At 38.0% G+C, this 144,179-nt stretch overlaps 6 protein-coding genes and 1 long non-coding RNA gene across 20 annotated transcripts; 4 read left to right on the top strand and 3 right to left on the bottom strand.

Moving 5' to 3' along the window:
* Positions 1-9,289: 9,289 nt before the first annotated feature.
* On the bottom strand, positions 9,290-14,967 carry LOC121242757 (transcription factor SRM1-like). 2 transcript variants are annotated; one of them, XM_041140705.1, is made up of 3 exons: positions 14,820-14,967; positions 12,879-13,635; positions 9,290-10,104 (listed from the first exon to the last, which is right to left on the bottom strand). In XM_041140705.1, exons 2-3 carry the CDS (start codon positions 13,259-13,261, stop codon positions 9,603-9,605), a joined length of 885 nt encoding a protein of 294 aa, XP_040996639.1. In that variant the 5' UTR covers positions 13,262-13,635; positions 14,820-14,967; the 3' UTR covers positions 9,290-9,602. The 2 variants fall into 2 exon arrangements, with proteins under 2 accessions (XP_040996639.1, XP_040996638.1); XM_041140704.1 differs by lacking the exon at positions 14,820-14,967 and adding an exon at positions 13,823-14,225.
* Positions 14,968-18,038: 3,071 nt separating this feature from the next.
* On the top strand, positions 18,039-26,857 carry LOC121242972 (reticulocalbin-2-like). The gene is given in 9 exon segments (XM_041141019.1): positions 18,039-18,425; positions 18,428-18,901; positions 18,904-18,921; positions 19,645-19,747; positions 19,851-19,916; positions 24,521-24,694; positions 24,783-24,879; positions 26,298-26,435; positions 26,604-26,857. Coding segments are annotated over 8 exon segments (1,122 nt in total). The 5' UTR covers positions 18,039-18,361; the 3' UTR covers positions 26,424-26,435; positions 26,604-26,857.
* Positions 26,858-53,127: 26,270 nt separating this feature from the next.
* On the top strand, positions 53,128-75,006 carry LOC121242997 (probable protein arginine N-methyltransferase 6). Of its 3 annotated transcripts, none has more exons than XM_041141043.1 (13): positions 53,128-53,490; positions 60,164-60,229; positions 60,697-60,765; positions 61,810-61,845; positions 63,044-63,109; positions 70,490-70,558; positions 70,737-70,814; positions 71,001-71,079; positions 71,869-71,963; positions 72,641-72,725; positions 73,736-73,932; positions 74,480-74,534; positions 74,724-75,006. In XM_041141043.1, the coding sequence occupies exons 1-13, from the start codon at positions 53,218-53,220 to the stop codon at positions 74,744-74,746; spliced, it is 1,191 nt and encodes a 396-aa protein (XP_040996977.1). In that variant the 5' UTR covers positions 53,128-53,217; the 3' UTR covers positions 74,747-75,006. The 3 variants fall into 3 exon arrangements, with proteins under 3 accessions (XP_040996977.1, XP_040996976.1, XP_040996975.1); XM_041141041.1 differs by having other exon boundaries at positions 53,130-53,490; positions 74,480-74,598; XM_041141042.1 differs by lacking the exon at positions 60,164-60,229 and having other exon boundaries at positions 74,480-74,598.
* Positions 75,007-79,658: 4,652 nt separating this feature from the next.
* LOC121243128 (protein ASPARTIC PROTEASE IN GUARD CELL 2) lies at positions 79,659-81,582 on the top strand. Its single transcript, XM_041141195.1, has one exon. The coding sequence runs from the start codon at positions 79,845-79,847 to the stop codon at positions 81,327-81,329; it is 1,485 nt and encodes a 494-aa protein (XP_040997129.1). The 5' UTR covers positions 79,659-79,844; the 3' UTR covers positions 81,330-81,582.
* A 192-nt stretch (positions 81,583-81,774) lies between these two features.
* LOC121243127 (helicase-like transcription factor CHR28) lies at positions 81,775-111,011 on the bottom strand. 11 transcript variants are annotated; one of them, XM_041141186.1, is made up of 15 exons: positions 110,779-111,011; positions 110,224-110,422; positions 109,510-109,676; positions 109,205-109,410; positions 108,478-109,112; positions 107,438-107,509; positions 107,281-107,358; positions 106,277-107,189; positions 104,899-105,029; positions 90,271-90,492; positions 88,816-89,379; positions 88,290-88,499; positions 82,821-83,577; positions 82,272-82,580; positions 81,775-82,191 (listed from the first exon to the last, which is right to left on the bottom strand). In XM_041141186.1, exons 3-13 carry the CDS (start codon positions 109,617-109,619, stop codon positions 83,473-83,475), a joined length of 3,246 nt encoding a protein of 1,081 aa, XP_040997120.1. In that variant the 5' UTR covers positions 109,620-109,676; positions 110,224-110,422; positions 110,779-111,011; the 3' UTR covers positions 81,775-82,191; positions 82,272-82,580; positions 82,821-83,472. The 11 variants fall into 11 exon arrangements, with proteins under 11 accessions (XP_040997120.1, XP_040997121.1, XP_040997126.1 ...); XM_041141187.1 differs by having other exon boundaries at positions 82,292-82,580; XM_041141192.1 differs by having other exon boundaries at positions 81,775-82,580; positions 108,478-108,843; positions 108,922-109,112.
* A 15,732-nt stretch (positions 111,012-126,743) lies between these two features.
* On the top strand, positions 126,744-128,860 carry LOC121241927. Its single transcript, XR_005935843.1, has 3 exons — positions 126,744-127,118; positions 128,022-128,136; positions 128,247-128,860. It is a non-coding gene; the product is annotated as an uncharacterized LOC121241927 (long non-coding RNA).
* Positions 128,861-129,109: 249 nt separating this feature from the next.
* On the bottom strand, positions 129,110-131,361 carry LOC121241926 (DNA damage-repair/toleration protein DRT100-like). The gene has a single exon (XM_041139786.1). It carries the CDS (start codon positions 131,077-131,079, stop codon positions 129,286-129,288), a length of 1,794 nt encoding a protein of 597 aa, XP_040995720.1. The 5' UTR covers positions 131,080-131,361; the 3' UTR covers positions 129,110-129,285.
* Positions 131,362-144,179: the final 12,818 nt, after the last annotated feature.

The following is a 144,179-nucleotide window of genomic DNA, read 5'->3' as shown; positions in this document are numbered from 1 at the left end:
ATATGCTTGGATCTCTCATGGTATACATTATTTTTGGCAAGATATATGGTGCTCTGATTATCACAGTGAACTGTGACACTGCCTTTGTACATGCTTAGTTCATGAGAGATCCCTTTTAGCCATATAGCCTCCTTTATTGCCTCAGTCATTGCCATATATTCAGCCTCAGTTGTTGATAAGGCTACCACTGACTGTAGGTTTGTCTTCCAACTGACAGCTCCTCCAAAAATGGTAAACACAAAACCAGTTAGTGATTTCCTTGTGTTTATATTTCCAGCATAATCAGAGTCAACAAAGCCTTGTAGATCTTATCCTATTTGCACATTTTCACCAAATTTTAGTCCTAAGTACTTAGTACCAGATAAGTATTGGAACACACACTTAAGAGCATGCCAGTGTGGTTTTCCTGGATTGCTCATAAATCTGCTTATGATGCTGACAACATAGGTTAAATCTGGCCTATAACAGACCATGGCATACATGATGCTCCCAACCATGCTAGCATAAGGAATTTTATTCATAAATTCTTTTTCCTCATCAGTTTCTGGTGCTTGAGTGACTGACAATTTTGAATGCTGCCCAATAGGAGTGCTTACAGGTTTTACTTGGTCCATTCCAAATTTGTTTAGAACTTTTGAAATATATGATTTTTGAGATAAGTAGAGAAGCTTTTTATTCCTTTCTCTTATTATCTCCATTCCCAGAATTCTCTTAGCTGGACCTAATTCCTTCATTTCAAATTCTGACTTAAGCATGCACTTGACTTGATCAATTTGAATTATGTCCTTACATGCAACAAGCATGTCATCCACATATAACAATAGGTATATTGGATTTTCATTGACTTGCTTGTAGTATACACAGCTATCATAATTGCTCCTACTGAAACATTGTGAATCATGTGGTTGTCAAATCTTTTATACCACTGTCTTGGGGACTGTTTAAGTCCATACAGTGATTTCTTTAATAAACACACTCGATTCCTTGCGGTTTCAGTAGAAAAGCCTTCGGGTGGTTGCATGTATAGAACTTCTTCAAGTTCACCATGCAAGAATGTTGTCTTGACATCCAATTGTTCCAAATGCATGTCTTGGTAAGCTACATAAGAGAGTAAAAGTCTTATGGAGCTGTGTTTAACCACAGGGGAGAAGATTTCATTACAATCCACTCCTTCCTTCTGTGTAAACCCCTTAGCAACTAACCTAGCTTTCTACCTAGGTAGTTCAACCCCTTGAATGCCCTCTTTTCTTTTAAAGATCCACTTGGATCCTATTAGTTTCTGATTTTCTGGTTTTGGGACCATTTCCCATGTTTTATTTTTATTTAGAGACTCTATTTCCTCTTTCATTGCAAGCATCCACTTTTCTGCCTCTTTGCTAGCCATAGCTTCCTTAAAGGATTTAAGTTTCATTTCAATTATTTCTTCAGCAACATTAAGAGCAAAAGCTGTCATCTCAGCCTGCCCATACCTTTGTGGGGGTCTTATGACCCTTCTTTCCATATCTCGAGCTAATTGATAAGTGTTCTCTCCACCTTGAAGTCTAACCTCTGAACTTGAGTCCTCGGCTTTTCTAACTAGAGTTTCATGGTTACAAGGTGAATTCATTGATTGCTCCACCTCAAGGTGCATATGATCAACAGTAGGTAACTGTTCTAGTCCTTCTGAATTTTCTTTCTTTCCTACCATTTGCTTCTCATTAAATATTACATCTCTACTAATTATACATTTCTGTCTACCAGGTTCATTTATCCACAACTTATACCCTTTCACACCCTCTGGATATCCCAGAAAAATGCACTTAAGTGCACGTGGTTCCAGCTTATCTGTTTTGGAGTGTGCATATGCAATACATCCAAAAGTTCTAAGGTGGTCATACCCAGATGGTGTTCCAGACCACATTTCTTGTGGGGTTTTAAAATTTAAGGCTGTGGAGGGGCATCTATTTATGAGGTATACTGCTGTAACAGCAGCCTCAGCCCAAAAACTTTTTGGTAACCCTGATGTTGATAGCATGCACCTCACCCTTTCCAAGATGGTTCTATTCATCCTTTCAGCCAAACCATTTTGTTGAGGTGTTTCCCTCACTGTTCTATGCCTAGCCACCCCCTCAATTTTACAGAAATTATTAAAATCATTTGACAGAAATTCCAAACCATTATCAGTTCTCAACCTTTTTATTTTTCTGTTAGTCTGATTTTCAACTAGTATTTTCCATTCTTTGAACTTAGCAAATGTGTCACTTTTATTTTTCAGAATGTATATCCATACCTTCCTTGAGTAATCATCAATAATGGACAGAAAATACCTGGATCCTCCATGTGAGTTTACCTTTTCTGGCCCCCAAAGATCCGAGTGAATGTAGTCCAAAATCTGCTTAGTTTGATGTGTTGCTTTTCTGAAGCTTGCTCTTGCTGACTTCCCAAACACACACTCCTCATAGAAGGGTAATTCCCCAAGCTTTCCTTCCCCTAGTAAACCTTGTTTCTCAAGTTCTTGAAATCATTGTTGACTGACATGTCCCAGTCTTCTGTGCCATGTGAGAGCCTTGTTTCCCATCTTCTGCAGAACTGGAGATGCCTCACCAATTACAGTCTTGCCAATTAGGGTGTAGAGTCCATTCTTGATCACTCCCTTCATTATTACAAGAGCCCCCTTGAAACCTTTAGAGTACCAGATTCTGATTTAAAGTTGTAGCCAGATTGATTAAGCATTCCCAAAGAGATTAAGTTCCTCTTTAAGTCAGGTATGTATCTCACATCTTCAAGGACTCTCTCCATACCATCATGCAATTTTAGTCTCACTGAACCTATTCCCAGAATTTTACAAGATTTGTTGTTTCCTAGAATCACATGACCCTCATTCAAAGCTGTAAAAGTCTCAAACCAGTTTCTCGAGGGGCACATATGAAATGAGCACCCTGAGTCTAGGATCCATTCATTTCCAGAATCCACCTCTGAGACATTTAAAACTTCTGCACTGTTATAACCCTCTAGAACAATAGCTGCCTTGTCCTCCTCCTTTGGTTTATTCCCCATATTTTGTTTCCTCTCGGGACAATCCCTTTTAAAATGTCCTTCCTTGTGGCAAATAAAGCATTTTAATTGCTTTCCTTTAGATTTTGATCTTGTTTTACTATTCTTTCCCTTGTGACTTGTTTTTTTAGACCTACCCCTTATATTCAAACCTGCTCCAGATTCTGTTTTGACCTCAGTCTTGTTTTGTAACTCTCTTGAGTGCAAAACAGATTGTACTTCTTCTAATGACAGACTCTCTCTACCATACATCATAGTATCTTTAAGATTTGCATAAGAAGAATCTAACGAGCTTAACAACAGAATAGCTTGGTCCTCATCATCAATTTTTATGTCTATGTTTGCAAGATCCATGATGATCTTGTTAAATTCATCAAGATGTTCTTCCATAGACATACCTGGAGTCATCGTGAAAGTGAAGAGCTTGGTCTTCTTATGGAGTCGATTTGCCAAAGACTTGGTCATGTAAAGGCTTTCTAATTTTAGCCAAACTCCTGCTGCAGTGTCTTCTTTGGCAACTTCTCTCAAAACTTTGTCACTAAAAGAAAGAATGATGGTACTGAGAGCCTTCTGCAAGACTTGTATTTTTTCTTTTTCTGGTAAGGAACTCAGATTCTTTTCACCAAGAAGTGCATCTTGAAGACCCTGTTGAACCAGTAGTGCTTTCATCTTAATCCTCCACAGACCAAAATCATTCTTTCCAGTGAATTTCTCAACATCAAACTTGGCTGTCCCCATTGAACCTGGGCTCTTGATACCACTTGTTACTATTCTGTCACCTCTGCCTTGCTACCAGAGCAGAATTTCTTTTATCCAAGTTTGTCAAGAATTCCACAAGAAATAAACAAGATAAAACAGAAAGTAAAGTTCATAAGAAAACAGAAGAATTATGTGGTTCGATCCTAATGATCTACATCCACGACAGGAACAGCTAGGAGCTTTATCTCTTATTTATCAAGATGAACAATACAGTTTGTATACAAGTTGTAACCTCACAGAATTCCCTCTCACAAAGACTATCTGTTGAGTCTTTTATTTTTACTTGCACTCCTGTATTCCTTCCTCTCTTTTTCAATATCTCTCAAAACTAATTACAGAGCCTCACATTTATACACTTGTATAGACTACAAAGATAAAATGACCCTGTAGCCCTTCACCTCAAAGTAATATAATTACCCGAGTCTTGGTTCTTGATTCTTGGCAACAGGCTTTAACACACTTTAACATGAGTAAGGATCTAATTGTTTGACATCTTATTTAACAATCTCCACCTTGGCAAGCCATGGTACTTGGGACCTAGATCATTGATGGCAACGACGGGCAGGGAGAGATAATTTCGGAAGCTGGGGCAGAGACGGCAGCAGAGGGAACAAATGGATCCTGCGAAATGAGGAAGGAGGAAGACTTATCCAAAACTGAACTCACATTGGGTAATGGGCTGGGTTTGGACAGTGGGCTTTGGAGCTCATCGAATTGGACATGCCGTGAGATGTACAGTCTGTTGGTTGTGAGGTCCATGCATTTATATGCATTTTGATTCTGAGAATATCCAAGAAAGAGGCACGGGATGGACTTTGGTTGTAGTTTGTTTGTATTGTAAGGCTTTGTGAGAGGATAACAAAGACACCTAAATTTTCGGAGTTTGAGATAGTTGGGTTTTTGTCCAAATAGGACCTCAAAAGGGGACTTGTTTTGGAGAAGTGGAGTGGGTTGTCGATTTATGAGATATGTGGCGGGTGGAACGCATGAGGCCAATAAGAGAGAGGGAGAGACGCATCATGAAGTAGAGTGAGACCCGTCCACGAGATGACAATGACGACGTTCAGAAACACCATTTTGTTGAGGAGTGTAGGGTGCAGTGGTGTAGTGACTAATGCCATGAACATATAAGTATTTTTTTAAACTTATAAATTCACCACTATTGTCAGAATACAAACTTTTTATTTTTGAGTTGAAGCATGTTTCTACTAAATGTTTGAACTGTGGGAAAATGCTAGACACGCTTGATTTTGCAGCCATAGAATAGAACCACATGTACTTTGTGTAATGATCAACAAGAAGAAGATAATATCGAGAACCATCTAGGCCAGTATTTTGAGCGGGGCCCCAAACATCTGTGTAAATAATATCAAGAGGGTCATGACTTTGAAAACTAGTGGAACGAAATGGTTGTTGATGTGCTTTATTAATGGAGCAAGAAGTACATAAAGAAGACAATTTATTTGTTGTGAGCAGAAGAGAAAAATGATTGACAAGATTTTGAACGATTTTAAGTGATGGATGTCCAAGACGCTTGTGCCATCCATCAATCGATGTTCATTCATGCACATTAGCAACCATTTTAGGAAGTGAAGCCACCGGTGATGTCGGAAACATGTAGACACCATTTTCACATGCACCTCTTAGTAATATCGCCCCCGTGTTGCGTTCCTTCACAAGAAAATAAGATGGATGAAATTCAACGAAAACATTATTTTGCTTGGTAAAGTGATGAACATAAATTAAATTCTTGTGAATATTGGGAACACAGAGTGTATCACGCAAGTAAAAAATTTTGTTTGGTTAACGTAAGGCTAGAGAACCAATGTGTGAGACTGACAAACCTATACCATCACCAAGAACAACTTCATCAGTTTCATCATATTCAGAATGAACAGATAAATTTTGGAGGTCACCAGTAATATTGTGTGAAGCGGCCGAGTCAAGGAGCCATTTGTTTTCATTGGCATTGGAGGAGGTAGCACAATTTACCGTCACTTCATGTTGCTGCAGCTGTGGACAAGTCTTGACTATATGGCCCATGTGATCACAAAACTGGCATTTGGGCTGAAAACGCCGTTGGTTGGAATTGGGCTTGCCCGAATTTGGACTGAAGCGACGCTGGTCCTTGGGTTGTCCAGGAGAGTAGCGATTTGAGCCCTGTTGCCGTGAGGACCCATTCGGCTTATTGAAGCTTTTCTGGTGCTGACCTCCAGACGAACCAGTCTTCCTGCTCGTGAAATTAGTCGCAGCAACAAGCTGCTGGGTCGCAACTTCCATTCACCTCAAGTAGTTTTCGTGCCCCACAAGCAGATCATGCAATTCTTCAAAGGCAAGAGATTTTTTCCTTGCCCGAATGGGAGCAGCAATTTCCCTAAAATCGAGACCCAAGCCATTGAGGACATAAAGAGTGAGATCTTTGTCAGCGATCGGGTGATCTATGAGAGCGATTTCATCGGCTAGAGCTTTGACAGCATGTAAATAATCTGGAACCGATCTATTTCCACGCTGGATCAAGGTGAGTTCTTCCTTGAGTTGCATAGCTCTTGTACGCAATCTACTTGCATACATGTTTGTTAATTTTTTCCATGCCTCATGAGAGGTCTTAGCAGTGGCAATGAGTGGAGTGATGGTAGGAGATGTAGAGGCAAGAACAGCACTTAAAATAAGTTTGTCTTGCCGAACCCAATGATTTCTGCGAGAGATGGAAGAGGAGGTACCATCAGAAGTTGGACACAGAGAGTCACCAGTAACATAATCCATGAGGTCATAACCAATTAAAAGAGCTTCAAATTGGGCATGCCACTGTGGAAAGGTGGAGGGTGTGAGTTTCTCATTGATTTGGGCGGTGATATTAAAAACAACAAGTGGTGTATTGGTGGAAGAGATTGGTTGATTGTTTGGGTTTGGGGAAGACATGGCAGAAAAAAAAAAGCTGAAGATCAAGGTCTCGTTAGAGTTTAGGCTCTGGATACCATATAGAAACCGAGACACAAGGGTGATTTCAATGGAAACTTTTTCACACAGTTTATTGATTCTGACTGACAGGACTCAAATCTAATTTAAGAAATATACAAACATAATTACAGCAGTTACTAATTACAAAATTACAAGGATTATATTGCATGATTCTCGGCAGGCACATATTACAGCAGTTATGTCCATGATTCTTGGCTTTGAATTAGCTGCTTTCAATTTCCTGATTTGTATCAACTTCCCGTATAGCTCGTACCATTCTAGCATTCGGAACTTGATTGCAATCAAATGTAAGCGTGACATGAGTCGGTCACGATATCTGGATCAACCCAGTTGGAAACACTACTGATCTAAATTCTGGGGAATGACCGAGGATCATAATTTAAGCATCAACTGGCAAAGCACTGAAGCTATTGGTTGCTATACTGATATGAATCTAGATTGGAGTTGACGCGCCTGGCTTTGGACTTTTTAGATTGTTGAAAAGCTTATTATGATTCTGATTCCTAGTGTTAACAGATTAGATACAGAATAGCTGTAGAAAGTAGGCTACAACCACACATTTTCATGAATGCAAGCATTACGAAGTGCAAGGGTGCGCAGACACAATAAATAAACAAGACGAGCATGTCCTTGTGCCTTCTGATTTGATACCAGGTAAAACGGATGGGGGCCTTTATGGTTCATCTGTTTCCCAGTTTTCAGGTCCAAACTGAGTTACATTCTTGACTAGAGAAATGACATGATCTGCAAAATTTATCTTCAGATTGGATAGTAGCATCCAAATTAAGGAGCATTTCATGAATATGGATTTTCTCTTTATTGAAAAATATATACATTATCCAAAGCTGAATCGTTGGATTTTTTTTTTTTTTTTTCTAGCTTCACATAACAATATACATCCAATGAAGCAGAGAGGAGGACGCATCTGTTCAAATCATGGTGATTCTTTAAGCTTGAGAGATTATTTGTTGGAGATACTTGATGCCCTCTGATAATGTCTGAAACATAGAAACCGAAACGCAAAAGCTATATCTAGTACTTCTTCGAAGCACTATGGAATACTCTGGTGATTCTTTAAGCTTGAGAGATTGCTTGCTGAATATACTTGAATGCTCTCTGATGATCAATGAAACCCATAAACCAAAATTCAAAATTATCAACGGTAACTATATCTATGTACTTCTGCGAAGGCTTCTTCCCATTTTCACTTTGGTTGACTCTTTTTATCTTTCGTACTGCTGAGCTAATTGAAACTCCAATTATATGTTGCTGATGGGAGGCTTTCATGGCTGATTATAAGTAACTAAAGTTCACCTGTTTCTCTACCTGAACAGCTTCTACTGTTGAGCGACTGGTGTAGAATGTTCTCTCTCCTCTATCAGAAAAAAGATGGGAAGTGTTGATTATACCTCGTTTCCTGCTTATGGTATATAAAGGGATCAAAATGTTGGGAATCTCAACTTCATTTTGCATGAGTCACTTGTGGCTCATCAATGAGAATAAAGATGCAGATAAAGAGTTGTAAAGGTAATTGCTCAGGAATATATATTGAGAAGATCACGACATGTTTAGTTGCTTTTAGAAAGAGAATTTTTAGAAAGGTCCAGTCTTCTTTTTCAGGATTCTCCTAGAGATATATACAAAGGAGGATTTGAGGTAATATACAAGAGATAGAAGAAAAATTTGAAAAAAAAGTGTTATTGTTGGACATTTGAACTCCAAAATAAAATATCATGGTCAGTTGGATCAACCCCCTTGACAACCAGACAATACCAACATGCATAATGTATTGGCTCTTTTTGTTATACTGACTACATGAGGCTGTATAATTGAACCTTTCTGAGCTGCATATTAACTTTGTGATGCCAGCCCTCTTTTAGACCAAGTTACACAATGGGAATGGGATCAAAGGGTGAAAGCTAATATTGCAATCAAAATTTCTCATCAAACAAGTTGAGCATAAAAGATCAGATGATGTGTTAAGTCATTTCAAAGGTAGTCTCACTTTTTTATTTTTGCCAAAAGCGATAGGTTTACAAATTAAAGAGGCTAATGGTGATACGCTTGATCTACTTTATACTAAAAAGAGTTTTATAACAAATTACAAAATACCACATCAATTTGTAACTTCATTTTTGTGAAATCTTTTCGTAAACCAAATGTTTCTCTTTCTATATCGTTTTCTTCATTCTCATTGAGTCACCTCGATCAACATCTTTTAATCATCTTAGAAATGACAATTCAATCGCTCAAGATTATGGAGATTCAACAAATTGCGCTCATCACATATTCCAGCAGTTGGAAGAGAAATGCAGCCATTTTAACAGCTATTAGAGATACAGAACAGATATGAAGACGTACAAATCCTAATGTATTATATGGCCATCTGTCAACAATAATCTCGCCTAAGCAACAAAGAAAATTCCAGTCAAAAAGTTACTTCAAACAAATATATAGCTATGTCTTCATATTTGTTACTCAGAATAGGAGAAGATTTAAAAGGGTTCTTTACAACTTGTGCCATAGAAATTAAGCACTGACTACCAAATTGTTTATAAGAAGAAACAAACAAGAATGCTGTCCTAATCATAAATACTGCCACCAGTTGCCTATACAGATTCAGGTAATTCCTACCCAAATGCCCTTATTTATAACGGATGCAAAAATAGACAAATGACAGTTAAACATTAAACAGCTTGTGCTAAATAAGCAACAAAAAAAAAAACAAAAACTCAGGCTCTGATCTAAAGGCTCTCGATAATCCAACAAGAGCACAAGAAACATTCTTCTGTCTTTTGTTCGTGTTGCTGCTGTAGCTCCTAAATTGCACATTACATATGTGCAGAAGCATGCGGCATTGGATATGCCATTGGACCCATGTTCATTGGTGCACCAGGAACCACAACTCCGGGTACAGGGGCTCTCACACCGTATGCCATATGTGCTCCAGTAGGAAGACTAACAGGGGTACCGACTGCTGAGACAAGGGATCCTCCTATAGGTTGCCCCATAGTCGGAGCACCATACACACCAATGCCTGCAGGCCCAGCTGATGGCTGAGGTGGTTGTTTGGTTGGTTTTCCAGATGAACCTCCTGCAGAACCATTGGTTTGGCCAGTGATTGGTCCTTGTGGAGCTGAAATGTCACCATTGCCAACACTGGTGATGTCATGAATGCTTGATCGCCTCCTATCTTTGTTCATTGAGTTCAACCGAATGAAGTACTTTTGTGCATGGCTTGCCACTTGCGTAGGTGTTCTTGTCACCACAAAGTTTCGAGATATACTTCGCCAGTCCCCCTTCCCATATTTGTCCAAACCAAGAAGAAATAACCTGATGATCAAAGGATACAAAAATCAAAGCTAGTTCCCAAAGAATAATATAGCACATAAAAGCATTGAACAAAATTATGGCATTTGAATGAGTATCTAAACTGCAACGGCGCTACTCTAGGATCTCCAGACACCAATTCATCCTTCTTTCTTTTCTTCTTAAGCATATCAACATATAATCATTGCTCAACAGAAACCCTTCTATCAACGGCCTCAACGACATTTATATCTAAACAGGCACTTTAGGCAGTTTATGCTCAAATGGATGCATCGACTATATATATATTCTGAAACTGCCACCCATATTCAGCAGAGAGTTTATAAAGGATGAATTAAATCAGCCTAAAACGTGACTATGATTACATCAGATCAAAATATGACCATATTGCGACCATAATTCTAGAAAAGCAATCAGTCTAGGCAGATACTGACTTGAATCATTACCCGTAGCTGATGGCATATCTAAGATGCTCTACTAAGGTGCTCAACGAGGTTTAAAATGATCCCTTCTAAGAACTTTTCCACGAATAACACACGGTACTATTTGATATCCTCTGTAACTGACAATTTCAACTGATTAGTAACCTTGAAGAGATGCATCGAGCATACAGTATGCAATCCGCCTCAAAAAAGAATAATGGGAAAGGATGTAAGAAAGGAAAAGGGCCAAATAGAGAATAGTGCAAACATTTTGAAGCGAAACAAAGGATAAGAAAAAAGGCAAAGAAAAGGTGTAACAAGAGGAATACTGTAACGCCCCAATGGAAGGTCCAAACTGTATGGCCTATACTCTAAAAGGACTGGTCAATAATACAATTGGAGCCTCATTGGAACATCATAAAGAGTAAGAACTTCTCCTTCTCAAGTAATGTGGGATCCCATACACCACCTACTTATCCTCTCATCATATGGGGTATCACAAATACCTTACCCCCATCCCAGTCTTAATAAAAGGAACAAATAACTTCTACTAAATTCTGAACTTGGATATGTATTGTACACCCTCATCCAAGTATCTTTTTCTTACTGTATCATATCAGATACTATCTCTAATCTAATGTTTCAAATCAACAACCTTCAGGAAAAAATTCATGATCCCAAACGAAACCAAGTTTCTAAATGCAGATCACTAGATTGATACCAACTCATTAGGTCAAACCCACTTTTCCCTGCATTTTGTTTAGTACAGACATGGAACAAAATGACAAAGCACATAAAGTGTCATTATATTTAGCACATACCCTAGGGCTGAACCCATCAGAAGAACAATTGCATGGCCTCAAGTCCAGATCCGAAGCTACCACAACAAATTTTCCCAATGAGGTATGCAGCATCCACAGTAATCTTAAGCACTTTTCAACTTGATCGTGCCTGTCTCATTCACAGAACTATTTTTTCCTTGACATTGCCTAGCAACCACATGGCCTAGCAACCAATTCTAATTGTTTAGTTCCTCTTCTATCCATCCTTTTAATTTTACCGCTGTTCATCTGTCTATTCTTCAGCCTCCTTTTTTTTGACAAGTCTATTCTTCAGCCTTCTATGATCTATGTCACCCTCAACGCCTCAGGAAATATTAAAAAGTCCTCTTTTCCTATCATTTCAAGGCAAGTTCAACAAAAACTCAGTATTTTGTTGGCATATTTTTCTGTCATTCTTGTCCAAAACAAGAACATTTTGAGTTCCCAGTCAATTCAATATCATTATGGAAAGCAATAATTACTTCAAGCAAAGGAAATCAATTAACTTTAAGTGTGCTGGAGGCACTTCAAAATTGATTTCTAAAACTTCACCATGGCTTAGGACTTGTATGTAAATCAAGATGCAAAGTTCTAAACCCTATGAAGGACAGTTCTAAAGCTGAAATATATGGGGAAGCACCCAAGAAGATATGTTTTTGGTAGAGTGGTAACTTAATAACAGAGAAGCAAAACCTGAAGCCTCTAACATGACAATCCAGAAAGTGAATGCCGAAAAAAAAAGGCAATTATGACAACAGAGAACAAATTCCACCATAACAACATGAATTGAACTGCCCTTTATATATACATATATATATATAAGTAGCATAAATTGAACTGCTCAATATCAAAAACAACATAAGCCCATTAGAGAAATAAAAAACACAAGGGAAACATAAAAACTCTTAACATTTGCAATCAGCAATCATACTCACCTTGTCTTTTAATGGTTTGAAGTTTGTGGATAGAAACTTCATACAACGATTCCACGTCTAAAGGAGAATGAAAATGTTGTACGTCAATCTGGAGCGAAAGAACATAGAAATCGGTATAATTCATAGGGATGCTTCAGAAATTGACGACTCATCCTTTTCATTTCTTTTTTCTTTTTCCATATTACATCCAGAGAAAGCATCACTTTCTATGCCTCAGTAAAGGCTCAAGGCTCTTTTATGCCCAATTCATTGAGATCACAACCATAAAAACTGACTGTTCATAAGTTGCCTACCCTTATCAGCTTATTTGTAATAATCATTTCATTAGAACCGCAGCTTATTTGTAGAAGTTATCTTGAGAAAGAATGGAGTCAGGATACCACACAGGAAGATAATACTGATCTCAAAGCACACTATTAATGCATAAAAGCATATAGACACGATAATAACTAAAGTAATAACGGTAACCAATCTTAACAATTATTTAGATAGTTCCACATATGCCAACCATCTTAATTTTTTAGATACTTTTGCATATGCCACCAACGAACTTATGCACTGCCAGACAATAAAAAAAAATCGATAATAACTAATCTTACCTATGTTCATCTTCTGTCCAAGCAATCCCTTTACGGCGTTCCTGATCTGACCTTGAAGCCTTATTTCCATGATTAGACTCACTGTTATAATTCCCCAGATGGCCACCCTTCTTACAATTTCCTTCATCACCAGCATGGCTCGCCGAACCCTCTAAAGAACTATAGGAAGGCAGAGGCACACGACCAGATTCAATCAGGCTAACATCATCAACCAATAGCTCATAGTGATGTTTAATCTCTTCTATGGTTTTCCCTGGTACATCGGCTGCAATTTTCTCCCACCGATCTGAAGCATCTACAGGATGAGTTGCTAGGGCATTCTCAAATGCCTTATCTTGCTCTTTACTCCATACGGAGTTACTACCCGTTTCATCCACGGTCATCAAGTTTATTCTGAATCCACAACCCAGAATTTTAAACAGAGGAAAAAGGGAGAGAAATCTACAAAACTGCTCAATGTCTAGGCTAAACCCATCAACAAAGTCAAACTTTCTGGACCTGCTCCTGAAATTTTGATATGAATTCTTTTTATAGTGGGATTCCCACAAGAAGTTTGACGGCAGGCTAAATTATGGGAAGCAGATATGTCTGACGATAGAAGTGAGGAGGAAGAGAAACAAACAGACCGGAAAAGAGGCCAACGAAACCAAAGCAGAGATCACCTCCAATAAAAATCACAAAACTTGGTGAAGCATGTGAAGAATTCAATGGTGATTTGCTCCACAACTCAAAATTTGGACTCTTGTGGATTGCTGACCTATTGATGAACGAAAAGGCAACAGTTCAGTTAGACCATGAGAAATATCTGAAAACCATAAAATCAGAGATGCAATAAATGGCAGTTTAAACAAGGTGGGAAAAATAGGAATTAATGCTGCGGTGAAGTCCATGGAATGGTAATTAGGGCTTTGGATGGTGAAATATGAAAGAGACCACGAGGATACCTGGATACCAAACAAAGAAGAAAAACCCAGAAGTGTCTAATTGATGAGAAAGATGGCTCAAATTTCTATTTCCAATTCCAACAGCAAACCCAATTAATCAATAGCCCTACTGATAAGAACAGCTTTAACAGCTCAGGTCCACAGAAATTTATTCTTCCTATAGAACCCTTGTAGAGTAAAATCTCCACGGACGACAGATACGCTCCTAAACTGCTAGTAAGAGACGTTATGAAAGTTCGAACATCTCAGCTCAAAATGGCACGAGAATGCCACAAACCAATGCACACAATCTAGGTCCCAACAAAAACTAGGTCCAACATCAAACAGATTAAATGCTATTATCGAAAAGAAAAACAAAACAATGGGAAGCTGAAATAAAAAAAAAAAAAAACTCAAAGTAAAATCCCTACTCTGAATTTTTGGATCAAAATTGCCCACCTCATTTTTTTTTTTCACTCGAGAAAACCCAAACAGTACACACCAAAAGATTCGGGATTTTGAACCATGGGTTTAAAATGCACAAGTCGGTGCTTCCTGAGATTTTTACCCTTCTGTTGAGATACCCACTGTTCAACTCTCGAAACAGTGACTCCAGTAACTACACAAAATGATATTTGGAGGGGGGAAAAACCAAAATTTAAGTACTACACACACTATCTAGAATCTGACAGTTTAACCAACTAATCAAAACCTTTTTTTCCGTGCTCTTCCAAACGGATTGCATTAACAGGAAAGTAAGAACCTAACATTGAGTGCGTACAAGACCTTTACTCTACCTCTTCTCTCTTTCTAAAAAGACTATTAATACAGATTAAGATCTTTAATCAGAAAGTTCTCTAATTGATGTCCCAAAACCACTTTCACAGATAATACATAAAACAAGGCAGAATTAGGATCCCAATAAGAAAAAATTAGGAGCATCCATAATCCAGATAAACCCAAAACAAAACAGTTTAGGAGGATAAGAATATGAGCTTGAATTGGGGTGAAAAATTACATGGGCAGACAGAGAAATTATGGGCGATGTTGACCGGTTATCCTGAAATATCAACAGAGGAGGTGCAAAGGATGGGTCAATTGGTCCCATCCTCCTTTTATTCTGAACGATTGGTCCCATCCCCACCAACTACGATGCGCTACAAATCGGACAGCTGGGATTGAAAAAGGCCTTAACCCCAAGTTGCAAAACCCACTGGAATCTGCAGTACCCATTAATATCTGACAGATAACACCACAGAAAGAAAGAGCGGAAGAGAGAAGAAAATACCAATGCAAATTTCTTTTCATTTCTTATTTTCCCAATGAAACAAATATTATATGTCAGGAGATGAGATAACTATGCCCAGTTGCAGAGAACGAAACACACAAACAAATCGAAAAAAAAAATAGAAGAGAGAAAAAAAAAAAAAAAGTGCAGCGTGTTAGTAGGTCATTACCTGTTGCTTTATTTCCGGCACAGGACGAGAGAGAACCATGGCAATATCAATCTTTTTGCCGCTGCTGCATTGTTTCATGACATCAGTTCTGAGACTGTTGCACAAGAAGAGTCAAAAGGCCATCTTTATCTATCCATCTGAGGGGAGCTCGAAATCAACAATCCAAATATCACAGACAAACTTGCCACCAGTTTGGGCGATTTGTTTTAGGAAATATTAGAGTCTTAGCCAGATTTGGTCAGAACTTGTGGAGTTATTTATGGTACGTACCCTTTAAAGATTTTTATTTGGAGAACTTAAAAGTTTCCTTTAACCATTAAAGGAAATCAGTCATCATTGCTTTCCTCCCATACCTCTTTTGGGATGTAGTCAACAGCTCATGATTGAATTTGTGCAAGTTGCCACGCTCTGAAGTGAACTCCATAACCATTGTATGCCACCGCCTAAGTCCCGTTTGATAAGAAACGATCGAATATCTTAAATTTTCATTCAAAATACAATAAATAATTTAATTTTTTAAAATTTTAAAATAATATTAATATTAAAAAAATATATTTTAATAATGTCTTATTTAACTTTTAATTTTTAATTTTCAATTTTTCACCAAGAGCCATTTCATTAGAGGCAATTGACAAAAGCACATGATCCACTTGTGGGGGTTAAGCTTGTGGTCCATGCAGCTCAATTTGCCTTAATAGTCGGCCCACGTTTGAGGGATTTCTGATCAATTTTACGCTGTTGCGTTTGGGTGGAAAGGAGGTTTTGGGTTTAGTATTTAAAATTTAAATTTCTTGTTTGGATTATATATTAAATTTAAATTTGAACTAGATTTAAGTCCAAATTCAAACTCTCTCAAACGTAGGGGATTTTGTATGTTTATTGGTTTGAGGGTTCTTTCATGTCTTGTGGTCTTTGCCAGGTCAATCTCTGACCTTTTTATTGTCATCCTATATATATGTCCTTTATAGTTTCTAGTTTCATCTGTCCAAGCGTTCAAAACTGAAGTTTAGGACCCTACGAAGTTCAACATTATGTCAGGTCCCCACACATGATTTGTTAATAATTATGTTGTAGACTATAGATATAGTAATTGAGTAATACTACTCATCATTTCAATTATCATCATCCTCTTATTATTTCGTAAAATGTGTCTATCATCTAATGTCGCATTATGGAATAATAAAAAAATAGATGATGAATAGATTTTTTAATAATAATTAAACATGAATCGATTTAATAGGATTTCAGGTCAGAGAGAGAGAGAGAAAAAAAAGTATTCATTTTCCATAAAAAAATCTTTCAAGACTACAATAAGAAGCCCAGGGGCTGATCGACAGGCTCGAGAACTGTGGCCCAGCGATAAAAACGTCCTTTACTACTCAAAGTCTGGGCTAAGACAAAACCCAACAGCTCTTGGGTTTTGGAAATGGTTCCCAGCCTAGTGGATGCGTCCCAACCTTCCAGATTATGGGCACCAAACAATACACAAAAACTCGAGGCCCGGGTCCATGGTAACTTACTAAAAAACTAAACAAACAATGTAATGGAACTTCAGCCCTTTGTGGGATCCCATGAATGAAAATGGAAGAAAATTATAACAACTTTAATTGAAAAAAGAAACAGATAATTGAGAGTGAAAAGGGTAAGGAACCATTTATTGCCAATCCCATTGTATGAGTAAAGTCATAATTTGTATAATATCACATGATTTTATATTTATCTATTTTATTTAAAATTTATTCTATCTATCAGTCAAAATAATAATAAAATATTAATAACTTAATAATATTTTTTTCTAATTTATTTTTTAAAATATTTTACAATTCTACCAATGATATGTTAATTACTAATCAAATTATAATTAACATATAATTGATAAAGATAAATCTTAATAGGAGAAGCTAGAGACAAATTGTAAAAATTCTAATTATAATTAACATATGATTGATAGATACAAACGGTAAAAAACATAATTAACATTTAAAACCACTCGCATGTGTTTGAAAATTATTTTACACTTGCTTTGTTTTCCAATCAAAGTGTAAACAGAGAGGGAGTGCGTTTTTTAGGGAAGAAATAATTTTTTATTACTTTTATCTAGCTACAGTAAACACCAAATATGATTAAATTGTTTTACTTAGCTAAAAGTCTTTTTTTTTTTTTTTTTTTTTTTTTTTTTTTTTTTTTACATTTACACAATTCAATGTTGTATATTTTTATACTCTATTAATCAAACTTCTCACTTTATTTATATGTATATAATCTAATGAGATAGCTCTAATTTGTATAAAAAGGAAAGGTAAAGACAGTATGGCACTTTCTTTCTCTCTCTTTTTTTGAAAAAGAAGACGGTATGGTACCTCTTGGTTGTTAGCATGGGTAGCTATTTCAACCAATACTATAAATGAACTATAAATGAGAGCTAACATTTAAAAAAACAACCGATTATGAATCCAACCCTTCAAACATCTATCATCTTTTATTTTAACGAAGTTTACTTGTTTAGAAAAAAAAAAAAAAAAAAAAAAGAAGCACAAATTCAATAGAAAAAAAAATTCATTTGAACTGTCAAAGAAATTAAATAAAAAGTATTTATTGGACCGATAACTCTTAAAACTTGTTCAACAATTACGGTTGATTCATACAAAGAACTTGCATGCATGCTAATGAATCGAAAATATTAGCATTTCTTTTGAACAAGTTAAGAGAGAATGATAAAGGTCGGGCTATAGTAGTAGAGCTAAAGATAGACTCAACGTATAAACTATAAACTAATGACCGACAGATCTGAATTCTGACACACCTACGAACAAAGTTTCCCCTCTCTCTTAAAACCACGACATTTTACAATCTCGCGTCTCAATCCCACTACCACTGCACCTCTTCCATTCCCAGTCAAATTCCCTCTCTCTCTCTCTCTCGCTCTCCATCTCCAGTTGGGGCTAGTAGATCTCCTTCTCCCGCACACCCCAAATCTTGAATCTTTGAACAATATACATAAACCCCATTTCCAATCTGAATTGCAACGTAAAACATTTTGTCGCAGAGATATATACATCTCTTTCTACCTACATATATATAAATATACATTGTAGAATAGAGAATGGGCAAAGTTTCCATTGTGATATACGTAACCATAGCAGTCCTCCTTCTCCTTCTCATATCCCACTCCCTAAGAAATCCCCTAACAATCGCCACCGCCGCCTCAAGCTCCGCTCCAACTTCACCTTCTCTCACCAGCACCACTCACACCACGAGCCCGTCCCCTTCGACCCCATTGTCGCCGACCTCGAGCTTCGCCGCGAGGACCGTCAGTGGGAGAAGCAGTACATCGAGCACGCCCACCCCGAGCTCCTTCATCCAGATTCCGCGCCGGCCGCCGAGTCCCAGCCCGAATGGGAGGACTTTATGGACGCGGAGGACTACCTAAACGACGAGGAGAGGTTCAACGTGTCCAACAGGCTGGTCTTGCTCTTCCCGAGGATTGATGTGCTCCCGGCTGATGGATTCGTGACCGATCACGAGTTGACCGAGTGGAACTTGCAGCAGGCGGAGAGGGAAGTGATGCACAGGACGAAGAGGGAATTGGACACTCATGATAAAAATAAAGATGGGTTTGTTTCTTTTGCCGAGTATGATCCCCCAGTTGGGTTCAGAATGCAGGTCAATTAAAAAAATCTTTGCTTTTGCTAAATTTTCCTTTTGTTCTTTAGTGTGATATGTGTTTGAATCATGTTTTTTTTTTAATTCCTTTTTGGTATTTTTTTTATTGGTTTGTACTTCGTTTTTAATTCTCAATTTCAATCTGTCGTGGGATTTGAGTTTTTCTTTTCTCATTTTTCTGACAATGCACTTTTAGTGAGACCTGACGTGTTTTCGTTTTGATAAGGAGTGAGACCTGACGCGTTTCTGTTCTGATTTCACTGATATTCTTTGTTAATCACGCTGTATTATAGCGGATTGATGAAGATGGTATGTTTTCAGGGAGAAAGTCTGTCTGCCTTTTTTCTTAAAAAAACACTCTTGTCTGTCTTTTTCATAAGGAGCACAATTGATTGATGTATGCGACTTTATATATACTTGACTTATTTGAAGAATTCATTGGATTTTATTATGTTTACGAATATAATTACCTGGCATCGTTATTATTTCCCTCTTAGTTCATTAACAGGTTTTAGCTATATAGTTTTCCTGTATATATTGTGTTTCACAGTTTGATCAGTCCTCTTCGGGTAGGCAGGAGCCAAATTTGCACTTCCTCATTACTCCAAGTGATGATGGAGTTTCACTTTAGGTTTTATGGTGCTATTAGTCTCTACGTGGTCCATCATGACCTTGTTTGTATATAAATTTGGCTTGGTTGTTGATCCCTATCTGATTTACCAGATAATAATTCTTTCGGCTATGATATGGGTTGGTGGAAAGTGGAACACTTTAATGCATCGGATGCGGATGGAGATGGTCTCTTAAACATAACGGAGTTCAACGAGTGAGCTCATACTGTTTAGCAAGATTCTTTCATTGCAAAAAGGTTTCTTTATTTTTATCCAAATGGGTAATGCTTTTCCTTAACTTTTCTCTTGATTTTCTAGCTTTCTGCACCCAGCTGATACCAAAAACCCAAAACTGCTTCAGTGGTTGTGCAAGGAGGAAGTGAGGTGAGATGAGTTTTGTCAAGTTCTCTTCTCTGAAAGTTTAAATTGCAGCATCATTTTAAACCATTAGTGCATTTGATAAAATCTTTTGAATCATAATTTTCATCTGAGTTTGTAGTCATGCCATTCGTGTTTTGTGATAAGCAACTTACATAAGTGTTGACCAACTAATTGAGATCATTTCCCATTGGCACCAGATAAATATATTTCTAATAGTGAAAAGGAGTAGACCATCAATTCATATGTTGATGCCAATCTGTTCCTACCAAATTAATTTCTCCCTCTCCTGTTAAACTCTTTTAATCTAGATTTTCTTGAGTTCTTTTCAGAATAAAGACAGGCTGATTAATGCAGAATGCATCATTGATGCATGAGTTGGTAGTATTTTGTAATCTGCTGCTTAGAAGGGACTTGGCACGTGTCTCACTCGCATCGATGTTTGTTTTGACTAACTTGGTTGAAAACCTTTCTTTCTTAGGCTCTCAACTCAATTTGCTTCATATGGACCTAATCATCTAGTAGTTCTAATTTAGACCATCTAGGTAGCCAAGTTGTCTTATTGAGAAGATTGAGCAAAGGCTGGCTAGAAGAGGTTGTTTTTGGCCAAAGGTGGTAGTTACTTTGAATAAGAGCACTCCTTCTAACCTGCCTATATATTTCATTTATCTATCTCTGCTCCCAACGTGGCTAATTGCTCTGAGAAACTACAGCTGGATTTCCTTTGGAGCGGATTGTGAAAAGAGTTCAAACTTGACCAGGTAAGATGGACTAAAGTATGTTCTTTGATCTTCAAAGGAGGGCGGGGAGTTTGAAATTTGCTTTTTGTCAATTGTGCACTTCTGGAGAAATGGTTTTGGCACTATCAAAACAAGAGAGAGGCCTTGTGGAGAGTAGTTGTAAACACTAAATATGGGTCTCGATGGGGTGGATAGTGTTCTAATGAGGTACAAGGACCTTATGGGATGAGTCTATGGGAGAATGTCAAGAAAAGGCTGGGGTAATTTTATAATCATATTAGATTTGAAGTAGGCAACAAGTCTATGATCAAATTATGGCATGATCTGTGGTGTGGGGGTGGTATTCTAAAGAAATTTTTCCTGGATATGTTCATCGCGGCTTGTGCAAGGGATGCTTCTGTGTCAAGCTTTTGGAGATTTCTAATAGTTCCTTTATGTGGAATGTAAGCTTAATCTGGACAGCTCATGATCTGGAGGTTGAGGCTCTTACTACATTTTCTAACTTGTACTCCACTTACTACATTTTCTAACTTGTACTCCACTGGTATGTGAAGAAGAGGCGGAGACAAGCTGCTCTGGCCTTGTCCAAGAAAGGGAGTTTCAGCGTCTGTCCTCACAATAACAAGCCTCTCTCTTGAAAGAGAATATGACAAATCAATGTGCCTTAAATAGCTGCAAATGGACAACCTTTCTAGGAAAGATTCTCATCATAGATAATACGAGAAAAAACACATCATTACGATGGAGTGGTGTTGCATGTGCAAGAAGAGTCAAGGGTTTGTGGATCACCTTCTACTACATTACACGGTGGCTACCGCTCCGTGGAATGATTTCTTTAGTCAAGTTAGTTTGACTTAGGTTATGTCTAGCAAATCTTTTTCGCTCATGGAGAAAATTAGGTGGTCACCTACAAATTTCAGCTGTGGAAAATGATTTCTACTTGCCTTATTTGATGTCCTGGTGGGAAATGAATGGTAGAAGTTTTGAGGGCATCAAATAGACAATGGAGGGGATCGAGACCTTCTTTCTCAAACACTTTCCTCTTTTGGACAGCGTCCATAGATTTTAATGGGCTTAGCTTTCATGATTTTCTTATATTTTTCTCTCTCTATTTCTAGGTAGGTGACTTTTGTGTACACATCTCGTTGTACTTGGATTGTGCCTTATTTGCTTAAAATGAAATTTTATTACCAATAAGAAAAGGGTAGCTAACTGGATCCATACCTTAGAGGTCTAAAGTCACTGGAATAAATGAAGGTTCTACGCAAACAGGCCACTCCGTTGGGCCCCAAGTAATGGGTTGGGATAAGGGGAAGTCTAAAATAGGGCCGGGTCTAACTAATATAACCTGGTCTAACACAGTGTGGTGGGCCAAACTTTCAAAGGAGGACGCGAGAGTGTAGCAGGGCCCCTCTATTGCTGGTAGCCAATTAATTACGCTAGAGATTGCTCCATTTGATTCACGACCTACCTATGAATTGTCGCTAGTGGTCCAAATGGAGAAAATAGTGGAAGAGGAGTCGCAGTAGAGTGTGTAATGGGTATAGAATTGGGTCAACATGAAATGTTTCTCGATTTTTCTATGGGTTTTTTCCAATCATTTTGGGAAGTGGTGAAGGATGATATGATGAGGGTCTTCCAAGAATTTGTCTTGTTTGGGAAGTTTGAGAAAAGTCTCGATGTCACTTTTATTGCGCTTATTCCCAACAAGGTTGGGGCCTTGAATATCAAGGATTTTTGGCCTATTAGTCTTGTGAATGGCGTGTATAAGATTATCTCCAAAGTTCTAGCAAATCGACTAGGGGAGGTCTTGGGGAGGACTATGTCAAGACCCTAAAACACGTTTATAAGGGGAAGACAAATATTAGATCCATTATTAATTGTCAATGAATTTTTGGATAGTAGAGTAAAATCCGGCGTACCGGTTATTTTATGCAAGTTAGATATGGAGAAGGTTTATAATCACATTAAGTGAGACTTCCTACTATACTTGCTTGGGAGGTATGAATTTGGGGAACGATGGTGCTTATGGATTAGGTATTGCATCTCCACAATAAGGTTCTCAGTTTTGGTAAATGGTAGTCTAGTTGGTTTCTCTAACAATTCTCAAGGGCTAAGGAAGGGGGATCCTTTGTACCCTCTTCGTTTTGTGATTGTTATGGAGGCGCTTAGTAGAATGATATCAACTATGGTTGGAAGTGGCTTGGCTGGGTTTTTTGTTGGTGACACCAATCGGAATACTCTTAACATTTCTCATTTGTTATTTACAGATGATGCTTTGATTTTTTGTAAAGCACTTAAACCCACTCGATCCTACTAGGCCATCGTATCCAACGTACCCACTCGATCCTGTTGTGTGGTCGTTGTCGTCGTCGGGCCATCAGAAGTCTGAACGTGCAGCCCCTGCACATTGTAGAGACAAGATGAGCGAGAGAAACGAGATATGCCAAGTGCCGTCGAACCTGTGGCCACCACAGACAAAACTGATGGGCTCTAGCGACCCCTCGGAGGACACTCCGGCGACAGCCCTCCCTATGGGATCCTCACAGAAAGCGTTCCTTTAGGCTTCGTCGACGCATATCTGGTTCGTCACAGACAAGGTCGAGCTCCGGTGACACACTTCGGTGGCAAGGCAGATCCTTCTTCTTCAGCCTTATTCCTCTCGGTTTCCTCAAAGATGCATAGAAGGCTTCTGCATGTAAATGTTGCATGCTGTTCTGATATTTTCTGGAGCTGTTCTAATGGAGGGTGATCTGCTTTCTATTCCCATATAGAAAGCAGATGGATGATCCTGTGATTTGGGATCAGAGGATGACGACGTACAATGCGGATTCGTCTCAGATGGATGGTGAGAGGTGGTTGAAGGTGGAATAAAAAACTTCCGTTTTTACGAAAGAGGGAGGAAATAGTTTTCGCATCTCTGAACGTAGTAAAAGGATGGCTAAGTTCATGTGTCTATGTGGGACGGCAGCTTTATGGGTGGCTAAGGGGATAGAGGATTGCTTAGAACTCATCTGTCATGAGGGATTTTTTAGGGAGCTAAGGATGGGTAATGGACTTATCATCATTCAGCATCATATTAACGCAAGGGTCAGTTTTTTGCAACTCTCAGATTTTCGGAATGGAAGGAGGAAATGTTTGTTGGTTATCCCGGAAGGCGCAAATGACATCGGATGGAAATATTTTCTACATTCCATTCGAAGCATCACTAGGTCTAAAGCCGTTGTTTTGAATCATGCAAACAAAGGGGAGTTTTTTTATGGAAAGATAGTGGGAAAGTCTCCCTCGGTCAAAGGTGCCTTTTACACCTTGGTGTTGAGGTCACCGACGGTTAGTCCGATAGAATGAAATGATCAGACTTTTGAAGATAAGGGCGCTCACTGGAGGAGATTAGATTGTTCTTTGTTAATACTTTATTCCTATGGGCTAAAGTCGTTGATTTCAATGGCCTTCATGATGTTCTTATTTCTCTTTCTCCCTACTAACTAAGTGTTACCTTTTGTATACTCCCTGTGTACTCGGGCTAGGCCTATTTTTATTAATATAATATTTTACTTATAAAAAAGGGTTAGCTTAGGTGTCAATTGTTTGATAGTTGGGACTTCCCCTTTTAGTTTCTTGCTGCATGTACATGAGTTCATTGGCAACCAATTATAATAAAAGTCATATAACCCTACTTGTAGATGTTTAACTGCTTTTAACACAACCAATTCTTTTGCCATGGTTTGTTTAATGACTTTCTCCGTTAAATGTGCTCTCATCCTATATTGCTTTACATTTCCTCCAATCATCTGTAATGGGCCTTGGTTTTTATCGTGAAGTTATTAATTTGCCTGTCTACTTGTTCACTTTTCCTTTTTGCCTTCTTAGAGAAAGGGATACTGACAAAGACGGGAAGCTTAACTTCAAAGAATTTTTTCATGGGCTCTTTGACATGGTGAGAAACTATGATGAAGAAGGTCACAATTCTTCACATCATGTTGTTGATTCAACAGAGGCCCCTGCCAGAACATTGTTTGCTCAACTCGACAAAGATGGTGATGGGTACTCTTCAAAGATATATTTCTCATGTGAACATTGATCAGTGAATGCTATATACTGTAATCACTTGCATTGGACTTTTCTTTAACAGATACTTGTCAGATGTAGAACTAGTAACAATCATTGGAAAACTTCACCCATCAGAGCGATATTATGCGAAACAACAGGCAGAATATATCATATCACAGGTATTCATATGGTCGATAACTAGTAACATTTAATTTATGAGAAATTTATTTATTTTTGCTGCTTTATTATTTTTATAAAAATATGAGTCATTCAAGCACTAAATATAGTTTTTCAGCTTGGAATTTTTTTTTTTTTTTTTACCATGCAGAAGAGTATTTTGCTATGTATTAGTATGAGTCAATCTTTTTGATGGTGATGGGCCTGTAAAAGGATAAGTGGTTAAATGCATTTTAAACAATCAGGACATTTGTTTTGCATTATCAGTTGCTTTTGATTTGGTTTTCTCATGCCACATAATGGACTTTAATTTCCTGGCTTAAGAAAAGCTTCTTGTTGAAAAAGTGCCATTAAGATTCCACTTTTTTAGACGAGCAGAAATAACTTGTCATTCTAATAGATTTCTTACCCTTATCTGCAACTGCTATACCAGGTTCAAGTTGTGAATGATATTCTGACTATAGGTTACTAATATCCACAAGATTTCGTAAGATCCTCTATGAATGTTATTATTTATCCTAGCGTGATTATCCATTATTCAATGGCCATACTTAAGATTCTCTTGAATGGACATTTTTGGCTTCAAGTGCATGAGGATTTCTGTCATCAAATTGTCCATGAGGCTTCATGGACAAAATCTTAATTGCCTTATATTTGGAGCTTATTGGCTTTTGTGGAATTGGCACAATGAGTTTTCATGAGGTTGATACAATAAAGCATGCTGTAGGATTTGGTTGGAGTCTGCATCTTGTGCTTTGCATTGGGAATCTCTTGGTCTCATGGGTTCCGGGAGATAAATTGGTATGCTTAAAGAGATAGATGGTCTTCCAAGGACCTTTGAGGACAGCGTTCTTTATACACAGAGTTTACCAGGCTCCAAGCCCATTTCCTAGCTACGAGGGGAGCTCTGACTTGGACACACACACATATGCACACTTGAAATCTTCTTCCTGTAGATCTTTTCTTTTGTTACACTTGAAAATGTATTGTTCAAGAAGTGCTGGCATTGTCTGAACTTCACTTTTAGAAGTTCATGGACAGACATAAATGATATGCTTCAAGCATATCTTGAACACTAGGGAAATTGGTTAATTCTCTGTTTGGAGTTTGGAGTTTGGAGTTTTCTTGGGCATACTGAATAATATGGGATCAAACTGCAAGTATGTCTGAGAGGTGTGTGCCCCCAGAACTTCAAGTTCAAAGGTGAATTTTTGCTGAAACATCATAATAGTTTATGACTTAGTAATTAAAATCAAGGATGTGAATCTAACCAATTAGGAGAATTTGAAGATATTGAAAAAAATTTGTAATAATTCTTTGGGTCTTATATGGCTTATTTCCTGCATGTGGAGTTATTCTTTTTTGGGCAAGAGTGTGGAGTTATTTTATTATTGAAACAATGTGTTGGTTTCTTTTGCAGGCGGATGCTGATAAAGATGGGCGTCTAACCTTGACAGAGATGATTGAGAACCCTTACGTATTTTACAGTGCTATATTCAACGAGGATGATGAGGACGACTATGAGTACCATGACGAATTCCGTTAAATTTTAGACTAGGTGAGGAAAACCTTTCCTTTTGTTTCTCATCCTAGTTTATATTACCTGCCTTGTAAATGATATTTTTTATACAAGTGATAGAAGACTTTATTCATAACTGTGAAGGGCGCAGCCTGAGTGCACAGGGTGCCTTGTAAATGATAAGATGTTTTAATATCATTCCTGCAGGATACTAGGGAAACTTTGGTTAAACAGGGAATTCTTTTGGCTTGACAGAACCAGTAAGTGTCAACAATCTTGGTGAGAACAACCTGAAAAATCATATTTCGTTGTCTCTTACCAGTTTTGCAAACAGATGGTTCCGGTGTTGTTGCTCTTCATCAGATTATGAACCTCAGCTCATTGTATGATTTATACACTGAATTGATAGTTGAAATGTTTATTTTGTGGGCAAAATTGTTAAATATTCTTTTCCCCCTTCATATTCCTGATTTTTTTGGGGCATAGCACTCCATGTTTACCTAGTTGTTATAGCTGTCATGTAGGACATAAAACATCTATGTTTGCTAGTTGTTGGAAATGGAAGTGTGAATACAATTCTCTCTAAAATTCTTGCCCATAGCTTGAAATTGGTGTTGAAGAATGTTATCTTTGGGACACAATGCCGTCATCAAGGGATGTCGGATTTTAGGCTCAGTCCTTATTCCCAATGAATGGCTTGATAGCAAAATCAGATCAGGGTTTCCAGGAGTAATTTACAAATTGGATTTGGAAAAAGGCATATAATCATGTTAATTGGGGCTTTCTAATGTGTATGCTGTGAAGGTATGGTTTTGGGGAGAAGTGGTGTGAATTGATAGCTCATTGTTTTTCTACGGTCTACTTTTATGTTCTGACAAGTGATACCCCTCAAATTCTTTAATAGCTTTCAGGGATTGAGAAAGATCTCCTATCCTCCTATCCTTTGTAGTGGGCATGGAGGCATTGAATAGGAGACTTCTATTGTGCTTCTCAATGAGATCCATGAATAAGAAAGAGCTTGTGTTTTCTGTGTGGATGATGCCTTGATCTTTTGTGAGGCTTCTTTGGATCATCTGTGTCACTTGCTTGTCTGTTATTTTGCATTGAAATTGTGTTGGGGGTGAGAATTAATCTTGCCAAATCAGAGTTAGTTCTGGCTGAAGCAGTGGATGATAGAGGAAGATTGATCCATGTCTTGGGATTTAGGGTGGCTTCTCTGCCTATGAAGTGCGTATGTCTTTCTTGATGTCTAAATTCATTTGGGATGGCATTATTGAGGAAATGAAGCGTCAATTGGCTGGGTAGGAGTGACTATTTTTCAATTTATCCGAGGGTGGGTGGACCACTCTGATTAAGAGTACCCTTTCCAATTTGCCTTCTATCATAATTCCCCATTCCTGTCAGTGTCGCTCATTGTATTGAGAAACTTAAGCAGGATTTCTTGTGGAGAGGACTCGGTGATGAATTCAAGTACCACCTTGTACAAGTTGTCATGGTGTGATGACATGGAAAAAATGCATTGCAGAGATTGGTGGTAGAAGTCAAATACAGTAACCTGTTGGGAGTTTGGTGTTTGAACAACTTATCAAAAAAGTTTGGTGTTTGAACAAGGTTAGGGGTTGTTCGAAGTCGGGGTGGGGAAAAACATCAAGACACGGGATTTCTCGCATCCTCAATTTGAGGTGGGGGGTGGGTCAAAGATCAGATTCTAGCATGATAAATGGTGTGGAGACCAACACTTAAGACCTCTGAGGATTCTAGCATGTTCCTTTATTGGAGCATTACATAATTGGGTTGGTATGATCTCTTCGTTCTTCGATTGTTTGTACTCTTTCAAGCAGAGGGAAACAGTGTTGATAGCATCTTATGGGTTCCTCCCAAAAGACGGACTTTTGGTATCAACTCTGTCTACCACGCACTCTTCCCTCAAGATAACGTCTCTTTTCCTTGGAAGAAGATTTGGAGAAATGGGTATCATCAACAGTAGCAGTAGCATTCTTTGTTTGGCTTGGTGCGTTAGGAAAGATCTTCATAGTGCATAACCTGAGGAAGAAACGCTTACCATCTTTTGCTTTTACCGCAAGATGATAGGGCATCGATGGTTGGTTTGAATGGGTCGGTGTAATCCTATATACCCATAGTAACTCCAAGGTTTGAGTGGAGGGAGAGCTCGAGCACAAGCTCGTCTTTTCAACCTTTCTTCTCATGATGCTCGATTAATTTTAGAACTTACAAGGCAATATAAACTAGAATCCATATCATCTTGCCAATACCTCCTTCTGGCTAATTAATGAGAGATCAATTACCTGCTGTCTTCATGTTTCCTATTTTGAGGTTATTGTCTTTCTACATGGTTTCCCCTTTTCAATCATTTAAAACACAAACAAAATGAAAAGCCTGTACTCATAATATGTATGCCGTTTTCATGAAGCATGCTCATTTAACAACGTAATATATTAAAACCGAATGATCTACAAATCGCACAATGGACAATATTATATTTCAGATTCCAATCTCACCAAATCAATAATACAGCTGCCATAACATACAACAGACGAAGTCAAAGGGATAGGAACTTTAACTGCCAAACAATACATACAGCTGCCATAACTATTGCAGCAGCTGCTGCTGCCTCAGGAAGATTACACAAAAGTATTTCCATAAATTGATATGGATTCATGTAGTTAATTTACAATAAAAGTAAATTTATAATTTGACGAACTACATTATGTTACATCAATTTGTGGGATTATTTTTGTGTAATCCATTTGTGGCTAAAGTATTTTCCTTTATATATATACATATATAAACAAAAGTTGTAGCTCAGAGATGGTGTTATCCAACTATTCCTTTTGTAGTCTTTCCTGCTGCGATCTATCTGCAAAACCCAAATTCAGTAGCTTAAGAAATGTGAAGGGGGAAAAGGTCAATTAAGAAAATCTCCTTCTCAAAGTCCATTCCTTGATTATAACTACTTTCGAAGGATAGACCAAGTGATATAAACCAAGAAGGTGCTGCAGAAGAAAAGGCATCAGCTTAACCCAAAAAAAAAAAAAAAAAAGATTGCCGAGAGAATAAAAATAAGACCCATATTTAATCGCTCTTCTGTAAAAGCAGACGTGCAGCCATTTGGAATCAATCTTCCCTCTAAGCCAACACTGAAACAACCACGATATATAGTAATACAATTTGTGTATAAAGTTGTTACGAGTTCTAAATTTTCTAACAAATCCAGATTGACCTCTTTTGGAAGAGGGAATCATAACAATCATTGTAACAGACCTCTTTCTGCATCACTAGTTTCAAGAAAACAATATGCAAGAAACTGTGGACGGCACTGGTTGGGAGACAATTGCCAACAGTGATTATGATAGGATTATGAACCATCTTTAGCTTTTGTCGTAAATGCTCAATAACTCGGATAGATATATTGATAGAACAATGAATTAAACAAAACATTCCTTTTGTTATAAAACAGTTTATACAAATTAGCTTGCTGGTGCAGAAGTTTTATCAGATTGAAGTAAACAATCTTTTCTGAAACCCATCCAAGTAGATGCATCTATTATCAATGCAAGCTAAACAAACATGGCTGACTCACACCTCATGCAATTGAATCTATGATCGACTAAAATCATATTACTTATGCAGCACCATGGTGAGTTTACCAAGTAAAATAACACTGAAAGTCTTGACATAAATATTGCATTCCATTTTCACTAATGGCCTGGAGAAAGCAAATGAATAGGCTTTTTTTTTTTTTCGAAGAGTTGAGGGTCACATGTCCAAGAGTGGCCCCCTCTCCATTTTATTAAAACCCTCACTTATAGCGGAGGAAAACCGTATAAAAAGACCAACTCACTTGAAAAAAAATTACAAAATAACCAACCAAAGAACCAATTAAAAAATAACTACAAACCAACGGAGCAAAGTGAGCCCATCCTAAAACTAACAACGCAAACATGGCAGCCCCAACCGATCTAAATTCAAAATTCCTTTGAGAAGATGAGGAAGCTCTCCGAACTACACCCATGTCCTAGAGACCAAATCTGTAGCCAATCGAGCTAGGTGATCAGCTCCTACATTACACTCTTGAAAAACATGCCGAACCACACACTGCATCGGTGAAAGAATCTCCCGAATCTCATCCCAATAATCCTCAAGATACCGTATCCCACATCGCTTTCGCTGTAGCCAATGTACCACCAAAAGTAAGTCCAATTCAACTTCCACTTTTATTATGCCAAGCTCCCTATAATGTCTCAACCCAAAAAGAAGAGCCATAAGCTCCGCCGAATTATTGGTATCATGACCCAAACTAGACGAGAAGGCCAACACCAACTGACCCACATCATCCCGTATTTCTCCCCCGCCCCCATCTGACTTGGGTTACCCAAGCAATTGCCATCAACATTCATCTTATACCACTCTTGTGCCAGTCTTTTCCATGTAACGATAACCACCCGCTTATTTTTTGGAGCATTTACCGGAATGGAAAAAGCAGCTAGCACCTTTTCATCCCCATTAAGAGCTTCTTACCAGCCTTAAGCTGAATCCCCAGCCATGCACCAATAGTCTTGATTGAATGCCAAAGGGACTCCACCGTAGCCATATGTCCTTCCATGCGTGCCTTGCAACGCCAAAGCCAGAGAGCCCATGTTAAAATAGAAGGCAAGAGACCAAGTAAACTACCTTTTTGTGATAAGTTTGTAGCATGACGGAACCACAACTCGACTTTTTCTTTCCAAGGTCGATAAGGGCCAAAAGGAATGCCAACTTGCACCCACCTAATGAAATAGAGGCCTACTCGATGAAGTGCTAACTTCACAATGATCTGCGACAACAGAGATGTTCTCATTTCACTCACATTAAATGTCATGAAAAACAACACATTGTTTAATAAATAGACGAGGTCACAAGTAAACAAGACATTTCAAGTTGTATTTGTTCGAAAATTCTTCCAACTCTGTTCTTCAATTTCCTGATTCAAATATTCATATTTGGTAATCTTCTATAAAAAGTAAGAATGATAGATGCCATGAATGTGTGAAAGCAAACTGATAGAGTATAACGATGACTATGAAGACAGTCTTATTTTCTAGCTATTATAACATTTGCTAATGATAGTTTAAGGTCAAAAGTAACAAGACATTCTTAAAAGTTATCTGCCAATTCTTCCAAGTAGGTTCTATAATTTTGCGGCTTTAATTTATATATTTGGTACTCTTTTGTGAATTAAGAATGGCAAGTGCCATGATGCATATAAGTACACTCCCAACGTGAAAATCACCAATGCAAGAAGTCAAATTTCATAGATATTAAAGATTTGCATAGAAGAATTTACCTATCTGAAGATGTAATCAATAGCCAAAACTTGTTGTGACATATCTTGACATGTAGTTGACATCAAGTTTGATGCTAGAGACACTTGAATAGAAGGGGAAAAAGCAGCATAATCAGCAACCATTCTAGTGCTATCAACTTGTCCAGTGGCAACTTGTAGCCAAAATGATGAGAAATTTATACATTTTAAAATGTGTGAAAATGCAGGTCCATGGTCTCAAATTGACGCTAGTCACAATCAGAACCAGTAATACATCTCTCTTAAACACCCCTCCAATTAGTAAAACCTTTTAGGTCAGTAGGCTAATTACTTCAATTAATGCCCGTGTATAAGTCCTAAAACCATTATCAAGCTGTACTTAACGGTGGCTATTTTAATCTCGATCCAAGGGGCCAGTCCAGACAAATTCATCTATTATTTCAATGCACATTCTTATATGAGAAAACAAAAGCAAGCAAACATCAACACATTAAACATTACCATCCCAAATTGATATTGCCCCAAATTGTATCAAAATAAGATGATTTTTCTTCCAAAATTAAACATGTGATATAGGATAAAAGCAAAGCTAAAGTACCATCTTGTCTATGTTGTAACGAGCAGCATAACCAAGACCCAACTTTCGATGCTGACTAGCCAAAAAACCTCACCACCCAAAGACAAATGTGGGGTCACACTCTGCAAGTAAGATGCAGATTCAGCTCTATTTTGAAATTTTTTGTCATGTTTCTCCTCATAATTGAGAGAGAGAAAGAGAGAAGTTTTGCCATCTGTGTTCTCTTGGACACCCTGTTATGGACATGTTTCACTGCCACCGCCTCACGATCACTTGCAATCAAATAGTAAGATGGTTTGGGGTTCAAGGGAACGCATTCGTGCCTAAGTTAGTGACTGGTTAGTTCTATTGCCACCCAAAGTTCCATAAAACTTTTAGACCAATGAAGGAATAATTGGTTTTATTCTTCTTAAACTTTTTGAATTCTTCTACTCATCATCCATATATCACACATTTGGTAAAATTAAAAAATAAAAAAAGTATGGTGTGTGGTGTGTAGGAATGATGAATAGATTTTTTCTTAAAATAAAACCACCAGCATGTACACATCTTTACATTTTCTTATAGGTTACAAGTGCGTATACATCTTTACATAACATAATTGGAGTTATAATTAAATCGAATTAACCTCAGCACAGGAGATTCTGTTAACCAATGGGAGCTCAGTCATGAGTGGAACTTCAAGGGAAAAGAGATTAAAAAAGGAATAAACTAAGCAGTCAAGTTTTTCTTTTCTTTCATTTTCCAAATAAGTTGACTAAATATACCATTCTAGGTATTCTAAGAAACAGTGTGCAAATGCCTCATTATGTATATATCTTACCCTTGTATTTGTCATGGGATAAAAGGACGGAGAGGAATCTTCAGAAGCTAGACCTAGAAGATCCAGTGCAATATTAGCGTAACTTGTTCACCTGTTTTTTATATCATAGAATTTTCTATTGGGACCATTATCTTCTGTTATCTTAAGTTGGTAAGTATCTAAAGTTTGATTATGGCACAAGGAAATTAGCTCTGAAACTCTATAATATTTTCCACTAAAAAAGAGGTAGCCTTTTGTTTTTTTCAGATGAATGTGACCCAAGAGCATAAGTTGATGTAACGCCTCGATAGAAGGCCCAAGCCACATGATCTACTCCAAAAGTACTAGTCAATGATATAATTGAAGCCCCATTGGAATATTATAAAGAGTATTAACTTCTTATCTCCAAACAATGCGGGATCTCATCCACCACATACCCTTATTATTTATCATAGTGGTGTATCACAATCTCCCCACTTATATTTTCGATGTCCTCATTGAGCCAGTCTATCGTAGGTAGCAAGACTCAAGTCCCATATTTTTGTTGGGATTGTCAGCGAGAATGTATTTATAGCTGTACAGGTTTCGTAATTAGTCCTAGCTTCCTTATTTAGACATATTTTGTATTTAGTCATAGCTTCCATATTTAGACCATATTTTATAGCTATAAATAGCTTGATTATAGCCTTGTAACATGCATGACAGTGCCTATATTATTAAAGGAAATCCTCACAAAAGAGGTATTCAATCCAATTTGATATAGTTTCAGAGCCATAACATAGAAATATTTTTGGTTCTTTCTTGTGTGATGTTTTTTTTTTCGTTGGTGGACGATAGTGTTGACATTGTCGGCAATTTTTGTGAGCCGTTTGGTTGTGGTGGGGCTACTATTATTATTTTTTTCCTTGGTGGGTGACATTTTTGCCACTGTCGACGCTGTCCATGAGGTTTTTCGTTTTGGTTGTCACTAGGATGCAACATTCCTTGGAGTTTTTGGTTTTCGACACTGTTTGGGACCTCAGTGATCATGTTTTTCAGTTCTCGATAGTTTCTGTCAGCATCCCATGTTTCACTTTTTGGTGGTTGGCACGTTTTGTGGTGTGTAGGCAGGTATTCTTCTTGGCTGATTTTTTTCCCTTTTATGAGCATCATGTCTTCAGACTCCTTTGTTGTGAAATTCATGGGTAAGAACTATTCTACCTGAGAATTTCAATTTTGCTTATTTGTTTTGGGGAAAGAATTATGGGGTCATATAGATGGTAGTGATCCCGATCCTACTGAGCTTCCTAAGTTGGCTCAGTGGAAGATCAAAGATGATAGGGTGATGATATGGATTTTAGGCTCTGTTGATGTTCTTATTGTTCTCAATCTGAGGCCATATAAGACTGCTAAATCTATGTGGGAATACTTAAGGAAAGTGTATAATCAGGATAATTCTGTCCGGCATTTTTAGTTGGAGTACCAGATCACCAGTTACACTCAGGGCAATCTTTCCATTCAAGATTATGTTTTTGGATTTAGTAATCTCTAGGGAGAATTTACTGACATGATTTATGCCAAGATACTGGAAGAATCTCTCTATGTTGTGCAGGACGTTCATGAACAAATCAAGCGAGATCAATTTTTAATGAAGTTACGACCTGGATTTGAGGCCACTCGCTCCAATTTGATGAACCGTGATCCATTGCCTTCTTTGGATGTTTGTTTTGGGGAGTTACTTCGTGACGAGCAGCCTCTTGCAACCCATGCAACTTACCAGCAAAATAAAATGATACCAAATGCAGTGGCTTATGCAGCTCATGGAAAAGGCAAGGGACATGACATACAAAAAGTTCAATGTTTCAGCTGCAAAGAATACAAACATATTGCTACTTGCTGTGTGAGGAAATCTTGCAACTACTGTAAGAAGCCAGGGTATATTATCAAAGAATGTACTATTCATCCCCAGAATCGTCAAGCTAATGCTTATTAGGCCATTGTGGGTCCCTCTATTTCTACTAACTCTGCTATTGTTGGTGACTCATCTGCTCTTACTCCTAAGATGGTCCAATAGATGATTATTTCAGCATTTTCAGTCTTAGGCCTGCAAGGCAACGGTTCACTACCATCCTTATCTTGGCTTGTTGATTCTAGTGCGTCTAATCACATGACTAGTTCTTCTGATACTCTTAGCAATGGTCAGACTTATAATGGATCATCGCATATTCAAATTGCTAATGGTAGTCAATTACCTATTCATGCTATTGGTAATGTTAATTCCACAGTTAGAGTTGCTTTTGTATCTTCTGAGCTTTCCACTAGTCTTATATTAGTATGCCAGTTGGTTGATAACAACTGTGATATTTGTTTTTCTCGTGATGGTTATCTTGTGCGGGATCAGATGTCGGGGAAGATACTCGCGAAGGGCCTAAAGTTGGACGATTGTTTCCTCTGCAATTTTTCCATTCTTACTGTATTTCTTTAGCTTATAACACTGTAAACAATAAGGGTGAAATATGGCACAAACGGTTGGGTCATCCTAACTCTGTTGTTTTATCTCATTTAGTAAACTCTGGTTTGTTGGGCAATCAAGATCAATTTTCATCTCATCTTTCCTTTGATTGCTCCACATGCAAATTAGATAAAAGTAAGTCCCTCTCACTTCCCTCTCATGGTAGTCATACTGAACGGTGTTTTGATTTTATTCATAGTGATGTGTGGGGAATTTCTCCTGTTATTTCACATGCGAATTATAAATACTTTGTTACTTTCATTGATGGTTATATCAAGTATACCTGGATTTATTTTCTACGTTCTAAATTTGAGGCTTTCTTTGTCTTTTAACAATTCCTCGCCTATGTTGAGACTCAATTTTCGTTAGGGATCAGAACTTTAAGGTCTGATTCAAGTGCGAATATATGTCTCATCAGTTTCATGATTTTCTCCAACAAAAAGACATTGTTTCTTGACGCTCTTGTCCTTATACACCTATGCAAAATGGTGTTGTTGAACGAAAAAATAGATATTTGTTGGATGTTGTTCGTACGTTATTGCTTCAATCCTCTGTTCCGCCTAAATTATGGGTCAAAGCCTTGTCTACGACGGTTTATTTAATTAATAGATCGCCTTCTAGGGTCTTGAGTTTTGACACTCCTTACTTCGTCTTTATCATCAGCATCTTCGTTATCTTGATATGCATACTTTTGGTTGTGTTTGTTTTGTTCATTTGCCGTTCCATAAACGTTATAAATTATCTGCTCAATCTGTTAGGTGCGATTTTATGGGTTATAATATTTCACACAAAGGCTATGTCTGCTATAATCCATGCTCTAATAGATTTCATATTTCCCGTCATGTTGTTTTCTTTGAAAATCAGTTGGTCTTTTCTACTCATGTTGAGTCTTTACCTGAGGTATATGTTTTGCCACATTTTGATGACTTGAGTCCTTCCCCTGACTGATTCAAACTTGGACTTGTGTATGAAAGACGACAACCAACTTTGCCCCTTCTTAAGCCTAATCTACCATCTGACCTTGCTCATATTGTCTTTTCTATGGGTGATCCAGACTCCCACACAGTTCCTTGACGTTCAACCTGAGTATCTCGTCCCCTGATCGGTATAGTTTGTCACATACCTCTCCCCATGCTACGTTGTCTTCTATTCCCATTTCGTCAAGTTATTCCTAGGATGTTAAACATGAATGTTGGCGTGAGGCGATGGTTGAAGAGCTTCGGGCTCTCCAGGACAACCACACATGTGATGTTTTTCCTTGTCCTGCTACTGTTAAAGCCATTGGTTGTAAGTGGGTTTACTTGATTAAGATACGGTTGGTTGCACTTGGCAATAGACAATAGTATGGGGTGGACGATGTTGAGAATTTTGCTTTGGTTGCCAAGATTACTACAGTGTGGACTGTCATGTCTGTTGCTGCCTCCTAAGGTTGGCCCCTTCATCAAATGGATGTAAAAAATATCTTTCTTCATGGTGACCTCAAAGAAGATATCTACATGACCATTCCACTTGGATTGCCATCTTCTTCTTCTTTGGATGTCTGTAAGTTGAAATGCTCATTATATGGGTTGAAATAAGCTCCCCGAGCATGTCCTGATACGTGACGATCTGTCACGGGTTGGTGCATGTTTCTTGGTGACTCTTTGATCTCTTGGAAGAGTAAGAAACATGATCGTGTCTCTAAATCTTCCAGTGAATCCGAATACCGTGCGATGTCGGCTGCTTGTTTTGAGATTCTCTGGCTTCATGGGCTTCTAGCTGAGATTGGTTGTGCTCAGTCGGATCCTACTACTCTCCATGCTGACAATACTAGTATCATTCAGATTGCTGCCAATCTCGTCTTTCATGAACGTACAAAACATATTGAGGTGTAATGTCATTCCATTCGGAAAGTCTTGGACTCTCGTTTTATTTCTCTCCCTCATATTTCTATTGACCTCCTGATAACTAATGTATTTACAAAGGCTATGACACGACAACGTCCTCAGTTTCTTGTAGGCAATGATGCTTCTTGACCGACCAACATCAATTTGAGGGGGGATGTCAGCGGGAATGTATTTATATTTGTACAGATTTTTTAATTAGTCCTAGCTTCCTTATTTAGACAGATTTTGTATTTAGTAATAGCTTTCTTATTTAGACTATATTTTGTAGCTGTAAATAGCTTGATTATAGCCTTTTAACATGCACATCAATGCCTATATTATGAAAGGAAATCCTCACAAATGAGGTATTCAATCCAATTTGACAGGGATAAGCTCCGATACCATTTTGTAACGCTCTAATGGAAGGCTTAAGTCACATGGGCTATACTCCAAAAGGACTAGTCGATGATACAATTGAAGCCCTATTTGAACATTATAAAGAGCAAGAATTTCTCCTTCTTATGCAATGTGAGATCCCATACACCATCTATCCTTGTAACTTATTAGAATGAAGTATTGCAGTTGTGCTCTTTGACATTAACTTCGCATTATTAAAATGACATAAATAGCTTGGGCATCATATAAGTAGGCCATTTGCCTGCATGTAATTTTTTTTAAGTAAAACACATTTATTGAATCAAGTAAAAAGGTGCAGCCCAAGTATACATGGAGTATATAAGGGATAACATCTAATTACAAGTTAAGAGCTAGAAAAGGATACAAGAATTTACCTAGATGTAATTGGCTCCAAATAAGGCACCATTGCCCACTTGAAATTGCGCCCTGTATAGTGAAATGAAAAGTTTTTGGGAGACTTTTTCTTGGATTTTTGCAAAATTAGTTCTTTTTTAGGCTTTGAAGAAAGTAGGAAGTCCTAGATATTTAATCATGGATGAGGCTATTTTAAAATTAGAATATGTTTCACTTATCTAGTAGTACGATGCAAGGTATTGTTGCTAAATTGGATTGAAAATTTACTAAAATGAACTTTTTGACCAGACCAAAGAGAATAGCCTTCTAAGCAATTGAGAAAAGTTTGAGCATTTTGGGTTGAACGTTTCCAAAGAGTATAAGATCATCAGCAAATAGAAGATGAGTGAGGGTAGGACCTTATTTGTTAATGCTAATACCGTTTAAGTTTCTTAGATTTTCCTCTCTACAAATAAGCCAAGTAAGTACTTTCGTTCCAATAATAAAAAGGTAATGAGATAATGGGTCACCTTGCCTTAGTCTCTTAGAAGGGTGAAAAAATCCATGAGGTTTCCCATTTATGACCAATGTCAGCAACACTTAAGATAGATTTGCTTACCCAATTGGTCTAGGTATTGAGAAAACCCATATAGTTGAGGATTTTGATAATAAAGCTCCATTCCATAAAGTCAAAGGTTTTTTCATGTCTATTTTGATTGTCATCACACCTTGCTTCCCTCTTTTCTTTTTAAAGTGACAGAACACATCTTGAGCAAGGATGGTAATTTCATAGATCACTCTATGAGGAACAAAATTCGTTTGATGAGGCAAAATGATCTTAGGAAGAAATTATTCGAGCTTGTTTGATAATATTTTTGCAATAATTTTGTAGTAAGCATTTGAAAGGTTTATTGGCCCGAATTGTTGGACAATATTTGGATTACTAGATTTCAGGTTCAAGATAATGTGAGTATGATTCAATTCTTTGAGAAATTCTCCATGAGTGATTTTTTTTTTTACAGCAGCATTGAGATAAGTTTTTATAATATCTCAGTAGTGTTTGTAAAACATACTTGAAAGTAGGTTAGGATTATAAATTCATACATAGTTTGGAAGTGATCTAAAAACATGTTCTATATTTCATTGAAGTTGGATGTCCAATGATGGATGTTAGTCTTCAAACTCTCAATGGAATTCTTGCGTCTTCTCATCGTGGTTGACATATGAAAAAATCTTGTGTTAAGATCTGTGGTTGTCAACTATTGTAAATGAGACTTTTGACACTAGAGAATTTCTTCTCTTTGAAGTTGCTCATTAAGATTTTCTTTTATGTTCTCGTCCTAAAGAATAGAGTTGGGAGTTGGCTTAGAAGATTGAATTTGAGACAGAGATAAAGTCAGATTTTTTTATGTTAGACTGGATGTGGCTGAAACAATTTTTAGTCCAAGACTTTAGTACTCTCTTGACCTCTTTTAGTTTTTTTGATAGAATGAAGTCAGGTGTTCCTGGAAATGAGGTGTCCCAAGCTTTTTGAATCACCATTTGACAGTAGGATATCTTATTCAAAGTTCTTCAAATTTCAATGATTTAAGTATTGTTTTGACCCATCGTATCTAGATATATAGGAGAATATAGGAGCTTCCAGGAAGGTGTTGAAGAGTTGCATTGGGGAAAAGAAGAATCCATTGATGGTTTACCACTCATCTCTAATCTATCTCTAATGTTCCCTAATCCATGCCTATTGTTTGACCATGTGTATTTTGGACTGGAGAACCCCATATCAACCAAACCATTTTCATCCATAAAAGATTTTAGACCACCATGTTGAGAAGAGTTGGAAAAAGGTCTTCCCCATATTTTTCAGATTGACACAAGATAGAGTTAAAATCTCCTATACCTAACATTGGACCTAGATAGGCATTTACAATGGTGTTCAGCTTGTGCCAGAGTTTCCATTTCTTATTGTTTTGTGCAAGACAATAAACAAGATTAAACAACCAAGGATTTTAAAGAGGATTCGAATACACAAAAAGATCCATGCCATTACTATCAATTTGCATAGGTTCTACATCTAGTCCATGTCACCACATAAACAAAAGATCTCTCCATTTACTAGGAGGAGGAGTATTTACAAACTTCAAGAACCTAACCTATTAACAACACCATAAATTTTTACATTAGACAAAAGGATCTCTGATAGAAAGATGGCATTAGGTTGGTAAGTCCTAATGTTAACCCTTAGATTTCTCATTGCTCGGGGTTCGACTATGCCCCACAATTCCATACTAACAACCTATTTCTTAAGTTGATGGCAGGTTATCCCTTACCACTTCCGCTTCATCATAAGAGAAAAGTTTCAAAGTGGGAGTCCGAGACAAGTTACCCAAAAAGGGTTCTTCATGCTTCAGGTAGGGAGAGTAGCAAGGATTTTTTGCACTCCAACTGAGAGTTCGATTTCTTTTGTTACTTGGTGATTGGAAGATTTGGGCAATCTATATTTCCTCATCTACTATTTGATCTAAGTTGTCTACATCCTTGTCAATTTAGTTGACTTGAAATAGTGTGGTCTTCCCTGGATGGTTTGATTCTCATTCTCCTTCTTGAACAAATCCTCTTCGTTTATGGATGTCGATGGTTGAGTCGGATGATATTTTAGTGAGCTTTGATTTTGATGGTTAATTGTTGAATGAATAATCAAGAATATGAGGCTTACTTTAGATTTGGGAGTTTCAATTGATTTAAGCCTTATTGCAAGACAAGTTTTTCCTGATGGGCTGATTAGAAGGGAGATTGGGTGTTTATTGGATATGTTATTTATTGGGCTAGAAATATGATCAAATTGGGTTATGAGTTGCTTGAAGATGTTTGGTTTAGATGGGATAATGCATTGCTCTTTTTCTTGAGGGGGTAGCTTGTTGGGTATTGTGGAGGATGAATGGTTGGGCATTAAAGAAGGTGATGTGGGAAATATTTTTGGCAAAAGAGATATAGAAAAAGAGTGATAGACAATCGTTGGATCTTAAACATTCATTTGAAGGGGCTGGATTTCCTTGGCATGTGTGATAAGGGAATGGGATGTAACATTTTGGAGGTGAGATTGCAAGCCCAATGCTGATGAAGGGAACTAACCGGCGCTGCTTTCTTTAAATTTCTCCTCTATCCTTTGTTTGTTAGCTTTGAAGAACGTCACGTGTCTCTTGGATTTTCTCAGTTTCTACATTGTTCATGCAAGTCTAATTTTCAGGGAAGAGTTGCACCGTAGATATGGATTTTGGAAGATTGCGCCAGGAGAGTTGTTGATGGAGATGGACATGGAAGTTGCCCAATATTTTGGAAGAGTTGCAGACTCATTTTTCTTTGACCATTATTTTTCTTCGCCTTTTTTGGATATATGAAAAAATGGTCCTATGTTTTTAGATGGTTCTTTAATTGTTATATGAGGGAGAGGAATGGTTCTAGTTATGGTTACCATGTCAGACCCTTGGTTGTTAGGCATGATATGTTGGTCTTATGAGTGGTTAAGCCTTCTCATGGCAACATTTTTCACCCTCATTTACGGTCCAAATGTAGGTGCTTCTATTGGTATTGTTAAAATTGGACAAGATTGTTGAATATGGCTTAGACAACCACAATAGTAGTAAAATTCTAATAATCTTTCCTTTTGAAGAAAACACATATTGCGGGTCTACTTGGACTAGGTAAAGGAAAGCCTCTGAGGAGAGGTTTGTCTACATTGATTTCTGCTTGCATTCTTATGAACCTTCTGAGGGTTATTCCAAAACTTGAAATCTGATCAACTTGGATAAGATTACCCATTACATTTCCTATTTTCTCAGCATTCGGATTGGTCATCATTACCAGAGGAAGACCATAAATTTACAGCTAGAATATTGTTATGTTAAGTGCGATTTCTTCAATGCTCAGGCTAGGGGCCATTCATAAATGAGCATATGAAACCCTTTGATACCATGGTCGCTGGGTTAGTACATGATGTTTTTCCTGATGTGTTGGGAATGTGAAAAAAAAGTTGTTGGTATTTAGATCCTCAATTGTGAGACTAATGACAAAGCTCCATACTACCTTCATAGTAGCATGTAAGATATGTTTATTGAGAGTTTTGGATGATATTGTACGTCCAATGCGAGCATGGTTGGAAATATAGGTTGCAACTTTTGTTTCTTGTTCAAGATTTAAATCATTTCAAGTTAAGGCTTCAGCATGGGAGATAATGCTCTCTGGATCTGGTTGAGTAGTCATGGTTTAGATGTGAATGTTTGGTTTGGCAAATAGAGAGAGTAGGGTGGTTGCAAGGAAAGGTAGTTTAGCAAGTAGAGAGAAAAGGTTGGTTGTAGGGAAGGGGAATATTCTACAAATAGGGGTTATGCTCACTAGGGAGTGGGAGAAAACTCATATAGAGAGAGGATTGGCCTGAAAAGTGAAGATATTTTCTAAATCCTCCAGCTTATAAATTAGTTTAGTCTGACGTTTTTAAATCTTTCAATATATCTTATGCCAACCATCACTCTAATTTTGTAGATTTTGTATGTATGTCTCAAAGTGGAGGCCACAACCAAAAGAAAGGGAGTTTGGCATAGTTTATTTCAATGAAAGAGTTGAGAGAACATATTAGGTAAATCTATTATAAACATGAAGCTTAAAACTTTTATGACCAAAGATTGGCAAGTTGGAATGATATTAGTGCTTGCTCTCTAAGTTCATCCTTTGATCCAAACACACGGAGATCAATCCAATTTGCATAACTTATGAGAATGCAAGAAAGAAAGCGCATGAAAAGTATAGCAAAATTCTCCACATTACTAGTCACATCAATAAAGAGAACCCAAAGTGCCTTTTATTTAGGCTAACTTATTCTGAAATACATATCTGTATAAGTTGGCAATGAATAACTAATTTTAAGAGAAGCAATGTATGCATCCTGTTGGGTTGCATGTGGAGCTTAGTTTGTGAGCAGAAAATGCGTAGACAAAAAGTTCACTCGACTGTCGCTTGAGCGAAACTTAACTCATGAGTTTGCTCGAGGTGTGCTCCACAGTGGGCTTGAGCGAAGATCAAGTAGATTTTACACTCAAGGTTCACGTGATGCTAGGCTCGAGCGAAGCACTAACCCTAGTGTTCGCTCGCGCAACGCTCGATTGACCGCTGAGTCAATGTTCAATTGTTTGATTGGTTGTTCGCTTGAGGAGTGCTCAACACTCGCTTGAGCGAAGAACCCTATTTTTCATTTAGGGTTTCCAGAGCCCTTTTTCACTATATATATGTAATGTCTATTCTTTTGTGTGTATGTTCGGCAAATCAAAGTGAACAAAAGAGGCAAAGGTGTGAAAGCATATTGAGAGAGTGAAAAAGCCCTAGAGAGTGAAAGTTGAGATAGTCTGAGTAGAGTGGTACTCTTATAACTCAGTATGTATGATTGTAATCTCATCTAGAATAAAATCCTCTGTAGCTCTTTGGACATAGGCATGTTTCCAAACCACGTTAATTTTGTGTCGTGTGATTGTTTGCTTTTATTTTGTTTGTCATCATTGGTTTCACAACAACTGGTATCAAGTGTCAAGGTTCGGGTATGAGAGAGAACGACGGTTGGAGACGAAATGAAAGCACCTAGGATGGAGAAGTTTGTGGTCACTGACTTCGGGTACTGGAAGATGCAGATAGAGGTTTACCTCTATGGCCCTATAAGAAGAGACTCAATCTTCCACTGTTGGAGAAAAAGTCAGAGAGCATGGGCAATGATGATTGGAACCTGTTAGATTGATAGACTTTAAAGGTTATTCGATTGACATTATCAAGATCGATTGCACATAACGTTATCATGGCAGTTTTGTCAAGTATGTATGAAAAGCCATCGGTAAGTAGGTGCATTTGATGAAGAAGTTGCTCAATTTGAAGATGTCAAAAGGTATGTTCATGGCCCAACATTTAAATGACTTTAATATGATTACAAATCAATTGTCTTCTGTAGAGATTGAGTTTGATGATGAGATCATAACATTGATTTAGTTGGCATCGTTGCCAAATAGTTGGGAAGCCATAAGGATGTCGATGAGTAATTCAGCTAGCAAGATGAAATTGAATTATGATGACGTACGTGATATTATTTTTGCTGAGGAGGTATGTAGAAGAGACTAGTGAGTTCTCAATTGGGCTTGGCCCTGAACGTTGACTATCGAGGCATGAGACATGACAGGTCAAACCCCAAGAACAAGTGCATGAGCAAGATGAGATATGGGCAGCAGATTACTTGCTAGAGTTGTGGCAAGTTGGACCACATCAAGATTGGCTGCCAGAATCAGAAAAGTATGTGAACGTGGTTGCATGTGGAGCCTTGCTTGTGAGTAGAAAAGGCGCAGACAAAAATTTCACTCAACTGTCACTTGACCTGGCGCCCGAGCGAAGCTCAACCAGTAAATTTGCTTGAGGTGCGCTCGACAGTGGGCTCAAGCGAAGATCAGACAGATTGTTCACTCAAAGTTTGCGTGATACTGGGCTTGGGTGAAGCACTAACCCTAGTGTTTACTTGAGCAGCGCTTGACAAACCGCTCGAGCCAATATTCGATTGGTAGTTCGCTCAAAGTGCGCTCACACCCACTCGAGTGAAGAACCCAGTTTTTCTTTTAGGGTCTCTAGAGCCGTTTTTCACTATATATATGTAATGTTCGTTCTTCTATGAGTATATTTAGCAAATTGTAGTGAACAAAAGAGACAAAGATGTGAAAGCATATTGAGAGAATGAAAAAGCCCTAAAGAGTGAAAGTTGAGATTTGTGTGAGTAGAGTGATACTCTTGTAACTCACTATACTCTTATAGCTCACTGTGAGTGATTATAATCTCCTATGAAATAAAACTCTTTGCAGCCTTATAGATGTTGTCGCGTTGATGAACCATGTTAAGTTTGTGTAGTGTGATTGTTTGCTTTTATTTTGTTTCTCATCGTTAGTTTCACAACACATCCAAGTATCAAGTGTGGTTCGATTTCTCAAGTTCTTACTGCTTTAGCTCAGCTGGTTGTAGTTTTATACAACCGACGAAAAGCCGCACTTGTAAAGAATACATGCATACATACATACGCGTGTGTGTATATTCTAACTTTCATTATTTTTTAGAAATTACGTCAAAATATATTTCTAAACCTTCAACTCAAACATATTCTTTTTATGTTACTCATCTTCATTACAAGATCCACAAAAGTTCCATAATTTTTATTTTCAATAATGTCATAAAATTTCAAGAGCAATTTTTTATCAAAATTATTGTATGAAATTGAAGAATATAGGATTTCACACCAAGGCTTGAAATTTAAATAAGAGCTCTAAAACTTAAGTTGATATCTTTTGGAATTTCTATCCAACTCTAAATTAGTAAAAGAATATAAAATCTCACTTTGACAACACAAGATTATAAAAAGATGATGTTCTTTCTAAAAAAAATAACTGAGTTGAGAGTTATGCTATATATTACATTCTTAAAAAGATGATGTTCTTTCTAAAAAAAAATAATTGAGTTGAGAGTTATGCTATATGTTACATTCTGTCTCACTTATATAATATTATATTGATATGAAAAACTTATTAATTATTTTTAGAGTACAAATGACATGGTATTGTCATTTTATCATAAAATTTCCTGTCATTAAAATTATTATATAAGAAAACTTAGATTATATGACTGACATCCATCGCATAAGAAGTAATTATAACATATTCTTACTTCAAATTTACTTAATAGTTATGTTAAAGTTGTGTTTCATACATCTTTAGGTCGGGTTCCAGCAACTTAGGTCTTGGGCCTTTCACCTACACACTTAAGAAAACATAGAGAGTGGGGGGCCTTGGTGGAGGTCAGAGAGTCTTCAATGCTTAAGTCAATATATCTCTTTAATATATCTCTTTTGTAGTTTGTGCGTGAGTTTAGATGAATCAGAGAAAGTTCTTCGTACTTGGGGTCGACTTTTATACTAGGTTTATGGGTGGGGATAGCTTATACCTGGCCTCGGGAAATTCATGTCACTTCAATTGTTCATTTAATTAGAATTCTTTAATGTGGTGTGGCTCATTGAACGTCGTCATTAATGCGACGTAGAATCCGGGGAGTGGCCCCATTAATGCGGCGTGGCTCCCTGACTCACTTTACCCTGCAGACTTTCCTTGTTAAGTCTCTCCATGCTTGCTGTGAGGAGATCAAGGGATCCCTGTATCTCCCGCCCACCTGCCTATGCAGGTTCCCGAGAGTTGGGTGTCATAGAGAGGGTGTCAGAACGACGAGTCCCATCTGTCCCTACTGTCCGCTTTTCCCATGCATGTGTTACTTCATGGACGAGTTTTGCTCATGGGCCGAGTACTCTGTAAAGGCTCACTGTCTCTTTTTAAATGAGGGTCGTTGGGCTTGACCAGATTCTCTCACTCACTCCCCCAGAGATCCTCATGGGCTTGCTATACAAGTTAATAGGGGGAAAACCCCTTACAGTTTCCCTGCCACCTGCCCACCTATTAACCCTTACAGAAAGGTAAGTTTCCGAGCAATTTGGGACTAGACCAGCTCCTACCCACTAACATCATATAAAAGGTAATTGTTGGGTTAGGCTGGCGCTAATCCCACTCTTCCTCATGGTAGAGGTTGGGGTAGGTTGTCGGGTAGTCGAGGGGCGGGACTCACTCTTCATCGCGGGAGGGATAAGATGGCCTTAAGGCACATCTTTCCCTTTAGGGCTCCGTGGAGAGGTAAGTTACCAGACAATTTGAGGCTAGACCTACTCCCGCTTGTTGATGCTCATGAGGAGGGTAAATGTCAGGCAGCCGAGGGCTGGCTCGCTCTCCCCCGTGAGGGGGATAAAGTAGCCTTTAGGCTTAAGTCATCTCTTTGGAGCCTCGTGGGGAGGTAAGTAGTTGGCGATGGAGCTTACATTGTTGGAGTAAGGAATCGAGATAGGCAAGACGTATTTTATTCCTAAAAAGCCACACTTTCATTAATATAGTATACACCGTTGACATGGAAATGTAAATTACAAGTCATAAACTTTTTTAGCAATAAAATTTTCGTAGGTGTTCGATGTTCTAGGGGTGTGGTAGCTCGTTCCCTTGGAAGTCTTAGAGCCAGTAGGAGCCCTAGCAGATGTTGGCGATGACCACGTAGGGGTCTTCCCACTGAGGGCCCAGCTTTTGTTCGTCTCAGGTAGTTGTTCCCGTCTATTTTAGTATGAGATCCCCGATCTTGAATACCTTTGGGCATACCCATTTGTTGAAACATCGTTCCGCTCTTCTTTTGTTGACGAGTATCCTTACTTTTGCTTCAAGCCTAACCTCCTCCAGCAAGTCAAGTTTTTCTTTTAATCGTTTATTGTTGGAGTTGTGCTCGAAATGTTGCACCCTGTAGGTAGGGATCCCAACCTCTACCGGTGGCATCGCCTCATGATTGTAAGTGAGAGTGAAGGGGATTTCTCTTGTCGGGGTCCTTACTGTGATCCAATATGCCCATAAAACTTCAGAAAGTTCCTCCGCCTAGGTGCCATTTATGTCGCTCAATTTCTTTTTGAGTATCTCATCAATGTCTTGTTTGTTGCCTCCACCTGCCCATTGGATTGAGGATGTCCTAAAGACAAGTATCGAAATCTGATCCCCAGTTCCCAACACCAATCTCGGTAGTGGTCAAAGTCGAACTGCCTCCATTATCCGATATGATGACACAGGGAATGCTAAATCTGTAGATGACTTGTCTTCCACAAGAAGCGTGTGATGTTGCTCACCGTGATTGTTGCCAATGCCTCAGCCTTTACCCACTTGGTGAAGTAGTCCATTGCTACTACTACAAATCTTATTTCTCATTTACCTAGAGGGAAGGGGCTTATTAGGTCAATTCCCCACTGGGCGAAGGGCCACAACGAGGTGATTGACATCAATTCTTCTGGTGGGCAATGGGGCACTTTGGAGTATTCTTGACATTTTCTACACTTCCACACGTACTCCTCGGCATCCTAGAGGGCGTGAGGCCAGTAGTATCTCGCTCTCATTACTTTGCCTGCTAGCACCTTTCCCCAAGAGTGGTCGCCACAGATTCCCTCGTGTAATTCTGCTAGCACATATTGAGCTTCTTCAAGTGAGACGCATCTCAGAAGAGGTGTGGAGTATCCTCTTCTATATAGGATCGCCTCGAGCAGAGTGTAACGCGCTACTCTATTCTTGATCTTTTTAGCTTCCCATTTGTTGTCAGGTAGTTCGTTGAGATCTATGGATGTGATTATATCCAACGCTCATTCTGAAGCTCTCAGCTTTACTTCTACCACTTCAATTCCCACAGTGGGTATCATGATGGGTATCTCGACAGTCTTGATCACCATTCACTCTGGTAGGAAAAAATCTTCTTGCTCGGACGCTGCTGGCACTAATTTATCCGCCTTTTGATTCTCGGCTCTCAGCACTTGTTGTATATGAAAGTATCTGAACTGGGCGCGTTCAGCTTCTATCAGCGTTAGATACTTCTTCAATTTTTTGCTCTTCGCAGTAAACTCCCCTCATACTTGATTGACCACTACCTGAGAGTCGGCTCACACCTCTACTTCTTTGACACCCAAAGACCTAGCGATCACCAGACTAGAGAATAATGCCTCGTACTCTGCCTCATTGTTCGTGGTTTTGAATGCCAATTTAATAGCATAATTATGCTCCTCACCTTCGTCTGCAACAATATGCACCCTCACTCCCCCTCTAGCCCGGCTAGACTTGCCATCAATGAAGACTTCCCAGGACTTCATGGGAGGTGCATGTTCGACCAATTCTGGAAAGCCGGAGAATTATGCCACAGAATCTGTCAACATTTGCCCTTTAACAAAATTTTGTGATGTGTACTCGATGTCAAACTTGCTCAGCTCCATGACCCAGTTCGTAAGGCAGCCTGAGGCGTCTGGTCTTTGTAGGATCTTCTTTAGGGGGTCTCGGTGAGGACCTTTACTGGATGAGCCTGGAAATATGGGTGGAGTGTTTGGTGGTCACCACTAAGGCGAATGCAAGCTTCTCTATGCGTGGGTATCTAGCTTCTGCTTTTCGATAAGCTCAGCTAGTGTAGTACACGGGCTTTTAGGTCACACCTTCATCTCGTACCAAGGCTGAGGAAGCCACCTGCGGGGAGATTGATAGGTACAAAACCAAAGTTTCTCCACATTTGGGTTGGCTGAGCAGCGTAGGGCTAGTGAGATATTTCTTGAGAGCCTCAAACGCCTGGTCACACTCGTCATCCCATGCTCGTGCCTTCCGCAATACCTTAAAAAATGGTAGGCACCTTTCGGTGGACCTTGACACCGAATCTGTTGAAGGCTGCTACCCATCTGGTGAGTTTCTGCATTTCATTTTTGCTTCAAGGAAGGGCCATGTGGAGTATGTCTTCCACTTTCTTCGGATTAACTTCTATTCCCCTTTCTAACACCATGAAACTCAGGAATTTCTCAGAGCCTACACCAAAGTCACACTTCGTCTGGTTTACTTCATCTGGTATTGCCTTAATACTGTAAAGGCTTCGCAGAGGTCATCCAGGTGTTGCTCAAGAGTTCCACTCTTGACCAACAAATCGTCCACATAGACCTCAGTTTCTCCCGATCTTATTTAAGTCGGTGAAGTCAACGCACATTCTCCACTTACCACTTTGCTTCTTCACCAACACCACGTTGGATAGCAGGTCTGAGTAATGTGCCTCTAGTATGAAGCCTGGCACGAGTAATTGATCTACTTTTGCGGTGAGGGTGGTGTTTTTCTCAGTGCTAAAATCTCGGCGTTTCTGCCTTACTCCCTTAGCCTTTGGGTTCACGCTTAGGTAGTGTTGCATGATCCCTGGGTAGATTCTAAGCATGTCCTCGTGGCTCCAGGCGAAGACATCCTGGTATATCGATTATCATCCCACTACCAATCCTATTCATGGCTTCCAAACGGCTTAGGTTCAAGGGGATCAACTCCAGTGGTTCATTCGGCTCCACCTTTCTAAACGATTGTTCATCTCGGATCTCTCCATCCATTGTGGTATGTTCAGGCTGGGGCAGGAGAACGTGGTCGTTGCTCAGGGTGTGGACCACATGCACCCTGCCATCCTTCAGCTTCAATTCCTACACGTAATGCTCTCGTGCCAGAACCTACTCTTTTTGAATTTTGCCCACTCCCCGAGATGTCAGGAACTTCATCTTCAAGTGATAGTTCGATGCCACCGCCCTTAGATTGTTGAGGGTAGGTCTGCCGATTATGGTGTTGTATGATGAATGAGCATTTACCACCAATAAATCTACCATGATGGAAGCCGTATAGGGGGCGCTGCTTGCCAAGACAGACCATGTGATGGTTCCGATCAGCTGGACCAAGTCCCTAGAAACCTTTTAGTGGCATGGGAGCTGGTTAGAGTCGGGTGGCATTTATCCCTATCAGGGTAAAGGCTTTCTAGAAGAGGGTCTCTGCACTAGGGCATCATCCTATGGATAGAGGACCCCCTCCTTGTCGTCTTCTCCAAAGGAGATGACGGGGGCCAGTTCGCTTCTCCTGTATTTGGTTGGGCGGTGTTCTATCAAATACACATGTCGATATCTTACTTCCTTGGTGTGCGCCTTCCGACTAGATGAGGTCATGCCCTCGTTGGTGAATCCTCCCGCAATGGTCCTGATTTCCCCCAGCGGCGGTCTTTCCTAATGTGGTGTGCGGGGCCGATCGTGAGGGAGTCCCCACACACCTACCCTTTATCTCGGGCTCCTTTCCCTCTTTGGCCTGTCGGCCCTTTCAACGTTTTTTTCTTGTGATCTCCTACTCTACTCTCACCTTGGTCTCCGAGCAGGAGGATACCGCGACCTCTTTCAAGGAAATGCAATCTTCTATGTTATGAATGTTGGACTAATGGTAGGTGCAATAAGGATGACTAGTGCTCCTATAGCCGTCTTCTTGGGTGGCTTGTCGGTCGTCTTTCTGGATGGTGAGCACCGTCTGGTCAAATAGAAACCCTAGGCCTCTCGTAAGGGCTTCTTCCCTCCTGTTGTCACGTGGTCCTTTCTCCCACTTCTCGCAAGCTTTGCTCTAGGCTGGTGCCTTTCCTTTCCTGTCTGCTTGTTCCGGTTCTTTTTTCATTGGTTTGGTTAGAGCTCAGAGTGTATTGTTAGCGTTGATGAAATTGTCGGCTTGATCCATGAACTCCCACAGCGTGTCGGGAGTTTTCCTTGCCAACTTTGCCATGAACTGGGACCAGGGCCGTACCCCTCCCAAAAGTGTTGCCAAAGTTATCTGTAGTAATGCACTCTTTTGTTGAACCTGGATAGGTATGCTTTCAAATCTTTGTCTTCTCCCTACTTGATGGTAAGGAGATACGCTGCGGGATGTCTTCTTCTTCTGCTCATCATAAATTGTGTGAGGACCAGACGAGCCAACTCCCCAAAGCTATCTATGGACCTGGGTGCCAAGGACCCAAACCATACTCTTGCTAGTCCCTTTACGATCAGTGAGAAAGCTCTACAAGCCACTTTCCCTGGGAAACCATGCAAGGTCATGTGGGCTCTGAAGGTTTTCCGGTGTTCAAGGTGGTCTCTAGCCCCATCATACATGTCCATGATGGGAACTCAGAATTTCAGTGATAGGGGCACAACCATCACCTCCTCACTGTAGGGTAGACTCGAGTTGGTGAGCAGTTGGTCTACTGATGATGACATGCCCATCTTTTTCGCAATCTCTTCGTATTTCCCTTTGAGGTTACGCAGCTCGTTCTGCATATTTTTCCTTTCTTCCTCCGCATCACCTCCCCCTACTGCATTTATGAAGCCTACGTATTCTGTCGCTTGGTCCTGCATCATTCTCTGGTCCGTTGGTAGCTACTCTGAGTGTCTCATTCTCTCTTCCGAGGGTCTCCACTTCAGGAGTAAGCTTTCCTACCAGTTGTTCCATCATGGCGAGCTTTGCCTTCATGTTTGTTAACGTTGCTTCTTCTTATCTTTGAGTTGTCTGAGAACTGGTTGTTGTAGGCATACAAAAGACACGTGACGTCTATTGAGATTCCACTGTTAACGCCGTGTTTCGTACGCCTTTGGGCTGAGTTTCAGCAACTCGGGTCTTAGGCCTTTCACCTGCACACTTAAGAAAACACAAAGAGTGGGGAGCCTTAGTGGAGGCATGGGAGTCTCTGATGCTTAAGTTAATATATCTCTTTTGTAACTTGTACGTGACCTTAGAAGAATCAAAGAGAGTTCTTTGTACCTTGGTGTCGGCTTTTATACTAGGTTTTTCAGTGGAGACAACTCATACATGGCCTTGGAGAATTCATGTCATTTCAACTGTTCACTTAGTTAGAATCCTTTAATATGGCGTAGAGTTCGGGAAGTGGAGCCATTAATGCGGCGTGACTTCCTAACTTACTCTATCTTGCGGACGTTCCTTGTTAAGCCCTTCCATGCCTGCTGTAAGAAAATTGAGGGTTTCCTGTATCTCCTGCCCACCTACCTACTCAGGTTCCCGAGGGTTGGGTGTCATAGAGGTGTCAGGCAATAAGTCTCATCTGCCCCTACCGTCCGCTTTTCTCACACATGGGTTGCTTTGTGGACGGGTTTTACTCATGAGCCAAGTACTCTGTAGAGGCCCACCGACTCTTTTTAGAGGAGGGTCGTTGGGCTTGATCGGACTTTCTGACTCACTCCCATAAAAATCCTCATGAGCTTGCTATACGGGCCAATAGGAAAAAACCCCCTTACAAGTTATTTATTTGACACATAGTGTTAATAGTAAGAAAAGATTTAGTTGAAAGTATTTATTTATTTTTTTTTGAAAAATTTAATACAATATGAAAGCGAGTCCTATAATAATAATAAAAAGTTACCTTTGTAATTATAATGAAACTCATAACAAGTTTGGTGAATTTAGACAAAATAGCATAGATAAAAATAAGCAGGGGGTGCTTTGATATAACCATGCATACAAAACGCCGCCGTACGTCAAGTCTCCTCTTTTGTCTGTAAAGTTGGGTGTGCGCACAAGAGCAGACAGTGGAGGCAACAATGCATTCGAGTTCGGGTTACGGTAACGGCTACCACCATCAGCATCAACAACACGCTGACAAGCATTTCGGTCCGAGTCTCAGGGACCGAGCTCGCAGGGGAACTCGTCGTGGTTCTGGTGCTAGGTCGCGTGACTCGAGGGACGGCCATGGCCCCAGTGGCGGTGCTACTGTTGGCCTTAGGGTTTGTGAGCAGCAGAGACCCCCTACGGACTTCGACATGGCCTACTTTCACTCCTACGCTCACGTTGGTATCCACGAAGAAATGATCAAGGTTTCTTTTTTTCTTCTCCTCAAATTCCTTTTATTTTCTGGTATGAAAAAAGATTAGCATTTTTCCTATGTAGGTTACCATTATGAAATCTTATCGTGCTATTTGGATATAGGTCTACGATTTTTTTTCCCTTTTTAAGTACTGGGTTCCGGGAATAGAGTATTAAATTTCGTAACTTCTCAAGTGTATTTGCTTGTGTATTATGGTGTTGTACAATGTTGTATACTTTATTGGGTCTGCTGTGATTGAGCTTGTTTTTTAGCATTATGATTTTTGCTTTATGTTTATTTTTCTTTAGGGAGGGCGGTCGAGTGTTCTATTTGATTATGGCTTTATGCTTGCTAATCGATTTTGTCTCTGGGATTTTCAGTTCTTTTTTCCTGCTGTATTTTGCTTCTCTGTTAATTACGGTGTGATGCACCTATCCGGACCTCTGTTTTACACGGCAAGATTTTTTTCCTTTTAATTTCTATCATTATGTTATTAGCAATAAAATGGTCATGAGCATATGAGGAGGATAAATTAGACGAAACAAGAATGAATGAGTTGAAAGACATATATCTACATGTATGTGAAAGCCATCTAAGATACTTTGTTCAATCAGTGTTGGTTTTGCATGCAAAACGATAAGTTTTTCTAATATGGTTTAGTATCTTGCTCATGGTCAATGTTTAACAGACCAAAATATTTTATGGTAAAGAGGAGTGATCTTTTTCCCTTTTTTCAAGTTTAGGGCACAACAATGACAAGACATGTAAAAAGTAGTATTTTTTAAGGTTGTGAGGGTAAAAGAAATGGTAGCATCCACCTATAAAAAAAAAAAAAAAAAGAAACGGTAGCATGACAAGAATTTCTTTAATACACCAGAAAGAGTGATTCAATTCAATTGGCAGGTTGCAAGGAGGTGGAGGGAACCTAAATTTGTATGTGTGGAAGTAGTAAAGAACGATATGTTAATCAGAGAGGCTCCAAGAGTATGTTTTTTACTAGGATAAACTGGCAGAAAATAACATTTGTGGCTGATTTATATTAGTTGTTGAGGATCTACTTATCAAAAGAAGTTGATGACGATCCATGGAACCAACCCCCAATTGGAATTAAGGCTCAGTTGAGTTAATTATGGGAGGTTGTCGATTGTAATAGATTTAAATAGCTTGAATAGCCATTATTTTCTTGTATAGCTGGACCACTCATGCTTAGTCGTCACTCTTGATATGTCCCGTGTACTTGGGCTATGCCTATTTATATCATCAATGAAATCCTTGTTTTATTGATAAAAAATATATATATGGTAAGCAAATTTTATCCAAGCGACAAAAGATTGAGAGGAGTATATATTTACCTTTTTTTTTTGCTTGGTTGTATTCTTTTATTGAGATAGGGTGATGACAAGATGACTTGCATCATTCTATAATGCGTTAGCTCCACGACAACATTACTTTCTATGGAAGCCCATTTGGAGGAGCAAGGTTTCCTTGAGCGTAACTTTCTTTGTTTGGATAGCCACACTAGGGAAGATTCTTACTGTTTGGTGCTTCTTGATCTGCCACCAAGGCTCACTTTTTTTAGTGTCGAAATCTCCTATTGAATCTCTCTCTCTCTCTCTCTCTCATGATGGGGGAACCACCCCACGGCAGAGCCCTTAGGACTTATCCATGACACCTAAACCCCCTGGGAGGCTAGCACAGCAATCCATTGCCATGGCCTCCCACTTAAATCGTAGTTTGATCCCAGGGGGATTGAACCTGTGACATGGGGTTCATGCACACAAGTTTGCCCTTACCACTTGGGTTACCCACGAGTGGGTTTGAATCGATCTCTTGCATCTAAAGGTTCTTCCCCTGGCTCATCCAAAGTCTCTTTTTGTCCATAGGTACCCATCTTCGTAAGGGTTGTGTCATCCGTCGAACTATCTTTCTCACTGGCTCCCCTGAGACCTTGTCTTACGCGCTCCCGTATATTTTTAGTAGCTATCAACACTAGGGAAGATTCTTACTTTCGATGACTTGAGGAAGAGACCTTTTATGGTGATAAATGTTGTGTATGTGCAAGAGAAATGTGAATCTATAGGTCATCTTGTACTCGACTAACAACTTAGCACATCGTGATAAGCTGCTTTAGTCTTTTGGGGCTAACATGGGTGATGCCCAGATGAGTGGTAGATCTGTTAGTGTGCTAGAAAGGGTAGCTTGGTAGTCATCAAAGTGAGAAAATTGTGGAAATGATCCAATGCTTGATGTGGTGCATGTTGGAGAGAGAAATGACCCAAGTTTTGGAGATAAGCACAAGGATTGTGGAGGACCTCAAGGCTTTCCTTTCTATTTGCTTTACCATTGGATTATAATGCACATATTTTTTTCTAGCTTTATCTTCTAAGATTTTGATCACTTGACCTTATCCAATTAGGTGTATCTAAGTATACATCCTTGCCATTTTAATCATTAATAAAACTTATCTTATATATATATATATATATATATATATGCATGTATGTATTGTTCTCTTTGTATACTTCTTTTTTACTTGATTTAATAAGATTTTATTTTACCTATATTTACTTGCCAAAAAAAAAAAAATTATTTTACCTATTAAAAAATATATAGAGCCTTTCATGTTCTCCTTCAAATTGAAACTTAAAAATTCTTCAAGTTGTTTGCATATGTAGAGACACACCGGAGATACATATATGTATGTATATACGTATATGAATGAATGAATAGTGACCTTTCTAAGACTAAGTAGCTGGAAGCAAAGTCCCAGATTTGGTGCACAATTGGATTGAGTTTATGCCTATTTATTTGTATGATGAAGGCATGTTCTTCATCATTTATAGTGTTAAATTTATCATGTAGTTGAATGCAATTTGTGAGATCATTTAGTGAAGATGATATTTTTGCAGTCATGATTATCATTCTCTCTCTCCCCCTCTTTTTTATTTTTTTTATTTTTTATTTTTTACCAAGTATACTAGACATATACAAGAGCAACACCTAAGCATGCTAGTTTAGTGATACTAGAAATTCATGGAAGGTCATGCCATGAAAATCAATTACAATCAACTAATGTAGTAAAGTATTGAAAAATAAGCTTCTAAGCTCAGCCATTGACCGCTCTTGATCTTCAAAACTTCTTGCATTCCTCTCCCTCCAAATGCACCGCCATAGGCATGTTGGGACCATTTTCCATATTGATGCAATTTGAGAGTTGGCCCGAGTGCCTCTCTAAGAAGCTAGGAGGCACTTACCCTTCTCGGTATCACCCAAGCTAGTCCCAACTGAGCAAAGATTTCATTCCACAAAGTCATGACAATCTCACAGTGAAGTAGTAGATGGTCAACGGACTCTCTACTCTTCTTGCACATAAAACACCAATCCATGACTATGATTTGACGTTTCCTCAAATTGTCTAGAGTGAGGATCTTCCCCAAAGAAGCCGTCCATACAAAAAATGCTGCCTTTAGAGGTGCCTCTATCTTCCAAATTCTCTTCCATGAGAATGGATTTGTGTTGTGCATGGTCATGGCTTGGTAGAAAGAGTGGACTATGAATATCTCTTTCTTAGAGGGGCACCAAAAAATCGTCTTCAACTACCCCCAATAAACGGGTGGAATACACAAGGTCAAAGAATGCAAAAAAAGAAAAAATCAATTTACCAATCTTGTGCATTTTTGAGAAATGTAGCATTCCATTGGAGAATACCATTGGAGATGATTAATAGGGCCGCAATTGAGGCTTCTTTAATTCTTGCTAAACCATAAACTTCTGCCAAAATTTGAACACCATACATCATGCCAAAATTTGACCTTGGCTCCATTACCCATGGTAAAGTGGATATTACTTGCATATGTGTCCCAACCTCTTCTATGTGCTTCCACAACCCCACTCCATAAGGTCCACTCACCTCATTAGAACACCATCCTCCCCATGTTTTAATTTGATGCAATTCTCTACAAGGGCGTTCATATTGATATCTCCATAACCATTTACCAAGCAAGGCTTTGTTAATGGATTTAAAGTTCTGGATAACCAAACCTCATTCTTTAATGGGAGAGCATATTGTGGCCCATTTCACAAAATGATTTAAAATCGTCATTAATTCCCCCCCCCCCCCCCCCCCCCCCCCCCCAAGAAGTCACGTTGGAGTTTTTCTATGCGATGAGTCACCTTGGCAGGGAGCGCGAATAATAAGAGGAAATAAGTTGGCAAATTGGAAAGAGTACTTTTAATTAAGGTGATCCTACCACTTTTGGGTAAATACATCCTCTTCCAACTAGCTAATTTCCTCTCCATTTTTTCTAGAACATCATCCCAAATAGATTTCGATTTGAATGTAGCACCCAACGAGAGGCCAAGATATTTTATGGGCAGCTAAGATATCTTACATCCCAAAATGGAAGCCATACTCTCACATTAGGAAAGCCCTCAAAGCTCGAATTTGATCATGGTTGGCCCCACAAAAGATTAAGGTATCATCAGCAAATAATAGATGAGATATGTTGAGCGAGCCTGTAGTTGCCTCCCCCACTAAGAATCTAGATATGAATCCACCCTCCACGACACCTGAAATCATCTAACAAAAGGCTTCCATCACAAAAACAAAAAGTAGCAGAGATAGAGGGTCACCTTGTCTCGATTCTCGTGAGCTTTTAAAGAAGCCTTTTGGCTTTCCATTCACCAATATAGAGAAACATGCCGTAGAGATACAATGATGGATCCATGTACACCATTTCGTACCAAAGCCACATCTCTCGAGCATGTAAAGTGAGAAACTCTAGTCGGCATGACCATAGGCTTTTTCCATATTCGGCTTGCACATAAGCCCCAACTCTCTTGACTTGAGTCTACTATCCAGACATTCGTTGGCAATAATCACCAAGTCAAGGATTTGCCTAACTTTTGACAACGACATTCTGAGGCTTCGATATAACTTCTCCAACACCTTGCTCAACCTATTCACCAATACCTTGGAGAGAATTTTGTACAACCCGTCCACCTGGAAGATGATCTTTTACCTCGTACCACGTCAGGCTTTTTTGATATGAGCGCTATAAAAGTTGCATTCAGGTTTTTTTTTCAAATCTTCCATTTTCATGAAATTCATGGAAGACCTCCATGATGTCTTCTTTAAGCACTTCCTAGGATGTTTGAAAAAAAACCATAAAGAAGCCTGTGTCACCCGCCATGTGTTTTAATACTTGCCTGACCTCTAACTCGTCAAATGACCTTTCAAGTTGTTCCATTTCCTGTGAATCAAGGACGTCAAAAGCAAGCCCATCTAATCTCTGTCTCTAAGAAAATTGTTTCGTGAGCACGTTCTCATAGTAATTGAGAATGTGATCTATGATCTCAGTTTGGTTGGAGGAAGCCACCCCATCAATCATCAACATCTCTATAGCATTGTTTCTCCTATGTGAGTTAGCCACCTGATGGAAGAACTTGGTGCATCTATCCCCTTCCTTCAACCATAATGCTTGCAATATTTGTCTCTTAAGATATTTCTTCCAATAAAGAAACCCTTTTAATGTTTGCAGCCACTTGGGTTTTACGAGCCCTCTCTGCTTCAGATAGTTCCCTCTCCTCTTCCACTCTCTCCAATCCCTTGAGTTCCTCCAAGAAAGTAGTTTTGTGGCCGTCCACATCACCAAATACGTGCTCATTCCACACCTTCAAATCTTTCTTCAGGGACTTCAATTTGCATGCTAGGGTTTCCAAGAAATTGGTAAGATGACCACCATTTTCGGACTCTGTCAAGAAATCCCTTTGACTTCAACCACATGTTCTCAAGCTTGAAATACCTTGGGCCTCTATGAAGACCTCCACAATCAAGGAGGATAGGAAAGTGATCAGAACACAACCTGGGGAGTCTCTTCTGAATAAGGTTCGGATAATGTGCTTCCCATTCCGGTGATCTAATAAATCTATCGATCCTTGACCAATAGGGATCTTCTCGGTTGCTTGACCAAGTGAAGTAGCCACCTGCAAGAGGAATATTCAATAAATCTTGTTCAAAGACGAAGTTAGAGAAGTCTACCATAGCTGGGTTAAAGCTAGAACTCCCCCACTATTTATCAAGAACACCACAATATGCATATAAGAAATGTACTCCAAGTTTCTAGAAGCAAGGTCAAGGCATCGAATTCCTCCTAGAATCTTGTAAAGGCATCAAAGTGAAAAAAGCTAATCCCTAGGAGATTGCTCAAGTGGTAATAGCCTTGATCTTGGGGGTTTGCTTGGAGCCACATTCCATCGGTAAAAAGCCGATGATTTACCTTATCCATGTGATGTGAGCGTGTTACATGGGTTCGGGTTTTAACTTGGTAAAGGACATGTTGCGTCTGCACAGTCTCCAGGTTTTCTCATCATAAAAAAGTGTGAAAAAGTGTGGCATTATGTATACAAGGATCTGGGAACTATATTTTCTAAATTGAAACCTTTGTCCTTCATTTAGGAATGGATTTTGCTTCCATGTTCTTGCTATTGGTGGGTTTTCCAATAGGTCATTTCTATTATATTCAAGTATATCTATTGAAATAATTTGAGTTTTTACTGATCAAAAAGAATTAATTTGAGCTTTTGACTGTGAGGAGTTAATTCATATTCTATGGTTATAATTAGATTATTAGGACATGCTATTGACTACATGGTGATATCTCATTTTTCTTTGAGCTATACAGGATCGTGTGCGGACTGAAACCTACAGAGCCGCAATCATGCAGCATCAGAGTTCTATTGCAGGCAAAGTAATGATGTTCTTCTGATTCAGTTATGGAATTATGTATCAATATTAAAGGAAAAAATAGATGATATGTTTTGTGATATATTTATCAGAAAATGTTGCCTATTTCCTTATGAATAAAAACTCTTGATTACCTATAAAAAAGATATATTTCTCAGAAAAAAGAAATGTGTACTTGTGAGGACTTGGAAACTTGGGTTGGTGCACTTGCTTGTTTCTGTCATTTATTTTGGTAAGCTTTATAATCGGATATTATCAAATACCTTTTCAAAATACTTCTGTGAATATATGCTCATTGTATTTTATTATTTGACATTTACGGCAATGGGCTGTTCAAACATAAGTTGCCTCTGGTTTGAAGAATCTGTTTGATGAACCACAGCTTATACAGTTCGCTGCCTACTTTCTTTTATGCCATAATGCTTTGTTTTATAGGTAAAAAGAATTTCTTTTATGCAATAATGGTTACAGGTTGTAGTTGATGTTGGGTGTGGCACGGGCATTCTTTCTATATTCTGTGCTCAGGCTGGTGCAAAACGGGTAAGTTCTCTTTGGGTTAATATGTGCTAAATGCTTAAAATATGCTGAACATGCATCTTTTGTTTTACAAAATTATATATGGTAAGATTCACCATAAATGTATTTGATTTCTGGGAAATGCTTTGTGGAAAAGACTCTTATGTATTTCGTCATATTTAGTCATTTCGAAAAGTTACAAGTATCTTGTTAAACTAAAAAACAAAGGGATTGCAGCATGTTGGGAGTTTCAAAATATTTGATAATCGCTTTAATGTTAATAATATCTTAACATATTAATGTCAATATGTCCATGTTGTATACTTTTGCATGGTAGGCAAATACTTTAAAAAAATTGATCAACTCATCGTTGATAACAAAAAGTAGTTCCTAGTAGGTACTCTTGAGAAGCAGATGGAGTTTTGCAAGACTTCTTGGTGTGGAAACTGTTGATTTTTACTTGCAAAAAGAAAAGAAAATCTTTTGATTGTTGACAAATAAAAAATCTGTCGATGCTGGATACTTGCTTCAAAATGATAATGCTGCTTTAAATTTAATTTTATAATATTCAATGTAATTTCTTTCCTTTCTTAGGTTTGTACTTCTCCATTTATTTCAGACTGTAGCAATTATATATCATATAATATTCCCTGCAAACTGTTTCTTTTCAATTTCTCTGTTGTGGATTACTGTGGTTGTTCTTTTTCACGCATCTGATTTATTCAATGAACAACTTAAATTTCCTTTATCATGGTATGGATTTGTTTCCATGTTATTATCCTTATAGAGTTGTTGAGAAGTTTTGTCATTTCTTGAATGGTAGCTCCTACTTTGTACAAAGGAATACAATTGATCATGAATGAAAAAGAAAAACACGGCTTAATGCCTGGCCACATTCCTCATTTTGTAAGGACCAAGTGTTGCTCGCACCTGCTCTTTTTCTCCTTTAGAGATATTGATGACTTCCGAGTCCGTTAATCCTAGGTTACAGAATTTTTTTAGCGAGTAATTTTAGATTACAAGTATTTAACTAGTATGACATAATTCAATTGGTTATATTTTTACCAGGTGTATGCAGTTGATGCAAGTGAGATTGCAGTGCAGGTATTTTGTGGTAGTAATGATCATATCATAGGTGTTTCATTTTAATTCGTATAAAAATGCTCATAATTTTTGCCTAAATGTGGTCTGTTTTATTTGAGTATCTTGGTCTCTATGGTCTATGGGTTGAACTCTCTTATATTTTATAGTCATTCAAGAATTTGGTTACTACAGGGGAACATGTAATAATCCGATGTCACTTTGAAAAGGGAGTAAGATAAATATGATTATGAGTTGGTTAATTCATTTGATTCTCTAGAAATAAAAATATGTTGGTTGTGACCTGTGACCAGTATTTGAGTGATGGGATACAGTTAGAACAACTTTACCTTTAGATGAGGTGAGAGAAGTTCTTTGTAACCCACACTCAACCAAACTCTTATTCATCCTATTATTTTACCGAAAAGCAACAGTGAGTTTAATCACCTAGCAATAAGGTAAAAAAAAAAAGAGGTCAATCTGTTTGAGGAAAAATTAGGCTAGTTAAGCAAAACTGCAGTTTCAAATAATTAGTATATTTCATTCAGCCTATACTCTCTCTCTCTCTCTCTCTCATGATATTATTTCTGCTTTTCTGCCTGAAAATAACTTTTGAATTTTAGTTAGTTTAGTGTTTCATATTTGGTTAGGGAGGTATGGGGTGTTGTGTAGAGACAGACTCTAAAATCTAGTTGTTATTTGCTGGGGTACGTTTTCACTTTTCATTCTGAAATTCCCATTTATTTAAAGTATTAAATAAACTAACTGACCACTGAAAACAAAATCACCTGATTTCAATGCAGCCCAGTTCGTTATGTTCTTATTGATACGTTAAATAAATTTTATTAATACAAAAGAAAAAAAACCAGTTCATTCTTTAAATGTAGTGTTTATTACTCTTTCCATTATCACCAAAGATGATTGTCAGTCCTTACCTCTCCTTATATGTGACCTCTTGAAAAATAAAAAAATTTCCCCCCACTTTTCTTTCGGGGTGGGAGTTGGAGGGTAGATGTGTTAGCTCTTGCTGATTCCCTTTCATAAGTATTGTGATCATTAGCAATAGTGTATTGACGAAATGTAAAATATCTCTTCGTGTTTGCAATGTGATGCACCTAGCAATTGGCTTGGGAATTTGATTGTGTGAGTGGGTGGGTGTTGGTGTTGGTGTGTAAGTGGGTAATGAGGCTGGTTTGGATTGATTTCTTTTTTTCGTGAGCAGGCGAATGAAGTTGTGAAAGCGAATAACTTATCTGATACTGTCATCGTGTTGCATGGACGGGTTGAGGTAGGCTTTTCTAAAAACACTAATATGTTGCTTGTTCCTCGTAAGAGTTGCTAGAGTTTTTTGCATTAAATGATCTTAATGCTCAGCCGCCTTTTAACTTAATTTCTTCATATTATATGATTATTATGTATTTATGAGTTTTATTCATTTTGAGAGATCAAGTCATTTGACCTTGACCTTTGGAATAATGAAGTTCAAGATTAATAAAGTGGAATCGAACATGCCCTTTGTGTATTTTGTGGAAAAAGGGCTGTAGCCAGACTTTTTCTGATTAGTAGGTACAATTCATGCACCCTTATGGGACCGAAGCCATGAGCTCACTCTCTTCCTGTTGTTTATTAAGGGAGGAGATACCCTTGGGTTATAAGGTGTAACTATCCAGGGAAAGCACTACTACTTTGCACTATAACCTGAAAAAGACCAACCAAATTGAAGCTTCTTTAGAATCCCTTATAAAGCCCAGTTTCACCTAGTAACCAATGTGAGACTTGGCACTCATGGCTACTTTTATAACTTATGCATTCTATGTGAGTTATTCTTTTTCCCAATGTGAATTGAGGTGTTACAAGCTTCCCATTTTAAGTTCCTGTTGTCCCCGTTAGGGCCATATCACACAATGTTCCAATACCTCATGACTGACCTTACTAGGTGGTTTTGATGCCATATTTAATGACCTAGGGGAAGCGCTAGCCACATCTGTGTTATAATTCCAAAAAGACTAGTTAATTTGAAGCTTCCCTAGAATCAATAATTTTTTTTGATAAGTTAGAACTTTATTAAGCACAATGAATTAGGCGAAGCCCGAGTACACAGGAAGTATACACAAGAAACACCTAGTTACATTCTAAAACTTGGAAAAACGACGACAAGAACTCATTTACAGCCCCACCCTTGAGTACAATAGCAGAGAACCAGCAAAGTAGAGTGCTTATAAAAAACTTCCATAATGCATCTCTATTGCGTTCCCGATCATTAAAGCACCTCTCATTTCTCTTCAACCAAATACACCACATAATACACAAAGGTATCATTTTCCATGCAACTGCCACTTGGGAACAAGTATGCATTTGAAAGTTGGTCCAGCTTTTTAGGAAATCAACCACTGCTTCTGGCATAACCCAGCACAGCCCAACCCTTCCAAACACACCATCCCACAGCACTTTAGCCATTTCACAATGAAGTAGTAGATGGTTCACTGATTCCGCTTCTTTCTTGCACATAAAGCACCAATCCAAAACAATCATTCCGCGCTTTCTCAAATTATCTATAGTCTGAATATTCCCTATTGCTGCTGTCCAAACAAAAAAAGCCCCCCTTGACGGAACGTGAGCCTTCCAAATCCGCTTCCAAGGAAAGCCAATATGGTGCTGATTAAGTATCACCTTATAAAATGACCGAACTGTAAATTTTTTAGAGGCTGTTTGTCTCCAACATAGTTGGTCCCTGCCCTGTCTTCTTATCTCCACTGAATACAACTGTCTAAAAAAAATCAGTGACCTCCTCTACTTCCCAATCTTGGACAGATCTGGAGAAGCCTACATCCCAAAGCACCATTCCATTGGAAAAACCCATCACCTTGGAAACCGCAGCTTGCTTATTAGTCGCCAATCTGAAAACAACCGGGAATGCTCGAGACAATTCAATATCCCCACACCAAACATCAGACCAAAATCTGATTTTTGAACCATCACCAACCGAGAAGTTAACTTGTTTTAGGAAACGACCCCAACCTTTCCTAATAAACTTCCATAGACTCACTCCATACGAATCTCTGCTCTCCTTGGTACACCATCCTCCCCAATCACTGCCATACTTACAATCAATCACCCCCCTTCACAACGCTTCCTCTTCCCCATGGTATTTCCATAGCCACTTCCCCAACAACGCCTTGTTAAAACTACATAGACTATGAATACCCAGTCCTCCATCAGCAATTGGGCAACAATTTTTTTTCCAACTCACTAAGGGAGTTTTAGACTCCTCTCCTAGAATCAATAATAAAGCCTAGTTTCACCTAAGATATAACCTATGTGATGCTTGGCACTTATGACTACGTTTATAACTTAGTACCCAATTAATGAGTTATTTCTTTTTCCAATGTGGATCTCATTTTTTTTTTTATAAGTAAGAAGAATTTATTAATCCACATAATTAGGCAAGGCCCAAGTACATAGGAAGTATACAACAGATGAACCTAATTACATGCTAAGTGCTGTAAAAAACAGCATAAAAGTCATTAAAAGTAATCCCATTCAATACAATAGCCGAAGCCCAAACTTATAAAAAAAAAATAGCTGAAGCCCAAAGTAACTTTGTATGAAAGAAAAAGTCCCTAAACCCTCCCATCAACATTCTCTATTATCAAAGCAACGACCATTCCTCTCATTTCAAGTACACCACATTAAATATAGAGGCACCATCTTCCAAACAGCTGAGATTTGACGATTGCCCTGAATTCTTCTCCAACATGACAATCTACTTCCCTCCTAGGCATTACCCATGCAATACCAAGCTTAGTAAAGATTTCATCCCATAAAGCCTTAACCACAACACAATGAAGAAGAAGATGATCCACCGATTCTCTGTTTCTTTTGCACATAAAACATCAATCCATTGTAAAAATACCACGCTTTCTCAGCTTATCGATAGTCAATATTTTCGCATTGGAGGCCAGCCAGCCAGCCAAAGAAAGCAATCTTGAGAGGAAATTACTCCTCCAGATGGTCTTCCAAGGAAAAACAATGGAAGAATGGGTCGACGTAACCATATAGAAGAATCTGACCGAGAAGTTTTTATTACCCGAATGAGTTCAAAGAACCTATCGTCCCCTCTAGCCTTTAAATTCAGCACATATAACGCACTGTAAAATTCAGGAATATCCCCCACCTCCCAATCCTGGACAGCTCGAATAAGCCCTCACAGACCATTGAAGAGAACCAGGAGAAATGTCCATGTTATCAGCCACCGAAGCACCCTTATCCAATGCAATCCTATAAAGAGAAGGGAAAGCATTCTTCAAGGCAACATCACCACACCAAATATCGTACTAGAATCTGATTTGTGTTCCCCTTCCCACCTCAAATCTGAAATTACTGAAGAAATCTTCCCATTCATTCCGGATAAATTTCCAAACTCCCACACCATATGCCCCTCTTACTTCATTTGAGCACCAACCTCCCCAAATACTCCCATATTTAACATCAATAACATTCCTCCAAAGAGCATCCCCTTCCCGATGATATCGCCATAACCATTTCCCTAATAGTGCATTATTGAGGTTCTCAATTTTCTAACCCCCGAAGCACCACAACATAAAGGGGTACAGATCTTATCTCATTGAATCAAATGGAATTTTTTCTCATCCTCTAAACCTCCCCACAAGAAATTACAAAAAACCTTCTCCCATCTATTCGCCACCCCTGCAGGTAAAGGAAATAAAGATAGAAAGTATGCTAGGAGGTTAGATAATGTGCTCTTGATTAAGGTGATTCTACCACCTTTGGACAAATAAATCCTCTTCCAACCTACCAATCTACATTCATCTTTTCAACAATCCCATCCCACATTGTCTTGGATTTATGAAGAGCCTCCAAGGGAAGACCAAGATACTCCATAGGCAAGGATGACACATTGCAGCCCAAGAAAGCGGCCAATTTGCCTAAATTATGAACTGAGCCTACTTGAACCATTTTAGATTTCGATAAATTCCCCTTAATGCCGGAGATAGCTTCAAAACAAAGCAATAGAGCCCTCAAGGAATGAATCTAGTCAGGATCCGGCTTGCATAGAATTAGTTGTCATCAGCAAATAGGAGATGGGAGACATTTAAGCTACCATTCGATGAACCACCCACCGAAAAACCCGAGATAAAGCCCCTATCCACCACCGCCTTCAACATTCTACTCAACACATCCATTACTAAAACGAACATGAAAGGAGACAAATGATCCTCTTGTCTCAAACCCCGAGAACTATTAAAGAAACCTTCAGAAGTGCCATTAACCAGAATCGAAAATCTGACAGTTGTGATGCAATGTTCATCCATTGACTCCATCTCTCCCCTAAACCATACCTACCAAGAATATACACAAAAAATCCCAATTAACATGATCAAATATCTTCTCCATATCCAATTTATAGAGAATACTTAGGGTGCCGACTCTGACTCTACTGTCCAAGCATTCATTAGCAATGAAGACCAAGTCAATGATTTGTCTTCCCTTGACAAAGGTATTTTGTGAGTTCGAGATGATCTTCCCCATAACTTCGCACAACCAATTAGATAGAACTTTTGAAATGATCTTGTATACCCCACTCACCAGATGTAATACCCCTTTCTCCAATAAAATCATTTTTAGAATTTTCGGAGAATTGGTGTGCTACTAAACTTAGACTAAAAAAATTTTTCTTTTTAACAAAGCGCCAGATACGAAAGATTCCATAAATAAATAATTCAATCTTTATTAAATACTTAAAATCCAAAAGAGAGTCTGCGGAAACACTTATTTAAAATCAATAAAATCTCATGTGCTTATCAAAATAACTTATTAAACTTTAAATCATAAAAATTGAGCATGACATAAACTGCCTAGGCCTCTGCCTTGCCTCCCTAGGTCAAGTCATGTCCTGCAGTCCCATCCTCATAAAGATATCACCTGGGGTGGTTAAACATAAAAATACACAAAAATGAGTCTAATACTTAATAAGCAACATATCATACAGTAAACATAATAAACAAAAGGTTTCTTGAAAAATATGCATACTCATAAATACATACATAACTAAAATCAACATGAACCTGATTTGTACATGAAATGCATTAACTTGTCCTTCACTTGTCGTAGGCCGATATCCATTGTTGACCCCCGTGAGTTAAGGTTAGCGAATCTAAGTAGATTCCGATTCTGCGGGTTGTGAAATCCATACATAAGGAAGACACACTGGGTGCACTACCAACATGTGCAACCTGGTAATGCAATATGCCCATAACATATGGTACCATCTTCATATCATAACATAGATCGTTATGTATCTTACCATTCATACTTCATCATAATCATACTTACGTACTTGTCATATCATAGATTTCAAATAAAATCTCATTTTTTCATGAAATTTCGTTATACATGTTTCCTCACATAAAATCATGATTTTTCACAAATCTTTCAACGCATAACTCCTTTCATAAAATCATGAATTTTCATATATATTTTAATCTAGAAATCTTCACATAAATCATGGATTTTTATAAAATATTTTATGCATGTTTTGCAACTAACATGAAACTTATGCATAAAATCATGATATTTACAAATTAATCATGACTTGGGTACATAAAAAGGGGCTTCTAATGGAGGGTGTACATGCATAATACTTTTATAAAAATGTCTTTTACCATTCATAAGTGTAAGGGTATTATCATCCTACTTACCTTGTAGCGTTAATCCAATATTTCCGACATAAAATCGATCACGTGAACTAGGAGAGAGAAAACGTGAGGGATGTGAGAGAATGAGGTAGTCGGCTATTGGCATGGTGAACATGGGACACGCACGGTGCTGGACTGGATATCTTGGGTTCGGCCACTGCACTTACGGAGGTTCATGGTTTTTTCCAAATAACACACGGAAGGAAGATATTTGTCAATTGGGAGAGGGTGCTGACGAGTTCGAGTTGGACTTGGTCTCGATCATTCAAGAAGAGAGTTTGAATCTAAAAACATGATCTAGTAGTTTATTCAATGCAGGATTGACAGTGACTAAGACTGCATAGGGGACTTCAATGAATGGTATTTTAAATTGAAATAAATTTCTAATGACCAATTTTTAAATTCTAAAAGGAGTCAAACTCATTCAATAAATAATAAATAGGATTTAACCTACTTATTGAACCTAATTAAAACTTCTAATCAACCTCAAAAATTTATCGCTCGTGGGCTTATCCAATATGGCCCATTAAATATAATTTAAGCCCAATAAAAATGATCAATATTCTCACTTTATAATTATTTGTTGGGTTGTTACACCAGACTTATGAGACGGAAGTCTTTCACCTCCACCGACCTTGCCCTTTTTGGAATAAGGGCAATGAATGAAGTGTTATCCTCAAATTCCATTAACGAGTGAAATTCAAGAAAAACCTTCATGATGTCCTCCCTAACAATATCCCAACAAGCTTGAAAGAAAGCCATTTTGAAGCCATCCTGATCCCATGCTTTGTCTTTGTCCATCCCTCTTAACACACTAAGCATCTCAGCCACTTCAAACTAACATTTTGAAGGAGTTTCTGCAATATAAACACCTCAGCCATTGTGGGACTCGCATGTTAATAAGGCTTGCAATGGATTGTAACTTGTGGAAAAAGTAACATTTTGGTATTCTAAATTGATCCTTGAAGGAGTTTCTGTAAAATATGGATAAGTAACATATACTACTGGGCCATGATGATGATGGTGATGATAATATAATTATTTTTATTATTGAAATGATTACACTTACTACTCAAACTACTATTTTTGCAATTTGACCACCATACTATCAAAGTTGTTATTGTGCCCCCCCAATTTGGAACATAAGTTGCAATCTACCTTTAGTAAAATCCAATCAATAAATGAATGAAAAACAGGTGACATGGCACAATCATAATTGTTGGATCTCAAACCCCTAGGGGTTGGCTCAATTGGTAAAGGCCGTGGGCTTGGGGGTATGCTCCCCCCAGGTCCAAGGTTCAAATCTCCTTGGGTGCAAACAATTTCTAGGGGCCATACTCCTTGGTGAAAAGCCAGTGATTTAACCAGTTCGCTGTAGGGAAACTTCCGAGGGTGCGGTGCACGAGACCAGGGTTTACTCTATAGGAGTGGGTCCGAAGGGTCCTGCCTTGGAGAGGTTCCCTGGCATAAAAAATAAAAATAAAAAAATAATAATTGTTGGATCTCAAAGGAGGGGGAAAATTGCAAGGGAAGTGGTAGTTTGGGTGGGAAATGACAAATCTGATGGTTTGGTGGTCATATTGCAAAATAAGTGGTAGTTTGACGGGGAAAGTGTAATTTTTCCTCTTTTTTTTTTTTTTTGTGGGGTGGTGGGGGGCAAGGGTGAGAGGGGATTAAGACTATGGCTTCGAATTATGACTCCACTATCTAAAACAAGAAAGCAATGTATAGATGGTAGTAATTTATATGGGTTCCTCATTTAGCTTTTACTGACATCAGAGTAATGAATCTATATTTTCCTATTGGCAGAGTAATGGATCTATTTTCGTGCTTGCCCGTACTAATCCACCTTTGCCAGCCAGTCCTTTAGATTTGTGATTTACTCCCTTTTTTTATAAGTAAATTTGTTTTGGTAAGTAGATTTATTTAACCTTGGACTATGGTTTCTGCAGGATGTTCAAATAGATGAGGAGGTTGATGTTATAATTTCTGAGTGGATGGGCTATATGCTTCTCTACGAGGTGATTAGTAGGACTTTATATGCTGGTTTTTCTATTGAAACATAGCATAACACGTTAAGAACTGTACTAGGAAATGGGAATACATTGGCACAATCCCATATTTTTTAGTTCCTAACCTCCTGAAAGTAGATTTACTATTTTATTCACTCTTATTTTATGATGAACTTGCCTATTTTAGAGTATGCTAGGAAGTGTGATTACCGCCAGAGATCGGTGGCTGAAGCCTGGAGGTCTTATACTTCCTTCGAATGCAACGGTATCTTTTCCTTATTGTTTTATGATTAATATAATCCTGTATGGTATTACTTATCAAAAAAATAATAATAATAATAATAATCCTGTATGGTATTAGGGAGACTTGGTACTCTGGGGCTGCCTTAGTTTTATTGAATAGACAATGAATCCAACTTGATGATTCTGGTTTCAATTTTACTGCTTGCAGTTGTACATGGCGCCTATTACGCACTCGGACAGATACAGTGAAAGCATTGATTTCTGGCGTAATGTTTATGGAATTGATAGTGAGTTCACATCATACTAGCTAGCATGAAATCCACAATCCCTGTGATAACAAAACAAATGAAAGTAAAGGCTTATATTGCAATTTTACTTATGCATGTGGACTCAACATTTCCTAAAAACCAGATATTTTGTTTGCTGTGATCTCGAAGGAAATTTCTTGGTGTCTATCAATGGAATATTTTCAGTAAACACCCTGCAATTTCATGTTATTTTTGCTTCTTTTTAATTGTTGATGGCATTTGGTATATGATGGAAATTATATTCATTGAATGTATGCCTTGCCTCTCTCGATGATCACTTATTTTGGTTAGGTGTATAATGTCTTTGACCTTTCTTAGAGTCCAATACTTTATCGTTATCTATTGTGCGGTTTTTTGAACTAAAGGTTGCCAGTTATTTGATTTATTCATATTCTCAATGTGGGACTGAGGTGTGACAAATATTGACTTGTCTTTTTGAAATGTAAGTTCAAATGTAGCTTGGGCTTTTCCTTGGGTCACTGCACTGAAATTCTTAAGGGAGCCTTTTCCCCTTAGAAGGTTCAGCTTCTTCTTCTTGTTTTGGGATGAACCCAAAGATATGAAAGTTTATTCCTCATATTTTGCAACACTCTGCATTCCAGGTCCCCAACCTCTAAGTGTGAAAGCTGCAAACATATACTAATAGGCAGTATCCTTTTGTATTGCGTTAAGATATTGCATCATAAATTAGTTGTGCGAACATTGAATCATTGAACAGCAAGTAGTGCTTTGGAAGAATTATGGTTTTGCTGTTGTATTTGGGTGCAGTGTCTGCCATGTTGCCACTAGCAAAACAGTGTGCATTTGAGGAGCCATGCGTGGAGACAATAACAGGCGAGAATGTTTTGACATGGCCACAGGTGGTGAGTCTTCTCTGTTCTTAATTCCAGGTTGATTACATTTGTTGTATACTTTTTCAATGTATGGACTGCCAATTCTAGAAAATTAAGCTGTGGTAGTATAAATATATTACTAAAAAATGCTAAAATATCTTATATTTTCTATCTGCCCAGTGTACTTGGGCTATGCCTAGTTCTCTCTTCAATAAAATTTTTATTTACTGATCAAAAATATATTTTCTTCTATCTACAAATACATAATTGTGAACTGCATGCCTATTCAATGTGATGCCGATGTCTCCTCAGTCCACAAATTCGTTAGTGCATCTGTAGGATTTCATCGTCTATTCCGCTTTTCCTTTGTGAATGATTGGGATGAAAATATCAATCTAACGTTCATAGGCAACGTTTTATATTTTTATTTGTGATTTTGGTCTGTAATCAATTGATAATCTCTATTTAAAATTTGTATGTGTACAGGTTTCTGATAAGTAGTGGAACTAAAAAGGAATAAAGTGGAATGAAATGTCCTTAGGTCTCTAAGCAAATGCCCCCCAAAAAATAGAGCTTGTCATGGACATATATACTTCTGAATTTCTTTTTGATAAGTATATATGTTTTTGAAAATTATAGTTATATGCTATATATTTTTTCTTTTTTTAGGGAGAAAGTTGTTGACATGAAGCTTTTACTGCTTACAGGTAAAGCACCTTGACTGCTATACAATTTCAATTCATGAGCTGGAAACCGTTACAACTAGATATAAGTTCAAGTCAATGATGAGAGGTAATCTCTATCCTCTCTTGGCTCATAATTGTATCTACATATTTTCTGGTCTTTTGTCCCCATGTACTAGATGTTTCTTTGACCTTATATTTCCAAGATCTGTAATGAGTAGGCTGAAAACAGATGGGTTCGGTGCAGTTTCGGTGCCGAACCGACGTCTGCCATGAGAGGAAAGAACCGGCCGAAACCGGTCGATTAGGGGAGATAAAACTGATATTATAGGTCTCGACGCGGCGCAGTTCGGTTCCTCGGTCTGCTGTCAGCATCTTTGTGATGGAGGAGGGATGCCGTCAATGTTTACCATGAGAGAGCAGAAGAAAGTTGCAGGCGAAATGGCGACTGAGGAAGGAAGAAGACGCGAGGAGGAAGAAGAAGAAGAAGAAGAGGGGCTAGGGGGTTTATTAAATCCATTTTGAAACAACCCCTTGAAAAACCGTTTAGCTAAATAGCGCCGTTCCATATGTTTTGTTTTTAAGTTCCAAGGGGCAAAACGACGCCGTTTTATATACATATATTTAAAATACATATATATATATATGGTCGGCCGGTTCAACAGTTTTCCAAAGGTTCGAACCGGCTCCGAACTGGCTGATATCGGTTTTCATCAATTCCTGCCACCCGCCGACCAGTTCCGGCCGGTCTGATCAGTTCCCAGCTGGTGTAGGTGGTTCCTGTACACCTCTAGTAATGAGTTCCATCCTCATCATCTGAAAGAATATCTGACAGGCTTTTGTGTTTTGTCTTCTGAACATCATTGCTTTTTACTGTGTTTGTATTATCATAAGTTCTGCGCGTCCAGTAGTCATAGTGCCTGCTAACCTTCAGTCTATTTTTACCATACATTTCATAATTGGAGGTTTTCATTAATGATCCTGTTCCAGGTCATTTCTCTTAAGATTTTTAGTTGATTTTTGCTGCCACTCCCATATGTGTTTCTGTATTTAATTAACTTATCAAAAAATGTTCCTCTATTTAATTAAAGTTTGGTCTGAATGTTCTTCATTTTTCAGCTCCACTGCATGGGTTTGCTTTTTGGTTTGATGTTGAATTTAGTGGACCTGCTTTATCTCCTACCAACAACCATACACCCTCATCCCATGTTGACGATAATCCCCTAAATGGTAGTCAGAGGAAGAAACGGGCAAATCCCAATGAAGCACTGGTGCTGTCTACTGCACCCGAGGACCCTCCAACACATTGGCAACAGGTACTCACTCTACCCCACGCGGGCCTCTTTCATGTGTTGAATCGCACTTACTTGCTCATGTTTTGAACACCAAGGTCTTATCTCATCCCATTACTTACTAGTAAGTGAAGAGAATTATATTGTTTTGTTGGTTTAAATTGTCTGCAAGGCCATAGAATTTTTGCAAATGCAGATATGACTTTCGGGGTGTCAAAAAGTGGAAAAGGTGGCCAAAATGATCTGTCCTTTTTCTTCTTCTTAATGGACGAAATACAAATTTGAAACTGGATGAAAACAATTCTCTTTTTGAACAGTTATTTTCATAATTATTGTGGAAGAAAATGCATATTAGAAATGTCAGTGTTGTCAGGATATCAGTGACTGATGACAAGTAAAGCTGATTTTTTTCATTTAAAATGTCAAGAACACATAATATATCAGCAAATTCAAAAGTTTTCCAGGAAAGTAAAAAGAAAATAATTCGGTCTTTTAACATTGCATTCTTGCAATAATTTAGTACTCAGCTCTGCCCCAACTGTTTCAATTAATTGATCTAACCAACTTGCAGACGTTGATATACTTTTATGATCCAATGGAGGTTGAGCAAGATCAACTGATTGAAGGTTCTGTAACACTATCACAAAGCAAAGAAAATGCTCGATTCATGAATATTCACCTTGAATATGCGTGAGTGATGGCAGCTCCACACCCCCCCCCCCCCCCCCCCCCCCCCCCCCCCCTTCTCCTTTCAAAGCTATTGTGTCTCTTCTATGGTCAAATTTCTCATTGATGATTGATCTTTGCTCTTGCAGCTCGGGTGGCCGGTCCTTCGTAAAAGAGTTGGTAATGCGGTGATCATCTTAAGGACTCTCGTTCTTCCGTATTGGGCTTCTTGGAGCAGAGCCACTATGAGTAATTATAAGGCCTATCCTGTCTTCATTTCTAATTGAAACTCTGCATTTCTAAGTGAATTTCCCTAATTTAACCTGATATAGTGGCACGAAGACAACTCATTAGAATATAAGCATAGGTGAGGCAGTTTAGGAAAATTTGATGTTACCCTATTTGTGCTTCTAACACATTGTTGATTTGGTTCTCTCTTTGGGTTGTATTTTTTGTTACTTTAACCGCCACTACCCCCCCCCCCCCCCCAAAAAAAAAAAAAAGTTGTATTTTTATTTTTTTATTTTTTTTTGAATTCATGAGTTGCTGGATCAGCGGGCCATTCAATTCTCTCAGGTTCAACGATCTGTTCCTCGTGATGCCACACTCTGGAGCCTACCACTTGGTGGCTACCAGTGACTGGTATAACGATGGAAGTGTTGTATCTGGAATTTTTTTTAAAATTCTTTTGACAAGTGGAATCTGTTTAAATTTTAAGACATTATTCAAGTCAATTGTGTTTACAATTACAAGACGTTTGATTATGCAAAGCTCTTTCTTTATACTCCTTTTCTGTTTTCCTGTCTTGACTTTTTTGGTTCTTTTTATTGCTCTCCCTCTTCCTATTTTGGAAGGAACTACCTTCCCACATCAAATATGGTTTGTTCACAATTAAATGTCGCTTATCTGTGCTACTCTATGGCCGAAGTTTGCATTAATTCTGTGATGAGTAAAGGTCGTTTGAAAGTGGAGTTTTTGCCAAGGTCCTTTGGACCAGACGGTAGGTACAAGGCCTGGTTTAGATTGGAACCCCCACCCCCTGTAGCCTAAAAAGAAAATAGTGGAGTTTGATCAACTCACGCTGCTACGAGACAATCAGGAGTAAAGATTCAGTGCTATAATAATAATAATAATAATAATAATAATAATAATAATAATAATAATAAAATAATAGCAACTTTTAGGTGCTAATTATAATGAGTCAGTCAATTATTGGGCAGTGGTGCACATCTTATGTGTACTTCCAACTCCATTTTTTCAAGTGTGTTTCACAAGCATTGCCCGCTTCCTGTTCTTTCTTCCTTTTTTTCCTATCCCATCATTTTCGGTTGATGTTGTCGTATTTCAGAGCATTGAAACATGTGAAAATCCTCCATATCTTAATGAATCGACCCTCCGCGACCTCAGAGATTACCTTCTTTAATTGCATGATCTAGCTAACGGCATGCAGTGGTTTCCTTCAATTGCATCCGCGGGACAAGCAGTGGTATTAATTAGGGGAGACATGCTTAGATTTTCTTCCCTCGATTCCGCCACCAGATCATAAAACATTTATTTATTTTTCATGCAATATGGTTTTTCATGTGGGCGGCCGGAAGAGCGCCTGGCTAGCGTTGCCATTACATTTGTAACATTGTCACAGGAAATGTTCTTCCCCTTGAACACTAATCTTAGATTAGTTTCAATCAGTAGTCTTTTGAATTCTAATGGCTAATATCTCAGAACCAACTAATCTAATTTATGGGATATTATATATTGCCACAAAGCCTGCCATGCAACGTACGTGTGAATCTACTTTTATATATGCGAGAATATTTATATATTCTCTTTCAGCTAACTAGGATTGTTCCAAAGTGAATGAGCTCAGCCGCCATTATCGAGTTAAATATGTACATATCAGGTTACGATCCAGCAATATTCTTTGCTTTTAAACTGAAATCCCACTCATTAAGGGAAAAAGGTAGTCTTAACCTTATAGCTATAGATAGCTAGTTATTTCATAAATATGCATGCAGACCATAAGATATGTTCAATAATTCATGCAGAAGCTGCAAAATGTAAAATACACGAAACACTTCCTTCTGTAGCAAGGAAACAAAAACCCAAAACCTTTGTGAAATATATGTATATATATCTGGCTTGATGCGCCTAGAAATTTATTCAAACATTGAGGAAGATAATTAGGGCAACATGGGAATTGGCTCAATATATTGCAGAATGATTTCGAGGATTAGATCTGGTAATCAATGTGGAAAGTTTTGAAGACGCGGGGGAGGGGTCCTCAGCCATCCATTAGCATTGAATGTAATGTTCTTAATTTCCTTCTTGTTTATCATTAATGTGGGGAAAAGTTCGCTTTCTTATATTTGAATGTACACAGTAATTGTATCTTTTTTAAAAAGACAAGTAGCTATTCTATTGGCTCTGTAAAGAGATGTATCTTTGGGTTTATGTGAAAAGAAAAGAGGTTACTTTTGCTAATATCTAAAAAGGATAGTGCCTAGTGGGCTCATTAATTGGCGTTATATATTATTGTTACTTTCCTTATACCCAAGCTTTGAAGAGATTGTTTGGAAAGGCTAAATACCATGAACTTGATCAATATATATATATAAATTCCCATGCATGCAGTATATCTTTCACTCCTGAAGCTCCACTCAACTCGTGATGTCGCTAATTAGAAAGAGAAATGGTCTTTTTCTCTGGTGCTTGCGGAGGAAGCAGACCACAAAGTAGGCACATATATATAATACTGCTACCACAAATTAATAGAGTTTCCCTGCTAATATATATATCGGAAGGATTTTATGTCAAAAGAAGCATAGAATTCCCATCCATTCAAGAATAATATATAAGATAACAATCCATCAAGTTACTGTACTACCAAACCTTTGGATATAATGTGTGTGTGCCCTCGCCAATCAATCAATCATACAGAATGGAAAATTTCTCCAACTAACATATCTCCGGTACCTTTCATGATATCTGATATGGTAATAGTTAGGGTGTTTCTTGAAATAAAATTTGAATAACACCTTTATGAGTTTTGATTACACTGATCACCCAATTTTCAATATCATTGATGCCGTGCGCGCGTCATGTTGTGAATGCATTTCGATCGCTTGCCAATAGAGGTCATATTAGTTACTACCTACCTTAAAATTAATAAATGCAGTAGTAGTACTGCTTTTCATGGATTCTAGCTTGAGAGGTTCCATTCCATGCAATTAATCCCAGTTAATTGTCTAACTAAACAACAAAGTCATGTCCTTCCTTCGATTTGGTTTTGTCATCTAATTTATTCAAGAAGAAGGTTGAGCTGATGATCAATTCCTTCTTTTTATATAATTTCCTGGATAGTCGACAGTACTGTTAATGCGTGGAATTGGTTTGGGGTATTGGCAAATTTTATCTACAAAACTTAGTCCAAATTAATGTCTTGAAATTTGATTCGGGAAGTGCTTATAAATTAGTTCGAAATTACATGGATAAAAACTTGAAGAACCGGAGAGAGATTAAGTACTAAACTTCCAAAATAAGTATTAATTGATGACAATTAAGTACCATTCCCTCCCTTAATTATAATTCTCCATTATTATAACGTGAGCATGCATGGAAGACGTACATGAGCTTATAGAATATGATAAAAAAAAATAACTGATTTATTTGAAATATAAATAAAATAAGTGTACGCATTAATAAATAAATGATGTCATGCATGCGTACTGAAATGAGTAATCGGGATGCCAGTAATTAGTGTGAAATAGTAAAAGGGAAGAATAAAGAACGGAAAAGACAAAAGACGTGAGTTTTAGGGTTCATATGTATATATATGAATATAGTCGGTCGAGTTAGCATTCCTTCCTTTCAACTTACGGCCATGCATGAGTTCAATCTTTAATTGCTAATTTCTGGCCTGGCGTTCATCGTTTCGAAGGAAAAAAAAAATAGCTTTCTGGGCTGGCGTGCCGCATATCATGAGTTTTACGGAGTTAAATGAGTTAAGTTAGATTGCTAGCTTTTGGAGCGTGCATGCAGTAGTGCTGCTCCTACTCAAATTGTATTGCGAAAATGAAAATCAGCCACCTACCTACCTACCACCTGAGTGGTGCTAAACAACTATAACCAATAACTAAAGCAACAACATCCTAATGACAAGTTTGACATTAGCCAAGCAAATCTTCTGCATGCTAGCTTTACCATAAATGACAAAATTGCTTAACAATTCCTAGATATTTAACACACAAACCAACCCCCCAAAAATAAAAAAGAGTAATTCTACATACAATTGTGAAGTGCGTAAATACTCTTTGAAAAAGAGTAAGATTCACTATTTAAAAATTAATTTTTTTCATATTGATCTCATATTTTATTCACTTTTTTCAAAATAATTACGCAGTAATTGTACAATTCACGATTGTAAATATATTTTCTCAATAAAAATATAGAAACGAAATGGTGTTTTAATTGTATATAGTTTCAGCATTGCATCATATCACTCAAGGAAACAAAGAATTAAAAAGACCAACAAAAGTTATATACTTCTTTCTTTTTGTTCAATTAATGAATTGCTGAAAAGTGATCATCTAAGACATATATGGAAGATAAAGAGATAAAAAAGTGGAATAATTCTTTCTAAAGAAAAAAAAAAAAAAAAAGAAGAAGAAGAAGAAGAGGGAAATCTGTCATCAATAATTAGGATAAACGCATATGGGCATCGATCTCACTTACATTGAAGAGATTAATCGTGAAAGAAGAACAAATTAAATATGGCTATGAAATTAGGCAAGTAGGGTAAAGCTGATAATAATATGAACATATATATCTGATCTCCCTAGTCCCTCTTTCTTTCTTTCTTTCTTTCTTTTTTTCTTTTTTTTTTTTTTAAAGAAAAAAAAAAACCAGCTAGCTGCACGATTTATATACAAGCCAAATCCAATTACTCCAATATTCCATGGCATGCATGCACCCCTCTGGTCAACACTATGATGCGTCTTACTCTTGTAAAGTAAAAGGGACGTGGAATTAGCAGTACTCTACTCTTACAAATCAAGTCGAAGGAGCTGCACAGCACGAGACATCAATTCGGCCAAAAACTAATAATCCATCCACCCCAATAATTACCAAAAAAAAAAAACCCATCACTCAATTATTTCCCCGACCGCCACTCCCCTTCCACCTTTTTCTTCTCTATTAATGTCCAAAGCAAACACAAACCAAAATAGATCCACTCCACCACCACCAAAACCCAAAACCCCATCGCCACAACTATGGTTTCCTCACCAGTGCTAGTAATGGTGTTGATGCTGCTCCACCTCCGCCTCCCAACTATCATCACCTCCTCCGCCTCATCGGCAAACTATGGACACACACCTCACCACCCTGATTTCCAACACTTCAATGTAAAAGAAATCATCGCCGAGACCAAAACCCCGCCTACCCAATTCATATCCCAACACCAGGACCTCTGGGAAACCCATGATGAGAGTAGTCATGATCAGGGAAAGTGGGAGCTGAAACTACTTCATAGAGACAGAATAGCAGGCGCAACAGAATCATCCCTCCACCACAACTACCATGATCGTTTTCTTGACCTCATGAAACGAGACGCAAGAAGGGTCACTGGCCTTATTCGCCGCCTAACCGCAAACACTAGTACTGGGACTGGTCCTTCTCATCATGAGGTGGATGAGGATTTCGGGTCGGAGGTGGTTTCGGGGATGGACCAGGGAAGTGGGGAGTATTTTGTTCGGATAGGAGTCGGTAGTCCTCCAACCAGTCAATACATGGTCATCGATTCCGGCAGTGATATTGTGTGGGTACAGTGTCAGCCTTGTAACCAGTGTTACCGCCAAGCCGACCCAGTGTTTGACCCTGCCGATTCTGCTTCCTTTGCCGGAGTGTCTTGCAGCTCAGCTGTGTGTGACCGCCTCCAGAACGCTAATTGCCATGCCGGTGGGTGTCGATACGAGTTGTCCTACAATGACGGTTCCTACACAAAAGGCACGCTTGCGCTAGAAACGATCTCACTGGGGAGCACCAAGATTCAGAACGTGGCCATCGGGTGCGGACATACAAACCGGGGAATGTTTATTGGAGCGGCAGGTTTATTAGGACTTGGAGGTGGGTCCATGTCCTTTGTGGGTCAGCTTGGCGGTCAGGCGGGTGGTGCCTTCAGTTATTGCTTGGTGAGTCGGGGCACCGGGTCGTTAGAGTTCGGGCGGGGAGCAATGCCCATGGGTGCTGCATGGGTGCCCTTAATCAGAAACCCAAGGGCTCCGAGTTTCTACTACGTGGGGCTGTCGGGTCTTGGAGTGGGAGGCGTGCGGGTGCCCATACCCGAAGATGTGTTCGGGTTAACCGAAGCAGGGAACGGAGGAGTGGTTATGGATACAGGAACAGCAGTGACAAGGCTCCCAGAATTGGGTTACCAGATGTTCCGCGATGCCTATTTTGCACAAACCGGGAATCTCCCTCGGGTCTCTGGAGTCTCTATATTTGACGCGTGCTATGACCTATCCGGATTTGTGACGGTTCGGGTACCAACAGTGTCATTTTACTTCTCGGGTGGGCCGGTCCTCACCCTTCCGGGAAAGAACTTTCTGATTCCGGTGAATGATGAGGGAACCTTCTGTTTTGCATTTGCTCCGTCGTCTTCTGGACCTTCTATTATTGGGAATATCCAGCAAGAGGGCATCCAAATTACCATTGATGGGGCTAATGGGTTTGTGGGATTCGGTCCAAACGTTTGCTGAGCGAAAAGAAAACGTCACTTTCCTGATTTTTGGCTATAAGTGAAAGTGAAGAAGACACTGTGAATTTTGTTAGACCTAGTTTTATTCGTGTTATTAGAGTATATATACATATACATGTACGCATGTACATGACATGTGAGGGCTAATGTGTTTGTGGGATTTGATACAAACATATGCTATGAATTTTGCTGCTCGTAGTTATATTCTTCTCAATCGCATTGTGTAACACGAGAAGTATTAATTAATGCTGTAATGCGTCTGGCTACCTTTCTGGTTAATGTAATTATGGACTGTGCTTTGCTTTGTTCAATTGAAGTAAGACGCAGAAACGATCTCCAAGTTATAATGTTCTTTAGAAGAGCCCATGCAAGAGAAATCTTAAGAAAAGTGGGGCGCCCATAAGAGAAAAACAAGAAAGATCTGAAGAAGGTCCAAACGAATCGCAAAATCAAGAGTCATTAAACCCTTTTATGTGCCATAACAGGGTGTCTCCAGTGCATCCCTTTCATTCAATATAAGCAGTCTCTATTCTCTACTGATGGTGGGTGGACATGACTCTCTCTCTCTCTCTCTCTCTCTCTCATGCTGCTGTAGTGTTTGAATAATGAGACAAGGGAGCCCCCACCAATGTAGACATGTGAAGCCATCACTAGGAGCTTTGGTCGACCTCTGGCGTGACCCTTGTTAAAGTGCATGCAAGCAAATGACTTTTACAAAGGCACTTGCTTTTCCCAATTTTGAAAAGCTTGATATTAACATATATTACTTTTCTCCCTTTCCAGATTGGGGGGTCAGATTGTATCTCGGAGGACTTTTCTACCTCATTAACCCTCTCCTCGGGTCTCGTGAGAACTTTAGAGGCCTACAAAAGTTGGAATTTTTGTCAGTGAAATTAATAAAAGTGAATCAATAAAAGGTAACTTAGCATCATTTAGGATATACTTTCCGGTTTCCGACTGGACCTGAGCCTTAAACCAGTACCCTTCACAATTGAGCATCCTTCATCACCTCACAACTATTTCTCGACTGCATCCTGCCCTTTGAGCTCATTCTACCGGATCTTAGAAAGGTAACTTCCATTCCAAAAGGGTGAGAGGCTTTAAACTCGACGATTAGTTCCACGTATGCAATAATTTTCTCGACTTTGTGATCACTCTTAACGGATAGATACTTGACAAATGCTACTATGAACGCAATCACGAGATTACCCATCTGTAAAGTGCTTCCTTTCCTATCAAACTTTTTTTTTCCCTGTATTCCGCAGTAAATGAGATCATTACAAGTACTTGGAGCAGATTGTGTGCAGGCGCAAGTCCATATATATATATGTGTGCGCGCGCGCATGTGATCCACCAGTCATCCGATCAGACAGAGGCCATCGTTCTAATTTAGTAGGGTCCACATACCCTTTACCCCACTTTCCTCCCTACCTAGATGCGGGCATCTCATAATTTTCATAGACGACTAAAAGGTTATGTAGTGAAAATGTACCTTCACCTAGTGGAGAGTGGAGAGTGGAGACCACGAGTCTTCAATTTCTCTTCCATCTTTTGTGCGCCTTCAATCCAGCCTTTCATTGCAAAGTGATAATTCAATGAAGTTGTATCCATGAACGTTATACCGGAGAACTTTACATTTTCTACCAGGAATTGAACAGCAGCCAGATTGGAACACCCTTAAGTTTTCTAGCCACTTGAGAAATCATAGAAATTTGTGAGTGAGAGTAATCATCTGAGCACCTCCTATGATTTTGTCAAATAGATTACAAGGGCAACAAAATTATACACAACTAACATTTAATAAATAGAAAATGTCAACTACAAAACCTATATCCTCCGCGTGCGAATAAATTAGTTAGAATATCTACAGGTGGCTTCTCGCCATTTTACCATCTATGTGAACAAAAATGCCCTTTCTGGGCCTTAAATCTCGTGTAAGTTGCCATCAAGATTACCAACTCATTAGGCTGATGGGCCACAGGATGAGAAAGCCCTATAAGTGCAGCCACATAAGATCTCGCTGCCACCTATACTGATCAAGATTCAAATTCGACTCATCGAACCTCTTTTTCCCTTTTAGGCAAATATCAAGAGAGCATAATTACTGAAATCTGAAGAATTTGAAGGAAATGGGAACATGGTGTTTAGACCATAAAGAGATATTTAAGATCTTCTACTGTTAGGCGAGTTGCAGAGCCCCCACTTTGGTCTTCACCAAAAGCAGATGCGACCATTTTTCTCTTCTCTTCCTGCAACAAAGTTAAAATAAAATATGTTAGAATTTTAATTGCGTAAATTCAGCACATGATTTAACACGTACTAGAGTAGCTGATCGTGAGTTCAAACCCTAACACCTAACTCCTATTCAAAAAAAGTTATCAATCATATGTGTCAAGCCCACTCATTGAGGGATAGTTTAGACCCACGTAAGGAAAAGTGTTCAAATCTGGACTAACTGATTAAATTCCCTATTTCCTATCAGCTTTAACTTCTGGGATAATGGTACATTTAATGAAACACAAAGGACAACCATTTCATCTCTCTGTTTGTATTTCTGCACATGTTCGACCTTCTCACACCTACCAACCCAACCTCCAACCCTGACTGTCGTCAATTAACCCGATAACAAAGGCAAGAGTACTGAAAATTCTAATGTGCAGGCACACAAGCCATACTGGCCCCTTGCTCCATAAACTCACATCTAAGATGGTGCAGCAAGTCTGATATATGATGAAGTAATTGCAGCATTGACCTACATCTCTCTCGTGGCAGCAAATTTGGTGGCTTGTTGAGAGCTACCAAGCAGAGGAAGACCTTCTAATACCACTCTTAAATTATTATTTTTTTATCGGAAAACAAAATTTTATTGATCATAAGAATCAAGAGCCCAAATATACGAAACATATACAAGAGCAATACCTAAGCATGCTAGTTAGCGATACAAGGAATTTATGATTTAGTCATGACATGAAAATCAATCAAAATCTACCTATGGAGTAGAGTATTGAAAAAGAAATTTCTAAGCTCATTCATTGTCCGCTCTTGACCTTCAAAGCTTCTTTCATTCCTCTCCCTCCAAATATACCACCATAAACATATTGGACCCATCTTCCATATTGCTGCATTCTGAGAGTTGCCCCAAATGCCTCTCCAAGAAGCTAGGAGGATGATTACCCTTCTCTACATCACCCAAGCTAACCCAGTGAGACTCTCCGCTATTTTTGCACATATAATACCAATCCATGATTATGATTCAACAATTACTAAAGTTGTCGAGAGTGAGGATCTTCCCAAAAGGAAGCCCTCCATACAAACAATATCTTTAGTGTGCCTTTGCCTTCCAAATTCTCTTCCATGGGAATGGATTTGTATTGTGCCTATGAACTGCCCTTTCTTAGAGGGGCACCAAATTATCTTGCCTTCGACTCCCCCATCAAACAAGTAGAGTACACTTAAGTCATAAAACTCAGAAAAAGCATCAACTTCCCAATCTTGTGCATCTTTGAGGAACGTAACATTCCATAGGGGAGTACCATGACCAATATGAGCTCGAAGTTTCCATCATAAGAGGTCTGCATTGCACAAAAGCCCCAGCTCTCCCAACTTGAAACTACAATACAAGCATTCATTGGCAATAAGCACCGAGTTAGAATTTGTAAAACCTACGCAAGGCATTTTGAGGCTTTGATATTAACTTCTCCATCACCATGCTCAATCTATTTGCCAAAACTTAAGAGAGAATCTTGTACATTCCACTCACCAAGCTAATCGGACGATAATCTTTTACCTCTACAAAGCCGGGTTTTTTTTTAAAGAGCGCAATAAAAATTGCATTAATGCTTTCTTCAAACCTTCCATTTTCATTAAATACATGAAAGACTCCCATTATGTCTTCTTTGAGCACTTCCCAACATGTTTGGAAAATTTTCATAGAGAAGCCATCCGAACCTGGAGCTATCACCCACCATGTTTTTTAACGCTTTCCTAATCTTTGTCTCGTCTAACGGCTTTCCAAGTTGTTCTACTTCATGTGAATCAAGAGTGTGTCAAAAGTAAGCCCATCTAAGCTCGGTGTCAAAGAAGATTGTTCTGAGAGCACATTCTCATAATAGTTGACAATGTGATCCGTGACTCGGTTGGTTGGAGGAAGCCACCCCATCAATCATCATCGTCTCTATGGCAATGTTTCTCCTATGTGAATTAGCCATCCGGTGGATGAACTTGGTGCATTTATCTCCTTCCTTCAACTATATTACTCTCAATTTTTGTCTCCAATATATTTCTTCCAATAAAGAGACCCTTTCAATATCCGTTGTCACTTAGATTTTACGAGCCGTCTCCACTTTAGATAATTCCCTTTCCTCCTCCACTCCCTCCGATCCTTTGAGTTCCTCAAAGAAAGTATTCTCTTGACCTTCCACCTTGCCAAACCTTCAAATCTTTCTTCAAAAACTTCAATTTACATTCCATGATATAGCTTGGGTTTCCATAGAGTTGGTAAGAAGACCTCCACTGCCGGACTCTGTCAAGAACTCCTGACTTCAACCATGTATTTTCAAACTTGAAGTACCTTGGACCTCCATGAAGACCTTCACAATCAAGAAGGATAGGAATGTGATCTAAACACAACATGGGGAGTCTTTTTAAATAAGATCTGGGTAATGTGCTTCCCATTCCAATGATACTAGAAATCTATTGATCCTTGACCAAGAGTGTTCTCGGTTGCTTGATCAAGTGAATGAGCCACCTAGAAGATGAACATCCAATAAATCTCGTTCAGAGATAAAGTTCAAGAAGTCTACCATTGTTGGGTTAAGCTAGAGCCAAGTGAGCTTTCACTTGGGAACCCATATGTTGCTTAGTCTTGCCAACTCATCCCATAATAAATTTCTTGAGCGATCTAGATTAAGACCATGAACTCTTGCGAAGGCCCACTAATATCCATCCACAACATCCTTGAATGAGCAAACCACCATAAAGTACCCCCAAACAATCCTGTCTTTTCCACCACTCTTTTATCCCACATCACTAAGATGCCTCCAGATGCTCCATTGGATGGTAAATAATGTCACCTCCCACTTGATTACAACCCCACAAACTCCTAATAATGCAGAGGATAAATTCCAATTTCGTTTCTTGCAAGCATATGATGTCTACTCTCCATTTATGTAGTCGATCTCTAATTTTGCAGCATTTTTTTCCCTCTCTCATTCAGGCCCCTTACATTCCATGAAACAATTTTTGGTTTCATAAAACAACCTCCATTGCCCTTCCCTTCGATCTTCCACGGTTAGAGCTCCTCTCTCTTGCTCCATCATTGACTGTCCCGTTAAGCCTTTTTAATTCTCTAGCTCTCTTCTTAGCTGAATTGAGCTCACCGGGTGAGCTAGAATGGGTCTGTCCAGCCTCTATAGTTGCAAGGAGAGCCATGAATTGGTCCGCAAAACAGTCACACAATCCCCACACAATGTTGAATCTACTGTGCTTTGTGTAGGCCTCAATCTCAGACCTGGATGCCACTGCTGTTGTTTGGGTGTAGAGAAAACAGTGAAGTGGGTTCTTCCCAGTATACCTCCTCACTGACCACGGGACTTCTTGTAGCTCACCCATCTTTTTGGAGACAGGACACAACACCAGCCAAAACTCTCCCTCAGCCCCATCCAAGTCAAACACTACCATCGCATTGTCTGGAATTTCCCTTTCCCCCATAATACACAGTTCACAAACAAATCCCACCCTCTGTTTGTACATTTCCCGGACTCAATATACCTTCTATATCTAGCGACATCACTTTCTCGGGTGAAACCAATGTGTTCTCTCGTCCATTTCTACAGCCCGGGCAATGATTTCTGCATCAAAAACAGCCCAGCATCTATTGTTCTTGTCACCGGCGCTGGCGCCGCCACCCCATTGGCTTGAATACCGGCCGCCGGCTCGCCTTCCTCTGTGGGTTGTTTCTGTGTTGTCCCTGTTTGGTGTAGCGTGGACTCCGATGGGTTTTTTGCACCCGCTTTCGAAGATTGAGCTACCCGAGTGTTTGACTCGCCATCACAGTGGGGTTATGGGCTTTCATCTGCCCTTTCTTGGCCCACAATTTTCTTGTTTCTCCCACTCTTAATTATTAAAGGTCTTTCAACACTAATAGAAGATATATGTCTTTTTTGCTTCAACTAAAGCATCAATTGGCACAAAGAATATTCTGGAAATAATGGAACTGATGTAAGATAAATAGAAGGTAGGAAGCTCACAAGTGAAGTGAAACGGTAATAAAATTTTAGATTTTCGCTGGAGCTGGAGACCTTATTGTCAAAAGTTATTAACTATTAAAAAGGAACATATATGATAAATTATAGGGGACCAAAAATCATAATTTTTATTGAAGTGAAAACCCCCAAATCAAAAGTAAATTCATCCACGTTTCACTAAAGCCTAAATTAAAAATAACATACCGAAATTACAGACACATTTTTCTCAATAACTAACTACTAATAAATTTGCTGATCATCCTCACCAATTCATCTCACGTGTCACCAGCCGATAACATTGGACCAATTGCAGGCCTTATGCATGCAGAATAGAAGAATCTAAAATAAATGGGGGAAACAACACTTGAACCGATGACCTCGAAAGGAGACTGATACCATGTAGAAGAACAACTAATCTCAAAAGCTTAAATAATAGAGAAGTGGATGAATAATGTATAGCAAGCTCACAAACAAACAAGCATAAACAGTACAACTGAAATAATGAAAACTACTGAGAACACATTCTTTTCATGCAAACTGTCTTGGCACTTGGCATTTCTGCACCTTGAAACACTTTTCAATGAACCACTCCAGAATCAGACCAACACAAAAGGTACTAACCTAAATCTTGGGTTGGGGGGGGGGGGGGGGGGGGGGGGGGGGGGGGGGGGGGGGGGGGGGGGGGAAGTATACCAGTATAACATGACAGACGATACCTGAAGGGATAATATCCTATCTTCCACAGTGTCTTTGATTGTAATCCGTGTTACAGTAACAGGACGAGTCTGTCCAATCCTATGTGCTCGATCAACAGCCTGATCTTCAGTAGTTGGATTCCACCAAAGATCCAAGAGAATAACATGACATGCAGCAACCATGTTTAACCCAAGGTTTCCTGCTTTTAATGACATCAGCATAACGGTGACCTACGACAAAACTTGATCATTCAGATACTGAAAGTATAACACAGGTTTAAGGCGATAAGCGACGAAAGGGAAACAATCAAGCATGATATCAACAATTTGTAATACCAAGTACCAAAACAAAGCAAATCTAGCAAGGTGCTGTCACAGTAATCTCATATTTCTAAACAGCATTTTATCAGCAAAAAGCATTATGACTTTCAGATAGCTTTATTACTAATACCCACCCACCTTGCCAAAGCAACACAGGATATTAGAGGAAAAACAAACTAAAAGCATTCCAGGATTGCTTTCACAGTTCCCAAGTTAGGGGCCAAACCTCTGAGTCGGTGTTGAAATCTCTAACAGCCCTGTCCCTAGCACCCAGAGTCATTGTGCCATCAAGCCTCCTGTACTCTATACAAGAATCATTCAATGAAATCTCCACCAAGTCCAACATGCTAGTCCACTGGGAAAAAACAATTGCTTTTATTGGTCCCTCAGCTGGTGGTTTTGAAAAAACTGTAGTGTGCTTTATAGCACCAACACCTGAATGGCCATTCTCTATGTATGTCATTTCTTGAGACAAAGGGCTTCCATTACATTCCATGGATTTAGGCCTTTTACAATGTGTCTGCAGAATCTCAAGAACAGCTCTGATTTTAGATGAACCATACTCATTCTGCAGAACTAGTCTCTCAGTGGACCGAGAAATCGTGGGACTATCAACATCATCATAAAGACAACTACTCAAAGAAGCTTTGGAGAAAACAATGTCTGAACCAAGTTGTTCTTTACATCCAGGTGCAGGGCACGTATTGTCATCACCAGTCAAATATTCTGATACACACTGATAGCAGAAAACATGACCACACACGGTAACAACAGGGTCCTCAGGCGGATCCTGTAAAATAATCAGATACTAGAAGAATTAGAGAGGAATTGACATATGACATCTCATTCTTCCGATATAGTTGTATATTGTGAGCTTGCTAAAAGATAAATGACAATGATGATAAATACATAGTAATCAGTGAATGGCACAACAGAGGAAACAACAAGTGAAATGTGAAATGGTGAAGAAGATTAAGGATTTTTGTGCACACACAAACAAAGGTCTATAAGAACGTAAAAGGAACATAAAGATGTCTTCATCACATCTAAGTCAACTTACAAATATGCCACCAAAAGATAAAACCTTGATCTAAGGTTGCTTGGACATCAAAATCAAGAAAATATGCAAGTTTCAAACTGAAGTAATTGAGTTCAGGAAACAATCATTAGAACCTTTACCGCAACAATCACCAATACTTTATCACCAAATTACGTCAGATGCCCCTAAACAAATACTAACTTCGTTTCCAGGTTTTACTAGGCTGCTAAACACCCTAATTAAAAAAGAAACCGAGCCATAAATATGTTGATATTTGCTCCTGCATCACACATTCCTTGAAGTGCTGCCCATATGCACTGCAGCCAATAATTTCTCGCATAAGCTCTCGTCGATTATAGTTAATGAGAAAACCTTTATCGTCAATGCAAATTATTTTTTATAAATAATAGAAATTGAATTAAAAAGCTCAAAACGCATACTCCAACTACACATCTATAATTACCCTTGAAAATAGGCAACATAAATCTACAAAAAAATTGTATAACCATAGCAATAACGACAGCATTAGGGCCACACATTGTTGAGCAGCTACAAAGAGTTTCATCAACTCTTAAAACTTGTATTTCAAAAAATCACAGAAAATAAGGAAAAATCAAAGCATCCCGTACTGAGAGAACTCACATCACATACACGGCAGATGGCAAACGAAGTTTCTAAGCAATTCAATAGATTGATCAGCATGTCCCTGGGTAATTTCTTCGCCATTTTAAGAGAATCTTTTCCAACTGAGTCAGAATTATAATCTTTGACAAGACACGGATGGTCACAGGCCTGGCGGAGGCGCAAAAGCATCAAAAGAATATTTGCATAATTCTGATTCACAGTGCCAGCAGCAGCATATGCCTGAAAAATGCAGATTCATAATTTTTTTTTTTTTTATCAGTATGCAAAACTTTATTAATCATTTTTATTTATAACTAATAAGAGATTTTATTATGGACGAATGTATAGGCGAAGCCCCATGTACACAAGAAGTATACAAAAGAAAACACCTAAATACATTCTAGGATACGGAAAGAGACATCAGAAAATCATGAACGGAAGAACCAAAACGTCAAAGTGAACAAAAAAATTCCAGATATGTTTGAGAGAACGCTCTGTCATTAAGGTTAGGTTTAGATAGTGAGTTGAGATGAAAGTTGAAAATTGAATAAAATAATGTTAGAATATTATTTTTTAATATTATTATTATTTTGGGATTTGAAAAAATTGAATTGTCTATTGTATTTTGTGTGAAAATTTGTGAAAGTTGTAATGATGAGATGAGATGAGATGGGATGGGATGGGTTGAGATTAACTCTCTATCCAAAGCGAACCTAAAACACCACTCATTCCTTTCCATCCAAATGCACCACATAAGACACAAAGGAATCATCTTCCAAGCCGCACCCACTTGAGAACAACCATGAAGCTCGTTCCAACACACGAGAAGGTCAACCTGGTAGGAACCCATGTTTTGTGGCCCATGGTCAAGCCACTAGCCATGTCGAGACAAGGCTGGACAGCCCCAAAACAGACCCACGGGCATGCCATGGGTCTTGCCTTGACATGCCCAGGATGCCCAAGGAGGTTGGTGACCAAACCAGCCCATTCAGCATGGCCAGCGCGCACAGAGTGCACAGCACGCATGTTAAAACCCCTAGAAAAGCGGTCTCGAGACATGCCTCGACACTACCCTTGGAAGGCAAGGATAGCACCACGGCTAGCCTACATGCATGCCTTGGCCCGCGCATTGACACGCACGGGGCGCCAACATGCAAGCCAGCGAGGCTAGTGCTCGTGCGCGCGCCTGCGCACGCCCATGCATCGGCGCACGCACATGCGCGCGGCCCTGCGCACAACCTTAGGCACATGCCCCCGCGCACGCCCTTCTGCGAGCGCCCCAACATGCGGCCCGTGCTGCACGCCAGCGAGGCTAGTGGCATGCCTCGCGGCATGCCATCCAGTGCACGGCTCCAGCCTTTGCCTTGCGGAACAGATCAGTGGCATGCCCACCAGGCATGCCATCCAGCGCATGGCTCCAGCCCATGCCTTGCAGTCCAGCAGCCTGGGCCATGCAGCACGCACACATGGTTAGACCACCAAGCCCGTGCATGGCACCAAGCCATGACCATCAGCAAACCAGGTTGTGTCACCGAACCATGGACTGAACCAAAGGCTACCATACACCAGTCTAGCCCACCATGGGCCATGCATGTCACGGCCAAGATAGGTCTATGGCATTAGCTTATTTCTATTTTAGTTATTTAATTATTATTTCTTTGTAAGGGACCTATTGGGGGTTTCCAACTTGTAACTCTTATAAATAGGACCCTTAACCTTTACATTGTTATCTTTGGACAAATTCCTTTTGGACGGCTAGTCTTAGGATCATACTTTTCGGTGCATAGCACTTGGGCTCTTTGGGGTGCAATTCGTGAATCCCTAAGGAGAGAATCACACTTTGCAATCCGTGAATAAGTATGATTCGGTTTATCAATCTTATGAGTCTTATTCATTCAATCTCTTGTCTTCCATTTTATTTCCATTGTTCTTCTTATTTTATGTGCATTGCTTGAATATTGTTCTTGAACTATCCTTGAGAATACATTGTGTCTTTCGGATTGTTCATTGCCAAAATCCATCAATTGCCTCATTTGATCTTTGCAAACCTTGGTGCCGCCCAACTAAAGTGTTTGCCCTAATCCACCATCCTTACATAGCCACCGCCACTCCCATAAACCCTAACCTAAGTCCCACTACCCTATTCGGCATTACCACATTTACCCTCCTACCCTTCTAGCTAGCCCTAGCCGCCACTCCTAAAACCCTAATCCTAAACCCTAGCCGCCCATCATCCATCTCTAAGCCCTAAACCTAAAACCCTAAGTGGCACCAACTCCACTTGCTCCTTTGTCGTGCGCCACTTACCACCATTGAAGCCTTACACTTCAATGACCTAACCTATTATTCCATCCATCCAATTTGCCCGGACATCTAACCTCACCAACTCAATGTGGTCATTTTGACTACCATTGAGCAAGAACCAAGCAAGAGAGGAACTAGGATTCGGTCAACACAAAGCTACCATTGGCGTGGGATTCCTAATGCTTAAGGACTTGACCGAGGTCCCTAACAACGGCGCGCGCGCGCGCACACCTCGCGCGCAGCAGTCCCGCGCGCGCGCCCCAAAGCCCACCAGCTCCTAGGCTTCCTGCCTAGGCCATGCCATCCATGCCAGCGCCCAAACCAGCCCAGGGCCCTGTCAGCCACATGCCAACAGCCAGCCTAGCCCACCCATGGGCTCATGCATGCCATGGGTCAACTTGACCCATGCCAACTATGTTATTTTTTATTATTAATTTTTATTTAATTATTTATTTTCCAGGAGACCTATTGGGGGTTTTCAAGTTGTAATCCTTATAAATAGGACCCTTAGTCTTTGCATTCCCATCTTTTGGCAAATTCCCTAGTGGGTAGACTATTTTGTTCTTGAGATCACCATTCGGTGCTAAGGCACTTGGGCTCTTTGGGGTGCAATACGTGAATCCCCTAGGAGAGGATCACACCTTGCAATTCGTGAATAGGTGTGGTTCAATCTATCATTCTTGTTCTTTTTATCTTTAGGGTGCAATTCGTGAATCCCTAAGGATCCTTAATCTTATGAGTATTTTCCATTCCATCTCTTGTCTTCCATTTTCTATCCTTTGATCTTAATATTTTATGTGCATTGTTCTTGAGTAATTATCACTTGTTCATCGTGTTCTTCATTTGTTCTTGGTGTTCATCCATTCCATACCACATACTCAACCACCATAATGTTTGTCATCCTTTTCATAAGTTTGTCAACTTACCATAAATTGTTCCCTCCATACAATTTGCCCTAGCCGAAATACACATAGCCTCCACTCCCACATACACCATTCGACCATCCTAAAGCCATCCACCATAAACCCTAGCCGCCCAACACTCTTGCCCTAAGTCCTAAACCCTAAACTCAAGTGGCGCCAACCCTAGTGATCCCATCTTTCCAACTTTGCCACTTACCATAAATAGCCCCATCATCCACATAAGCCCTAGCCGACCACCTCAAGACTCCATAAGGTGATTCTTTCATTTTAGGAGTCTTGCCTCCCTCATGCATTGACCTAGCCATCCATCAAGAGTCCATCTTGAGTCAACTTCCTTAATTTTAGGAAAGTTGATTCATCCCAACCACATCCCTAAAATCTCTCCATCCTCTTACCATATTCAAATTCAATTTCAAATTCGAATTCGAATTCAATTTCAAATTCAAATTCAAATCCCTCAATTTAAGGAATTGCAAATCCTCTTCAATTCTTTAAATCATTCTTCCTACAATCTCTCTAAGTCAACTATTGACTTGTCATCTTAATTCAAATTCAAATTCCCTCTTCACTCAAAGATTCATTCCATCTTACAAACTTTCCATATCCAACCCTAGCCAACCAAACCCTAGCATCACTCTTCCACCTCATTCCCAAACCCTAGCATCATCCTAAACTCCAACCCTAAGCCAACTCTTGCAAATCTCGAAATCCACCCTAGCCACCCCACAAAATCCTAGCTACACTACACCATACCTACCCTAATCACCATCCAAGTGGCCCAAACATTAAGGGCAACCCTTAAGCCATCCCCATTGCATCAAACACCCATAATCCTAAGCCAATCTTCCAAGACCATACCAACCCTAATTCTACCATAGCCCACGACATCCCTAGTTGCCTCCAACCCGAACCCTAACCTCATTTCATCCATTCAACCCTAGTCTCCATCATCTTGGCACTTCACTCAAGAACAAGTCTAGCCGCCCACATTGATTTACCTTAGCCTAAACACTTAGCCTACCCAAATAAATCATCATCCCATCACTCAAACACCATCTTTTTGTGGAAGGCCAAGCAAGTTGGCAAGAACACTTGGTCACCAATGACACCAAGGCGAGCTCGTGGACCTTAGTGTTAGGGACAAGACCGGGGTCCCTAACACAACCACTCTCAACGGCATCACCCAAGCCAAGCCGATTCTACAAAAGATGCCATTCCACAAAGCCCTTGCCAACTTACAATGCAAAAGAAGATGATCCACGGTTTACCCACTCATTTTGCACATGAAACACCACTCCATAACTATGATACCTCGTTTCCTCAAATTATCCAAATGAAAGATTCTCTCGAGAGATGCAGTCCAAATGAAAAAAGCCACTTTGGAAGGTACATGGGACCTCCAAATACACTTCCAAGGAAAAGGACTATTTTGAGAAATCAATAGCACAAACAGACAGTGAATTTTTTACACCCTTTCAACATCCACAACATCCTATCCACAACATTACCATCAAGTGCATCGCCTGAGCATGCTAGTTCAATGATACAAGAAATTCATGAAAACTCAATCCGTTGAAATCAATTACAACCGACCAATGAAGTTAAGTATTGAAAAACAATTTTCTAAGCTCTTCTATTGATCACTCTCGATCTTTGAAGCTTTTGTCGTTCCTTTCCCTCCAAATGCACCACCATAAACAAATTGGGACCATCTTCCATATTGCTGCTATATGAAAGTCACCCCAAAGGCCTCTCCAAGAAGCTAGGAGATCGATCAACCGTCTCGGCATCACCCAAGTTAGTCCCACCCAAGTGAAGAAATCATTCCATGGGGTCATGGCAATCTCACAATGAAGTAATAAATGATCAACATACTCCCCACTCTTTTTGCACATGCAACACCACTCCATGACAATGAATCGGCGTTTCCTTAAATTATCAAGTGTGAGTATCTTTCCCAAAGAAGTTGTCCATACAAAAAAGAGTGCCTTTGAGGGTGCCTTTGTCTTCCAAATACTCCTCCAGGGGAGCATCACATGAATTAGAACTAGGAGCATTGTTTTTTCTATATATATATATATTTTTTATAAGTAAACAATTTTATTAATCAATGAATAGACATAGCCAAGTACATAAGGAGATCTACAAAGGTATGCCCTAACTATATGGACACAATAGAGACAAGAAAATCATGTAAATCAAGGCCATTAAAGTTAACAGCTATGGCCCAGGTACATAGAGTTCTAATAAATAAAGCTTTTAGTTCCTCCATTGATCTCTCCTTGTCTTCGAATGTCCGATCATTGCACTCCTGCCACAAACACCACATGATGCATATAAGGACCATATGCCACACAACTTTAATTTGTTGAATGCCTCTTAGATTTCTCTAGCTAGCCAGAACTGCCACCACTATCACATGCATAACCCAAGCCAACTCCAATCTACTGAACACCTCATTCCATAACACTCTAGCTGTCTCGCAATGTAGTAGGAGATGGTCCACAGACTCACCCCCTTTCCTACACATGCAGCACGAATCCACGACGATCACCTTGTGTTTACTCAAGTTATCGGTTGTGAGGATCTTACCCAAGAAAGTTGTCCACACAAAAAATGCCGCTTTGGGAGGCGCCTTATGTCTCAAAATCCTTCTCCATGGAACCTGAATATTCGGCTCTTGTGTGAGAGACTTACACAAAGAGCGAACCGAGAATGAACCTTTACCTGCAAGTATCCACCGCAACATATCTTCTCGTTGGTTGCTCGGTTTTATGGAGTACAAAAGGCTGAAAAAGTCTTCAAAGATGCTCATTTCCCAATCTTGTGCCGCCCTAGTAAAATTGACATTCCACTGGATTTGCTGGCCCAATATCACCATGACTTCAGCCACTAAAACTTCTTTAGCACTTGCAACCAGGGAAACTGAAGGAACTAAAACCTTTAAAGTATTGTCACCACACCAAATATCACTCCAAAATTTAATCCTAGAACCCTCACCCAGAACAAATCTTGTGTGTCAAGTAAAGACCCCTCATCCTCTTCTTATGTGCTTCCACAATCCCACTCATAAGCCCCTCTCACTTCTTTAGTACACCAGCCCCCCCCCCCCCCAATAGGCCTCCATATTTGCTCTCAGTCACCAACTTCCATAGGACTTCCGATTCCTTATTGTATCTCCACAACCATTTTCCAACTAGCGTCCAATTAAAAATTCTCATATTTCTAATACCAAAACCACTAGTAGAGATATGAGAACATACCTTCTCCCAACTGACTAGGTAGAATTTGAACTCCTCGCCCACTCCACTCCACAAGAAATCACGTTGGAAGTTTCTCAATTTAGAACGCCACACTTGCTTTCGACAGGTACATTCTCTTCCATCCTCCCAATCTCAGCTCAACTTTCTCAATCACCGTGTCCCATATTGAAGAAGTTCTTAAAGCAGCCCCCAACGGGAGACCAAGGTAAGTCATAGGAAGAGAGGCAATCTTACACCCCAGTGTGCTAGCCAGTTGTCTTATATTATGAACACCTCCAATTGGCACCATCTCTAATTTGTCAAAGTTCACTTCCAATTTGGACTCTACTTCAAAACAAAGTAGAAGGGCTGTGGAAGAAATTCGTGCTTCGATCTCCTTCCTTTAACCACAATGCTTTTGATTTTTGACACCAAGAAGTCTCTTCTAATAAAATAATCATCTCAAGATCTGAGACCAACTTTGTCTTCCGAGCTATCTTCTTGTGTGAGAGCCCGATCCTCTTGTATCCTCTCTTAACTCCTGGATCTCCATCAACTTGATTTTCTTGCGTTCCTCTATACCACCAAAAGACTGAATGTTTCAAAGTTTTAAATCTTTTTTGAGAGCTTTTAGTTTACTAGCAAAGATGAAGCTAGGGGTACCCTGTATCTTATATGAGGACCACCACTGTCTGACTCTATCCATAAAGCCTTCAAATGTCAGCCACATATTTTCAAACTTAAAGTACCAATGCCCTCTTTGGAGACCACCACAATCCAGCATGATAGGCCAATGATCCAAACAAAGACAAGGCATTCTCTTTTGACATACATCCGGAAAATGACTTTCCCATTGTGGTGATATTAAAAATCTATCCAGTCGAGACTACGTCTAATTATTAGGCCATGAAAAAGAACCCCCCACTAGAGGCAAATCTACTAGGTTCAAATAAAAAATACTCTGAGAATTCTGTCATTGTTGACCGCAGTCTTCTAATTCCGAAACATTCACTTGGAAATCTTACGACATTAAAATCCCCACCAATGCAGTGAATGCACCATGGAAGGTCCCACCAGCTATGTACTCCAGCTAATTCTTCCCACAATGGGAAGGATTATGGATCATCGGAGAGTAATAAACATAGAACTAAAGTCTTTTGAGGTGTTAAGGGATGGGTGTAGGATTCTCATTACCGAAAAGGGGTGGAAGCTGGTGAAGAAAATGAGTCTGGAGCTGGTTACAGTGCACTGGTTCACTAAAGCTTTGGAAGATTGTTTAATGGCTGGAAGAAATGAGTTTTATACAGGGCATAGGGAAGGTGACAGGGGCTTCATAGCACATAGGTGTTCTAATCTCCAGGGAGTTTTCATGGCTTTGGTGGAGTATGGGAGAGGCGGCCGTCGAAACTGCATCTTTATTCCGAAAGATAAGGATGGTAGGGGCTGGAGGAAGATGGTGGAGGTCTTGAAGGAGGCTGGGCGTGGTGGTTACAAAGGGTTGTCTACGACGGGAAGGATGGCAGCTCAGCCTTCGTATTTGGAGGCTTTCAAAAACCCAAGGGTTTTGAACCCATCACGTCAACCTGCTGGGGTGGGTGGTGCAGTGCCGTTGCAAAAGTTTGTATGCGACGTTGTTCCTGTCGGGGAGCAGAGTAGTGAGGGTGGTGGCAGAGATTGTGTCGGGCTAAATAAGGAAGAAATTCTACGGGCTGTGATGGATATGCAGAGACAAGTGGATGTTTTACAGCTTAATATTAATGTTCTAAAACGGTGCGTTCAAGAGGATAAAGAGGAGGGGGGCACGGGTCTGGGTGAGGGGGGCATGGGTCAAGGGGATGATGGGTTTAAAAATAAATTGAACAAGGCCTCTGGGCTAACGGGCCAGGAGCTGTCGGGGCCCAGTCACACTAAGCAGGCAGATGAGAAAGCATCAGAAGGGCTGGGCCGAGCTGTTGGGCCTCGGGGTCAAACGCAGCCCACGGGCCCTTACGCATGGAGGAGACGCACCCCGTCTGTCTCGGTGATGCCGTCGGTTCCATCCTTGCCGGCAACGAACCAGATGGCCCCGGCGAACACGGTGAACATGGCAACACCATCGGCGGTGGTGACACCATCGGCAGATGGTGCCGGCGAACACGGCGACACTATTGTTGTGTTACAGCCTACGGTGAAACTGGGTCTCTCTCAACCCACGGTGAGAGACGACGGCGTACACGGCGACACCATTGTTTCGCCGGCGTCCCCTCTGCATCAGGCAGAGGTTCCGAACCTGGAGTCCCCTCTTTGTCCTGCGACGGGAGGGTTACCAGGTATCACGCGGGGCGCAAACCAGCCACCGAGCGTAGCTGCTGAAGATCTACACAGCCAGACAGTGCCAAGGAACCTAGGGGGAGGCTCCTCCTCCTTGCCGGAGCTTCAGATCCATTCCGAGGATCACATAGAGCTTATAATGCATGATGACAATACTGAAGCTAGAGTTCTCGGGCAGAGGGGATAGGCTTGGAGATGGTGAATGTTGGGCTCCTTGGGAGCTTAGTCCCTGAGACTCAATTTCCATCTAGTGATGCTGTGGTTGAATGGGAGGGTAGAAATTTATTTGGGGAGGAAGAAAAGAGGGAGATACATTCTACACAGTGGGCTTATAGTGTTGGGGAGCCTATCCCATTGAAACGTTTACTTCCAAATGAATCAACTACACCGGATTGGATACTAAAAAAGGTGAAAGAATTGCAACACTTGATAGGTATGGACTGTGTGGGTTATGAAGAGCAGTTTTTTGCGCTACTTACTGCCATTGAAGCGGGCCACTCACAAGCTAAGAAATCAAGGTCGAAAAAACAGCGGGAGCTCAAGCGTCTTACTTGGTCATTAAATTATGAAGGAAGTTCAAGCCGAGAAAGATCAAAAGGGAAGGGGCTTGCTTCTCCTTTATGAAGCCAAAAATCATATCTTGGAACGTCCGGGGGCTAAATGAGGCAAATAAGAGGCTTCAAATAAAAAATCTGCTGCGAGAATGGAGGGCAGACATAGTATGTTTACAAGAAACTAAATTGAAAACTATTTCTAAAAGACTAGTTCGAAGTGTTTGGAGCTGTACTTATGCAGATTGGGTGTATCTTGCTTCAAACGGGGCTTCAGGAGGTATTTTATTAATGTGGGATAAAAGAGTTGTGGACAAAATGGAGGAGTTTGTGGGGGAATATACTGTGGCATGCTCTTTTAAGAGTGTGGTAGATAATTTTGTGTGGGCCTTTGCCGGGGTTTATGGTCCAAATGTGGACAATGACAGAAGATTTTTATGGGAGGAACTTGCTGGGCTACACAGTTGGTGGGAACTTCCGTGGTGTATAGGAGGGGATTTTAATGTCATTAGATCAACAAGTGAACGGTCGGGTGAGAGTAGGATGCGACCTGCAATGATAGAGTTCTCTGATTGTATTTTTGAGTTAAACTTGTTGGATATCCCTCTCTCAGGAGGTGCTTTTACTTGGTCGAATAATCAAACATGGTCCCGGTTGGACAGATTTCTCATCTCACCGGAATGGGAGGTGCACTATCCGGAGGTGTGCCAAAAGAGAATGCCTCGTCTTTGCTCAGATCATTTTCCTATCTTATTGGATTGTGGGGGCATTCGAAGTGGGCGCCGTTATTTTAAGTTTGAAAACATGTGGCTGAAAAGTGAAGGTTTTGTGGATAAGGTGAGACAATGGTGGTCATCTTATCAGTTTTATGGTAACCCCTCTTTCATTTTAGCCAGTAAACTGAAAGCTTTGAAAAATGACCTTAAGCTTTGGAACATACACTCCTTTGGAGATTTAGGGGAGCGTAAGAAATGCATGGTGGATGAATTACAACAGCTCGAGTGTATACTTGAAGTTAGAGCTCTCGTACCGCAGGAAATATTGAGGAAGACTGAGTTGGTTTCAGAATTAGAGAGAGTACTATCATTAGAAGAGATTTCTTGGCGCCAGAAGTCGAGAGCATTGTGGCTGAAAGAAGGGGATCGGAGTACAAAGTTCTTCCATAGAGTTGCCAACTCCCATAGAAGAAATAATACCATTGAAATATTGAATATAAATGGTATGGTGTGTAAGGAGGCCCCTGTGATTAGTGAACATGTGGTGGATTTCTATGAACAACTACTTACAGAAAGAGAGGGATGGAGGCCAAAGATGGATGGCCTTGGTTTTGATACGATTGAGCCTCAAGAAGCGGCGTGGTTAGAGAGGCCCTTTGAAGAAGGGGAAGTGTGTGAGGTAGTGAGACGTATGGTCAACGATAAAGCTCCCGGTCCAGATGGTTTCTCGATGGGCTTTTTCCACTCTTGTTGGGAAGTGGTGAAAGTAGATTTAATGAATGTGTTTCAGGAAGTTTCATTGGTTGGGAAGTTTGAGAAAAGCATAAATGCTACTTTTATTGCGTTGATCCCTAAGAAGATGGGGGCGGTGGAGATTAAGGATTTTCGACCCATCAGCCTGGTGAATGGAGTGTATAAAATTATTTCAAAGGTTCTGGCTAACAGATTGGGGGTGGTTCTGGGGAAGATTATCACGAAAACACAAAATGCTTTTGTTAAGGGGCGACAAATCTTGGATTCAGTTCTTATTGCTAATGAAGGACTAGATAGCAGATTGAAGGCTGGATCTACAGGGATTCTGTGCAAATTAGATATGGAGAAGGCATATGACCATGTAAACTGGGATTTCCTTTTGTATGTGCTGGGTAGATGTGGCTTTGGGGTGAGATGGTGTACTTGGATCAGGTGGTGTATCTCTACGGCCAGATTTTCAGTCTTGATAAATGGCTGTCCGACTGGCTTTTTTAGCAGCTCTCGAGGTCTCAGACAAGGAGATCCTCTGTCCCCACTCCTTTTTGTTATCGTTATGGAGGCATTGAGTAGGATGATATCGGCGGTGGTCACGCATGGGTTGGTGGCTGGTTTTCCGATTGGTGACCCCAATAGGGGTATTATTATTTTGTCTCACTTACTATTTGCAGATGACACCCTTTTATTTTGTGAGGCTGATCACAACCAGTTGAGGACATTGAAGGCTCTGTTATTATGCTTTGAAGCAGCGTCAGGCCTGAAAATTAATTTTGACAAGTCAGAATTAGTACCAGTGGGGAATGTGAGCAATACTAGGCAGTTAGCTAGCATTCTTGGGTGTAAGATAGCTTCTCTTCCCATTACCTATTTGGGATTACCTTTGGGGGCTGTTGCTAGGGCCTCATCCATTTGGGATTCTGTTATTGAAAAGATAGGAAAAAAATTGGCAGGATGGAAGAGATTGTATTTGTCGAAAGGTGGCCGGGTTACTCTCATTAAGAGTACCCTTTCTAACTTACCTACGTACTTTCTATCTTTGTTTCAATTGCCTGTCAGTGTAGCGGCTCGGATTGAGAAACTGTATCGTGATTTCCTATGGAGTGGGATATGGGATGAATTCAAATTTCATTTAGTTAGCTGGGACAAGGTGTGTAGACCAATCTCGTCAGGTGGGTTGGGCATAAAGAATTTGAGAACATTAAATCGGGCTTTGCTTGGGAAGTGGTTATGGCGGTATAATTTGGAAACCGAAGCTCTATGGAAACTGGTGATTGATTATAAACATGGAAGCTTATGGGGGGGCTGGTGCACAAAAGAGGTAATTGGGGCAAGTGGAGTGGGGATATAGAAACACATTAGGCGCGGGTGGGGGGACTTTATTACTCATTCTAAAATGGTGTTGGGGAGGGGATCCCGTATTAAGTTTTGGGAGGACATTTGGTGTGGGAGTGAGGCCCTAAAGGAGGCATTTCCAGCTGTTTTCCGTGTGGCTCGCAACCAGGAAGCATCCATTGAGGACCTCATGATTATATCAGGGGATCATGTGCAGTGGAACGTGACATTTAGTAGAGCGGCACAAGATTGGGAAGTAGACATTTTTGAAGCCTTTTTCAGCCTCATATATTCTGTGAAGCCGAATAGACAGCAAGCTGACAGCTTATGGTGGAACCCGACGGGTAAGGGCATCTTCTCTGTTAGATCCTTCTATAAGTCCCTTTCCCACACCACAACCATTCAGTTCCCATGGAAGAGACTTTGGAGAAATAAGGCGCCTCCGAAAGCGGTTTTCTTTACATGGACAGCAGCATGGGGGAAGATTCTGACCATTGACAACCTGAGGAAGCGAAGGTTAGTTATAATAGACTAGTGTTGCTTGTGTAAGAGATCAGGTGAGACAGTGGATCATCTATTGTTACATTGCGAGATAACGAGAGCCTTGTGGGTGGAAGTTTTCAGTCGAGTAGAGTTACCCTTCGTGATGCCAGAAACTGTGGTTGATCTATTGGCCAGTTGGACACTCCCGAGAGGCGTTCAACAAATTAAGGAGGTGTGGAAAATGATCCCGATCTGTATCATGTGGTGTATCTGGCAAGAGCGCAATGATAGGACTTTTGAAAACAAGGAGCGGTCGCCGGGGGAACTTAGAGCTTTACTTTTCCGTACTTTAATGTTATGGGCCATTGCTATAGATTTTAATGGCCTGAATGTACATGACTTCTTAGCTTCCCTTTCGTTGACCTAGATAGGTTTTATCTCCTGTATCCATCTTGTGTACTTAGGTTTTTGCCTATCTCTATTTATAATATTATCGATTACTTATCAAAAAAAAAAAAAAAAAAGCCCACAGAATATCTATCACTCTTAAAGGAATATGTCACTGTGAACTCCCTTATGAATTCCTCCATTTTCTCCACCACCCGTCTATCCCACATCACCAATACACCTCTTGACGCCCCATTAGATGCCAAGTACATCCAATCCACATGTGCACAACTCCATATACTTCGCACAATTCTTCTAGTAATTAATTTAAGTCGTCTCTTGTAAATATACAATGTCTGCCTTCCACTCACGAAGCAAGTTTCTTATTTGGAGAAACTTATTGGCCTCGTTGAGCCCGCGAACATTCCATGACACAATTTTGGATTTCATAGAGGCCAGCCCCTTCCCTTTTGATCTGCCCCTGCTAGAATTGCCCTCATAATTCAGAGACCATGTTAACCTCTCAAGCTCCCGCAGTTTTTTTTAGCTAGCTTTCTTGAGCTGTTGGTGCCCCACATCAATGGCGGTAAGCAAAGCCATAAGCTGTTCCTCGAAGCCTTCACACTCCATCCCCACACATTGTCGTATTTCCTTCACCTTGTTGTATTTTTTCTATATATAAATAAGTCATTGTTATTAAACACACAAAGGAGTGCTACCCAACCACAAAAGGCTACCAAAGGGGTGGCCGACTCTATAGGCATTGTATTGGCTTCCATATTTTCATCTCTTACCATTCTAGCACCATTTTAAAAACTTCATTAGGATGCAAGCATCATTTGAAGGCAACAATACATAGATCATAATTTACAGTAAATTTCTTCATTCATGATCTTTCGTGCTCATTAAACAACTTCATAGTCTCTTCTACAGGTACTTTTGCTTCAAGTTTCTTTCTTGAGATTTTAATGATTTTACCACTTGCTAGCAACCAAAATACAAAAATTATAAAATAGTGAGAGAAAGTAAGCAGAAAAAATTAATTCAATCCTCACTTCGTCGATCATACTTACATCAACCTTTTTTAACATGTGAAGATTTCATTAATATGAATAGAAGACTAAGCGAAGCCCGAGTGCACAGGAATCATTCTTACTTTAACCTTCTGAAGCATAAACCAAAAATCCAAAATGTACACGCCATTTCGATTAGAGAACCCCTAAAACTGGGAATTTCAAGACTTTCTACATCAATTTGCTCAACATGCATCTTATCAAAATAAAATCTCAACATGCAAATAGGTGAAGCAATCGCATTTTAGAGCTCCCAAAATGTCATATAATGACCAATATTATGTCTTAAGTTTCCATGTAGATGACATATCATAATGAAGCGAACATACGGTACAAGTGCAATGATGAAAGCTTAAATGATTCGATAAATAAATATGAAAAAAGGTGCATAAAACAAGATCATTCTAATTTGCTTCCACTAGCCAACAAAGTGCCTTATACGAGGCTCTTTAACTCAACAGCAGCAGCATACTTACTATAGTCAAGAATGCAAAGTTAATTCAAAAGGCAATAGTCAAGCACAATCATAACCTAACTTCTAAAGCAGAAACAAATCAAATGGAATGACTAGGAACCTTGAATTGAGTACGTGAATCGGCTTCTAGCTTGGTATAGAAGGCTCGTTCCTCAATTGAGAAGTTCACCTTAGTCAAGTTAATTTTTTTTTCTGGTAACTTAATTATGGGCTCCCCATCAATCAACGTCCCTACACAATAAAAACTAGCAGGAATCAGTACCAAACAGAAAAATGAATTTATCAAATTACCTTCAGCAAATAAATGTGTATTGTATCTATAGTGGCACACATAAGGCAAAATCCACATAATCACATTTGTGAATGTAAATCCTTCTATTTGATCAAACAAAAATGTTAGGGCCTTGTGTGAATGATAGCACCCCACACCATGCATGCAATTCCTTCCACATAAAATCCCTCCCTTTTCTCTCATTTACCCCTTCAGATTCTTCACAGAATAGAGCCAATAAAGGGAATGGTATATGTCTATAGGTCAATAAATTTTGAGGTAGAGATAAAAAGCAGCCCAGAAACTTCAATTCCGTTAAAAGTTTTTGGCAGGTTGGGAAAAACAGAAGGCACTTTGTTGTTGACCAGCAGATGTTTGATATTCAAGTGTGACCTGCACTATGAACAAGCTGTGCGAAAAGCCGCTTTTCTTTTCCAGTTTTGCAGGCAAAATGGGTGTTACCACGATTACTTACAAACGCTTTTTGACAAGCATCGGTGGCGACTTGTAGCGTTCAAATATCATTCTTTGGCATTTTAGACTAGCTTCAGAAACTTCGCCCTTTAATTGCAATTTTTATGCTAACATCGTGTATGTGTGGGTTCATATTAGGACTTCTTTGCTAGGGTGAAGAGGGAGAAGTTTTCAACTCTTTCAAACATGTCCTCATTTCAGAGGGGCACAAAATGTCAGAGAAAGAGACATAAGAAGTAAAGGCACATTGGTTTCTTCTTCCACTATGTCAAAATTTTGAAAAAGTAGTTTACAAGCCATATAGACATCATTATGCATAGAGGGCATAATCTGAAGTTAAAGTGATTCTGCACAAAATTTGCACAACTAAAACAATGTTTGAGAGTGCACAATGTTCATGCATATGTTTACTAAATTTTAATATTTCACCCAGAAAACTTGACCTCTCTAATGAAGCTATGATCATTCAAATAAATTAAAACATGCATATGTGATGAATTATCACATAGCAAGTCTTGTGAGACACATCTAGAATTGAAAGAAATAAGCAAACAGAGGTAGATCCAAGAAATACAATCCAAATATCAGCATGCATCCAAAAAAGAAATAAAGAGGAGAAATACAATCCAAATATCAGCATGCATAGTGAGACATCCACAGTAGTTGATTAAAACATGCAGAATAAATATTTATCACCACAAAAACAACTTAAAACACAGGAGAAAGTGTTAACCTTTTGTGCGACGCAGCATTATAGCTCTCAAAACTGCTTGAAGCTTCTTGTACCCATGTAGCGAATTTCTAGATATTGGTACCTTTATTGTATTGTAAAATGATTTGTACATGGCATACGGGTCATATTTTAGGAACCTGAAGTAACTGTATAAGTCGTCAATCGCATTTTGAATAGGTGTTCCAGATAAGCACCACCTTCTTTTCGCTCGAAGGCTACAGCAAGCTCTAGCCACTTGAGTTCGGTGGTTTTTAATTGTTTGAGCTTCATCTAGTATCACCCTAAACCAACCCACTCTTGCCAGCGGACCACAACCACAATCAATAGAAGAGTTATCTATTCCTTTTCTACCCTTTTTTCCCCGCTTGCTTACATTAGATGTCTTTTTCCTCTTTTTATTAGTGGAAAATTCGGCTGATAACCCATACACTTCACCATTTTTTTCATCAGCATCATCCTCGTCAACTAAAGGTTGTTTTGGAACTTCATTAGTTACAATCGCATATGTAGTGAGAACAACATCATGTTTTGCCAGTTCAACAGGATCCTTTGTCCTACTGCCTCCATGATAAACCAAGACAGAAAGTTTAGCCTCATCTGCAACTTTGTCGTCCAGCTCCCTAGCCCATTGTCGAAGAACACTTGCTGGGCACACTACCAATGTACCAGCTGCTGGCCTCTGCCTACTAAATGCCCGCATGGAGGTACTCACTTCTGGAATAGGTTTTAAACCATCAGTTTCTTCAGACTTCTTGACTTCATCCACAACACCACTGACATTATCATCATCATCATCATCATCAAGATTCAATGCTTCAGTTTTGCGATTGCATAGATCTTCTGATGTTGGTTTTGACTGCAAAGACCTCTGCATTTGTATGAGGGCAATCATAGAAATGGTCTTACCAAGGCCCTGTAAGATACAAGCACAGTGAGTGGAGAAAATTCACGACCAACTTGTTCATCAGCTAAAATAAAGAGCAACTAGACTTTTCTTGACTAACTTGATCATCGGCTAAAATTCCACCCAAACAATGCAAACTTCTAGTCTCCTTTTGCAGCATCCAAGCCAAGGCAATTTTCTGTAAACAATACAAAGTTTAAGCTCAGAACCATAGAAATAACACCCAAGAAAGAACCAATAATAAAATATATAGACACCTGATGTCTGAGAAGAGGAACAGACAAAAGATTATCTGGTAAAGTAGCTTCAACTTTTGGTTGATTAAGATCCTGCAAGAACCAAAGTACATGATATTTAATATCAAATCATTGATCATGTTCCAAAAACAGAAATACTGACAGGGAAAATCTATCCCATTGTTTTATACTCAAGCTCCATACATGCTGGGCCAGCAATTACACTAAACAGCTCTTCCCTAAAGCTACATTACACATTCAAATATTTGTTTCAAGTGTGAGGGCGTAATGATTGATTTTTATGGCTCCCTGAAATTTTGGAGTATAGAGTTGCAGCAAGGTCTAGAAGTCTTCCAAATTTCTAATATATTTTTAGGAAAAAGATAAGGCCATTGGGAGGATAAAGTGCAAAGACATCATCAATATCGGAAAAATGAGTTATCAGGGAAAAGATTAACAGTTGTTGCAAATAGAATATGCCACGGTTCCTTTTCCAAAACAGTTGTTGAGCATATAACTGAGCACCTGACAAATTTGAGCTAGTACTAGAAAGTTGTGATTCAAGCACCAGACTGCTACATGAAGTATCCAGTTCTGACTCTTCTGAGCCTTCTAAAAAAAAGTCAGGACTTTCCATTACAATTATAAATATTTTTCAATTGCAGGAAATTTTCTTTCTTTACATTTTTAATTAACAAATAATGAACTGTAATAATGCCAAGTTAGAGTTATTTAGAGACATGAGTCAAAATGCATTATTAACTCCGCTCAAGGAAACTGAAACTACTAACATAATAGGCCCTTGGAAGCTCCGTATACAAGAGGATCTTCTATATTACAACCAACAGTTACAAGATCAATAAATTGAATAACAACGAGCACCAACTAGTACCTAAACAGTTATATACATCCAATGAACCTTAAGAAAATGGATTTGAATTAACAGAAAGCCCAACACTATTGAACGTCCATTTAAATAAATTGTTTACAAACTAAACATGAATTTAAGAGCAAGAAAAGATATTAATCAAAATTAAACTGAGCATAACTGCAAGGAATACCTCCAATGCTGCTTGATAAATCAGTCTCTCATCATTTTCAGTTTGCCTTTCTTCACCTACCATGGGACGGAATGAGGGATTGATTGAATTAACAAACTGGTTGGAGGAAATGGCCTTTCCATGCATCAAAGATGGAGGTAGGATCCTAGTTCCACTGTTTGCATTCGAAATAACTTCATCATTCTTTCCCCTGCTAAAATGGTCTTGCAGATTGCCCTTGCTTTTGATTACACTAGGCCCTGCTGAATGGTAAGAATTTTCATAAGTATTACGAACCGTGCTACTTCCCATGTTCTCTGCTATATGGCTTAATCTAGTACTTGGCACAAATGGCTGTAGAGATGGTGGAAGGGTCCTCTTCAGAGCCTGTTGAGATGAAATTTTCTCATAATCAGCACCAGAAAGATTAGCAATTCGGGAATTAACAGTCCAAGGCTGACTTGCATTTCCATTATCTGTAAAGTACTCTGAATCATACACCTGGGCACTCTGATGATTTGGGGCCCTAATATTGTCGCTAGAACCAGGAGGAAAACGGAGTTTTTCCCGTGAATGATTATTAATATTTGAAGAGTTGCCATTTGAAGCACATGCTCTTTTAGGAGAATTAACCTTTTGAGGCTGTACACTGTGACCTGCAAATTTAATAAATGGATACACAATTAACCATACAAGGAAGTTTTGAGGATGAACCTAGAAGATTCATAATTTACAATATTAGTCGAACCTGCAGCACTTGAATTTGTTCCGCGTGTAGAAGCCCATTCAGGAAGAACCCTAGAAGAAGTAGATCCCCAACCATCTGTTTCCCAACTCTCCAAATCATCATCAGAGGAACTGATATCTATAAAATCCATCTCAGGCATAGAGTCTGAATGGTGACTTTCCTTTTCTTCAACCAATTTAGAAAGAAAATTACCAGGGTGAGCCAACCTGCACTTCAGAAGCATAATCGACATCTCATGAAATCTCAACATAACAGAAAGGGAAACATCTTTTCATTAAAATATCAGGTGGTATATTTGAACTCACCAGTTTTGTTCAATGTCTTTAAATTGGCTGGAAATCCAACCACCTAAAAGAGAGCAACATCTCCATGCTGAATTAATGAAATTGCGAACAAGATCCTCATGCTCAGGCATCTAAATCAATCACAACCCCCACTTCCTCTAAAAACAGTAGCTTGATGAGCAGGCCAGCTTAAAAAATACACATTCCAAAAAGGGAAAATCAAAACCAAACTATTAGAAAAACTAGTTGATACAATAAAGCATGACTCAGATTTCATGTTGGAAGTTCATTTCTTAAAAATGGACTTTCAAAATGAATCACATCCCTACTTCCTTCAGAAACAATAGTCTAATCAATCAAACTTATAATAAGCCATAACCAAAGTGATGTTGCAAGTCTTAAATATGAAAAAGCTTGACATTACATCCAAGAAATTGTATATGCCATGAAGTGTTACATTAACTTAAATTATAAAGGAAAATTTAAAAATAAAAAATAAAAAAACTTTGGTGAGACAAAGCATACAAAGGCACTAGAGACATTCGGCCAACCGTTTTTGTTGCAAGCTCACAATACCACGAAAAGGAAAATGGGAGAGAGGGAGACAGAGAGAGAACTAGGGTTTCATACTAGCCCGCTACAGAGCCATCATAAGACCATTACTAAACTAATTGTCAAATGTCAGCACGTTATTCGGTCAACAAGAATGCGAAAAAAATGGACAATCTGAAATACCTCAAAATTATAGAGCCCAACCATATCGTACTGCAAACACTTGAACTCTCTTAACACGCGATCACCCGCATCAAAATGCGCACTTTTTTCATTGATATTCATGGTAACGAATTGGGCAATGAACCATACCATCACACAACCAATAATCACCAGCAAACTTGCAGGCAGGCCATCAACAATTCAACAAAAGTCACACTACCTCAAGTGAAATAAACAAAAAGTGAAAATTACCGAACAAATTTGACTACATTAGCGCCCCCCCCCCCCCCCCCCCCCCCCAAAAAAAAAAAAAAAAAAGCAACAAATTTCGAAGACAAGGCGACCAAGAGCTAAAGAAAAAATGCTAAGGAGAGTACAAAAACTTCCATGAAAATTTACTAAAAAAGAAGTAAAAACAAACGAAACCCGTTAAGAAAAAAATAAAAAATTTTACGCTTTGATACCGACAATTTAGTATATCAAGAGAGTAATCGTGTATTGAAAAAAGGGGTAATAAGAGAAACTTTGGGTGATTAAGTAGCGGAAGAAGTAGAAAAGGGAGAGAGAAAGCCCTACCTGCGATAGTCGATCCTCATTGTACAGTTCATAGGGTTTGCAGTCACCGAATCAGAGACGCAGAGGGAGAGAGGGAGAACAGCTGTAGCGTTTGGAACGAGGAAGGAGATCTCGTTCAATGATGTGGTTAAGCACAAACAATAATCATTTTTTTTCTTTTTCATCAAAATACAACAATAGACTAATAGTGTAATCAAATTTCAAATTTAAATGCCAACAGAGTAACTGCAAAGTTTTTAAAAATGAATGACAATTGGGCTTGGTTACCTTTGTTTGGGTTCAACCTGCAGAGACAGAAAGGAATAAGGGGCCTCCTTTTCGGCCCAAAATATATTACGTTTATTTTAACAAACTATATTACTTGCTCCATATTAAACTAATATTCTTCAACTCGGAGTTACAAATTTTTTTTTGAAGAAAAACACCTCATTCATTCATCAGTAAACAATTCAGACATTACCATCAATCTAACACAGTTAGGAACAAATTCCATATCAACACACAGAATTACATAACAAAGCATCTTTTGCTTGCAAATGTGACACTTGATTGAATTCCCTCTTAATATATTAAATTTGCCAAGCAGCTGGACCTTGTATGAATAGCTTGAGTTCCTCCACAAGATGTTCATACGTTTGGATGTTGAGATTATCTCAAATAATTTGTGAATGGTAATAAAAATAATAATGAATAATAGTAAAAAAATAGTAAATAGTTTGCGAATAATAGTAAATAGTAATAAGATAGTATAGAATGATCTCACTAACCAAACATAGCAGTGAATTTTTCCTGAAACTTATTAATAGCATCAACTACTAATTTAGCATCTCCTTCTAGAATCACATTAGTCAATCCCTGATCTCTACAGAACAAACAAACAGTCAAAGCTGCCCTAGCTTCTAATCTGCACAAAAATCTATAGGTGCTCTCATAATTGCCAAAACTTCCTCCCATGAATTTCTAATTATCACAACCCCAATACCTATTCAAGCGTGTTCTTTCTCAAAAGCTACATCACAGTTAGCCTTGACCCATGCATGGACTTACAGGTGGTGGCCAAACATGCTGTTCAGATGTCCCTAAACTGCTTTGTTGCACCCTCTCTACTTTGGCAGTTATCTATTATATTTGAAAACTCTTGTAATTGATCCATTGCTTGGGCCAACAAGTAGAGTAGGATGCAGAAAGAAGTTTTAATTTCATATATAATAGCATTGATGAAGTTATAATTCTTTTATAAATCTATATTAAGTAGAGGATAGTTTTGCAAAATTAAATGGTATGATTCTTTTGGGTGATCAAGTTTTAAAATAATTGTAAAACAGTTATAAGTGTATCGTTACATTTTTCTAAATTAGAAAGACGCTATTTAATTGCGACAATGCAATTCACTCATTTTTTGCATTATCTTAATTATAACGGATGTATTATATAACTTGGTCGAGTTCGAGTTAGTGGTGGGTAATGAAGTTGTATTCATTTAATTTATATTTTAACCTGAGTTGGATTAAAACTTACCACCATATCATACTTGATGTTCACAAATATATAGTTTATTTATTTGTTCAATTAAATTCAAATGTATTTACGAGTTACTTAATTTTGTATTCAATTGATCTATCTTATAACTTTTGATAAGCAGCTCTTGAAGTTGGTAGGATGATACTTAATTATATTGAAAAACAGTTAAGAATGGTAGTACTTATGAGTTTGATAAGGACTGCAACCAATGTGCCAAGAGCAAAAGTTGCAGAACATGATGGTGGCTTCAGTACGTTACAGCTTAGCTTCGATCATACCAAGGTCTCGAACCCCAAAATCAAATCGAAGTATTGTACCTTAACTCAGGTGATAACTTGGTACAAATATGGAGGTTTCGCGTTTGTTCTAGCTTAAATAAGTATACTATAGATATATATTAGATATAGTAAAAGATGATCAATGGAAGAAACATCTGATCGACTCCTTCAGGAAATGTTGTAGGTAGATCTATCCTCTCATGCCTCGACCATTGAAGGTAGCCCTAAATTGGCTTGTAGTTGGGACTTTAATGAAGGCTGGCGTGGCCTAGTAATCTCCTCCTAGACCTGCAAGTTACCAAAATTCACCAAGGTTTGAAGGAGAGATGTTGAGTGAAAATATGGGGATGTTTGGTTTGGAAATGCAACCAATAATATTATTGCTTGCGACTCATTTTGTGAGTTTTTTTTTTTTTTCCCAAACATTGTACTCTTGGGGGGGCCGGGAAGAGAAAAAGCATAAGAAATAGTATGGATATTATGGAGGGCTAGTGAAAGACGGTCCCTAAGCTACCAAGCGTTTTGTCAACCATTCTGTGCTGCCACTCATACCAAAACAGCCTCTCGTCCTAGTGGTGCTTCTTGCGGCCAGCCCTTATCGTCTTAAACTCAACTCGAGGAGGCCATACACCACATCCTTCCATCTACTTTGGGACACAGCCCTAAAGCGACGGCTCCTACTTACTGCTGCACCAATGTTGCTTATATATATGGATTAGTTGGTTTCGAGATTCCTCGAATGCCCTTTGCATTTAACTCAAGGAAAACTACTTGTCCATGCTCTTGAAAGTTGAAACAACCTTTTGTCCCAGAGACCAAAACAAAAGCCAAAGACCTCAATGAAAATTGTCCCCAACATAAAATATCACCATCTTAATTTAGAGCTGGTTGACCACGCAGAGATGCATTGGTATTGACTCTTTAAGATTCGGTACTTTTGCTCTACTACTATTATTATTATATAGTATATATTTCACGACCATTAATAATGGGATCGCCATGCAGCTATGCGATCCTATCTTCCCGAAAAAGCTATTCATTATAAACATTTAGCTAGTTCTACGATAATTAACATCATCGGATTTAACCAATGCAAGTATATATTCATAATTCAATCAACCACCTGTACTCTTAAAAATTTTATGTTGGTCCTCTATATATGAGCTGAAATTCCACAAAGATTAAGAACGTTCTATGCATGCATTAACATGCACATATGGTTTTAGCTTCTGGTAAAAGTTTCCTAAGAGCAACCTGAACAGGTTACAATATAATTTGTCTTTTTATTAATTCTTGTACCATTTTCGAGCTACTTTGAGAAGATTGCTTTCCAAGACCATTGGACATAATATATATAAATACACACACATATATATTCAATCGGTTGCTTTTTGTGTAGTAAATATATATGACTGCAAGTAAATGTGTGCTTAATAAGGTTTCGTTTGTTTTCGCAGATGAGATGAGATTTTTAGAGATATGTGTGAATAATATTATTGAGATATGTGTGAATAATATTGAGATATGTGAGTTAAGATGAGATGAAATAATTTTGTTAAAATGTGTGTTTGTTTATAAAGATGAGATGAAAATGTTTTGACTTAGTATTTGATAAAGAATAAAAACTGAGACCCGTCAATTATTGTGTGTTTTTTTGGATAATATTTTATGAAACGGTATTTGAAAAAGATGGGAAGAAAAAATATCAACTGTACAAAACAAACGGTATTTGAATAATCAAGGGTACGAGCATCAACTTAACCAATGGGAAACAATCCATACGAGACAAGCAGATAGCGGATAACATCAATTTGCATTATGTATCAGCGGGCTTTGCTGCCGAAAGGGCAACACGAGAGAGAGAGAAAGGAGACGGTCGGATGTAACTTTTTGTGTATAGTACAATTAATGAACAGTGATAAAATAATGAGATATGAGCATAGATTGAAAAAAATGAGATAAAAAAATTGGTATTTGTTTTTTACAAAACTTGAAATTTTTTTTTACAATTTTGTGTTTCATCTTAAAAGCAAACGAGGCCGACAATTAGGTGAAGCAATATTTCTGATTTCTGAGTAGTACTACTAAAACGAAACAGTAAATTAGGATGGCGAGAAGAAAAAGTAAATATTCATTGATCACCCTTCACGGGGAAAATTTCTGACAGCAATAAGACTTGTTAGAGCCTCTTCAATGGTACTGTCTCACTGACGTGCAATTTTAATCGGTTTTACTCAGTTTTTAAGTATAGGACGATGGGAGAAAAATTGTCGTTGGGGATTTATAGGAATTATTCAACGGAAACATTCTGTTAGTTGCAGCAGCAGATGGCTTGTTCTTGATCAAGTGAATATTTATGTCATGAGACAGTGAAACCTTAATGGTAGGAATAATGACTGTTTGCTTACAAATTTGGCAACATTATTGAGCAATTATTATTACTTGATGGAGTTACCAGTTTCGGGAATTCCGACCAAATGGCCAATGGTTTTAGGAAGGAATAGAGAGAGATTAATTACAAGTTGTCAAGTTTGTTTTCTATCTTCTTTTTTATCTATTTGCTAGCTTATTCATTTTGGGTTTGCTATTTGGTTGCCGATCGAGATCTAATTCAAGTTTTAAAATCTAATGCACACTTGGAAAGTATATAGCTTTTTATATCCTTTTTTTTTTTTCCCAATAAACTAAACATTTCTGTTCAAAAAATTTTAAACTAAAATAAACATTTGTGGACAAATAAATATGACTCTAGTAGTACTTCCACTGATTTTTGTACTCTCGAGCCTCATTTCATAGTTCTCCTTTCTATAAACTTGCGTACGCGGTGGGCAAATAAATAAAAACCCAAGCCTTTTAAAGTTTTAATCCATGAAATTTTACCTCATTCCACTATCTAATTTTTGTATTATTTTTAATTACTATATTATAGTTCATAAAACAATGCTACTCTTCTTGCTGGTAGTTCTTATTGAGTTTTTTCTAATTTTTTTTATTTTTTTACTTAATGATTAAGTAAATATTTTTTAATAATATTGTAAATTTTTTTAAAATATATATACTTAAAAATATTAAAAAAATACATAAAAAAAAAAACAAAATAAACTAGCGGGAGCCCTTTGTGACTGTAGAGCCACCCAATTCATAATAAAGAGACGAAACATAGTGCAGGAGTTGAGAAACCTGAAATGAAAGGAGTTGAGAAACCTGAAATGAAAGTGACAGTTCAAATAGGTTATGGAATGCCGCTAGCAGTGGCAGAGGGCCACAAGGTGTAGCAGGCTTAGTTCCGTTTTATTGAAATAACATAACTTGAAAATTAAAAATTAAATAAAATATTATTAAAATATTATTTTTTATATTATTATTATTTTGTAGTTTAAGAAAGTTGAATTATTTATTATATTTTATATAAAAATTAAAAAAATTATAATACTTAAATGAGATGAGTTTAAATAACTTTTATATGCAAACCCGACCCAATCCAGCACCGTCTCTCTCTGCTCGCCCCGTTTTCCTTTCATGCTTCCCAATTTATTCCCTCGTTTAAAATCTGGAATTTGAGCTCTCTAAGGTCAAATTAAAGCTTCGTTTGGAAAGTAAATACATCTCAACTCATCATTATAACTTCAAATTTTAATACAAAATATAATAAACAATTCAACTTTTTTAAATCTCAAAATAATAATAATAAATAATATTCTAATAATATTTTATCATCTCAACTCAACTTAACTCAACTCAATTTAACTCAATTCAATTTAACTTTCAAACGCACTCTAACTCATTTACTCGGGACTAGAGTTTACTTGGGGACATGTGTAATGTAATACTAGTCATTTCATGCATTTAGTAACTGTTTTAAATATGAAACAAAAATAAAGAAAACAGAACAAAACAATAAAAAGGAAAAGAACAAATCGAGGATTCGGGTATTAGAAATGCAGAATTTATATTTTAATATTTTTGTGTGTATAAAGCTGGTTTGGACAGTGAAATAAGATGAGATAATTGTTAACGTCGTATTTCGCACACTTTTGAACCAAGCTCCGACAACTCAAGTTTTCAAAAAGGGCCTTGCAAAAGTTAGAAAATACTGTGGTATTGAGAGGGCGGCCTAGGGGCCGGGTAACTTCCGATGCCAAAATTAGTAAATATTCTTGAAGGGTTGCAAATAAGTAAGAAAATTTAGGGATCATGAAGATATTCTCGTATCTGCAATCTACTATTTATATTGTATGTCTAGGGAACCATGCCTGCTCCCATGAAGTCCATGTTTCCCGTATTGTTCATTGTGTCAAAACCTTTAAATGTGGCGTGATTCTGCAATGTCGTTATTAATGTGGCATGTTGCTCAGGTGGTGGAGTCATTAATGCGACGTAGTTTTCCGACCTCTTTCTCTCAGTTTATCTCACTTCTGGTCTATTTATGTCTTCTCTGTTAGTAAATCAATGACTCATTGTATATTATCTATGCTCTGTGGGCAGATACTTGAGGATTGGACACTACTCGATGGGACTTCAAACAGACAAGTCTCATCCTCTGCAGCACTACTCTTCCTATAGGTTGTGTTCAGAAGAGTTTTCCCGTGAGTTGAGTTTAGGACTCTTTACCTTGGACTAGACTTTTGATCTTATTTATCTTTCATCTATAGGTTTCTTGGGCTTAGTAGAGAAAAATCACCTTATAATAATTTTAAATGAGTTGAATAAAATATTATTATTATTTTTAAATTTTAAAAAGTTGAATTGATTATTATATTTTATATATAAATTTGATAAAGTTGTAAGAATAAGATAAGATAAGATTAATTGAGAATATTTTTGCATACAAACGGAAATCTTTATTTTTTACTTGTTTTTTTTATCCACAAATTTTGTCGAGTTCGTAGAAACTAGTCTCCTAGTCTCTCTTACCCATGTGACATTGTTCATTGTTATGACCTCCCTCCCCCTCCCCTGGCTTGAACGCCCTTTTCGTCAGACTCCAGAGTCCCAGACAGCGCCGTGTGTAAAGCTGTCTGTCCCGGTTCCTGCATCACATACACGCACCCAACATACACACTCAGTTTTCAGGCTTTCAGTCTCGCCAAGCCCCATAAAAACGCACCCTTTTTACACAAGCCACCCTTTCCATACCTGATCATACCACACCATACTGCTTAAAATCTCAATCCCCACTTCTTTTTATTCACTTTAAGTAGCTTCTATTTTCTTTCGGCAGGCATTTACGTTTTGGGAGTAGTGGAGAGAATGGGTGTGATTGGATTTTGCTTTGATCCGAATGTGGTGGTCCCTTGCGGGAGGAGAAAATTGATGAAATTGTTTTGGAGGGTTAGAGCAGAGGTAAGGAGACAAGTAAAGGCTCGGGCCAGGCAGCAGAAGAGGTTCAGCTTCCACTACGATCCCTTCAGTTATGCTCTCAACTTTGATAATGAGAATTTTGGTTTCTTCTGTTAATAATCTGTGTCAACAAGAACAGAGCAATAGAAGAACTAGTAGTAGCTAGTCAGAGTAGATGATGGTGTAGAAGACAAGGAGCTTTTTTGCTCCTTTTTTTTTTTTAATTCCATTTCCCTTCTTTTTTCTCCTTAGCTATATATTTGTCTGCTGTTTAATATCAGATAACGTATGCGACTAGAAGAAGTGGCAAGAACTTCATATGTTTTACTCGCAACACTTCCTTTCCAATATCAAACTTGTCTTTCTGTTTGGTATAATTGGTAACTTTCCAAATCTCTAGACTCTCAACCTTTTCGAGTCTAAAAATAAAACAAAACCACTTTGAAAGAGCAAGAGCTTATCAGTTGAATTGCCGCATCCAGAAAACGCAAATTTGTGACGGGATTGCGCCTGTATGATGCTTCGTAATTTTATTTTTCCTTCATTATTTTGGTAAAAGGTTTCAATCTTAAGGGATTTGATCATGGTTCGGCAGGCACTTCATGGCGGAGGCTACTTTCTCTTCAAATTAAAGTCGAGGAAGACAAAGCTCTGAACTTTGTCTACAATGCGATTTCATTATCTTGTAAATCGTAATTACTGGGACTGTCTTGTTTTGTCCATTTTTTGTGTGGCTTTACGAATTCTGTTTCTGCTGCTTCTTCCAGAATGAGACTGTGATGGTGGTGGTCCAGCCTTATACAACAATTATCATTATTATCGTTTTGCGAGTCCGTATTTATTACTTTAATGGTTGAAACTTTTGAAGAGTGTCTAACTCGCAGTTGCTTTCCTACTGCTTGCGGCCAGGAAACACATTGGAACATTTGTCAACATCTTGTTAATTACTCTGCCACCACTGCTATTTAATTTTTCTGGTAATTCCTTTAACCGCGCTAAACTGAGATTACTATTTAAATTTTATTTTATCGTTATAATTTTATTAAATTTTTATATAAAATATAATAAATAATTTAATTTTTTAAAATTTTAAAATAATAATAATATTAAAAAATAATATTTTATTTAATTTTTAATTTTCATCTAAAACTATCTCATTTTTTATTACTATCCAAACTTCTCACTATTCAATCCTCATAGAACCGGTGGCTATCCTGAATAAAAAAAAATTAATTTTTGATAGTAAATTCTATTAATTTTTTAAAAAACAATTATTGAATGTATGTAGGTCACTGACAATCTTTGTAATCACTTGTCTACTTGATCTGAGTATGGGTAAGGCTGTTATATCGCTATGCAACTCTCCACAAATTTTTAGAGGCATTTCAGAAGGTAATGACAAACTTTTGTGTAGCTTGCATCACCGTGTTTAGCAAGGAAATCTGCACCAAGATTTCCATCTCTAAAAGCATAGACACGTGCAGAGCTAGATAAAGTGAAAGAATCTCCTCCCAAAATCGACAATATCTCCAAGTTGGAAAGAGATGTTCGGATCCAAGAAACCACCAAAGTAGTATCAGTTACGATAATAAAATATGCAATATTAATTTGAATGCACTACAACAAAGCCTGTTATAGCTGATAACTCGCCGTGGGTATTGGAGCCATGACCCAAGTAAAACCATCTGACCCAAGTGAATAGTCAGAAAGAAAGAATACCACCGCCATCTGCACAGCCTGCATTTTCAAAAGGCGAGTCGAGCCACTTATGTCGTGTTAGGAACGATTTCAGGATTAAAAACAAAAAAAATTTGATCACATATAAGACACAAGTTTTATATGGTTTGATAATGTGACTACATTTACCGAGTTGAAAGAATTCTTTTGATATGATGACCAAAATACAATGTGATGGTTGTACAAGAGTTTAGTAATATATAAGTAAACTTTAACAAGTGAGTCAGATCGGATCAAGATCCGAATGGGTAAAAAACTTTTCTCAAACCCTATCGACCAAAACCTCCGCTCCATGTCCAAATCTCATTGAAAACCACCAAAAATCATAACAAAAGGTCCAATATGTTGAACTTTTTTTTTTCCTATAGAAAAAGTACGGTATCCCAATTTTATTAATTATTTTTATTTATGATAAAGGAATACCTTTTACATAGAAGAGAAACTTGGAGGTTGCAACGATAGAAAGATAAAGCCCAAAAACCAAGTTCCTAAAGGGAAAAGAAAAACATAAAAAAAAAAGTACAACAATACTAAGGAGTAATCTAGAAAATTAGTACTGAATAGATAAAAGACATGCACGATCAAGAGGGAGCAAAGCAATCGTTTGTTTAGGAAGTTGAAAAAGAGAATAAAAGCTTATTGTGTGTCCCATTGTGCCATAATTGGCTAGGTTGTCAGTAAGCATATTACCTTATTTGTAGACATGATTAATACTAAAAGGAAAATAGATTTTGGAATATAAAATATCATCCTAAATATTAGAGTAATTTTAAGGGAGAAGAGTCTTTATTAAGCCAATTAACAACAATAAGATAAGCAGTCTCAATAATCATATTAGAAATACTCGGTTCATAGAATAAAGTTAAACCAATTCTCATAGTTGACAATTTAGCAAAAGTGTTGGTATGTATACCCAAAAAAAAAGAGAAATTTGCAATGATAGAACAATTATGAGAACGTAAAAACAACTCCACAATTAGCATTCCCATGGTTACCTTTCAAAGCATCATCAATGGTCAACTTAAGAGTTCCTAGAGAAGAGGAACTCTTTTGACTAAAATAGGGCGTCTGTTAGACAGTTAACTGAAGGATGTGTAAAAAGTTAAGAACCTCAGTATTGTCATTACGAGTGAGAGCTTTTGGTTTTAGAAAAGAGTTGAGCTCGAGAAGCCACTTCTTGATCTTAACAATAATAGTAATAGGTGAGGTGTCAGAGCCCTCAAATTTGGTTTTATTGCAAGCTAGCCATAATTCCACAAGAGGAGCAAAGGCAATAAACAAGCAAGGAGATTGGATTGATCAAGACCTTTAAACGAGGACCACCAATAAATAAAAATGTCCTTTCAACAACTATTGTTTAAAAGGTATGACCAAGAGCTGCAGCAAAATATTACCAAATGATCTTTGTAAGAGAGCATTCCGAGAAGGCATGACTTGCAGTCTGACAAGATCCTTCAAGATGAGAACACTTAGAGGTCATAAGGATACCACATTGTTGGATTTTATCATCAAGAGGGATACCATTATGCCGAAACTTCTAAATGAAAATCAAAATCTTAATAAGAAGAGTTTGATTGCAAACAAATCTCGAGGCGTTGGTGTGAGGCGTTAGAAGAGAACTTGCCATCGAGAGTGTTTCCAGATTCTAACATCACAACTTGGTTTGAGCATGATACAATGTTGAATAATCTCTTGAACTTGAAAGGTGTCATTCAAAGAAGAAAGCATTGACATATTCCAACTAGTGAATGTACAAACCTCTTTTACTTTGAAGATGGAGATTGGTCATATGAAAGCCTATTAAAGGCTTATGTGGGCTATGGTACCTCTTTGATTGCTGGGAGGAAATTCGAAGTCATCTGGAAGGAGTGGTTTTTACTGTTTGGCATGTTTATAGAGAATGTAATGCAGTGACAGACTTCCTTGCTAGACTTGGTGCAGAGGGGACTATTGAAAATTGTTTTCACTATATTGATTTACCTCATCAACTAAAAGGAATTCTGAAGATTGATAAGGAGGGCTTGCCGGCTTTTAAGGTGCTAAGGTTTGCATTGCTTTGTTATGGTTTTTCTGGGATTGTCATTTTCCTAAGACTTTGTCTTTTTGGTCCCCTTTCTTTATAACTACGGTTTTTTTTCGTCAAAAGTGAGGTATTTTCAAATAAATATTGGAGGTGTCGTCCTCCTATGACCAAAAAACAAAAAATAAAGAGAGAGAGAACCAAAATACTAGGTTCTTAACGGGCCTTAGAAATCTATTTAATTTAGTAAGTCGACATGTAATTTTGAAACTAACAACATTAGAATTTATCATGATTCCTTTAAATAATAAAGCAATTCTTGTAAAGTCATATCTCCCAAAGAATCAATAAAGGTTCCTCACTTGATCACCAATTTTCTCTGACCCCACCAAACAAAGATTCCATCTTTCCACTCAAAGTGAATCACCTTCCCTAGACCAAAAGCAAGAGTAAAATGGCTCAAAACCATGGAAGCAAGCTCATCACAGACAAAAGAGATCAAAATAAGATTCTGCTCGAGGATGCAAGAAACAATAAACACACTTAGAAACCAAAACAAACCCTATTGGAAGATAAGAGAAACAAAATCAAAGTAGAAAGGAAGAGAATTCGAAACAAACCTCATCAAAAAATCAATAAAATAGGGTTCAAAAGAGGAAGACAGATAGTTGACAAAATGAAATAGATGGCACAAAGATTTGGGCATGTTTGGACACTATGAGAATTCTCAGAATTATCAAAATTTCTCATAATTTCATTATCAAACATCATTCATATACAAAACACTTTTTAATTTCAAATTTTTAACGTTTTCATTTAATCATTATTCAAACACAAAAATCACTATACCTTTTACAAACTTTGAAAACAAAATACAACTTTTACAGACTTCAAAATAAAAATAATATTAAGAAAGTATATTCAAGCAATTTTTTAATATTTTTATTTAACTTTTTTTTCTCTCATTTATCAAAATCCAATAACATTTTTACTCAAACTATTTCATCAATATTCACAAAATCTTGGAGAATGAGATTAGATGGGAATTCTATGAATAATAGTTGTTAGTGCAAAAAATTGCATGCCAAGTCGGAACGGAAGAAAGAGTCATTCCTAGCCCACAAAGGTGATCCAAGTCTTGATGAAGTGATCTGAAGCCCTTGGTGGCGGTTTGGGGTGTCGATACGGCACCCATTTGTACATCCATAACAATAAATAGAAAAATAATATTAGAAATGTAAATAGAAATAGAGACAAATAAATTTACGAAGCTCGGCACAGGACCTACGTCCACGGATCGTTTGGAGAGAAAATTCACTATAATATGAGTATTTTACAGTCTCTCATGGTCTTTTTTTTCGTCTATACAATAAAGGTCAGAGATCCATTTTTCTGAAGAAGATAATTTCTTTGGAGCTCTCGTCATGAAGATGATGATGATGATCCCTTTCTTGATCTGATCAAATCCCCTTTTATTCAGATCTCTTGAGTGGCTGGTCAGAAGTTCAGTTTTATGTCACTTACTTCTTTACGTCTCTCACTTTCTTTCCTCTCTTTTCTCTCTTTTCCCATTAGTTATCTCTTTTTCTCTAACACCTTGCTTTTCCTTTTCGTCTTGCCCCATTTCTTCATTTTTCCACTTGCCTCATGATGATGGCCCTTTGATGGGTTGGACTTGGTATATCTATACCTTCTATTTTTATCCCATTCAATAGTGAAATGGTTTGAGTTAATATATTTTATAAGGTTTTGGAAAAGTTGAGAAAAAAATTGAATAAAAATATTATAAATTTAAAATATTGTTAGAATATTATTTTTGTTTAGAGTATACTAATCAGTATAAATATTCTTCTTCTAACACAGCAACACAATTTCACAATCATTATCGAAATGGAAAGTACGGTTGAGCAATCAACATGATATATTTGCTCATATTCTAAGCGAAGGAAAAAGCAAGAGCACCTTGCGTCCTCGAACAACCAACACATTCAAAGCCAATCAATTATTCTTGTTCAAAAATGGAAATATATAAGTTAATGGAAATAATTGAATTTAAAGGATTTTGATTAATTTGTCAAAAAAAGGTCGACTAAGTTCATTTTGAATTGTTCCTTCCTTCACTTGATTTTCATATTATTTAGGATATTCTTTTATGATTTGAATCATTAGTCTCTTTGTATATCTTTGGAATTGTGCTCTAATGTATATGCCATGGCTGAATCTAAGACATTGCATCAATTGATTTGTGGAAATTGTTTGTTCTTTGAGCAAATTATATCTATGTTATTGTGGTATTTAGTTGGTTGTATGCATGTTTGATCTTTATATGATTCAGGGCACACTGAAACCCAAATCTACCATTGTTGAATGTTGTAGAATTGCACAGTTTGGACTTGTTGGTTGCATGTGTTTATAGGTTTGAGCAAATTGATATTATCTTGCTATTGATTGATTTGGTGATATCTTTGCTATTGATCCCATGGACTAAGCTACTGTTGGTTTGAATTACCTAGTTTCGACTAAATGAGCTACTTTATAATTTCTATATGTTCTTTGAGAAAATTACAGCAATAATTTGCATGTTCTTAAAGAAAACATGTTTAAGGGAATGGAAATTGAAGAAGTAGGAATACATAGTCCCTACTAATCAGAAGACGAAATATAATGGAGAAAATGCTAGTTTATTGTTGGGAATAAAATTGTCATTGATGTTCAATTAGATCTGCTTGGATCTGATGATGTTCTGAACTGTCTCTAATTTCATGATAAAATTGAATGAAGTCTATTAGTTCGGTTGTAGGATTGCGTGACAGTTCTAGAATATCATCATCAACTTGATTATACTCGATGTTCGGACCCTGATTATTATCACGCTCGTCTTCAATGATCATCTTATGTAGAATAATACATGTTTTCATTATGTTGTTAGCTTCTTCACCTTGAACATTCGTGAAGGTCCATGAGCGATTGCAAATCGTTGTTAAAGGACCCAAAATGCACGCTCTACATCATTTCTTGTTGATTCTTGTGCTGTCGCAAAATTTTTCTTCTTATTCCCTTGTGGAGATGGAATCGTCTTCACAAATGTTGACTACTTTGGATAATTACCATTCGCAAGGTAATACTCCATAGTTTAGTCATTGTTATTGATTGAGTAATTTACTCAAGGCACATACCCTTAGACAAGTTTCGTGAAAATAAAAGATCTCTCTAGCACATTGATATCGTTATGCAAACCGGACATACCAAAAAATGCATGTCATATCCAAAGATCATATGAATCAACCGTTTCTAAAATAATAGTTGATCACGACAGTGGCCAAAGTACATACCTTTCCAGGCAACGGGACAATTTTTCCACCTCCAATGCATGTAATCAATGTTTCCTAACATCCCTGAGAATCCCCGTTGTTCACCAACCTCCTGCAATTGAGCAATATCATTGGCATTTAGAGACCTTAAATATTCATATGAAAAAACACTTAGGATTGTCTTCACAAATTTTGTAAGGCTCTCCATTCCAGTGCTTTCTCCAATGCTTATGTATTCATCCATAAAATCACCAGTTATTCCATACTCCAGCATTCTAAGTGTTGCGGTTATTTTTTGCATAGAAAATAAACCGAGTCTTTTGGCATTATCTCTTCTCTGGATAAAGTAGAGCTCGTAAGCCTCTACCTCATGTTGAATACGAAGCAATAGCAGACGATTTATACGAAATCTCCTTCATAATAGATTTGAGAGATATACTAGATTTTCTGTAAAATAGTCGCAAAAAAGGCGTTCGTGCCTTTGAATATGATTACGTCGAATAAACTTACGACATTAGTGATTGTCACGATATCTCGATGAAGATTCGATATCGTCATTAAGAACAACATCTAACTCATTTTCAGAGGATAAGTTAAGCAACAATTTGTGAAAGAATGACCTAGCCATTTAATGAAGGGAGTGGAAGATGAGGCTGAAATGACAAATTTTAGTTTTTAGATGAAATCAGACTTAAGTTTCTGAGAATGTAAGTAAATTGAAGCAAAAGCCCTATTTATACAAAAAAAGTTACTATTACATATAGGATAAAAAATACCACCGTTAAAAAAAGGACAAAAAATGTTACTTTTTGATAAAGGACAAAAAATGTTACCATTTGAGAAATGACAAAAAATGTTACTATTGGATAAAAGATAAAAACTGTTACCGTTGGAGAAATGATAAAAAATTTTACCGTTGGAGAAATGACAAAAAATGTTATCGTTGGAGAAATGACAAAAAATGTATGTTACCATTTGAAAAAGGACAAAAAATGTTACTGTTTGATAAAAAATAAAAAATGTTACTGTTGGAGATGTGATAAAAAATTTTAACATTGGAGAAATGACAAAAAATATTACCGTTGAAGAAATGACAAAAAATGTTATTGTTGTCATGCGAAGAAGATGTATTACCTTTGGATAAAGGGAAAAAAATATTACCATTATATAAATGGACAAAAAATGTTACTGTTAAACAAATGAAAATCAAATATTACCGTTATATATGCGGATAAGATCATATTAAAAAATATCATTGCGTTAGAAAATACATATATTAAAAAAAATTATTATTTTTAATACCGATAATAGTTTGAAAACTATAATTGTACCCAGAAAAAAAATCATATAAATATTTATAAAATTAGTAGAATGTGATATTTGAAAACAAGAGAAAAAGATAAAAGAGTTAGTTGTTAATAATGGAAATGGAAATGATAGAAAAAACTAATAAAGAAACTGGAAAGAATAGAAAAATATTATTTTAATAGAATGAACAAATAATAAGAAATAGGATGTAGGATGTTTTTTAAATATGAGTATTTAAGATAAAATTATAGAAAGTGCTATGAATCATTTCTAATTAAAATTTTGGAAAAATTAGGGACAAATGTGTGGCGTGGTTTCAGTAGGCCAATCCCGATTCACTCCTCTGCCTTCACCCCAAGAGAAGAACCGGAAATCAACATTTGACAAAATAATTTACGTCAACGTTAATGCACAGATTGAACGAATCCGCGCTCTTTATTAATAGGAGGGAAGGCACGTATGCCAACTGATCCATCTACACAACACGGTGGGTAAAATTATTGGCAACACGAAGCGGAAAGCCGCCAAAACAATTTGTTTTTTGCTTGGTGATGACGATGCTGATGGAAATCTCCCTGATTTTCCCTCTTCATTCATTTCATTTCATCTCTATCTTCCCCTAACTCGCAACTATTCTCTCTTCCTTTCTGCTTCTCTGTGCGTGTCTCAGAGAGAGATAGACAGACAGGCATACATTCAATCAAGAAAGAAGAAAGATAATGGCGGGTGTTGGAGTAGACGGGAGGAAGAGAGTTGAAGCTTCGTCGGAGGCCCAGATCAACATTTTTTCCTTCCCGCCAAAGATTCCAGTGCTTTTGCCAGATGGTACCCTTTTCCAAATTCCTTCTCTCTGTGTGTATTGTGTGTAATTGAAAAGAGTTTGTAATGAAACTTGAACGATTATGCTTTAAATATATTTTCTTTTTAAAGTTGCGTTTAGATGTTGAAGTGAGTTGAGTTGAGTTGAGAAGATAAAATATTGTTAGAGTATTATTTTTTAATATTATTATTATTTTGAAATTTGAAAAAATTGAATTGTTTATTATATTTTATGTTGAAATTTGAAAAAGTTGTAATAATGAATTGAGGATCCAAACGAAGCCTTAACTTGACTCTGTAGGACACTGCTTTATTTCTGTTTTAGCTTAGTTTTGTTTGTGTCTTTAATTACTTAATTTTAGCCATAACGGGAGGTCCTCCTTGTACTATATCGTAATTCGTATCCTTGTATGGTTTTCATGGATTTCTGTTTGTATCAATTCCATTACTTTGAGAGTAATTGTTGGAGTTTAAATTATTAACCACAATCATGGGGTAAAGCCGAGCAGACTTCCCATATATGCACAGCAACGGCTACAACTGAGAATTCTACTACTTCCCATATATTCACACCAACGGATAGCATAACTCTCTAATTACTCTTGTAATTATTTCCTTGTATATAGAAACACTAACAGTAATATGCTTTCTAATCCGTGTATACCTCTTGTAGCATGAATATATATATATATATATATATATATATATGAATAAAATTACTCTCAAACACTCTCACGGTGTATGAATTATTTTCACAAACAAAAGGTGTTCAATTTCTTCATAAATTTGCTTCTTGCTGGCTATGGCACCAAGAAGAAGCCTGCAGAAGAGACGCTCTCATTCTCTCTCACACGGTTAGATTAATGTTTCGATTTGTCTCAATTTCGTTTTTGTTTGTTGTAATGCTAGGAATGATTCTTTGTGCGATATATCTGCTGAAGGCATAGCTTTTTTTTATATTTTCCAGCGATAACTTTAGGGAGGTCTATACGGAAGCTCATTCTGGTTCAAAGGATTTAAAACGGTATAACTCTTTCTACAGTTGCTCTAAATTTTACTTTTTTGGCAGGAGTTTCAATTTCGGTTGGTTTCCTTTTATTTTTTTTTTTCGGTTTTTGGTATAATGAATCTTAGGTTGCAATTGATGGTGTTGAGAAGTGGAAATCCTTGACTGACGAGGTGAGTTTTCAATTATTTTGGTTCCTTCAAAGTTGAATGCCAAATTCTATGAAAACAAGGTTTACCAGAATAAAGCTTCCGAGCTTAAGGCCGAGTATGACCGGGGCCTCTTGGAGAGTTACGATGCTGAAGATGAAGATGTAGGCCATCAGTTTTAGATATCGCAAAGTTAATACTTTTGATTCTGAGCTCGTTTTACTTGAACTATGATATTTTTTTCCTAGTGTGTAGTTTCTGGTTTTGGTCATTTAGGCTATTTATATTGGTTTCATTCTGAATAAGCGGCTTCCTTTTCTTACCTTCGGAGGCTGATGAGGTTCTGAGAAGGAGCATCTGATGGAGAGCAGGACAGATTGCATGTTGAATTTTCATGTCTGCTGATTAGTTCTTGTCTCCTGTAAATTTGGATTTGGTTTAGTCTAGTAGTTTCGAGAGTAGATATTAAGCCTTAAGGGTTTTCTTAAGGGTTATATTTTTGGTTGGTTTGGGGTATCATATGACATATGTATTTCATCTTAGAATGTTACACTTGTTGGTAAACTCATTTCCTTCATATATTGTATTATGGTCGTCCTGGGTGGCTGTTTCTTCTTCTTCTTCTCTTCCTCCTCCTCCTCCTCCTCCTCCTTAAGATTTCTCTATCGGCTGATTATGTTGAGCTAAATATCAATTGTTGTGACATTCTTGGAGCTCATCTTGGTTATGATTTACATTGATTTGTTTTGCATCAATGCTTCTGAAGCACAGATTCTTTGGGATGGATGCGCTTGCACTTATTAGTGGTATTGCTTTGGAGTTCTCTATTTTTGGTCAAGGAGTAGAAAGTAGTAATAAATTATTATTTCTACTAAGTGGAACTGACAATAAGCTGTAAGAAGATGAATGCTAGAATAATAGACCAACTGGTACAGAAAGCCGAACCTATTCCCTCCTCTCATGTATGATAATGCTCTTATGTCGTGAGCATATCCCATTGGAGAATGGAGTCAGCATCTTACTGGCCCATTTTCCCTTGTTTCCATTTCCTACAAGGTGGCAGGGGTTTGCCACACAAGCACAGATTGTAGGCGTAGGCAACAGCCGGGAAGATATTATACGGCCTCCCTTGTGGTATCTCTCCACAGAGTCTGTTTGCTCTGAAGTTTGCATGTCTTAGACCTTCGATCCCCAGCAAGCTACTTGGGATTTTTCCTGTGAGCCCATTTATGGACAGATCAAGCCATTGAAGTTTCAGCAATAGGCCTAAACTTGTAGGGATGGTGCCGTTAATGTGGTTCCTCGAAACATCTAACCTTTCAAGTTCAATCAGGTTTGAAATTGAACTGGGGATGTGGCTTGCAATCATGTTGCTTGCTACATTGAGCACTTTTAAGTTCAAGCCTCCACTAAATTCAGGAAGCATTCCACTAATGTGATTGCCAGATACATCTATAACCTCCAAAAAGTGGCTCGTTTTGTTATTCAAGATCCTTGAGAGAGAGCCAGTAAGCTGATTTGAGTGAAGATCGATAGAAGAGAGCCCACCGGGAAATCTTATTTCTGAAAGATCTGAACTCAATTGGTTGGTTGAGAGCTTGACTTTTTGCAAATTGGACATATTTGCAAAGAAATAAGAAAGGCCATCTGTAAAATAGTTATCGGATAGGTCTACAGAGCTCAGGGAATCAGGTTTTGTAAAGCGTGGAAGGGCTCCTCTCAGTTTACATCCGGCTAGATGGACAGCTGAAAGTTGTCTGCTTCTGATCCAATCAGGAACCGCTCCTAAACTGAGATTGTTGTAGGACAGGTCTATCGACAACAAAGAAGGAATGCCCCTACCAAAGGATTCTGGCAAAGGATCTGAGAGTACATTTCGTGATAAATTAAGGTTCCAAAGGTTCTGTAATCTTGAAATGGTTATTGGAATATGACCCGTAAACCGATTAGCATTCAATGATAGGCTAGAAAGGGATTTAAGCTCCCCTATCTGGTCTGGGATTTTTCCTGTGAGTTGGTTATTGCTCAAGGACAAGTCCAATAGATTGTTCAAGTTGAACAAGGAAATGGGTAGCTGCCCTGATAATTGGTTATTGGAGAGGTCGAGAAAGGTAAGGTTCAGGAATTGCCCAACAAAATCCGGGATTAGTCCAGACAACAAATTGAAGCCAAGGTCCAAGGACTGCAGAGAATGGAAATTTTTGAAATTGGCTGGGATTGGACCACTTAGAAAATTTCTTGCTAAATTTATAAATTGAAGATTCCTGAGATTCCCTAGGCTTGGAGGAATCTGCCCCCTCAAATGGTTCCCACTAAGTGAAAGGGTCTGGAGTAAGGACAAACGGCCCAAACCTGAAGGAATGTTCCCTTCAAGGTAATTGTCTTCTAGGACCAATTGGGTGAGGTGGGCTAGATTTGAGAAGCTCTCAGGAATCGGACCTCTAATATGTTGCATCCCAGTTATAGACATTACCTCCAAGAAGCGCAAACTGCCCAGAGAAGGGGAGAGAGTGCCCTTCATGTAACGGCTACTGTCCCTATCCGGTCTTTGCAGTATCAATCCAGTAACCCTCCCTGTAGCCAGATTACACTCCACGCCCTCCCAGCCTCCGTCACAGCAATCGTTTCCCGTCCAGGAAGAGAGAAAATCGGTGGTGTCCTTCACGATTCTGGCTTTGAAGCTGAGAAGAGCAGCTCTATCTGCTACTGAGCAAACTGCGGTTTGTGAGGTTGTTTGAGGTAGCGACTCTGACAACATAAAGAAGAATGTAAACATCAGCCAGATATTGAAAACACATCTCAGGCTTTGCATTTTGGAAGGTGGGTCTTATTAGGTCAGGAAAATTGCTGAAAAATGCAAGGAAAGTTCTCAGTAACTTGGGATCTGACGGGAAGACACTGAATGGGGAAAAAAATACATTCTACTAGGAAAAAGAAGTGGTAAAAGTTGGAGAGGAGAGACGAGTTTATTCTATTCCTTCACGTAGAAAGGAGGCTATAATCATGAAAGTCTGACTGACAACTATAATCTGGTTGGAGGTCTGCAAAGAGTCTGAACAATGTCCCCTCTTATTTATAGGAACCAAAAGTAATTGTTTTGTTTTGTTTTTATGAAAGGAAAAATTATTTTTGATGGGTAAATTGATTTAAAGACATTCACATGGACATATGTGACCGTTTGACGGCTCACGAGGATCCTAATTCCATTTGAACGTTGGAGCGCACTGGATTCAAATTCTACTTCCTTTTTTAAAAATCAACCATATTTTGCTGCTATTAACCATCATGCTTTTTAAATTTTGTCCTAATTTGGCCGAGAGTGAAGCAATATGTTTATTGTTTAGAGGCGTACTAAATTTATGAAGGAATTTTTTTTAAAAAATAAATTTATAAATTAACGTAATTTAATATGAGTTTATAATTTAAGTGATGAGATATATATATATATATATAAAATTTAGGTGAGTTTATAAATTATTGTATTGAGGTAGGGGGCCGGTAGCAGTGCTAAGCTCCTGAAATTTGCGTGTAATCTCAATCAAAATTGTGATCACGAAAGGAATGGTTTTGGGGTACAGCCGAGCAAAAATTGTGGAACTAGCACCCACCTTTACGTCTCCGCTTAAACTTTAAAGCACGTAGAAGGAATATATGATTATGGGCTTTTTCCTGACATGGAGGGGAAGGCTAGCTAGCTGCTTGCTTTTCTCAGTTGTTAAAAAGGGATTAGTTTATATTAAACTCGAGATTGTCTTGAATCGTTGCTTCTTCTCAGTGCAACGAACAACCACACACGACACTCGCAATACACAAAAAAAAAATAAAGAAAAAAAACCTAATCTACATGGAATTAATGATACACTAATTATACATATATTATAAACTCACAAATATAATTCTGGACATGCATGCAGCCTGCTGTGTGGTTCTTTGCATATTCGCGTTTTTTCAAAGATAATTCTTATGCTCTATTAGTCAAAACTGTTGAATTTTTGCCAGACATTTTGTGAGACTATCATTCTTGAATCTTGACTTACATGCTCTTTAGTTTTGATACCTTGTTTGGAACTTATTTCACGTCAAATGTCTATTCACATTTTAGGATAAAATTCAGGGAACTGACATTTATAACATTCTCGTGAATTAAAAATGGTTAACAGATAATATTAACCAAATCTTGATCAGTAGAAACTTTTATTTGGTAAGAGACAATATGATGATGGCTTAGTAACGTACGTATTGTTACAGAAAATGTTTAAGTACTGTCCAAGTGGGTCAGTAAATTTGATGGTGAGAGACGAAGAATTAATTGGTGGTTAATTCCCTTCTCCAATCTTCCCTAATGACTCCTTAATGATAATATAAAACTGTCTTATTCTTTCTTCAATCAGTCTCAATTCTTCCATCACTACTACATTGGAGAAACTCGGAAACTGTGTTGGGCCTGCTGATTGATGTGGGCCTGAGGACCGGTGGTGGTACTGTGGGACCATGCCATCCAAGAAAACAATTGAAAAATGAAAATGACATTTACAGTAGTGTTGTGCATTGCACTTCTAGAAGGCAATGAATGACAACCAAATTCACTCTTGCTGAGCAGCACTACCCGTCTCCTCTTACATGGCACAATGATTTGAACTTTTTCTTTGTTTTCTTTGTGGTGTAAATGAACAGTGATGAATATCGAATTTATACATAGTACTTTGGATTGAAAAACGTCTATTAAGTTGTTGCATGGAGGCATGAAAGGTTTGAGTGGAATATGAACTGTACTCTGTCCTGTTTGCAAAATATGACAATGATGGGATGTTTGTGTATATGTTATAGGTTTTATTCGCGATTCAGGATTTGATTGAATGGATTAGGTTGCGTTGATTGCGCAAAACAGGCCGTTGGCCCGAGTGGATCGACAATGTTGACTAGAGTACTCCTCTTTTTTTCTGAACTGCATATATATTTAGATTTTGGAGTCTTTTAAAGTTCGAGATTTAAGGTATGGTCCCAAATTCCTAAAGGCAGGATAAATGTCCAAATTGGCAGTTGATCTTAAGGGGTCCTACACTTCCTTATAAGAACATCAATGATTCTTAGTTATGCTCAAAGAATCTTAACAATACACACACACATATATTATGTACGATATTGCATAATTTGTGCATCATGATATTTGTGACTTTTTTCATCTTCCTCTTCTTTTTATTTTAGAAAAATAACAGAAAAGCTATATCATTTTACTTCCCACTTAGGTGCATGTGAGTAAAAATTAGGTTACAAAACCTGAGAGATCGCATCAAGAATAGAATAGGGCCTGATGTGGGTAGTGAGATGAGATTAAATGATCTATAAAATAATAGTAAAATAGTTTGAGTTGAGATGTTTTATGAGTTTTTTAGAAAAATAGAGAGAAAAAGTTAAATAAAAATATTATAGAGTTAAAATATTGTTAGAATATAACATCTTAATATTATTTTCGTTTTTGAATTTGAAAAAGTTGAATTATTTTTTTGTATTTTGTTTGAAAGTTTGAAAAAATTATAATGATTAGATGAAAAAGTTAAAAATTTGAAATTGAAATATATTTGTAGTGTTTGCAAGGAGAGCTGCTAATAATATTCTAGCATATTATGGTAGACAAAGCTTAGATTCATGGATTGCACGTCCACCCATAAATTACATTGGTACGGTACATCTAAATGACCATCTAATTAATTGTTATGAGTTTATCCTACACTTGATCTTATGAAAGCTTACGTGTCTTATGCATTGTGAGATGCATGAGATGCATAATACATATATAACTATAATATGCAGAATGAAACATGATGAATGACTTGCTTGCTAATATCATGATATGCGTGGTACGTAAACAATGCTTCCAAATAACTGTATTTAATAATAATATATATAACTAGCTAACGTATGATAATCATAATTTATGATTAAGTTACTTACCTCACAGTGTTAATCCAATATTTTCGGTATGAAATTGATCACGTGAACTAGAAGGAGAGAGAAAATGTGAGGAATGTTGTGAGAGGAATAAGGCAGTTTGCTATTGGCGTGGTGAACGCGGAACACGCATGCTACTGGACTGAGTATCTTGGGCTCGACCGCTATACTTATGAATGTTTATGATTTTTTTCAAATAATATACGAAAGTGAGATATTTATAGAGAGATTTGTGAGAGGGTGCTGACGAGTTCGAGTTCGAGTTGGACTTGGTTGTGATCATTTAAGAAGAGAGTTTGAATTTAAAAATATGATCTAGTTGTTTATTCATTGTAGGATTGGTATTGAGTAAGATTGCATAGAGAACTTCAATCAGTGATGATTTTAAAGTGAAATAAATTTCTAATGGTAGATCTTTAAATTCTAAAAGCAGTCTAACTCGTTCAATAAATAATAAATGAGATTTAATCTAGTTATTGAGCCTAATTAAAAATTCTAATCAACCTCATAATTTATCGCTCGTGGGCTTATATGATACATTAAATATAATTTAGGCTCAATAAAAATTATTATTATTCCGACCTTAGAATTATTAGGCCGGTTACAAAGGCTCTCGGATACTTTTGCGCTACCTCCAACATCGTGAATGTGGAGTTTCATCGAGTGGGAATGTCCAAGGTCAATATACTTGAATGTGGGACTTTTAGTTGCTAGACTATAAACTTAAACTTGCCAAGCCTTTGGGGGAACCCTTTACGTATTGACTCATCAACTTCCTTTAGACCCTCAGTGAGTATAAAATTTATAATATGAGCACAACATCTAACATGTATAAACCGTTGTCAAGAATTGTCTCTTCCTTCACAGTGCAATTTCACTTAAACAAATTAATTGCATTGCCATTGACACTCGCATTGTCAACTAATAAATTTTTTAATCCCCTAATTGGTCATATAATCATTCAACTCCTTTCCAGTGGATGAACCATTGTGATCTTGAATTTTCTTAAACCTCAAGATTCGCTTATGTAATGTCCATTCTCTGTCAATGAAGTGAACTGTGATACACATGTGACTAAGGTTCTGGATTGACGTTCACATAATCAGTTGCAAACGAAACTCTCTACCAGTGCTGATAAAATTATCCTTTATTCTGGCCTTCTCCCTGGCATACATCTTCAAACAGTCTCTCATGACTGTATACCGTGAAGGAATTGAAAATCGAGGCTCAAGACATTGCACAAAATTTTGAAATCCTTGTCTCTCCTCAGTGAGAAACGACAGTTCATCCATTATAATCATAGTTGCAAGCAACTCACTCACTCTCTTCTCATTGTAATGAGGGACTAATAATTTTTTACTTTGACCACCATCAACATAACTTAACTGTGTCCAATCTTTGGCTACCAACCCCTAGTGTATCTTATACTATTAACAACTCGTAAGATGTGCTATCAAAACAACCATGCCTTACTTCTTGGAACGACAATCAAAGCTTTGCCCACAATAATAGCATCTTTCTTGCGGGTCCTCACGATTAGTAGAAATTTTGGTGAATTGGTTCCATGTTCACGACCTTCTCTTATTAGGTCATGGTGGTTAACCAGTACCAACCTCCACTTCATCATCCTCATTAGGAATACATTCATCTTCAATATCTATAGTTACTCAATTACTTGCATAAGAAGTAACTGCACATGTGGGTCTAGGTATGGAAGTACCTATTGTCGGTGTAGGAACTGAAGCATCCCCTTGTGTACAATCGTCTGAAGTAGGTGTAGCATCTATATCCATATCACTTGTGCTAAAAAAATAAAAGAAACAACAAATAAATTAAACAAAAATACTATACAAACAAGCTTCTACTTATTACTGACTTAGACTACCATTACACAAACAATAGAGTATAAAAAGATTACCCTAAAAATATATTACCTACTTATGTGTGTCTATTCTAAATTCTTAACACCAATTAATGATATATGTATATATATATATATATATATATATTTATTAGTTGGACTAACAACTTATAGTCGACCTAGCTATGCATATGATTGTGAATTAGCAATCTTGAGAACATAAATCCACCTAATATATATGTTGTCAATCCAAGACATGAAAATATTTGGCATGAATAAGATGACCTTTCGGGGCCATGCAAAATTCTTGATAAAGGTAAACTTTATAAATTCTTGATTGTGATTATACTGCAAAATTAAAAATATATGCGAAAAAAAAATCAACACTCATGGACATAATTAATTTGTTTCATATCATTGATCTGCATCTCTTTCTAATGGATAAACTACTTTCTATGCAATAAATTGTGATAGATTTTCTTATACGCATGTTGTTGAAATTTTAGAACATAATAAATCAAAGTACCAAATAGGTCAAGGGTGCTATTGCATGAACATCAACAAACCATAAAACAAGCACAAATTAATTAATTGATGATTTAATATTTATTTTCCTAATTTTTTATCTAACAGTAACAGATCAACCAAAATTCGATCCTACAAAATTTTTGAAAACAAAATACAAGATAACCCTTTTTAGGCTTTACCTAAATCTATAAACCCTAAAAATATTATTACAAGAAACCAAAAAATAAAAAATTCCTAAAAAGGAAAAATCCTAGGGTTTTGGAAGCTTAAATCAAGTGAGGGGGAGAAATTGCTTACGGTCTCGCTGAAAAGTGCAGATTCACTTTCACTGTGGGTCTGGGTGGGCGACGGCATCATGAAGGTAGTCACATTGCAATGCATGGCAGCAGCTCAAAGTCTCAAAGAGAAATAGAGAGAAGAGAGAAAAATAATCGGAAAAGTGAGAGGGGAAAGTGAATCAAAATGGAACAACGTCATTTCCTTCAATAAGCTAAACCTTTCTAGCCTCTCAGATATAAAACAATGACATTCCACTTGAATGGAACGACATCGTTTTACATTTAAAAAATATTTGATTGGATTAACTTCGACTCTGATTCCGAACTCCAAATATCTGGGCTCCGTTGGAGTCGGAGCTGGAGAGCATGTCGGCTGGAGTAAAAAACGGTGGAAGTTTTGCCCACCCTATTTATTGGAGATAAGATTGAAATAATGTTAGAGGCAGCTAGTGATATATGCATGAACCAACCTGTTAAAAAATCCTTCACGACCTAATTATATATTAGGCCTTCAAGGCAGGCACCATGAATTAAATTAATTAACACATTTAACACATTATATATTTAGAAAAGGTGGAAGGTAATAAGGGGGCCGTACACGGGCTATGCCTAATTAGATCATTGCATGACTTATATGTTATTTACTAGTTACTAGCTAGCAAGGACGAGCTCTCTCGTCATTTCCCTAAATCCTTTAACATTTGTTTACAAAATAATGTGTAGTTTTCTGTTTTTGGTACGATGGCATGTAGACACATCGTGCCACTGCCACACTTAAAGACCAGGAAAACTTTAATTTATTTTTTCCTTTCTAGGGGATCTCATTTTCGGTCTCACACGTTAATGTTGAAAATCATAACCTGAACTAGAGTAATTAGAACTCTCGTGATAAGAAAGAAAACAGTAATTGTAAAAAGGAAGGGGGGATGGGTTGAGTAAAGTTTGATCTTTGAGAGGAATAGACCTAGAGGACTTGAAATCAGATACTTAATGTAGGCTTGAGTATCTCAAAAAAGGCTGCATGCAGAAGGACATACCACCACGCTCTTAGTTCTTTTAGCTCGAGTAATTAAGCTCGAGCTTATGGCTATCATAATTAAAGAGGGACGATATCCCCAAATGAATTGATCTCTTTGATGATAGAGGATTAACTTTTACAAATCGGGAAAGAGGTTGGGGGGTTAGATAAATCTCAAATTAAAGCCCTTGCAAAAGCACTAGTATCTGAAGTGAGGAAGTCCTGCTTTATCAGAGACATATATACTGTATAAATGTTTTGGTACGTGAAAAACTATACCAGCAACTCTCAAATTTGCTAAAGCATTAGCCAAGCTCTTTTTTTTTTCCTCGTAGATATGAATTAACTAAAATGGAAATAAAGAATAGATGCTAAGTATATTAGTCCACAATTCAAAGTACTTTCGAGGAGGTTTTTTTTCTTTTTTTTGTTAAACCAATTCAAAGCAAGTAAATAATCTGTATCCACAACTAATTTTAAAATTTGCATTATAACATAATAAGAAAGGATTTAATTCCTGCAATCACATTTTAACCTTCCTACACAGTTGTGCAGCAGTTATTGGAGAGGTTTCATATTTGGCATGCAGCATTTCAAGCTAAGTAGATCTCCTATAATATAAGAGAATGAACAAAAAAAAAAAAAAAAACAATGACGTGAACACAATCTAATCCCTTAAAAAAAGACAACCAGCATAAACATTCTTCTTTCCATGAGTTAGAGCAAAAAAAAGAGACTTGATAACAGTTAGAGGAATAAGCCCAAACCTTATTAGCAATATGATAATAGTAAAACAAAAGTATCTCGCTTTCAGTACCGTTTTTACAACTACACCGAGATATATTAAAGGAATGCCACAGCTTCCATATAAACAAAATAATCTTCACAAATAACATAGAATTCCATATATATTTAGCCCAGACAAATTATGGATGGTGTTATCAAATAGTATTCTATGTTAACTTTGTTGGAAAAGAACCATTGGAGATATGTTTCCAAATTTTGTGATCCAGGATTGCTACCCGCCTTTAGCAGATTGGCAATTAGCCATCTTACACCCGCCTATGTGGGGTGGCACATGTGGAACATGCCCTCGTCTTGCATGGGCGGATGACCCCACCCGACTATCGAGTAGGCAGATTGGCCCACATGTCGTTCGCATATCCGTGGGCCTATAAGCTCATTGAGTCCATAACTTATTTTTAAAGACCTTTTTGACTATTTGTGAGCCCACAATCTAATTTTAAGCTCAAATCTAGCAAAATAAATAATTTTTTTGAAAATATAGAATATATATAAATAAAGTTTATACCTAAATATAAATTAATCTAAAACTTGTTTCAATCCCTAAATAAACTTAATAAAATTGCTAACTAATAATTCTAAAATATTATAAATTAGTCCAAAACTATTACAAATAGTTTGAATAATTTAAGAAAAACAAATCTACATCACAAAAAAGAAATAGGAAACAAAAGTAACAAATCCATCTTAGTCTCTCCAACTCCAAGTGTTCAATAAAACCTGAAAAAATGGGGAAAAAAAAAAGAATGACTATAAGAATATAATGTCTCAAAAAGAAAAGAATTTCAATTAGGAAAAACGAATTACATGAGTACAAAATACAAAAAATGAATTAACAAACCATTGGTATATTAAACTATCAACGTGTGGCCGAAGTAGATTGAGATTGAGCCTACTTTCCTCATTTTGTCCCACAAATAACTGAAATCAAAATTAAATTTTATTAGAAAAAATAAAACAATGCAGAACAAGAAATGGATTAAGAGCAATTACCGCTTCTAGTGTGATTAACCTCTTCCTCTTCGTAGCTCTCCACAAATCCCACCACTTCCGAACCTAAATTGACTTCTCTTTAATCAAATTTCTAGTGCAAATCAGAGTTTCCATGGTGCTAGGAGACAACGAACTGCTAAATGGATCTAATATGCGTCTCCTGGGGCTAAATGAGGATTTTGAGGCTAAGGTAGAAATAGGAATGTGCAAAATACTATGGGAGATCTCTCTAAGGATAGGATATTCAACGACATTTACCTTCCATCAATCTAAAATATCAAATTCTTCCACATGTGGGTGTACCTCCATTTATAAGTATCTAAGTCTGATTGGCCATCTAAACTCTCATTTAGCTCGTGGGTGTCACTAAACCTTATACCTCAGTTACGTTTTGTCAACTTACCATCTTTGGTAGGAGGCAATACGATGGATGATAGAACTTTGGCATTAATCCATTTGAATGCAACAAACTCATCATACAACCTATTGAAGATGTCCTTGGTCCATAACACGAGTTGATCTGCCCATCCCTTCTGGCTAATGTTTTCTAACCAATACATCATTCCATCTATTTTGTACCACAGATCAAGAATAATAGTAACGTAGAGCAAAACATTAATCCTCATCATACAACCTATCAAAATTGTCCATAATCCTTAAAACAAGTTGATCCGCCCATCCCTTCCCGCTAGTATTTTCTAACTCATCATTTCATCTATTTGGTATCACAAGTCAATAACAATAGTAGCATATAGCCAAACGTTGATCCTATGTAAATCTCTCCAATAACACTTGTACCTTATGCTCAATGCCATAATACATAAAGTAGGATCAATACTTTCACACATTTCATCCAATTGCTCATTTATTTGACAAACTTGTATACAATACTTATTTGATGTTACATGCAAAAAACTAGAAATTGTGCATATGACATCATAAAAAAGCCTCAAGAATTCAACAAAGACTCGTAAATTCTCTACATTCACATCTTTGGATTGCCTCAATCTCCCACTCCTTTTTTCCTCGTCAAAGTGATGAACATATTGCATATCTTTCTTCATCTTCCATGTATCATAGCCCTTTCTATAACATTAGTCATTTCTAACATAAAAATGGTTAAGTCCTATCTTGTATGAACATCAAGGCATAACATCTTCTTACATTCAAGACCTACAACATATAAAAAACCTTGAATTCCTCAAGTCTAGCTAGTGAAGATCTTATAAACCTTTCTACATTTTTTATTTTTGCAACTAAATCATGAGCATCTTTCGAACCGTTGGTCACAATAAGATTAAGGATATATGTACAACATTTAACATGCGAAAACTTATTACCCAATATGGGCATATTTGCCTTTCTAACTTTATCATTCAAATGCTCAACTACGACATCATTAGAATAGGTATTATCCACTGTAACTTTTTATTCCGTAGTCCCCCACCTTTCCAATAGTATCATCTTTGTGATTGAGAACTAAACAAAATTTAATAATATTTTTGCGCAACTTCTAATCATTTATACAAAATGAGCAATTAGACAAATATAGCTTAAATCTTGGACCGATATCCATGTATTAGTAATGAGGTAAATTCATTGACCCTTCAATAATTTTTTTTAACAAATCCTCTCAAACTCATATATTTTAAGAAAATCTTTCACCATCGTTTAACAAGAATGAATGTTAAACTTAGATTCTAAGTTCTTACAGTATGGTTTCAATTTAGTAGTGAGGCAAACTCTTTCACCTCAATCTAGTTTAGGGTTTTAGAAATCCTAAACTACATTAAGATTTCAATCCAAAATCCCAATTTATATTATTGGATTGAAACCCTAATCTAGTTTAGGGTTTGGATATATGTGGGGGTCACTGGGTGTATCCTAGGCTGGTGGGGATCCACACCCGACACCCGCTTGCATATATTTTTTCTTTTGAACTACCCACCCATTCGATGTGGCTCCTAGGCAGGGGTATTAGGTGGGTTGGGTGCAATTACCCGCCCAACTCTCCTACTATAGTTCTCTCCAAGTTTAAGCTTGACAAAGTATTTTATGACTTCACATAATAGGAACATTCACCAATGAAAGTGACCTTGTAACATCCATGCCCAAGCTTAAGCATATATCTTAAATTTTTGCAAAGGGGCAATAGCAGTAAATACTTATTTGCTAGTGAATCTGTTCCTATCCAGCTTTCATACCAAAAGTTAATTGACCAATCTTTCACCGATCATTGGCTTTCTTGAACAAAGACAAAAAGGAGACAACAAATAGATTTCCAGTTAAAAAAGTCCAAAGGCTTTGACACCACATTTTCAATTGTAAAAACTTTTGATAAGTACTTTTGCCTTTTAATTTTCCAAAGGGGAGTCACCAACAATAAATTTCCTTACTTTTTCACATTGGAGTGCCTTCAAACTGTCAAATAGGTTATAAATATTAGCACCACCTTCTTGAACAGGTTTGGCTATTCTCTTCTAACAAATCTATTTTTTCTTCACATGGCCTTTATAATCATCCAAAAAAAAAAAAAAATCTGAAAAAGTTTAATGAATAATCTCAATATCCTATTCAGGAGGAGCTAAAATTGATAAAATATGCACTAATATTCAGGACAAAATTGATTTAATTAGAGTTAGCTTTCATTCTGAAAGTAATCTACTTTTCCATCCAACAACCTTTTTGTGAATCTTAGAAATAAGAGGCTCATAACAATTATTAGGTAATTTATCATAAATTAGAGGAGCCCCAAATAGCTTTTTGAAAATGAATCTTCTATAAAGCCAGTGGTTGAAGTTGTTGGGTGCTTTCTAACCTGAGAGACATTTCTGAACTAAAAGTACTCTTGTAATATTGGCATTGCATAATACCAATTAGACTGTGATTGAAATATAACCGCTAGGCATTGCATAAGGTAAAACTGTGGTTATAGTGGCAAGGTTTATTAATCCGATGCTAAGTAACTACTCACTTAGAATGAAGAGGAATTGTGACACGGGGACGTTCTTGTTGTAATCCATGACATGACTAAAAGAATCTCGCAATAATACCAATTAGAGTTACAAGAATTTCGAAGCTATATAACAATGCATGAGAAAATTGATAAAAGTTGTGCTAAAATCAAATGAACAAAAGACAACAGTGAGATAGTCCCAAATTACCCAATCAAATGCCTTGACTGTATCAACATTCAAATTGACATTATTTCCTCTAACTTTCCTAGTTAGTCTATGAGTTAACTCATGCATCAAAGCTATTCATACTTTCATTATACCTTGGTTTTGGATCTAACCTCGAAGTGTTAAAATGTAATTATGATATTCCTCCGCTATAAATGAAGGCTTTTAATAAAATTGATGTCGTTGTCAAAAAAAAAAAAAAAAAAAAACCTATACTTTCATAAATTAATCTTACTTCACCTTTATAGTGGAGAAATTAATTTAGGCGTAAGAGTAGAAAGTTTATATCATTACCTTCCAAAATATGTGGTGGTGGCATTAGAAATGATGTTGTAATTGGTAGAGGAATCTAGAAACTGACAACCTATCTAGCAACCAATAATTCAAAGCGACATAACCAGTTTGCTGCAATTGAAACCCAGTTTGCATGATTTTTAAGCTTCAATTGCAATAAAAATAGGCTTTGCAATCTACCCTGTCCACTTTGAAGAAAATTTTTACACCATTCGAAGCTTGATATGAGAAACTTAAACCTCAGTAAAATGAAAAACTCATTCACATGCCAATGTATTTGGAATACTTCGCTTTATCAAATCTCAAAGCAGCAACCTGTACCTCTTTTTGAATTCAAAAAACTCCTAACTGGTTTTGCTATCCTCAACTTGGTTAATCTCTCTTTAGATAAGGAGAGAGATTGGATGGCATCTAAAGTCTTCTCCCATAAGAGTTCCACGTAGATCGACCAACGACACCACATCTTTCTTGTCAGCATATGCGTTACACAAGCCGAGAATCACTCCAAAGAAAATCATGGGCAAGCAATATGCACTAAAGATATTCAACCACCGCAGATCAAGCAGTTTATTTCCTTTGCTACTATACAATTATTTCTTATCCCACAATTCAAGGGATTGTGTTATATTCCTTTTCATGTATATATTTCACCATTAAGTACATTCTCTCAAAAGTGAATGAAATATACATTATATCATACTCTGTTTCACGGTATCACAATCATAACAGACCTACATCTTTCTTTTTTTTTTCACTATGGCTTCATCTTCATCTTCCAGTAACCATACTTCTTCACCCACTCTTCCTCTTAACAACACCTCTCATCTTATCACCATAAAACTCACACGTACCAATTATCTATTGTGGCGAGCCCATATTCTTCCTTATCTCAATGGGCAGCAATTATTTTCCTTTGTTGATGACTCTCGGACCCCCACTCCACCAATGATTTCTACTTCCACACCTGACAGTACCATTCTCATTTTAACCCCACATCTCGACTAT

The sequence above is a fragment of the Juglans microcarpa x Juglans regia genome, chromosome 8D (genome assembly GCF_004785595.1).
Source record: "Juglans microcarpa x Juglans regia isolate MS1-56 chromosome 8D, Jm3101_v1.0, whole genome shotgun sequence".
NCBI lineage: Eukaryota > Viridiplantae > Streptophyta > Magnoliopsida > Fagales > Juglandaceae > Juglans > Juglans microcarpa x Juglans regia.
This window is presented reverse-complemented; position numbering and strand designations above follow the sequence as displayed.

Coding starts and splice junctions, on each gene's coding strand:
- LOC121242757 (XM_041140705.1), bottom strand. CDS start 13,261: ATGACCGTGGATGAAACGGGTAGTAACTCCGTATGGAGTAAAGAGCAA. Junction 10,105..12,878: donor TGGACAGAAGATGAACATAG/GTAAGATTAGTT, acceptor TTTGATCATCAG/GTTATTTCTTCTTGGTTTGG.
- LOC121242997 (XM_041141041.1), top strand. CDS start 53,218: ATGCATTCGAGTTCGGGTTACGGTAACGGCTACCACCATCAGCATCAA. Junction 60,766..61,809: donor CTCAGGCTGGTGCAAAACGG/GTAAGTTCTCTT, acceptor TATTTTTACCAG/GTGTATGCAGTTGATGCAAG. Junction 73,933..74,479: donor CTCCAACACATTGGCAACAG/GTACTCACTCTA, acceptor ACCAACTTGCAG/ACGTTGATATACTTTTATGA.
- LOC121243128 (XM_041141195.1), top strand. CDS start 79,845: ATGGTTTCCTCACCAGTGCTAGTAATGGTGTTGATGCTGCTCCACCTC.
- LOC121243127 (XM_041141184.1), bottom strand. CDS start 109,619: ATGCCTGAGCATGAGGATCTTGTTCGCAATTTCATTAATTCAGCATGG. Junction 88,500..88,815: donor ATTTCAACACCGACTCAGAG/GTTTGGCCCCTA, acceptor GTTTTGTCGTAG/GTCACCGTTATGCTGATGTC. Junction 83,578..88,289: donor ATAGGATATTATCCCTTCAG/GTATCGTCTGTC, acceptor ACTTTGTTGCAG/GAAGAGAAGAGAAAAATGGT.
- LOC121241926 (XM_041139786.1), bottom strand. CDS start 131,079: ATGCAAAGCCTGAGATGTGTTTTCAATATCTGGCTGATGTTTACATTC.